Raw genomic sequence first — 118,115 nt, forward strand, 5'->3', positions numbered from 1 at the left:
CATTATATGTGTTGCCATTAGGTGATATTATCCGCAGGCATGGAGTGAATTTCCATTGTTACGCAGATGATACTCAGCTATACTTGACTTTCAATCCAGACAATCCCTCTACTGGGGCGCTATTAGCTGCTTGCTTTGTGGACATAAAGTGTTGGATATCTCAGAATTTTCTGATGTTGAATTCTGATAAAATGTCATGCTTGTGGGTTCACAGCACCAATTAAAACATGTTGATTTATATCAAATAGATCTTAGCAGCCTTTCCTCAGAACTAAAACTTGAAGCAAGAAATTTGGGGGTCATTTTTGTTCTTGTTCTATCATTTGAGTCCTATATTAGGCAAATTACTAAAGCATCTTTTCATCATTTGAGATATATATATTATATAATATATAATTTCTGTATTTCTGAGAGGCTAATGCATGCCTTTGTTTCATCGAGAATCGACTATTGTAATGCACTTTTTTCTGGGATTTCAAATTATTTGGTGTCTCGCTTGCAGCTTATTTAGAATGTTGCTGCAAGAATTCTAACTAAAACCAGAAAAGGTGAAAATATTACTCTTGTCTTGGCCTACTTACACTAGTTTCCTGTGCAGTTTTGCATTGATTTTAAGATTTTATTTTTAATTTATAAAGCTCTTAATGGATTAGCACCCAGTTATTTACAGGAGCTGTTGATCCCACACATTCCTAAGTGGAATCTTAGCTCTCAGGATGCAGGCTCGTGGTTATTCCAAGAGTAGATACTAATAGTATGGGAGGGAAGGCTTTTTCTTATCAGGCTCCTATATGATAGAACGCTCTGCCTTTTGTTTGTCAGAGAAGCTCGGAGTCTTGTGTTTTTAAGTCAAGATTGAAGACCTATTTATATACACATGCCTTTGTATTATTATTATTTTTTTTTTTATAAATATGATTGGAAAATGTATTTACTTTTAATTTAAAATATTCTTTTTGTTATCTTTTTTGATGCTATTTTAATGTTTTATTCTACTGTGTGTATTATGTTCTCAGTAAAGCAGCTTGGTGTCTATGACGTAAGGTGCTATATAAATGAAATAAATAAATAAATAATATATATTTTTTTATTTAGTCTGCCCAATTATTTTACCCCCATTTCTCTCACTAGTCCAATTATATTCCCTCACTGCAGCAAATCCCCCCAACAGTTCAGGAGAACTGAAGGTCAGTGAGCGTCCTCGGATCCCATAACCAAGCCAATATCCTATTTACACCTAGGGGCTTGACAGTGGATGTCAGCAAGCTACCAGCCTCTGAAGGGCAAACGGCAGCCCAGCAGGTGTCGGCTTAGAGTTTACTGGGCACCTGGCCAGTAGGGCCATCTGTAGTGTGAATTTGCCTCCCTCGGGAGCACCTGAACCAACGCAAGGCAGCCTGTGGAATCCCCAATGAAGTTTGATGACTTTGCACAGCCCTGATGTGAACCAGCGCTCCTCTGACTGTATTACTCTCACCACGCGGTCATGCCTATCAGTTGAACCACTCGGGAACCAGAGCTGTGTGTCTTTTTCATTTATATTATACTGACATTGTAATATTATTGCAACATGAACCAAATAAACATATTTCGTAGTGCAGTAATCACCAACTCTGTAATTATTTTTCAGGCTCTGCTTCATGTAATTCTTGGAACAGCAGTTGTTTCACTGTGTATTGACATTTGCAGCTTCCGTAATCGCTAAACACATAGTTCTTTTCTCAGAATTGAGCTGCATTTCAAAAACGTTAGTGTCTCTATTATTGTTGATGCAGTCCACAGCCAACATTGCAGCATCACAAGCAGCTCTTTAGGCCTGTAATTGTTTTACAGTTTATTTAAATGAGGAAATCCAGCCTATCCTGGGGATTTCATTTAATAACAAAAGCAGGTTAGGCCCAGCTACAGATAACCACAGAACAATTACATTTACAGAAACAAGAGCTGTTTATTTGTAGTGTACGTGTTCCATAAATGCCATTGTATTTGTTAAGGGGATCTCTGGAATCACCCTCCAGGGTAATGCACCCCTGATAGAGATGCTGTTAAGTGTCCTATTAATTCTTAATCATAGACACAGTGTAGCTCTAGGTCAAAATTACAATTGGTGTAGGTTAGATAGTTTAATCTGATCCACTGAAGGTTATTATTTTAAAACATTCAAGACATTTCTCTGGAACATTTGTTAGGTTGAAAGTAAATTAAGATGAGATCTACTGTATGCTTTTACTATAAAGGCTTTGATAGACACAGGGTTATCCAAATGCTCTGCAGCATCATAACCATGTTCACATCTTTTATTACGCTAGGTATTTCAGCTACACTTTTTTTTCACTGCTTTTAACAACTTTTTCCAAGGTGACTTACAGGACAGTAAAGGGTTACAACACAAGCTTAATATTTAAATACAGTGTAGTTTACAGTAAGTGCAAATAATACTACTAAAATACAATATGAACTAGGATGCAACAAGTTAGGATTACAACAAGTTATATCAACAATGACCTAGTAGTGTATTTCCTTTACTACTACTCCTACTCTTTCCAAGGCATGTAGGGGTAATCACATTATTCATTTACTTTTAGCTGTTATATTAGACCACACGTCAATGCTTTTATGGGTTACAGTACAGACTTGTTTTTCTAACTGTAGCAAGCAGTCTATTTAAAGGAGTTTGGTTGAAAGGTCATGAAAAACTCTGATCCAGGATGTACAGCTACTGACTACTATGTGGTTGTGGTGCAGGTACCGCCTGGCTATACATTTGTAATACACTGCACAGAAAAACCGCACATTGCATCTTTCTTGGGTGACAGGGATTTAGTAGAGGCTCTCCTCCCTCCTCAGTACATGTAGGCAGTGTTTCACATTATCGTTTTCCATACGCTGCCTGCCTCTTCATTAGGACCTGTAGCTAATATTGGGTTGGCCACTGTTTGCTCTGATCACAGCCTTGGCATGATGTGGCATAGAATCCGTAAGCTGCTGGAAGGTGTCTCGAGGGATGTTAAACTATTCAGTCATTAATACAATTGGTGCAGAGAGGTAAGCAGAATATTGTGATGACGTATGCGTCGCTCCAGTTCATCTCAAACATGCTCAATTGGATTTAGACACAGAGATTGTGGTGTGCATGGAAGATGCTGAGGTCATGCTCCTCAAACCATTTGCACACAATTCTGGCACGCTGTATTGTTGTTTTGAAAGTAGCCAATGCCATCAGGGTACAAGTGCAGCATTGTTGGACGGACATGATTCGCCATTGGGCAAGGCAGTTGGAATAGTGGCTGGAAAGGAGACAGGCCTCCGATTCCTTGCCATTGATACTAATACGTCTTTAGTCTTTATTGGTTCTCATTAGAAAGGAAACTAAACAACTTCTGTGATTAAAGCACTTTTTATTAGGAGGCAGACATCTGTTCTGAACTTTCTCACCACTGCAGTAGTTTTGAATATCGCGTTCCCAATTACAAGTGCTGCCAGTCACTTCCTTTTTGAAGATTGAACAGGGATATAATGAAAATGAGGGATATAATGTCCGAGTTCAAAAGCTGCACAGATTACACCACAAGGGGGAATATTGTTTTGATATTATTAGTTGTCTTCAACCCTTTTCATGAGGGCATGTGGCCACACCACAATGCCACTAACATTGTTTGCAGTATTTGGGCCTTGTTTTTTTGCCATCAGAGTGGATAAAGATTAAAGATTATGGGTACTGGGGTTGTGAGACAGTAGTTTTCTGTGTGTTGTGATTTTAAGTTCGAGGTGACTTTATCAAGCTGTTGCCTCTAATGTACTCAGTTCATAAGTTGCTGTCAGAAGAACTTGCCTGAAAGGTTCTTTGTGTCACCATTGCTCTTACGTGCTGGCTTCACTTCGGAACAAACTTTACGCTGAAACAAAAGCTCAATCAATCTGGCGCTGCGCATAACACGGCTGTTTGAATTCTGCTGGTGAGGTGAGGTAATGAAACATAACTTTTAAACACACTGCTCCAATGGGGAGCTACTTCTTTTGTACAGTGGTTAAGATTTGTGAGGTCACAGGTTTGTGCCTAGCCTCCACCACAGCCTCAAGCCACAAGAATCTATCTTGTGTTACTCTTATTGCATATACTGCAAGGTGTGCATTCATATGATCAATACACTTGCTGGTGTTTCCTTTATAATTCCTATGTAGAGAATATCTCTTTTGGCAGATGTTGCAGACCAGATAAGCAGTCGAACCACCTTCCTGTGCTTTTTAAATGCAAAGTTTATATGTAACTCGTGGCCATACTGTGAATAATATATATAAAAAAATAGATTACGAAAATTGCATCCCTGAGTGGTGCTTATAAAGAATAATGGAAAAGGTGTTTTCTTCTGTGGTATATGCATTATTTGTGTGTCTTTTTAGATTTTATGCTGTAACTGTTGGTCAACAGTTCTCCTCTGTGAAAGAGATTTGGCTTTGCAGTTCGTTTTGTTACAATATCACGGGTAGTGATAAGCTCTGTTATTTGGTTAAAGGTTTTCCGTTGTTGACCCTCTTTATGAAGCTGCTAGGTTTGTAGGATTGGAGCCATGAGACAATGTTCTCTGATGCCAATCTGCAGTGGGGAAAATTAACTGCAGATTGGGGGCAGGTTTGCAGCCTGAGCTATCTGCCGTCTGCAGCCAGCATTAGCCTGAAAGAAGGAGGGGTGGGGAATTGGCTGCTACTCTTACATTTGAAGGGCAGCAGAGGCCACTTCACAGTAACCAATCCCATGCATTATTCATGCAGCCCCTGTCTTGGAAGAAATATGGCTGCTCCATCCACCTTTTTGACACAGACAAGTCATCATTTCAATCCATTAGGGGGTTTCACAAATATGATTTAATAAATCAGTGCGATACGTTTGTGTGCAGGTCAATAATGTAGTTCAGCTTTGACTTTGTTTTACATCTATATACATTTGATAATTGGATTTTCATACTATCTTTGGCTTCACCAATATATGTCATTATTTTGTTACACAGTGTCGGCAGGCTTCCCTTCACAGCCCTGACGTGAACACCTCCTGCCATACAGTCATGGGCCTCTATCAAGTAGGAGCTGATGAATTGTAGGGTTGTTTTGTGAATATCCACTGAAGGCTAACCTGAGACCATCAAATTCATTTAGCTTGTGATCTATGGAAGAAAGAGATGGAAATAGAGAAAAACTAGTTTAGTGTTCTTTCTTTCTACTTTGTTATAGTTCTGATTGAGCGTTTTGAAGTTATGGTTGATAATGAAAGGCTAGCTAGCTGCATCTGCTAGCTCTAATGAAACATCAATCCATGAAAGAAGACCGGGTTACCAACTGACCATGCTTAAGTTTAACCTTTAGTTAAACCTTTTTTTTTTTTTTTTTTACATTATATTCAAAGAACAAAACAAAACCAATAAAAAAACAGCTTATATATATATCACATAATCAATGCTCAGATTTAACTATACTGCTCAGGGATCAGTGCCAGAAACAGGAAATCTTTTTTAAAATATCTCCCCTTCTGCCGATGAATTACATATTTGTGTCAGTGAGATCCAGATATCAAGGAAATGGAATTCTTTTTTTTTAACAAATGATTTGCTTAAAAGTGTACTGGCAAATTAAAACCTATAAATAATGTATTTATACTTATGAGTTCTCTGAAATAATATTGAAAAAAAAACTTTTAAAATCCTGTTATATGTATTCACAGGGATGTAAGGGTTAAATAAATGTCAGTAGCCATCTACAGCGTTCTGTTTATTAATCTGCTAATACATACTAATGGGATGAGCAATTCAAATGGTTAAAGTAATGGGATGATTGTTTAATGATTGCTCATTACATGGCTTACTGTGCAGGCTATATCGACATTGTGTGGCTAGCTAGAGGACTAAATTACAGGTTAGAAAAACAAGTCGTCACAATAAATGACCATCCAGCAGATCAGGCTCCAGTACTTGATCATATTAAGGGTCTTAATAGGGCAGCATTATAGTTAGAGCTATATGGTTAGTGCTAGGACTGGGACATTTCCCATGCTTCCCAAATCTCATTGATGTCCATGTATATGGCAGCTTGCAGCAACATCTGAGGATTGTATTAAAACACATGTTGATGTCTTCTTGTGTGAATGTAACGGGCAGTGCTGTGCGATGTACTGCCGTTATGGATTCTGTCCTCTGTCGGTGAGATGAGACGAGGTTTAAAGCTCTACAACCACACCTGAAGATGAGCCCGGCTCTTTTGCATAGTGGTCAAGACGCTTGCTTATGTGTGCAGGGTCGCTGGTTCACACCCAGTCTCTGTCCTGTCTCAAGCTCAAGGAATCAGCTTCAATAAAAACACACACACACACACACAAAAACATTTATCTTAAGCCTTGCATCAGTTTCTTCATATCAGTACCCGTTATGAGGCATTTATGTTTTTTCCATCTTGCACGGACCCAATTATCTCAGCAGATTGCATCTGGGTCAGCACCCTATTGACTCTGAGCCAGCAGCTATATAATACAAAGTAGCAGAGACTCTGGGGCCGCTAATTACATTCACTGAACAACCATGCTAATAAAGTCTACTGTAGGTACTGTGCAGTTTCGGATCGGCTAAGTGGAGGTAATCCCTGGGAAATATGTTGGCTGTCTGCCACAGAAAATAGGAGACAGATGAAGTCGCCTTTTTCACTCGGGGCAAGGTTATCAGAAGAAAGTGATTGATGGCAAGATGCCTACCTATTTGGCACATATTACTTAGCTGGTAATAGGAAACCCACAGGCGTATTCTTAATGCAGTCTGTGGGAATGATCAGGTGTCGGGCTGCAGTGGTCTACAGGCCCAGGAAGGGGCTTCGTAGGGTTCTTGCTGCTGCTTGCTATTGCTGTTCATTTGTTTGATCTCGGTCTCAGTTTTACAGGTTGCCCCTGAGACAGCAGGTTACTGCTTCCATGTGAAAATAACAAATGCAAACAAGGGACCGGCATGTTGACCTTTTGTAATGTTTCCTAACCTGGAATTAAGGAAATATGCCATGGGAATAGGAAAGACATGGCGGATGTGAGCAAAAGCAGTGTGTGTGTGTGTGTGTGCGTGCGTGTGTGTATGTGCGTGCGTGCGTGTGTGTGTGTGTGTGTTTTATTTTACTGGCATTTGAAGAAGGAAGTAACTATTGACAACATTAACGCTAAAGAGGAACAGAACCCTGCTCTAGTGCAGCGGTGCACAAACTGGGGGGGGCGCGACTATGACTAAAGGGGCAGTTCTGTAAAAAAAAAAAAATTTAAAGGATAGAACATTTTAAATAAATGCAGAAATGACAGCCAATTAGGCCAAGTTCTTACCTCTCAAATAAGCCGTTGATCACTGTAGTACTTGTAGAATCAGAGAAATTATGTTTGAAGTGGCGAGTGTGTCAGTGAACAGTGAACAGTGGTGACAATTGTAAAAAAAAAATATAGCAGTTATTTTACAGTTTGTGCAAGATCTGCTAGAGGCGGGTAAAAACCCCTCTACATTGAAAGTGTACCTAGCAGCCATATTTGCTTGCCATGTTCCCATCGACTCTGTATCGCCGGGTGCTCATATACTGACGACCCGTTTTCTGAAGGGAGCTCGGCGGTTACGTCCTCCTATAAAGGACGTCCTCCCCGAATGGAGTCTAGACGTGGTACTGGAGGCTCTCACTAAGACCCCGTTTGAGCCCATACATTCCATAGAGCTGAAGTATCTCTCTATGAAGACAGTCTTTCTATTAGCTATCACCTCCACTAAGCGGGTCAGTGAGCTACGGGCAGTTACCATGTTCAATTCTGGAAGAGGAGCACAGTTCAGATAATGCAGTAGTGACAATCAATGCCACTTTATTTTCGACGCTTAGAACTCCACTGCCATTAGTGCCAGAAACACGGTTCAGTGCTTTTACTGTTTTTATCCCCGCTGATATTATTTCTGGCTCATCAGAAGAGAGATTTTTCCTTTTTTTCGAGGCTTCAGCCAAACTTCGTTGCTTCTGTTTGCTCCTTACTACCACTAAACAATTCTAGAAACCTAAAATATCTGTTTGTGTCCACCGATTGCATGAGATTACATGCAAGTGCACATTATGAAGCCGAAATTTTGCAAACCAATGTTACGCACAGTGTGTAATGTGCATACATGTGAGTAGTCCAGACTCAATGAGCGTCTACTGTTTCCAGAATTTAATGTTGATGGCGTTATATGAGGTACTCAAATTTGCACCCCTGTTAGGGATACACATTGATTAAGCCTGAAGCAATGTTTGTGAACTGATAGCATTACTATCCTGTGAAAAATAAATAATATGTTAACATGCGCACACAAATATGCCGCTAAGCCTGAGTGGCTGATCTCACCGATTCCATGGAGTACTCACCCTCTGAATTCCTAGACAAGGACATGAATGAGAAGGTAAAGATACTGTAGAATCTGAGGTAAAACTAAAGCCTGTCGTTTTCAACCACTGAAGACAAGGGGTTCTGTTTTAATGGACTATACAGTGGCAGATTGCACTGCCCTATTTCCAAACCTGTTTTTTCGCTAACCTCATTGTGTTTTTATTGTATATGGTCATCTTAATAAGTTACAGGTCAATAAATCAGCCTGGGGGGGGGGGAGCCCAGCTGTATCAAAATGGAGTTATTAAGATCTGCCCCCGGGGCGATAAAAACAATTGATGTTTTGTTGAGACATCAATCAATTCATCGATTTGAATAAATCATTAATTGATTATTGATTTTCATGACTATTTTAGTGAGCCTAATTTAATGCTGCTTCTCTGTTGTTTAGATCATAAAAATAGTCCCCAATGAGAAGGCCGTTGTTGTTGAAACAGCCCACAAGAGGAGTTTCTGAACAGCAAAGGATTTCAAAGCACCCCTCAGAAGGGCTCTAAACCATCTCTTCTCTCTAAGTACAGCTGAGACACCAGAGTGAAACCATTAACTTGTCCCCCTGCAGCAGTCCTAGTGGATTTAAATACGTCACTAAGAAATACCAGCAGGACTTGTTAATCTGGTGTTTCATTAAGCAGTAAACCGACTGTTAATTAACCATGAAGAAGCACTTATTTAGTCAGCGGAAATGTGGAATCAAGTTTCATTAAGTAATGAATAACACTGACTCTACTTACAAAGAGTTTCTGCTCTCTTAATAAGAAAGTCAAGTCAAGGTAGGCCTGTATGTTTCATGGTGGACAAACCACATAAACTGTGACTAATTAACCAAATTACAAGCTAAATGTGTATGATAGCACCGCTATCCTAACAGAAGCTTTAAAAAAAAAGTTACAAACAACTAAAACTGTGATAAAGATAACATTTTAAAAAAGCATTGATGATCTAATCCCGTGCCCCTATCCTTGTAGCAGAAACACTACAAGGATAGGGGCACCATAGAGTAATCAAAGCTTAACCCCCCAGCCTCTTGTCCAAAAGATGTATAGGATTATAGAAATATATACACATGCCCTGAGCTGATTAACATTGCAGTCAGCTCTGTTTAGGAGAAAGGGAAACATGATCCACAGTTGTTTGTAGAACACAGTAAAACATGCCTCTTTCTAACGTATACAAGTCTTTGTTTCCTAAGCTATTCTGTATGACCTGATCCCTAGGCTGGCTCCAGGTGAAACCATGAGAACCTTCAAGATTATGCCTTGAGCGCAGGTACATGAGATTGGAGTTTCCGTTCCGGCCTGGCTTTGGTTTTCATGCTCTGCTTTGTATCAAAGGCACAGCACAAGGCGATTTCATACAAAGAGGAATCTTTTACTTGGGGAAAATGAACCCAGCATAACCGCTCCCAGAAGGCTGTTATAAAATAATGGTATCATTGTTCGGTGTTTTTTTTTTAATTTCTTTGAGGCTATCGGTCAGCTTACACAGGAATGACTTCATTTATTTAACAGAAAACACTATAAAAGTCCTTTGTTGATTTACTGGAACTCGAGTTTTTACCAGACTTTAGAATATAAATCTAGCCAAAAGAGAGAGAAAAAAAAGATGTTCATAGGTCACTGTCATAAATTTCAAATTTGAAGTGGCTCATTATTTGAGGTAGCCAGCAGTATTCGCTATTGGAACCAGTTAATAATATAGGAACAGTCCTGAGATTTTGGAAGCTTTCCAAGCAAAAAACACAGATTCCCTTTCCTTTCTTAAAGTATAAAATCCCTTTAGTACACTTACAAGATTTCCCCATTGAAAATATGTGAAAAGTTTGGATCCAGGAGTGACATTGATGCCAGCTCTTAAATGATACGCTTTCACTAGGGGGCTGTGAATCACAAAACAAGATGTATTGAGCTTGTTTCACAAAGCCTTCACCCTCTTCAGTTTGTCTCATCTCACTGAGGAATTTAGTCTTGTCCAGTACCATCTTCCTTACATCAGATAAGTCATCAATATCAGACCATTGACAAGTCCTGTGTTCTGAGATACACTCTGTAGCGAAGTGTAGCATCCACTAATAGTTTCTAATGAGGACTTAAAATAATAATATAATCTGACAAAAGTCAGCAAGATAGGATTAACTGAATTTCAAATATATTTTTGCTTTAAACTTAAAAACAATGTTGCAAGTTTACTAAGAATCTAAGCATGAGGAAATGTTTTTCAAACATTAGAAATAGTAATTTTTTAAAAAACGTTAGCTTTGTAGTGAAACAGATGTAAATCTGTCTGTACGTGTTTAAGAGAATCACTAGTCCCAATGGCATGTCTATTACCGACATATAATGAATCGGCATTCACAATTATTCCAGATTGTAATGAAAATGTGACTGAGCTATAAACATTATTTCATTTCAAACATGTTACGAGGCAAATCAAAGTGTATTCTTTCCATTTGCAAAAAGCAGTCAAAGAGGCAAGCCTATTACAATACCTGCCAAGGAAGTAAGTCACTATCAGACATTTATAGTGCTTCAAATTCCTCCAGCTGATCAGGTTTGCAAGACGAATCTGCTAGGTAATTATGTAAAGGCTGTATTATTATTTTTCTCGCTTACAAACATACAAAAAAAAAAAAAAGGTCTAAAGAGAGAGGTGCCGTGGTCCCAGCATTTCTGTTGTGCATTACAACTGATTTCCATATGTGAATGGCACTCAGGGGGGAAATTAAACAAATAATGAGTGCTCATTTCCAGCATATGTGCTTTAGCACTTCCCCCTGGGCTTCAAGGGTGACCTGGGGTAAACAAACGCTCTTTCACCCTAGCAGATTTCTTTCTACGAAAACAGTCCTGCTAGCGGGTGATGTGCTGTGTGGGTAATTCCACACAGGTTCTCTATTTTGTGTGGGTAATGTGCTGTGTGGGTAATTCCACACAGGTTCTCTATTTTGTGTGGGTAATGTGCTGTGTGGGTAATTCCACACAGGTTCTCTATTTTGTGTGGGTAATGTGCTGTGTGGGTAATTCCACACAGGTTCTCTATTTTGTGTGGGTAATGTGCTGTGTGGGTAATTCCACACAGGTTCTCTATTTTGTGTGGGTAATGTGCTGTGTGGGTAATTCCACACAGGTTCTCTATTTTGTGTGGGTAATGTGCTGTGTGGGTAATTCCACACAGGTTCTCTATTTTGTGTGGGTAATGTGCTGTGTGGGTAATTCCACACAGGTTCTCTATTTTGTGTGGGTAATGTGCTGTGTGGGTAATTCCACACAGGTTCTCTATTTTGTGTGGGTAATGTGCCCTGTAGGTAATTCCACACAGGTTCTCTATTTTGTACTGCACTGTATAGTCTGTCTCAGTTTGGACTGTTGTACTGGTCATGGGAATTTTTATTGCAGAGTCTGTTAGTTTTAATGAAATTGAGTTGATAACTTTTCTAATTGGTTGCTTAATCACTTAGCTTTCATCTGAATTCTATTTGCAGCCACGCATGTAAACAAGTAGTTCTTTATCAGACAACATGGCTACATGACAAAAATGTTTTAAATGCCTGCATTTTATGTATATTTACAGTAACAATGGCTTGGAAATGCCATTTACATTTAGAATGTACAGTTACATCCTACAACAGCTCAAAATCAATGCTCCACACTAAATAAGCAATAACATACTGGAATATGCTATAATAAGATTTAAAGGCATAATAAATATATTGGATGGTGTCTCTGAGTTTTTGTTTTTCAATTTTAGGGAATAGAGACTAAATTCGGAATAGAAATTCTAAATTCATGCTGTAAGGGGAACATGTCTAAACCTAGAATTGGACCCACACAATAACAGAGAGCGGTGTCAGCTGCATCTTATAGTTACTCGGAGCAGCACTCAACACATAACACATAAGGTTACAGGTATGCAAGACTATTGATTATTTAATGTTTTCCTGTAATGAACCCCACTGACCCACTGTTGTCAATCAAATAACTGTTCATTAGAGAAGTATGGATCAATATTGCGTATATTTTAGATTTATGTTCAAGGCTTAGTATAGCTTTTAATCAAACAGTGGACTTTGAGACAATGAGCGTGTGCTTTGAAGAAAGATACTTGCCTGTTATGAGTCCTTTATATTGGTAGCTGCCAGTGAACTTGGAAATAGCTTGTTAGCTTTTACAGGCTTAATATTAAATGCAGTACAGCTCTTAGAGCATGTGCTGTGTAATATTCAAAAGCTTAATCCATATACTTCAAACAGACAAGAAAATAAAACATAAATTAATAAGTTTAATCATGATGAACCCAGAAATACAATGAACCGATTGATGTGTAAATAAAAATCATAAAAGAAATGGTGTGTGTGTTATTATGTATTTCAAATGTATTATTATTATTATTATTATTATTATTATTATTATTATTATTATGATGTCATGTTCCCATTGGATCCAATTAGCAGCAGCTGTACTTTCGCTGAGTGTACATCTCGTATGCAGAATGTCAATGACAAAGCATTCTAAACATTTAAACCAAAACATGTTCTATATAAACAGATTAAGTACGGTACGCCAACATTAGGTTTTCATGCGTGTTTTTTTTTTTTGTTCTATATCGGATGTACTTTCTTTTTCACTCTTTGTATGACAGACCCAACTCTCTTCACTCGCTGTCCTGAGAAAGCACACAGTATGAGAGAAATACACTCTCAACCTGAGTAGAGGTAGCCACCGAATACTTTAAACATTACATTATTATTATTATTATTATTATTATTATTATTATTATTATTATTATTATTATTATTATTATTATTATTAATAATAATAATAATAATAATAATAATAATAATAATAATAATAATAGTATTGGTAGTCATGGTTAGGTGTTCTGTTACACATTCAGCATTGTATTAAGCATAGTGAATTTGAAGAACGTGATTGTATTTGAATGATTTATAAGAGGTCTGGTTAAAAAAAGAAATAGTATCGTTCAATAAGGAAAAGTTATTCAGCACTAGATCTTTCAACGCTAGATTCCTACAGTAGGTAAAATACAGACTTTTTTCATTCTTACAGACAAGCATAACAAAGTGTTTTCTGGACTTCAACATATGAGCATAGCGTTGGTCCTTTTGATCAAAATGTAATTCTTGGCATATGCGCATGCTTAAATTTCACCTTGTGAAACCATGTTGATCCCTTCCAATTTCTTAGCACATTACTTTCTGGTGCCCGGTGCTATTCATAATGCCAAATGTTACCTGAATAAAACTATTTCACTGTAAAATTTATGGTATCATATAATTGCTGTAATTGTACGTTGAAACCTGGAATCGAAACACCGTGACATAACCTCACCTGTGATGTTTAAATGATAATTCAAGCTTCTCATTATAGTGAAGTGGCGTAAAAAGAATGTATAAAGGACTTTCTTTTTTTTTCTTTATAAAGAAACTCCTGTGAAGAAATTCTCAGGTGTAGGTATGTTCTAGCTCTGCCTAGCATCGTATTAATGCCACCTTTTCTATATAAACAGCTGGGCATCAAAATACTGTCGTCCTTTAACGTTTAATGCGTGCTAGTCAATGGATCTAAACGGAGACAGATCTAAAATCTGCTACAGTTTTAAATAATGAATAAAGGTCCCAAGGTTATAATACTGAAATACTGAACCACTGGGGTCCTTTAAGACCCGACTTGACAATGTTTTGAGATCAACCAGCTACCTGAACTGGACGAGCACTGGTGTTTTTTCTTATGTAACACAAATAAAACAGGCTCTCATTTATTACAGTGTCTCATGGGTCACAAGGCACAGCGCTGAGCGAGGAACAGGAAACCACAGAATAAACATTCAGAGTGCATTTGAAAACTTGGGGACTCATCAGATGTCCCTTCACAATGTATTAAAATAAGAATAATAAGGGGCTCCTGAGTGGCACATCCGGTAAAGGCGCTCCGCGTGGAGTGCAGGATGCGCCCTATAGCCTGGACGTTGCCGGTTCGAGTCCAGGCAGGGGGTGGTGCACAATTGTCCGAGCACCACCCACCAGCACCCCCTGTAGTCTGAACAGGCACTTGCGGGCTTGCCTGTAAGCTGCCCAGAGCTGCGATGTCCTCCGACGCTGTAGCTCTGAGTTGGCTGCATGGTGGGTCTGCAGTGTGAAAAAAAGGGTCGGCTGATGGCACATGCTTCGGAGGACAGCATGTGTTCGTCTTTGCCGCTCCTGAGTCAACGCGGGGGTGGTAGTGGTGAGCTGAGCCTAAAAATAATTGGCTATTCTAAATTGGGAGAAAATGGTAAAAAAAATAATAAAATTGGCGACTCCTAAATTAAAAAAAATAATATCCTAATCTGCGGATAAGCTCACTTTTAGATGTTTTGCACATCGATAATTTGCCAATTCTTCCAGTGCCAAATCAAAATGAGCATTGCAAAACGTTTTTCCAATATTATAACAGCAATAGAACATTCAAGGAGTAGGTAACATGTCTAAGAGATACAAATGGCAACATCATAGATGAAGAGAAAGAAATATATTAAATGATTGCTTGTCACAAGTTTTTACAAAGGAGGATACGTACAACATGCCCCACATGTCGACCTGTTCCTATCCAGTTTTAAATAACATAGCATAACAGAGGCAGAAGTGTTAAAGGGACTAGGAACTCTAAAATAAACAAATCCCCTGCATCAGATGAGATCCTCCCAAAAGAAGTTATTTACAAACCACTAACCAAGATCATGCAACAGTCTCTTGACACGGGTTGTACCGACAGACTGGAGAATTGCAAACATAATACCGATCCACAAAAAGTGAGACAAAACCAAACCAGGTAACTACAGACCAATAAGCCTGACTTCTATTATATGTTGACTTATGGAAACTATAATAAGCTCCAGAATGGAAAATGACCTATATGGTAACAGTATCATGGGAGACAGTCAGCATGGTTTTAGGAAAGGGAGATTGTGTCTAACTAACCTGCTTGATTTGTTTGAAGATGCAACATCGACAATGGATAATTGCAAAGCATACGACATGGTTTATTTAGATTTCCAGAAAGCTTTTGACAAAGTCCCGCATAAAAGATTAATATTGTGTTCAGTTCTGGTCACTTCACTACAAAAAGGATATTGCTGCTCTAGAAAGAGTGCAAAGAAGAGCGACAAGAATTATCCCGGGTTTAAAAGGCATGTCATATGCAGACAGGCTAAAAAAAAAATTATTTATTCAGTCTTGAACAAAGAAGACGATTCAAGCATTCCAAATTCTAAAAGGTATTGACATTGTCGACCCAGGGGACTTTTTCGACCTGAAAAAAGAAACAAGGACCAGGGGTCACAAATGGAGATTAGATAAAGGGGCATTTTGAACAAACAGGCACTTTTTTACACAGAGAATTGCAGGAGTCTGGAACCAACTCCCAAGTAATGTTGTTGAAGCTGACACCCTGGGATCCTTCAAGAAGCTGCTTGATGAGATTCTGGGATCAATAAGCTACTAACAACCAAACAAGCAAGATGGGCCAAATGGCCTCCTCTTGTTTGTAAACTTTCTTATGTTCTTATGTTCTTAAGTGCGCCACGATCATCTACACCAGGTACACATAAACCTGACACTAGCTATACATTTTACCCCATCCCACACTCACATGACGCCCTACACTCCAAGCGGCAGTGCTGTTACTAGCTTCTCTCTTAGACCGCAACTTAATAATGTAATGAGTTTAGAGCCGTGTCATGCATTGGCATCACATAACTCTGCGGGCATCTTCAAGGTTCAGCTGCTTTAGTGATTCCAGAAGACTTTTAGACAAATGGAGCCAGTGATAAGTAACCACAGGCTGATCTCCTCCAGCTTGTCAAAACTGGTTTGGAAGCAGAGCTACTGCCACTTTCTCCCGATTTACCTTTTTATATTGAAACCAACTGTCATCGAACAAGCAGGACGAAACATTGTTTTGACTTCTGCAAAGATGTTTTTTTTATATCTGTACTCGTATTCATCTGTGTTCCATTATGGAGACTCTCATATATCAAGATGTTTTATTTTGTTCTATTCACGGAAGCTTACAAAGATAAATCTTCCTGAAGAAATAAAAATGGAATAAGAAAAAGAAACTCAAATGTGAAGAAGGAACCCTAGGTGCAAGCTAGCCACTGATTCCTAGACTCCATTGTATTGTACAGTATGTAAGAATACTGTAGCTAAAAGATCGAGGTCCGGTACATTTATTATTTGTTTATTTATTATTTGTTTATTTAGCAGACGCCTTTATCCAAGGCGACTTACAGAGATTAGGGTGTGTGAGCTATGCATCAGCTGCAGAGTCACTTACAATTACGTCTCACCCAAAAGACGGAGCACAAGGAGGTTAAGTGACTTGCTCAGGGTCACACAATGAGTCAGTGGCTGAGGTGGGATTTGAACCAGGGACCTCCTTGTTACAAGCCCTTTTCTTTAACCACTGGACCACACAGCCTCCTAAATACACATATGGGGATTTTACTTCACCTCAAGGCTTAGTAATAAAAAACATGCATGCTTCTAATTCACTTTGCTTAATACAATGCTGACAGCAACAGAACACCTTACCACTAATGCAGTAATCCCTAATGCAAAAGGCAGGGATTAATAAACAAGGCAGGCTAGTCTGCCTCTCAGACACAGCAGAGAGCGGTTCCTTCAGGCCTTGAAGAATCATGTTCCCCTTCCTGTGTGGTGCGCCCCACCTGGATTCATTTTTGCCAGGTGTGTCCTTTCTGTGTCAGTAATTCAGAAGCATATGTAAAAAAAAAAAAAAAAGAAATTGAGCAAAAATATTTGGCTGTTTTCAATTACAGTGTGGGTCCCTTGCGCATCCAGACATTTCTAGCTTTTCGTTTCTCATAATAGCCTCTTAACAAGTATTGGTACAGTGCTAAAATACTAGAAACGTGACTAAACCATGACCAGAGGGCACATTGTGTGAAATTGAATGGTCTCCTCTCATTCGTAATATTTCTTGCATTCTTATGACTCATAATTATAGACACCCTTGGTTTCGTTTACTCAATCAATCATTTGGCTTGTCTGAAGTGTTGAAGATTTTCTGCTTAATTGGTGTGTTTGACGCTTCACCAAGCATCCTTCTCAAATCAAGGTGCTATAAAGGTCTTAGTGTAGTGTGTCCCATGCTATTGTCAAGCTGCCATATTCATTCCTGGTCTTAACTGGTTCCTTCCTTCTGTCCTCTAGGATGCCCACACGTATGGATGGGAAACAAAATACTAGAGACCATATCCATAGTGTGCACTGTAACCAGCAAAGACTTTATTCATGCACCTAACGCTGGAAACTACCGCAAAGGGAAAAACCTTACTTCCCCAGTAACACTGCAAGGTATGTATATTTTAACAATAGCATCAATACAATTTGATGTATACATCTTGAGTAAACTGTACCCATTTCAAAAGTGTAACTCTGTTTTGATTTTGTTTATCAACTCAGATTCAATGTTCTGGTGTGTTAATTTTACAGGGCGATTAGAAAGTAAGTTTACCACATCAATGATATGGTGCGTTGATGTGGTGAACTTACTTTCTAATCACCCTGTACATAAATACATGGAAATTGAGTTTGTTTTATTTTAGTTCCAGAGATGTATTATCAGATTTACTAAAAATAAGTTACCAAGCTATGAAAGTCAGGTCCTAAGAGATACATTTTATGTGTTATATATTTCCCTCCTGCTGCTACTTTAAGCTATACCTGTATGCCATAAACCAAATTGTCAGTGTTAAGGAAACTTCTCTGAGAAAATCTGACAGTGCCCTTCACTTTGACATGTGACCTAAGATGGCTGCCATATTGGGGTTGTGTCGCTTTTTGATTTCTGTGTGTTAAAGACCTAACGCTTTGATACTGACTTCCTACTTAGTACACAGTTGTATTCTGTGATTCTCTTCTGGGTCATCATTGGTGTCATGCAGGATACTCTTTTCTGTGTCTAATTTTCACGTCAAAGACTCTCAGACACCATTTACGAAAATTAAAAAAAAGAATAAAAAACATACAAAATCTACCCTCTTTTTATCTTTCCTCATAGGTGCATTTGAGACCCTGACAGAGAGCTGGTTTCTGATGAGCCTCTTCTCGCTAGTGCCGAGTCCATGGCATCTGCTCTCCTTACAAAGCAGGGGGCTCTTAACATGGGAGGCATCTGGTTCCAAGGTACTGCTGAGAACTACAGCTGTTTTCCTGATCCCAGCATCCAGAAGCATAATGAGAGATTTTAATTATAGTGCCACGTCAAGAGTACACTGTTATATTATTTACTGGGCTTGACAAGTTTTAGTTGATCTAAACAGCAACGCATCTGAATACCGCCGTCAACTGAGTCATTCAACAAAGGGACCTTTATGAAAACCAGCATCTTCATGAAGACTTCTCGTCAAAATGTTTGCTGAAGCCTTTAGGCTTCTATATATCTCACGATGAGAGTTTCAGGTTATGGATAAAACTATGTTATGTCCATGTAGGAGCAAGAAGCATTTTACAAGCTTTTTACAATCGCCCCTTTTAACATCTTTGTTAACCAATTTATGTATGTTATTTTGGCTTGCCCTGACTCCTCCCCTCAGAATGATACCAGCACAATGTAAGAGCTGTTCAGGCTGGGCCTCGAGAGAGATTAATCTGAGAACTAAGACAGGGGAAGCAGGGTCCAGGGCAGTGGTTGGCCTTGCTGTTTTCCTGGTCTGGATTCAGTTTACCTTTTCTAATAAATTTCTAGGAAAGGCAGTATAATGGTCCATCTATCTAGGGCTTGTACTGGTTTCCGACTGTCTGAGCGATATGTATTGCCCATAAATAACATCTGGCCTACAGAAGACCTTTGCTGGTTTGTGGTGCTGCGGGATGGGGCCTTCAGTGCCTGTTTTACCCCATTCAGACTGTCTGCTTGCTAAATATCGGGATCCCTGAATAGACAACCATAATATGTTAAAAAATGCATATTTTAGTAATCAAGAAACTTCTATAGAATTAAGAACATAAGAAAGTTTACAAACGAGAGGAAGCCATTCAGCCCATCTTGCTCGTTTGGTTGTTAGTAGCTTATTGATACCAGAATCTCATCAAGCAGCTTCTTGAAGGATCCCAGGGTGTCAGCTTCAACAACATTACTGGGGAGCTGGTTCCAGCCCCTCACAATTCTCTGTGTAAAAAAGTGCCTCCTATTTTCTGTTCTGAATGCCCCTTTATCTAATCCCCATTTGTGACCCCTGGTCCTTGTTTCTTTTTTCAGGTCAAAAAAGTCCCCTGGGTCCACATTGTCTATACCTTTTAGGAATTTGAATGTTTGAATCAGATCGTCGCGTTGTCTTCTTTGTTCAAGACTGAATAGATTCAATTCTTTTAGCCTATCTGCATACAACATGCCTTTTAAACCCGGGATAATTCTGGTTGCTCTTCTTTGCACTCTTTCTAGAACAGCAATATCCTTTTTGTAAAGAGGTGACCAGAACTGAACACATTATTCTAGGTGAGGTCTTACTAATGCATTGTAAAGTTTTAACATTACTTCCCATGATTTAAATTCAACACTTCTCACAATATATCCGAGCATTTTGTTGGTATTTTTTATAGCTTCCGCACATTGTCTAGATGAAGACATTTCTGAGTCAACATAAACTCCTAGGTCTTTTTCATAGTTCCCTTCTTCAATTTCAGTATCTCCCACATGATATTTATAATGCACATTTTTATTGCCTGCATGCAATACTTTACACTTTTCTCTATTAAATGTCATTTGCCATGTGTCTGCCCAGTTCTGAACGCTGTCTAGATCATTTTGAAAGACCTTTGCTGCTGCAACAGTGTTTGCCACTCCTATTTTTGTGTCATCTGCAAATTTAACAAGTTTGTTTACTATACCAGAATCTAAATCATTAATGTAGATTAGGAGTAGCAGAGGATCTAATACTGATCCCTGTGGTACTCCACTGGTTACGTCGCTCCATTTTGAGGTTTCTCCTCTAATCAGTACTTTCTGTTTTCTACATGTTAACCACTCCCTAATCCATGTGCATGCATTTCCTTGAATCCCTACTGCGTTCAGTTTGAGAATGAATCTTTTATGCGGGACTTTGTCAAAATCTTTCTGGAAATCTAAATAAACCATGTCATATGCTTTGCAATTATCCATTGTCAATGTTGCATCCTCAAAAAAGTCAAGCATGTTAGTTAGACCCGATCTCCCTTTCCTAAAACCATGCTGACTGTCTCCCAGGGTATTGTCACCTAGTACCCGAGTATACTGTGAAACTTGTATATGATACATAAACTGCTTAACACATAACATGCTTACATTCTCCCAAAAGGTGTGAAAGAGTGTGTGTTATATTCCTTAATGACGGAATATACAGTAAGCAGGTCCTATATCTGTAACTCTAAGTGGTTGTAAATGCAACCACTAAAGAGCCAGAGTAAAAGGTTGTCAATAGAGAGCTGATCACAATGTTTCAATTGAAAGCGAATGACAAAGAGTGTTCTTTGGGGTGAACTGGTCTGAAGGAGTGAGTTAACTGTATTGTACTCTGCAAAAATTTAAAGTTACTGTATATGTACTGTATATTGGAGAAAGCAAAGAACAGCTGAAAATAAGTATACAGTACACTAGGCACTATGTGGCTGGTTACATTACTTTGCTGTATTCCGCGCTGTCTGTATCGTTGCAATATATCATTTAACATGCTTGCGTAGATCTTGGGTCATAAATCATCACGGGAATACATTTTTCAACTTGCACTTTGGAGCATTCGCTAGCAGAGGGAGGTTCTCTTATGAGCACCGTAGTGTATTGTACTATCTAGATCAGGATCTGCCTGCAACAATGCAGGTGTTCTGATTGAAATGAATAGTGTGTCGTGGGAATAGAAAACCAGTGTTTTGAATAAATAAAATTGAAAAAATATCAACAAGAAGGTTTTGTCCTGTCAAGGACAGGAAATAAACTTGCGCTCCAGCGACCATTGTCATGCAACCAATAAAGAGCTCTGTAAAGGCGGTTCTACACCGGAGGAGAGCAGCTGGAGCGAATTTTGTATCTACATCAAAGGTGAATGTTTTAAGTCCTGAATCTTTCACGTGACCTTATCCGTATATATTTCCCATATTTCTTTATTGACAGCGAGTGCAAACATGGACATTGACAGGCGCAGTGCTGCTGCAATACTTCTGCTTTATTTATCCAGAGTAAAAGCACCCCCCCCTCCCCCAGTATATTCATTACATTCACTCAACATCTGCCAGGCATTGTACTTTTTACTGTTGTCTTTGTATGAATTTAATGAACAATTGTAGAGCACAGAATACCGCTGCACTTCCTTGATCAATTTCTCAACTGCAATGTGTATTTGTTATGATGTGTGGCAAGTTTACTGATATTACTGACATTGCATCCGATTGGTCCATTTCACTTTACACCATTCTGATTGGTCCAATTCATTCTAGCCGCCCGCGATGCGTGGGAGAAATAGAACACAGTTCTATTCCTGTGAAGTTGCTCGCTTCACCCAGACTGGCTGCTCGTGTCGCTCACGGGTGGTGTAGATGCACCCATATATTCCAGTCACTTCTAAATGATTCGCTCGCCTCCAGTGTAGAACCACCATAGGCAGCTTCAAATGAGGCACTCAAACCAAACAAGGATTATAACAGTGCCCAAATCAGCTCCACCTGCTGGCCAGAACCTGAACCACAACAGTGTTTACCCCAAAGGCTTGTGTGCTTAATTGCAATACTTCAGTGGACTCCATAAAAAGGTGTCAAATATAAAACCAGGAAGTACCAGTTAAGCAAAGTGCACTCAACAAACCTCAGATGTCTTGGCACAATGTTAAAGTTTTAGGTGTACAGTAACTGGGGGGAATCGAAAGCTCTGGTAGTATTTACAGCAACCTAACTGCAGGATTTACATTCATACAATGCGCTGCCTGTGTGGGCAGCCAGCACAGAGCCTAGTGGCAGAGATACACATTTCAGCAATTATCTAGAAATATTTCAATCCCCCCCTTTCCATCTTTTTAAGAAGAAAATCTTCGTCTCAGCAGATTAATTGCCATGAAAATAGAAAGAAACAAGACAGCCTCTGGGCAGTTATTTATTCAGAGGAAAAAGGTCAAATATGTTTAACATACAAGATTATTCTCTGAACACTGAATCTTTGAATATCCTGCAACAGAAGAAGAACAAGATGTGTCCCATGTCTAATCAAGAGAATATAAGCTAATTTAGTTTTTATTACACAGATCCAAACCCTAACCCTAACCCTAACCCTCCCCTTATATATAACCCCCCATTTAAATTACTTTTAGTATTCAGTTTGTCTCCCTTCTTAGGTTCCAGTCTAAACAAGGAAAAGTAAGAAACCATAATGCTGGCTTTTAAAAGCCTGTGAGTTAAGCCAGTAAGTATCACTACTTTACAAAGCAGTCATGGAAATACAGATTCTGGTAACTAATGGACTGTACTGTACAACAACTCTGGTGATAAGAAATGTGTTTTTACATTTCAGAGATCATATATTTTACCATGATAATCCTCATTGCATGTCTCATCGCATTTACTGTGCCAGTAATATAGAGTAACTACACTTGTTAACCACTTGGAAATTCAAATCTTCCCCATTCTTCCTGTTTTTCACGACTACCTCATCCACTTCAGCTAGAAATTGATTTCTAAATATAACCTCATCAGTATTTTCTTGATCCACACCATCTGCAAAACTTTGCTCCCTGGGTTTTGCTTCTTTACAGGTCCAGCAGCACTGGATACTGTCAATTGCAAACTGGAATTTATCCAGGATATTTCTTGGAACTATTGTTCATCTGTATCAATGGACACACACTGCAAAATGACAATTGTGTCTCTTTCTATTACACTGACTGTGTGAAATACTAATTCATTGCTTCTGCTTGGGACAAACAAGCCTGATTCCTTGGTCCAGTGGATAGAGTACTGGACCTCAGACTATAAAGACACTAGACTATACGATTTCAATTAATTATCCCCACAAGATTCTTACTACCTGGGTGATAGAGATGGAATAGTGATTGCTATTGATGAAGAACGGACAATACTGTTCTGCCACTCAGCCTATGGAAATTCCAATACTTGCTCCATACTAAGGCTGTGTTGGGATGAATTTAGATGAGCCCACATGTAGCTCGGAAGGATAACCCAGAGAAAGGATCTGACGTTTTTGACATTGGCTAATTTTCATGATAATTGCTGTAATGGCTTTCAGGACCATATAGCTATTCTGATTTAGATTTTTTTTTATTTTGTTTTGACATTTACAATACTGTATTCTGCATCTAGGGAGCACTGTCTTAATCCCAGAACTCCGATGGCTTTTGTCCAGTGATTTTTTCCTGGAAGTTCTACCGAGCTAAAGAAAAACATATTTATACTCCCCATTTCACGACACTGATTGAAAAACAGTTGTATCCAAGCTGGTGCTCGGGTATTTGGCATTTACTCAAGCGACAGCAGAACTGGGTCATGTCTTTGTGTAATAAAGACTAAATGAGCTTTCATCCTCTAGTTAAAACTTGATTTATTCTTTTAGACACGGAACACTTCTGTGTTCCACTACTGTTTGGGAGATTTGTGGATTCAATGTCCGGACTGTGATTCGGTGAATGATATGCATCTTGTATGTTATTCGTATCCACGGAGATGGAAAGTAGCTTTCCGTTTTAAAAAGTATCCATTTAAAATCTTTGCGAGTTTTCCAAACAATGGCGGCTAGACGTTTGCTCATTTAGGAGCTCTGGGACTGAGTTGCAGTGACTGCTGGACGTCTCATTGTCATGTAAATCTAATGCCAGGGATAGCCATTGTAATCTATACAGACAACCCCCGAGGCTGTCCTATGGAGTCCGAGTTCCAGTTTGATTTTAATAGTGCTATTTGCAAAATCTATGGGAAAATCTGATTTGGCAAGGCAACCAAAGTCATGTAAAACAAACCATGACTTTGTAGAGGAAATAAAAAAAAAAGTCCTAGGGGTTAGGGGTGAGTGCGTGAGAATGAGTGAGTGCGTGCGTTCGTAGGGTGAGTGAGTGAGTGAGTGCGTGCGTAACGTGCGTATGTGTGCGCGCCATCCGAGTCAGAAACACATACCTCAAAAACACATATTATTGTTTTGTTTAACCTTTTATTTTGGCCCTTGTGCTTGTTTATTTGTTTTGTTTGTTTTGTTAATAAAAGTGCAAACACGCTTAAACTGCAGCTCCTTGTCTCTGAGTCGCTCATTCCTGGTGCTATCCTGCTACAATAACTTTTTGTAGTTTCCCATATACAGTACTGACAAATTAAAAAATGTGACATTTCAAAATCGAACATAAAATACTGTACTACTATTATGGCTTCGTGTGGACTTTTGCAATATTATTTTACAGTTTCTTTGATTAAATTATGTTAAATAAAAGATCTAAATTTATGTTCATATCTTTTTTTTTAATTATGTTGCAATCTTATAAATATTTCTTCTTCTTCTTCTTCTTCTTCTTCTTCTTCTTCTTCTTCTTCTTCTTAATTATTATTAATTATTTTTTGGGTAGATGCCCTTATCCAGGGCGACTTACAGTCGTAAAGAAAAAATACATTTCAAGATTTAAGATTTATTTAAGGGACAATGCTATGACATACTGTATTGGTGTAACCCAGTAACTCATGAATTTATGAAATATAAGCCACCTTTATCAAAAAAAAGTTGAAGCCAGAACACTAAAGGGGCTATCCAACAATAGCTGTTAGGTCAATCGGTCAAAAGGTCATCCTGTTTCATCTGGAGTTCATGTTAACAGTGACGCTTTAGCCAGGCTTCACAGTTCTGTGCTAAATCCTTAAATACAGCATGAAATGACAGCTCAGGTCTTAGAGACAACGTGACTACTACTGTCTTCCTCTTTGGTTTATGTGATGAGCCACCACTGGGTTTTCTAACATCATTGCACCAAAATGGGGTATCCCCCAGGATTTTATCAATCACCGATTTTTAGGGATGATTTTGGAGGCTGTGTGGTCCAGTGGTTAAAGAAAAGGGCTTGTAACCAGAAGGTCTCCGGTTCAAATCCCACCTCAGCCACTGACTCATTGTGTGACCCTGAGCAAGTCACTTAACCTCCTTGTGCTCCGTCTTTCGGGTGAGACGTAATTGTAAGTGACTCTGCAGCTGATGCATAGTTTACACACCTTAGTCTCTGTAAGTCGCCTTGGATAAAGGCGTCTGCTAAATAAACAAATAATAATAATATCCCCCTGTGCTTTGACCTAAATTAGCTTGAAATGCATTTAAAATATTCTAGCTTCTTTTGGGATTAAGCTGTCTTTTTTATCAGATATGTATTCTGACTATTTCCATGTGTCTGCAGATGCAAACATGAGAAAGTGACACTTGCAATAGAGTTCAATCAAGCCAGACAATCAGTTTAATGTAAGCAGCATGTGTCAGAAGGGCATATCCTACAGAGCTTTTTGAGTTTTTTAATGTAACTCTAAAATGTAACCACTGTAATTTAATATAGTTAACCACTGTGTACCATACTTGACTGTGATTTCCCATGCTGATCTGTGCTTTACCAAGTTTTCACTATAGATGCTTTTGTAAGGGAAGGCCACGCTCAAATGAACCCTATTGAGCCTATTTCCCTCCACAACACAGGGTTAGAAAGAGTGAATTCCATGAGCCTGCATTGCAATACTCAAGACAGCAGACCTGCTTGTCAAGCTTTGGGAGGCCAGTCTGATCCTGCACGATAAGCCAGAAAGTGAATTTCAGACCACGATCTCAGATAATAAACACAGGCTCTGCAGAGTTGGCACCATGTGCTGTTCATTTCACAGAGCCTTTGTGGGATAGGACCACCTAGCTCCTACGAACTGAATAAGGCATGTTCCATTGAGAAGACCATAAGGCAAAATATATTGAAGATAACAGTTTTTAATATAAAAATATAACTATTCAACATTCTATTAGACCCCCAAAGTCATAAGGCAAGGTATCTAGGTCATTACTAATGAAAAAAAAACAAACTGCAATTTTGAAAGATCCTACTGTAGCTCTGAAAGATCATATTTGATGGACAAACTCTAGAGTTAAGCATGCTGATAGATTTCATAGCATTCAAGGTTTTGAAGATTGAAAATGAGACAATGCAGTACCCACAGTGACCCCTGGTGGCTTGGTATCTAAGGAGTGCAGGAGGAGCCCAGCCATGCTAGACAGTGTCTGCAAGGTTCCGATGATTGAGTGTTGTTATGTGTTTTAATAACCTGCTGTCTGCTTCTTCATCCCTCTGCAGTTCTATTTATCCATTGCTGAGTGACAGCCCGGTATTGCCGCTCAACAGAAGTACCTGTCTGGTCCTGGAACGCCCTGTGTCCGGCGGTGAACGAGAATTCAGCAGCAGGTCTGAGGAGTACCCCCTGACTGACCAGCCCCTCCTCAAACTCAGCGCTCAGCTGTAGGTCAGTCACTGCAGGATTCCAATCGCAGCATTTGTCATTTTGTTCCCCTTCAGTTTGTGCAATTTCGGTTATTTTCAAAGATTGAACTCCAGTCTGTATTGTACGTCGATTTAAGTTATCGCATGTACAGTAATTTGGCAAAACTAGCACCAGACAAAATAAGTATTAGAACTGAAGATCTGTAAAAAGCTTTCACAGTGTCTTCAATTGAAGTCACCAAGAAAGACTGCTAGTCAAAATGTTTGTAGATGAATTGTATACATTTCTTTTAGCATGACTATATGCTACCATACTGTCTACAGCACTGGAAACGTTATTACCTATGTCAGTGCCTGGGTGATCAGTGCATGGAGCCGTTCAAACTCCTCTTACTGAATCCAAGTGTATTGCTTTGTACAGTGTATGGTATAATGTATGATTTACTGCTGCCTTTAATGTGTTAACATATGTAAGGGTAATAAAAGGTATTGGCTCATGTAGTTACACTTTAATGTTGCCAGGCGTTAGATCAGTGTTGCCACAGCATACTGTAGATACTGTATAAACAGTCATTGATATGGGGTGTCGTTTTTCTAGGTCCGGGAAGGGGAGGAATAAGTAATAGAATTGCAAAGAGTTGACAGGTTTCTGAAATCAAATCCCCACTGAAAAAATAAAGAACCTTATTAAATCGGTTGCAAGGGTGTGTTTGCTGTAAGATACAATGCTCAGGTATCAAATGATTCTTAAGCGATTCCTATTTGCCTAAGCTCTTAAACGTGCCAGCGGACAGATGAATTTCAGTGGATAAGTTTACTAGACTTTTAGATGTGTGGAGTAGTGGTTAGGGCTCTGGACTCTTGACCGGAGGGTCGTGGGTTCAATCCCCAGTGGGGGACACTGCTGTTGTACCCTTGAGCAAGGTACTTTACCTAGATTGCTCCAGTAAAAACCCAACTGTATAAATGGATAATTGTATGTAAAAATAATGTGATATCTGTATAATGTGAAATAACGTATAATGTGATATGTTGTAACAATTGTAAGTCACCCTGGATAAGGGTGTCTGCTAAGAAATAAATAATAATAATAAATAATACTGTAGGCCGCCAACTGAAAAAATAAAACTGAGAGACTATAAAGTTGTAGGTTTTGATAATATCCTGGGCATGTACTGACTGTGCACCGTTAATCTAAAGCACTGTACAGTGAAACCTCACTTAACAGCTCCTGGGTATGTATTGATTGTGAATCTAAAGTACTGTGCAGTGAAACCTCACTTAACAGCTAATATCCTGGGTATGTACTGATTGTGAATCTAAAGTACTGTGCAGTGAAACCTCACTTAACAGCTAATATCCTGGGTATGTACTGATTGTGAATCTAAAGTACTGTACAGTGAAACCTCACTTAACAGCCACCTCCATACCAAGGCCACCCTGCAATTAGGAATTATTTTTACAGTCCTAATTTGCTTTCATTGACTTCAATGTAAATACACCTTCAATATAAAGGCCACCCTGCTATTACAAATGATGGCCTCTGTTTTCAGTCCCAGACTAATGAAACAGGTGTTCAATTCTTTATTTTTTTGATGAAACTGTAACATGAACATGTTCTTGAAAAACGGACGCATTCCTGATGTAGTGCAGTAGCAGTATTTATTGAGTATTGATTTCAATGATACCTAATCGTACTTGGGTAATTACTCTCTGAGACTACACATTGCTGCTTTGGGTCATTACAGTAAAATAGGATCGATCACAATAAAGACTCAACCCTTAAAGGCCAATGTCTACTCTGTTCAATTGTTATTTTGTAGTTCTATAACGTTTTTGTAATATTAGAAAACAATACTAGACATGTTTCTAATTCAATTCATTGCACCCATAGTAGTAAGAGTGCACTTCTGCTAAGGCTGTGTTTTGGTGGTCGCGTGACTTGTTTAATAGTGAAGATGGATGCACTGTAAAGAGACAAATCAAGTACATTGTGATGTAAAGACACAGGTACGTGAATAAACTGTTTCTATACTTTAAAGTGTTTTAATCTCCCCTTAGTTGTGAGACATGTTGTTCATGGATATAGTAAATGCTATATATACTGGAATATGAATAATGAAATGTAATGGATCCTGTTCACAAAACCTCAAGGACTGTTTGAAGAAATGTTTAGTTTTTCAAAGCCAGTTGGGATGAATTAAATCAGGTTTGCAGTTCATGAAACCCCCTTCTTTCAGTTGTTTTAAGGAGGGTATATTAGTGTATTCTAATTCATTTTTCAAAGTGAATGTTTATAAAGACTTTTACAAACTGTTAAAATAACATAGGTCTAAGTATATATTGCATAGGTTGTGTAACATAACATTCTTCAGTTTTATCTATAAGGTTTTATTAATAGTATATAATACGTGAACCACTTATATAATATATACACGAATATATGAAAATAATGATATGAAAATATAATAATGATAGGAAATAACTGCATAAATCAATGTAATGTATAGGGGTATTTGGGGTATACAGCCAACTGGCACGGAGCATTGTTGCTCTAGCTCTATTATTCTATTTGAGACTTCACAGCGCAAGCCCATGCTAATTTAGAGTTCTGATATTCTATTTCAGAATGCACAGTGCTTAACCCATGCTAGTCTAGAGTTCTACGATTCCATTTCAGAGAGCGCAGTGTTATTCCATGCTAATTTTCTCTGTGGTGCAGATGAAGCAGGATGTGTTGACAGGTTCTTCTTCTCTGAGAGAGATAGGGTATCTCCACCACAGGCAGTGACACACAGCACTCCTCTCATGGTCTCCATACTCCAGAGCTAATAACTGCAGCGAGGAACTTATTTTGGGTCCCACACAACAAACTCGGAAATCACACTTCCAAGCACAGCACTCCTTTTGTTCTCCAAAGAGACTTATTTGTGTTTCATTTAGCGGATTTATGTATGTATGTATGTATTTATTTATTTATTTCCATAGTATTTTTCACCAATGGTGTCCTGGAACTATTCACCAACTTCTAGTTGTGCTAGGAATTCTGTTTTAGTCTGCAGCTTGCTAAATTGCCCTACCTTACCTTGCACCAACAATGGGAACTAAAGGCATCCTTGCTAACCTTATGAAAAGATCACCCCCCCTTACCCAATCATTATGTAGTTATCTTATGTAGTTATCTTGTGTGCACAGTCGAACCTGTCCTATCCGATCCTCTGGCATGCTGCTAACGGTACTGATGGAAAACGATCAATGCTCATTTTATTATGGGTCTAAAACAATAAATTCAGCTCTAAGCAGGACAGAATGGATTCAGCTGCAGATAAAAAACAGATGCCAGTTTCACTTTTTACATGCTGTCCCTTCACAAACTGCCCAGTTTTAATTAAACATGTTAAAAAGATTATTTTGCTGACCTCTAAAGCCAGTTTGTGCTTGCATGCACGCTTTGGCATAGAAAGCACCCTGAGAACTGTTTTTGGAATGCTGTTTTGTAAATTGACATACTGTATTACAGTGCTATTTGTAGATATCCGATGGACCCCTGGAACCAATTCATTCGGATATGACAGGTTATTCTACTGTAGTTTAAGCTATAAATGGTCTGATTCAATGATGAGGAGCAGAGGGAGGATATTAAATGGGGATTGAACACTGTATAACGCTTACAAGAAACGTGTTGCTTTACCTTTCTTGTAACCAGCATTCATCTGATGATCATCAATTACGCAATTACGCAGATATCCAGATTGATATGTATGGCAAAAAACAGCAACTAAGTTGCAGGAGGACCACAGTCTAGATACACTATGACGTGAATAAATAAAATGATCACAGGGATTATGTTTAAACATATACCACCACTATACTTACAACAGGATACAGCAAAGGAAAGATACACGTTTCCAACGAACACCAGAGTGTTTTCTGTAAGCACTTAATCCAAGGTAAATGCATTGTTCTAGCAGCACAGAACAGAGGGAGGTGTTCTGCTCTTACACAGTGTGTGCATGCTTTAGGCTGCACGGTTCTTCGAGCCATGGCAGTATTCTGGATAGCATGTGATACTCTAATGCTACTGGCATGTCAGCATAGTTAACGATGGAGCTAACTTTTAGTAACTTCAATTCGGATTGATGTCGAGATGAATAGTTTATTTTAACAAGAACACCAAGATAAATAATGAAAGTCATATTTTTCTTTCTTAAGGCACAAAGGGATAGATTGATGCTCCTGATTAGAGTAAAGAACCCTGCTGTTCTTCATAATAAGCCTGACTGGTTACAGAAGAAACGTGAGCTATTGTATCCCTCTGTGTAAAGAGTATGTCATGACTGCTTCATATGAACCCTTTCAGAAACTGCAAACAGTTCAATGTGTAGAATATGAAAACAGTGAAATAACGTAAAAAAAGGCACATGCACATTTATTTACTGAAAAAAAAAATCATACATATATTTCATAACAAATTATTTATATAAACGTTTATTATTTATTTATTTTGTAGTTAGTTTCAAAGACTGATATTTAGGACTATCTAATGTTACTACAGAAGCGGTACAAAAAATCTTAACAGTTGATTTAATTAAAATACGTCCAGTATATTATACCAGTGTTTAAATTAAATCGGAACTGAGAGTCTGTTTCAACAGTTTAAAGAGAGAAGGGTAAATTACATTGTGTCTGATTTGTAATAGATAGTACGGAAGCCTCCATGACAAAGCCACTACTGCCACCACCTCAGACTGGTGTCTTTTTGGTAGCATCAGCATTTTCTGAACCTTTATAGTCCTTTGTATTCCACAGAGCCAGGAAGGGGAAGTGTTTGTTTTGTGCCTGTGACAGGAGAAGATGCAGTTAGAGTTCAGATTGGCAGCAATGAGTTCCCCTCTGACCTGGAACAAATAGGGGACTGGCTTCTAAGTGAGGATTGTTTGTCTTGTGTTTTTCTTAAAGCTAACACCCCCTGCCACCAGGATGTGAAGAACTCTCTCAACTTGATGGGTTCCCCCTGGGAATGTTCAGTCTCTGAGACAGAAAGGGAAGAGGGCAATCTTGTTTTTATTCTTACACTGCTTACCAATGTATTTGGGAAATTCTGCTAGTTTGTATTTAAGTTTACAATGTTTATACATTTGTGGACATTTCATTGTGCAGCGCCTTTGTACACTTTGGTGTGAAAGGCTCTATATTTAAAGTCAAGTATTATTATTATTATTATTATTATTATTATTATTATTATTATTATTATTATTATTATTATTATTATTAATGCTTAGAGTTATAGGACTTGATTTTTTGTGTGCTTTTGCCCGAGCTTTTGCTACTACTGCATGTTTGATCTCTGAAACTAGCAGAAGAAAGGGCAAAGAGCTGATACTAGTGGTGCTGCCATTCATGCTCTATTTCAGGCAGACTTTGACTTGCCTGTTCTTGATGTCTGTTTACTTCTGCCAAGTCTATACAATGAGACGCCTTCCTAAACACTTGTATTTAACAGATTCAAACCTACACACAAAAACACACAACCGCAGTGTTTCAGCTATGGATTTGATGGAGAAAGAGACTAAACGGACACAATGGAAGAGAGTACGAGTGAATGCGTTCTGGGTGGGTGCCTATGTTATGCCTGACAGTGCTGGCCTGTGATCTTGTGATAATAAACCTGGACCTTTCTCACAATGTAAAAGGCTGGAGGGTAAGAAGTCTGACAAAAATATACAGCGAAATGAAAAAAATGTGTGAAAGTTGGTTTTATATAATAGTGGCTTTATGGGTTGAACAAGTTTAACCACTGACCATTAGCTGAAAGAAATTAAATGTTGAAACCATGAGATAAATGAGAATGGATGGCAAATGAAAGAGGGTGCATTAACTATTATTTGTTTGGAACAAACAAAAAAGGGAAAAAAGAAAAAGCTCTTACTGTTAATGATATGATTCACTGTAGCTGTTGGACTTCTCCCAAAACATCTGCAATGTAGGACACACAGGGCTGGTTTTGTCGTGTCTGCCAGTTTTCTTGGTGAGTCAGTTTATGGCTCCTCGGTTCTTCTGTTAGTGATGGCTGGACTGACTGTAATCCAGCAGACCAAGGGAAAATATGTGAGATTAGCTACTGGAATATGCCCAGGAGCTCTGGTCTTGCTTTCCTCCCAGTGGACTTTCTGTCTTTTCTTTTTCTTTTTTGTAAAAGATTCGTAAACTGTGAATTAAAAATTACGTGCATTAACACTGTGAATGTGCGATATGAAAATCTGAGCATTCATCCAAACTGTGCAGGTTCCCAAAAGTGAGGCAACACTTTCTTTGTGTGTGTGTCTTTGTGTTTGCTCTTGGAAGTTTTAACAGTTCTTAGTAAATAGGGCCATGAAATGTTATAAGCTTTTACTGTTATATTATTTTTTTAAGAACTTTGAGCCAGACTGTAAGTGATATTCAAGCAGTATTTCAAAATAATGGCAAGTGCCACTAATGAAAGTAATAATACATTGCCAGATGACTAAATGTTATTGACCAAATAATTCCAGATGTGAAGGGCATTATTGCAATTATATGTCAATGAAGATATGGAATGCATATTTAATTCTGTTTTATTTATTTTTTTGATCAATTGAAGTTATGTATTCTTCTGCTGGGTGAAGATTTCGGACCAGTTTCAGCCAATCAAAATTTTCTAACAATTGACATGTTTTTTTTTTATTTATTCCTTACGGTGTGGGGTTTGTGGCAGTACCTATTTATACACCAACAAAAATACCATAAGCTGTGGCAATGCTTCCTCATAGTGTTGAGTGTGAATGCAGGGAGGAAGAAGTTCAGTCTCATCTGTGAATGAATGCACTCTGCTAGGTTAGTGCTCCATATGGCCTCAGTTTTGTATAGCGCCTTTCACAGTCTACTTTCATTGCTTCCCAACAGCCACTCTTTAAAAAATATCACTCCAAGCCAAAAGTGGTACAACTGTGCCACGTTCCTGCTGAACAGTATTCTTTTTGGAGAAAAAAAACTAAAACAATAAAACTTGGTGTGCTCTGTGACTGACAGGTAGTTTACAAGCATGTGATCCATCATAGTTCCTTTTGTGCATCCTGTAGAAGCTTCCAAAACTGCTCCACCCTGTCAGGAAGTCTGGTTTACATTCCTGTCCATAACCGTCTATAAGAGTTAGTCCAGAGGCTTGAGAGGATTATTAATATAACATTCTCCCATCTGGAGGAGCTGTCATTTGAAAAATGATTTTTCCTCTAGCATCTCTGATATCCTAAACATGACTCCTAACACAACAGGATTGTATGTGACTAATATTTGAAAAGAATAGGAGTGGTGGCCTGCACAATCTGGCCCCAAAAATCGCCAGACAGGAATGTAGAAATCAAGGCATCCAAATTCCTTTTGCATGCATGCCAGTTATTCTTGGACTAACAACCGTGCAGGGTACCAGGGTGTTTCAAATGAAAAAGGGGCTGCAACAGGAGAGTCCTATAATGATGGCGTGGATGCTTCTCAGCTGCTTGATTGACAGGAGACCGAGACTGAAAGGTTGGGATTGACAAGTCCTGCACATACGCATGTGCGGGACTTGTCAATCACCCCCTCTGAGAGAGCTGGGACAAACCTTGGGATAGGACATCAACAACAAAAAAGATCAGATTTGCCCCTGTTTTTAACCCAATTTGAAATACCCAATTCGAATGTCCACTTGCCAAACTGGTGAACTGAAGATCAACCTCTTTTCACCCGCTGTACCCAAGCAGTGGATGTTACTGTGTTACTGAACCATGAAGACCAGGGCCCGGCCTGGGAAGCCTCCCGATGAGTCAGTGATCAGATACAGAATGTGCGGATAGCAGTAACCCATTGATGCAACTACAAGTCCTCGAGTTGTCTTTTAACATTCAGTGCTCATACACACTATTAGAATAAAGACTTCTAGTGATTAGTATTGAACCGTCCCCAGGTTCTTCTCATGATCTCATACACAAGTCAAAGTAGAAAAACAATAGCACATCTATATAAGGTCATTGTGAAGCCCAGAATGGATCACACTGCTTGTTTTTAGACACAGGTAATATTGTTCATTTTCATGAGAAACTGGCTTGTGCGGTTCAGACATAGCCAACCCGGTTTAATTAACAGCACTGATTGGAGACTAATCACCAGCAACCCTTGCGTTCCAGAGCAAACGTTGACTGATTTCTGGGCTGCGTTTAAGCTGAGCAAAGACAGTGAGCCCCAGTGCAGTGGAGTGAAGCCGTCTAAAAGGGATGTGGTCAGCTAGTCTCTGAAGTGCCCAGTATAATTGAATAAAATGAACTGGTTGGTTGTGGGTTTGAAAAGGCAGCATGCTATATTAGTCCAGACCTTGACTACAAATCTTTGACTAGTTCCAGGTTTTTAATAATGGTTTGGCAGCCTTTCCCTTTAAAAATAAAGAATGGTTTCCTTGCTGCTGTGCTGTCATGCAGTGTTTTTTGGAGAATCTGATTCGTGGGAATCTTTTGCTGCTCTTATACCTTTAATTTTAATAAATAGCAGTGTGCAGATTCAAGGGCCCTGGTGTACATCTTTGTTACCCTTGTTATATTTATTACCAGATTTTATTACCAGAGAAAATATCAGTTTGTTTATTGGCTCACTTAAGAAAAAAATAAAAAATACAGTGTAGGCAGACTTTTTATTAGTTTATCTGGGTAATCTGCTGTAAAAATACAAAACAATTGTGCAGTATGCAAAGCAAAATAAAAAAAGAATTGAGGGAAACAAAAAAGGCTGCCAAGCTACTTTTCAGTAGACCCCAGCATTGTAGACTTGATTTTCTCATTAATCCATACGTCTTTAATCCAACAGGCATATGAAAACGAGATGACTTGCTTCCAATTGCACACCATTAGGCATTGTCAATGGAAAGATGGATGAGGGTTATATTGGAATAAGGGAGGCTAGTTTAGTTTGGCTTAGGTACAGTAAGTATTTTTTTAAATAGTACAGTTTTAATCCATGCCTAGCGCAAATTGACAAAGAGTCCCTCGCTTCTATGCCATGTGTTTGTATCAGTAGAGGTGAATGGAAATGCATGTTGCCATGTTAGAGCTATTACAGTATGGGTAAGGAACTTACTGTATCTATTTATTTAACAATGCTGGTATACTATATGGAACAATGGATGCCCAAGGTACAGAGTGACTGCCCCCATCACTTAGAGGTCTATTCAGACTCTCCTGGCCCAACCTTGCTAATCTTCTGAATGATGGTGAAGAGGAAGTTTGGGGGGTGCCACAGATAACACAGGGCTGTGACTGGCTTACCAGCTACCAGTTGAACCCAAGTGCTTTTCATGTTTCTGCTGTATTTTGACTAGATGCTTTAAGGAAACGTCATCTACAGATAACATGGCTGCATCGTCATGCAGTATTACTGTATTGTATTGTGTGGTGTTTGATGTTGCAGGCAGAGCAGGAGCAGGAGGGCGCATTGCAGTGGTCAGGTTAAGAAGGCTCGGCCTCTTCTGTGTAGAGGACATGCAGACCCTTAGGCCAGGTACAGGAAGAGAGACAGACCGTTATTCAGAAAGAGGTATGTTTCACAGCCTCTGTAGGAGGATGTGACCAGCTGCTGTTTGTTAAATATAAGGCCTCCCTACCTTCCACCCTCCTGACCTCTTGCAATATAAAAACAAGCTTAATCACAGGTCATGGTAGCCCTGCTACTTCCTCTGTAAGCGTCTCAATGAAACCATATATTGCCACTGAGTGCCTGCCGTCTTTTTTGGTCTTTCAGGAAAACAGAGTTGATGTCAGATCTGCTCTTTGAGTCAGCCTTCTGTTGTGGTTATTGTGTTTTTTTTTTACACCATGTGGTGGTACAGACTGAGCCATCATCAGTAAACTCCAGCAACGTGTAACTGAAACTGTACAAGCTGCCAGCAAGTAGATGCGTTGTTTTCTGCATGTCAAGCACTTTGGGGTGAGACTTGTAATTTCTATCAAGCGTGTCTTCACAAACAACCTGCGCTACCATCAAGTTGTTAGGAGTGACAACCAATATTTTAATATATCCAATACTTTATTTGCACTTTCAACCTTATCAGTGTTACACTTTTTATTGCATTCAATCTTGCTAGTGCAAGTGTAATAAAACAGGTTTTAGTCAAATAAGATATACAACCTGCTTTGCCTTTATATTGATCTTTAAAATACAATTATTTAAAACAAAATTACAAATACTGTAAATAATAATAATAATAATAATAATAATAATAATAATAATAATAATAATAATATTTAAAACATCTACACAATCGCAGGTTTTGGAAACAAATGTTTTAGAAAAAAAAGTATTGTTTTTGTGTTAGTTTTGCAAAAAATTCTGAATCTGACAGGTAAAAAAGCACCCAAATACTGTAGGTGAATGTAAACCTCTGCATGACCTCTTGTTTTACATGCCGGCATAATTCGGGAATAGATTAATTAATGTAAGGACTGATGAGAAGTGTGCACCTTGGCTCCAAAGTATGTTTAAATTAGTTTTCCACAATACTGGACAATAGGGACACAAATGAAGAGCGCTATGCACTGGTAATGTTTTTAGTGCTCACAGATGCTTAAGTTTTGATTGATTTCATGTTTCCAGTGTAGGTTGTACATACCGAGTAGTAGATGTTATCATACCTACATTGACTCAGATCTGACGTTGCCGTCTTCAACTGTGACGGCGATGAAGATGATCACAATCGAATGTACTGTCGGTCTGATGGTGTTGTTTTAAAATTAGATTGGTTGTATATCCTGAGTACTGGTACTTGATTCGTGCCTCGTAAATTAGACTCTAAATAACGTGGCTCTTAGCAAGAACTCAGGGCAAGTCCTTGATTAAAAAAAAATAAATGCTTTCCATCATTAAATGAACTGTGATGATCAACAATAACCTGCCCCAGCTTAGCTCTCCGGTTCACTTCCGGCAGGCTTGACACAAACATCCTTTTGTGGGGCGAGGCTGCTACAGTACTTACTAATGCATTTTATTCTCAGATGTTCTATGTGTGAACACACTGTTTACAGATCACAGTGTACCGATACAGGTGTCACTGTATCAATAATCATATAATCAAGAAAGATATCATGGGTCACTACGCGTATTGATGAATCGGCACACCCCTAGTGCAGAGGTTGGTGAATGTCAGAGGATAGTTCATCTTGCGTTTTCTAGAATTATCCTTTTTTTTTCTTAGTGTTAGTTTGTGTCAGAGGATGGAATCAGAATTCTGGGAGAAACAAAAGAAGTTGGGATTGATCCTAGAATATAAATTACTCTGATGTGGCTCTTGATAAATCCCTTCCACCCCTAAAAAAAGAAATAAAAAAGAGGCCCCTTGGCAAGTGGCATTAGCAATTCTGATGACCAGTAATCTAAGCATCAAAAAGTGCTTTCGATGGTTACTTATTAGATCCGTATTCCAAAAAAAAATTCAGATTTTTCAATATGGATCTAAGAACTGGCAAACGAAAACACATGACGGTTACTGGAGCATTTGGTTGACCAAGCTTTTACAATATAATAAGCAAGAGGTAAGCTATTGAGGGAGCTGTATGAGGCCAACTCTGTAAGAATGAAATAGCAGTACTGTGAGTCGGGAATGCTGTGAGCTGCCTGTTCATAAAATAATCAATTAGCCGATCCCTGGAGCCTTTCTTCATGTTTGAGTGAACGCTGGCTGGGATGACCTCTTCAAACCTGATCGAAAGATGCTGTTGGAGAGCTCCAGGCTGCGGAGAGCTTTGTCACTTTTGCACCTGGCTTCTCAGACTTCTGAAAATGAATTCCTCAACTCCCTCTTAGCCAGTAATGCCATTCTATATGCTCCATAGTGCCATTCCACTAGCACGCACACATACGCGTTAGAAAGCGGAACAAACAGCATGGTAACTGTGACTTCGGATTGTAGTGTTGCAAAGGGGAGCACTGTACATTGAGAGATGGGGCTGTGGATAAAATACAAGTGCAATGACTTTTTATAGAGGGGCTAACATTTTTATTTAAATTTCTGATCCAGCGCAAATGAGTTCTCTGAAAGTTTCCTAATAGCTTATTGTAAAATACTATGGTGTATGTCACATATAGGCATTTTTACTGAATTTTACAGAACCCTAAACCTACTGTTCTGCTACAGGAACTGTGTACATATTCAAGGCTTGCCTTTGTTTATAAAGGCCAGTGTGGCAGTGACTTTTCTGTGCTTTGTTGATATAGTCTTTGTTGGTCAACAATAAACATGTGCTTAAGTGTTAAACTGCACCTCCGTGTATTGTGTTATTCCTGCCTTGCCAGGAAGTCAGCTGCTGGAGTTGTGCTAGGGTTCGTTTTGGAAAATGGGGGATTACCTTGGTTTTCCAACAGTTTACTTGGTTGTTCAATGCATTCCTTTAATCAAACAGATCCTAAGCAGCATTCTGGTAAATCTGGGACGTTTTATGGCGAGTCCTCCAGTGTCTGCAATATGGATTGGTTGTGCTGACTGATCAGGGAAATAACTTGTGGTAAATGACAGCAGCTGTGGCATAACAGAAATACAGAGATAAATAGTTGACCAAAAGATCAATAAAGGACACTGTCACATTTTGGTTTAAGCGGTGACTGGTTCGAACCTTACTTCCTGTCTGTTGCACATTACAAACTGTTCCGCCAGTCCACAAGTCTGGACCCACACTGTAAAATTATTTTTTTTCCATTTCTCTTTACGGTGTTTGCTATCATTCTGAGTGGTTCTGGGTACTGTTGCTTCAATATTGAGTTATTCTAATGTTTCTCTAAACCTGCCTTCCTCTGGCATTGAGCTGCTTTGAGCTTGTCTGGAGAAACGTGGTGGGGTTGGACGAGTTGAAAGGTCACATTGCCACATGATTTGAATGGCATGAGAAAGACAGTTCAGCCCAATGCAAATTTAGAGAAAAATGACGATTCCGTTTTGGGGAAATAGAAACCATAACCACTGATAATGGTTGCAAACACCCTAAATGAGTTTAGGACATTTTAAAAACAGATGACTTTTGAAGCTGATTCCTATATACTTGGGGTTTTACTGAAAAAGAGGATTGCTGATTATTCAGGGTTCGGGGGATTAGTATTACTCAGTACTGGACATCTGCTTTTATTTGCAGAAATAGAAATGTTATGACACCATAAATAAAGTAGCCAAGGCAATTCAAAAGTGTTTATGAACAAACTAATGATGTTTCGCAATACACGTGGTTACTGTCTATTATTTCTCACGGGTTGGAAGCCAAAACATTGTAGAATTACTGAATACTGGAACATTTTTTTATTTTCAGCCTGTTCCACTTTGTATTATGTAGTACTTTTTGGGACCTATTTTTCTAATTCAAATCTTTTGAATGTATTTGAAGATAGGACGGTTTATCTGTCAGGGGTCCCAAGATATTTAGTGAGAAAGGGGTCTGAGTGCGGTAAAATGGACAACAAATGCTCACCCCCTGTCATTCTTCATTCATCTGTCCAATACAGTACAGCACTGCATGTGTGTGTGTATTCCTCTGGGTATATGTAACGTGACAGAATTGAATTCACATGGATGAGAATCAAGATGTTGCTGCTCACCATGATCTGTTATGTATGCCCCTTGTGCTAGTGTGTCAACATGGGTAGAAGTCTTGACCTCATTAAAACAGTAATTGGTGGAGAGCAATATAGACAGCTCTCTGCTTTATTGACATAAACTGAAAATATTAACTACGATTTTAGAGTTTTTTTTTTTGTTTTTTTTTATAGCACTAGGGGCCCCAAGCAGCTCAGTCAATACACAGGGGTTTTCTTATTGTAAAATAAATCCAGATGTATTTACTGGTATATGTATTAACAGCTAGGGGCATTTTCCAGCTTGCTGTGCATTACACCATAAACAAGGTCTATTTTTTGGTTTATTTTTTTTTTAATTATTATTATTACAATTTGCTTTTTATTTGCAGCGCTCAGTTAGCATTTATCAGGCAATATGAGACCCACTAGGAGATATAATGTTGCAGCTGTAATAGAGTTCTGTGGTACAGTTGTTTGTTTGCACCCCAAGCTTGCTACTGTGATGAAGTTAGGTTCAATCAGCTACCGTTTTCATAATGGAATGTCAGACAGGTAATCAACAACACTCCATGCATTGGGAACACTTTAGTATTCAAAAGCAAGAACGCATGCAATTTGTTTTATTCATTTGATTTTACCGTTTCTCATCACAAAACAAATAGAAACGGAAGAGCTTTATGACTGGCAAACAGATCCCGACACACACATGGCAGGCTGGTGTTGTATTCTCTTTTTCAGTCAGACCAGTACATGGGGAAAGACAACTGTGACCTTTGAATTGTGGCATCTAGCACCTTCACAGCAGAGCAACTGATACAGTGTGTCAGTGGAGTGGAGCAAGACCATGTGACGGGAGGTGCCATTATCCCAGTCCAGTCTGAGTCCATGGCAGTGTTTGCTGGAGGTGCCATTATCCCAGTCCAGTCTGAGTCTATGGTAGTGTTTGCTGGAGGTGCCATTATCCCAGTCCAGTCTGAGTCTATGGTAGTGTTTGCTGGAGGTGCCATTATCCCAGTCCAGTCTGAGTCTATGGTAGTGTTTGCTGGAGGTGCCATTATCCCAGTCCAGTCTGAGTCTATGGTAGTGTTTGCTGGAGGTGCCATTATCCCAGTCCAGTCTGAGTCTATGGTAGTGTTTGCTGGAGGTGCCATTATCCCAGTCCAGTCTGAGTCCATGGCAGTGTTTGCTGGAGGTGCCATTATCCCAGTCCAGTCTGAGTCTATGGTAGTGTTTGCTGGAGGTGCCATTATCCCAGTCCAGTCTGAGTCTATGGTAGTGTTTGCTGGAGGTGCCATTATCCCAGTCCAGTCTGAGCCTGTGGCAGTGTTTTCTCAAACTGAATGCTAATTCACAAACTGAACGCAGTAGAGATTCAAGGAAATGCATGCACATGGATTAGGGAGTGGTTAACATGTAGAAAACAGAAAGTACTGATTAGAGGGGAAACCTCAAAATGGAGCGAGGTAACCAGTGGAGTACCACAGGGATCAGTATTAGGTCCTCTGCTATTCCTAATCTACATTAATGATTTAGACTCTGATATAGTAAGCAAACTCGTTAAATTTGCAGACGACACAAAAAGAGGAGGAGTGGCAAACACTGTTGCAGCAGCAAAGGTCATTCAAAATGATCTAGACAGCATTCAGAACTGGGCAGACACATGGCAAATGAAATTTAATAGAGAAAAGTGTAAAGTATTGCATGCAGGAAATAAAAATGTGCATTATAAATATCATATGGGAGATAATGAAATTGAAGAAGGGAACTATGAAAAAGACCTAGGAGTTTATGTTGACTCAGAAATGTCTTCATCTAGACAATGTGGGGAAGCTATAAAAAAGGCCAACAAGATGCTCGGATATATTGTGAGAAGTGTTGAATTTAAATCAAGGGAAGTAATGTTAAAACTTTATAATGCATTAGTAAGACCTCACCTAGAATATTGTGTTCAGTTCTGGTCACCTAGTTACAAAAAGGATATTGTTGCTCTAGAAAGAGTGCAAAGAAGAGCAACCAGAATTATCCCGGGTTTAAAAGGCATGTCGTATGCAGACAGGCTAAAAGAATTTAATCTATTCAGTCTTGAACAAAGAAGACTATGCGGCGATCTGATTCAAACATTCAAAATCCTAAAAGGTATAGACAATGTCAACCCGGGGGACTTATTTGACTTGAAAAAAGAAAAAAGGACCAGGGGTCATAAATGGAGATTAGATAAAGGGGCATTCAGAACAGAAAATAGGAGGCACTTTTTTACACAGAGAATTGTGAGGGTCTGGAACCAACTCCCCAGTAATGTTGTTGAAGCTGACACCCTGGGATCCTTCAAGAAGCTGCTTGATGAGATTCTGGTATCAATAAGCTACTAACAACCAAACGAGCAAGATGGGCTGAATGGCCTCCTCTCGTTTGTAAACTTTCTTATGTTCTTATGAGTCCATGGCAGTGTTTGCTGGAGGTGCCGTTATCCCAGTCCAGTCTGAGTCTATGGCAGTGTTTGCTGGAGGTGCCATTATCCCAGTCCAGTCTGAGTCTATGGCAGTGTTTGCTGGAGGTGCCATTATCCCAGTCCAGTCCGAGTCTATGGCAGTGTTTGCTGGGGCTCCCCTCTGCTCTTAGCTGTTACTGTCTTGCTCCTCTTTGCTAGCTCACGTTGCCATGGCTGTTTATTTCTGGTGGAGGACTGTCCAGTTGATTATCACTACATGCAGCTGTACCTACAAGTGCATTATGGACAGCATACTGTATATCATATGGTGGGTGCTGTATCGAGTTTGTTTGAAGCATTGCTGGTATTCTCTGTGGAAACAAAAGGCTAAACATCAAATTCAATTTGAATGCCATCGTTAACACATTGTGAGTAATATAGAAAACTTTACTCATCCTTGAAGAAGCCATTTTTGCTGGAATAGTAATCATTGTAATCATGGCAAATGATGATCAAAGCTGAAATGGCAACAGGGAATATGTCATAGGAAATTCTGGTATATATATATATATATATATATATATATATATATATATATATATATATATATATATATATATATAGACATGCTCAAATTTGTTGGTACCCCTCCACAAAAAATGAAGAATGCACAATTTTTTCTGAAATAACTTGAAACTGACTAAAGTAATTGGCATCCACCATTGTTTATTCCATATTTAATAGAAATCAGACTTTGCTTTTGATTTTTTATTCAACATAATATTGTAAATAAGAAAACAAATGAAAATGGCATGGACAAAAATGATGGGACCGCTAACCTAATTTGTTGCACAACCTTTAGAGGCAATCATTGCAATCGAACGTTTTCTGTAGCTCTCAATGAGACTTCTGCACCTGTTAACAGGTAGTTTGGCCCACTCTTCCTGAGCAAACTGCTCCAGCTGTCTCAGGTTTGATGGGTGCCTTCTCCAGACTGCAAGTTTCAGCTCTTTCCATAGGTGTTCGATAGGAGTCAGATCAGGACTCATAGAAGGCCACTTCAGAATAGTCCAATGTTTTGTTCTTATCCATTCTTGGGTGCTTTTAGCTGTGTGTTTTGGGTCATTATCCTGTTGGAGGACCCATGACCTGCGACTGAGACAGAGCTTTCTGACACTGGGCAGTACGTTTCGCTCCAGAATGCCTTGATAGTCTTGAGATTTCATTGTGCCCTGCACAGATTCAAGGCACCCTGTGCCAGGCGCAGCATAGCAGCCCCAAAACATAACCGAGCCTCCTCCATGTTTCACTGTAGGTATGGTGTTCTTTTCTTTGAAAGCTTCATTTTTTCATCTGTGAACATAGAGCTGATGTGACTTGCCAAAAAGCTCCAGTTTTGACTCATCTGTCCAAAGGACATTCTCCCAGAAGGATTGTGGCTTGTCAATATGCATTTTAGCAAATTCCAGTCTGGCTTTTTTATGTTTTTCTTTCAAAAGTGGAGTCCTCCTGGGTCTTCTTCCATGGAGCCCACTTTCGCTCAAAAAGCGACGGATGGTGCGATCAGAAACTGACGTACCTTCACCTTGGAGTTCAGCTTGTATCTCTTTGGCAGTTATCCTTGGTTCTTTTTCTACCATTCGCACTATCCTTCTGTTCACTCTGGGGTCGATTTTCCTCTTGTGGCCGCACCCAGGGAGGTTGGCTACAGTTCCATGGACCATAAACTTCTTAATAATATTTGCAACTGTTGTCACAGGAACATCAAGCTGCTTGGAGATGGTCTTGTAGCCTTTACCTTTACCATGCTTGTCTATTACTTTCTTTCTGATCTCCTCAGTCAACTCTTTCCTTTGCTTTCTGTGGTCCATGTTCAGTGTGGTGTACACAATGATACCAAACAGCACAGTGACTACTTTTTTCCATTTAAATGGGCTGAATGACTGATTACAAAATTGGAGACATGTGTGATACTAATTAAAGAAACTAATTAGTTTGAAATATCACTATAATCCAATTATTTATTATCTTTTCTAAGGGGTACCAACAAATGTGTCCAGGCCATTTTAGAATATCTTTGTAGAATAAGCAATAATTAATCTCTTTTCACAGCTTCTTTGCTTTATTCTATGACATACCAAAGGCATGCAAGTATACATGATAAAATAGCTTTTAATTTCATCACTTTTCAGGAGGAATGAAGCATTATTTCAATGAGCTGTAAAGGTACCAACAAATTTGAGCACGTCTGTATATATATATATATATAGTAGAGTCGACCTGTGCACTCGCTGCAGCGTTGTAGGACCGCCGTGACCTTTACCCCAGTTGACATTGTGCCAGCAAACCTTAAACCAGGTCCACTTATATTGTATAAGCAGAGCAGAGCCGGAGAGCGTTTTGTGCGAGAGTTGCTGTAGCTGCTGTTTCAGTTGCTGTTGTGGTTCTTGCTGTGCTCCTGTCGATGCTGCAGAATGTGGTTTCTACCTCCCCGTTCCTGTTAATAAAGAGCGTGCTTTTCCTGAATACTGACGTCTTCTTTTGGGTTCGCACATAGCTCACTACAACATTACATTTGAAAAAGGAAAACTGCTGTTCACCAAAAGGAGCAAAATCAAGCATTTGTGTGGGTCGGGGGTAGTGGGAGCTGTCTTAGGAGACCCCTTGGACATGATAGCAAAATGGGGTAAAAGTGCTGCAGTTTGTGCCATATGGGCAACAAACATTGCAGCTTTGAAATGTTAATGCCTTTCCTTTGTGTTCCCTAGATCACCTCACTTAAATATATTAGCTGCAATGTGTTACCCTTTGACTCTCAACAGTTTTTTTTTTTTTTAAATAGATGGTGTCTTGGAAACTGAAGACAGTGTTAAGAAAAGTAAAAACCTTTTGGGAATTTTACTATTAAGACTTCCATGTGACTTTAAGACTTAAGACTTCTTGTGCCGTTTATTAGCCTGTTTCAGATCCCATAGAAATGTAGCATTCTTTGTGTTTGTTAAAATGCACAATTTATAGGTTGAGGAATAAACTGCTGGACGTGTAAAAGATATAAAGCCCACAAGCTGTTTGTGAATAGGATCCATATGCATTGACATCCTCCCCTGTGCCAGTAACATTTACACGAGGGAGGGAGGGGGGTTAAAGTGAAGACAGATCTCCTCCATCTAGTTCTGAATTAGGAAGTTTAAGAGTTTCAGAAGGGGATGGATTGGAGTCTAAAAGGGGGCACAAAAGGTCATGAAAATAATTTACAAAACAAACGTTATAACACTGCAGTTTTATTCATCAGTGTTTGTTTCAAAGTTATTTTCTTATCTAAAGCTAAAGTAGTCTATTTTTATCATTATGTCCATATTGCCTTTTTGTATTTTTATTGTACAAAGATCTGTTCTTTCCTTTACAAGTAATATGTGGAATATTTAACAGTCCTCTATATATAAACCCATCTTTCTCTGACTAGGAATAATAAATGTGTGTATCATCTGACCAGTATTGAGAGAGATGAATGGATTCAGATTGGCTGGGGGTGGGGGGTTTGTTTGCCAGTAATAGATCATTGTTGTGTCTTCCAAATGCTAGAAAAAAAATGCAAACTGGCTGGTATATTTTTTCTTCATTTTTTAGAAATACTAAAAGAAACTAAAATTCAGTGATAAACCTTTTGACTACAAAGTCTTTTTCAATGGCTTCCCCTCAAAAATGTGTTTGTGCAGTGTTGATTGCAATGACTTGATGTTGTGAAGTGAAGCTGACTGCCCATTACCTGTTGCATTACAGTTCATGTAATTCAGTAACTCAGTGGAAAGCTTATAGCAGCCTGTGGGGTTGATTTAACAAACCTGTCATTTTTTAGTGCGTTTACAACACTGGGGAATCACTCTGGATTGCCCTGTCTCCAGTTATCCTTGAAAGAGATGCAATTTACAGAGATTCCCTGGTGCTGTACAATGCTGTATATTCCTAATGGGGTATATATCAACTCAACATATCAGTACAACATTTCAGCTAGTGACAATCAGTCATTGTAACCTCCCCTATTAGCCACTGATCACCTAGAATACAGTTTTCTGGATGTCTGTAGGCAGTCATTTTCCCTTCTGGAGTATGTACTACTGGAGGCCACTCAGCTAGTCTCAGCTATTTGCTATAAGATCACTTTCCTGGGAAACACACTCTCGGCGAGGGTGATCACTGTCTCTGGCATGTCTTTCTGTCTCTGACGTATCTTTCTGTCTCTGACGTGTCTGTCTCTGACATGTCTTTCTGTCTCTGACATGTCTTTCTGTCTGACTTGTCTGTCTCTGACATGTCTTTCTGTCTCTGACATGTCTTTCTGTCTCTGACGTGTCTTTCTGTCTCTGACGTGTCTTTCTGTCTCTGACGTGTCTTTCTATCTCTGACGTGTCTGTCTCTGAGATGTCTTTCTGTCTCTGACCTGTCTGTCTCTGACATGTCTTTCTGTCTCTGACATGTCTTTCTTTTGCCTCAGGTTCTTACAGCTTAAGGACATCCCTGAATCGAACACCTTCATGCCCCCTCTGAATGAGGTGAAAGAAATCTTAAGCAGCGGCTGTATTTTATGCTGGCCAGCCCGTCTCCCTGTGTGTTGCAGGTACAGTGAATACCCTTTCCCAGTTCCGAGGGAGTTTTACATGCTGTTTACTAGGGTTGGATGTCAATCATGGGGTTTCCATGTGGGTCAGTTTACACGTGAAATGGCGATGCGCATGCACGTTTGGGAGAATTACTCGGGTAAATCAGGTTTGTGGCCAAAAATAACGGCCAAAGAGAGGGATAGGGTAAATATCATTTACTCGTGTAAATGACGAAACACACAGGAAAACCACACCCAGTTTTGTATGGAAACCCGCATTTCACGTGTAAATGTTAATGAGCGTGTTTATCCTTAACTATAAATATTGCAAGGGAGCAGGTCAGTTGTTACTGTGGATTCCAAGACAGCAGAAAGTAGTGGCTGATGGGCGATTTTATGGTTAGCAGTGGAGTAGTTCACCTTAATGCTAATGCGGGCGGCATTTTTTTTTATTGTTTTTTGTTGTGTCTGGTCTGTCATGTTGTATATATCTTGTGGGTTTACAGTTCTATATCAAACCACTTACCACAAACTGCGTTATGCATTTGTTATAGTATTAAAGCAGCTGTTTGAGAATACCCTTGCTGTAAAAACTACGCTAAAGTTAAACACGGAGAGCATGTGAGCTGCTTGACTTAATTAATTCCTGTCCTTTTTTTGATCCCAGCTATGTCCAAAGACAACGCGCGTCTGCCCTCCACGTTAATAAATATAGTTTGTGAACTGGATGTCATGAGCCAGCTCGATCGCCCAAAACAGTGCAACAACATCCAAGCTGTTGATGCCCTCTCAGAACTCACCAAATAAAATTGCAAATGAACGTATTGATTGTGTTTTATTTGTTTGCATCATTAATATTTAACACAGCAGTAAATCCAACACAGCTTAAAAGAAAGGAGAGCATCTCTGACAACATGAGCCTCCTCAAATCGCTGAAACTGGCGGCTGAGGTAACCTTCACAGTTGCCAAGTCCACTTAAAATAAATTTTTAGAGTCGCGGGTTGTAATTTGCATAAACACCCATACTCTAACAAGCGCTTGTTTTAGGCTTGTTGTGAAAGGCAGCTCCGCTTTTCTTTTCTTGTGAGACTGTAATCTTCCCCGTCTCTCTCACAGGTAGCCACTGATTCCAGAACACCTAATTTTGTTGTTGACAAGAGTTTGTGCAGGCAGCAGGCAGTGGCAATTTTGGGAACGAATTAATGCACTTCAGTCTGTTTCATCAGTATCTGCCACCTCCCTTTCAAGTGCTCACTGCCCGTATTTGCCCAAGCGTGATGTTGAATGCTTCCTCAGCAGCTGTCAGCCGTCCGGACAGGTAGGGTTTCTAAACCAGGGTAGTATACGTAGCATCACCTGATCCCCTATATGCTGTATTGTCTGAATGAAAGGGATATATATGTAGGCCTATATATATATATATATATATATATATATATAACAGCTCTGCCGGTTTTCAGCCATGGTATCTGCAATACCTGTGTTGGTCAGATTCATTTTATACCTCAGAGTTAATTTTTAATTAATGAGTCGTCAGATAGATTAGTTGAAACCGGATTCAATACTAACGACATGCCAACCCACCTGACATTTAAAAAACAATTTGATCAAGAGCAGTAAAACACATTATTAACCAAGCAGGCACAGGGTATTTTGCTTTATTACAGCAGCTTAGATTCACTCGTGTACCAGTTATCTGCGCATGGAAACCACATGTAGCGGGTGCTGCTGATTCTATTATATTCAGTGAACATCAGGTCTTGATTTGCTAAAATACCCTGATTTAGATGCTTAATTTGCATATCTGATCAACACCATCAACAGGTGCTGTGGATTGGGAGATTACGAAATGATTAGCTTACCTTTAAAAGTGCCATAGCGTTTGTTATTTCAGAGTAGCACACATTTTCCATGGAGCTGTTTTCCCGGGTGTCTGGCTGATGTTTGTTTGACGTCTTTAATTTTAGTTCCGGTATTTGTAGGGCGGGCCATGATAAAGATGTTTGAATCCAGACTCGCCTGAGGTAATGTGATTGATTGTTTAAAGGTATGTGTAGGGTGGGTTTATGTACCGTGTAGGTTACAGCCCGCCTGAGGTATTGTGATTCTATAAATATTTCTATTGTACAATGGTAGTAGCGTGCCTTTGGGGAGATGTTAACTTTTTTGTTCTTTTTTTCATAGGATAAAGAACGCTCCCCATTGTTTTTCTTAGTGTCAATACAGGTTATTTTTTTTTATAGAATTTTAGCAACGCTTGCAAATCAATTGATAGTTATCTGAGATAATATTGCACACAGCTGATTCACCATTTGCATATACTAGCATACTTTATATCCAAACTAAGTCTTTTGTGGATTTTTGTGGAGGCGGTGCACTTCCTGTTGCTGGGATAGCGATAGAGTCACTGCAGGGTGTTTTATTTTGATTTTTTTGGTATTTGGTTGAGCACTGTGTGTTATTCTTGATTTAATTACGCACTTTTGATGATTTTGTAGTTTTCAGTTTATTTTTTGTTTTTCATTTGCGTTGGTTATTTTGTTTCACTGATTTGTTTTTATCTGTTGTGATTGTTCACTTGGTGGCTCTATCGCCCTCCTGTCTTTTGGTGGTGGGCTGCCTTCACCGATCTCCACAATTATATACTATCTGCTGGAACCTTTACAATTGCATATTATTTGTTTGTACTTTTATGACTAAGTATCATTGATTTGTTGATTTATTACCTATTATAACAGATTTTTCTTTTTTTTTTTTTTATCTGTGCTCTATGAAATTTGGGGCTTTTCCCATTTTATAAAAAATCTTGATTTTAAACTGTACCGACCTCTGTACTTTCATTTATTTGAAGGGTTCTTGTGTGTGGGGATTATTCATGTTAAACTGTACTTTTGGGAGTCCCCCTCTCCTATATATTAAAAGGGGGTGGCGTGGTCGGGTATATCCATAAGGTGGCGCTACACACATTTTCACAAAATATCACTCGTAATCTTCAAAAAGTACTTTGTGCATAACTAATTTACATATCAACCCCCACCTTTCCCTTCATTTGCATGATGTCGGGTGAAAAGCCCGGTTTACTCGAGTAAAATAAACTGAGCAAATGGAAACCCAGAAATGCATTTTACACGAGACATTTTTCTCATGTAAATGTCTTGCATGGAAACCCCATGAATGACATTTTCAATGATCGATTACCACGTAAAGTTATCATGATAATCACAGATTGTATCACGTTTTAACTCTCATTAATTCTCCCACCCCCAGAATCTCTTTATTGGATGTCTACAGAAACACAGAGATACAAATCATGCCGGTAGTAGTTGCGGTCATCTTATTTAGCATTAGATGACTGTCAGAAACACTATTATTGACCATAAATACAATTATAATAATACTTCAGTACAATAAATAATCAAGACTAACCAAATTATCCTGATAATCAGTTATTGTTCAAACCCTAGTGCTTCCGGGTGGCCAGTCGGAGACCCCCTGCTAAGCCCGCAGACCTCCTCACACCTCACCCTGTCATATCCCACAAAGAGAGTATTGGGAATGGAATTACTCCAGGCCATTCATGTGGTGCAGGCTTCTTGTGAGCACTCCCTTTGGCTTTCAGTCATCCTGCTCAGTTTCATAGGAGCAAACCTATTTCTGATATGGTTTCAATTTAAATATATGGGTTTTATACAGCGGTTTATACCAGTGCAATGCAGATTTAGTGGAGCATGGAGCTTTTAGCATTTTCCATTAAACACAGCTATTTAGACAAATGGTGGCAAGTGTTTTTTTTTTTATTTTTATACGACTCCTGTTCCTTCTTGTTATCCATTGGTAAACGTATCAAGGAATATCAGAGGATGCTGGAACATTTAGTAATACAAAAATAAACATTTTTAAGGTTTATTGTATGGATTTTACTGAATATAATCAATTTTATTAACTACTTTGTAAAAACAAAAATGTTAGTGCTTGGGAGCCTGGGCTGCACTCCTGATAAAGGCACGAGGTAAAACCGATAAAGACTTCTCGTCACCGAGCTATAGCCAGCAAATGCAAAGCAAGACCTGTTAATGTATAGCCGGGCACTGCAGTGTCTACTTGCACTGGCATACATGTTTGTTTGTATGCATGTCTTACATTTTTCACATTATAAGAACAATATTTCACAAGACTGATCAATGTGTGTTTGCAACGTCATTGCCTGCTGCTGTAATCAAAATGAACTAATATTGCAGATTATTAACCATTTGTTTGGCTATTTGTCAGCAGGGTACTTTCTAATGATTGATCTTTGGCAGTTTTATAAAAAAATAATAAATAAGTAAAATAACAATAATCTAATTTTCCAAATATGTGTCAAGCTTCAGAAAGTAAAGCAGAATGTTTAAAGCATACGGCAGCTTCACCTACTTCTCGGTTGTGCCAAATTTTTAAAATAAAATATTAAGACATTTAAATTGGGTTTTTTTGAACTTTTCTTCAGTGTACTGGTAGTTTGTCTAATAAGACTCAGATCTGTCTAAAACAGGCTCACAGTAAAGCCTGCAATGATCCAAACTGCTATGCAGTGGGAGGTTTGTTCACTTCTATCACTGCAGTCTTGTTTGAAGGGTTTAAAGCTCAGCAGGGGCTTTGTTTTGTTCCACTGTTGTTATGATTAAATAAAGACCCATAGGAATGACTTGTGGTGCCTTTTGTATGCAGATTCCCCAAATATATATACACACACACAATGTTTCTCATTAGTAATTGCTGCATGTCTTTTAATTTCAGCTTCAGGTCATTCTGGTGAGTGGTGGAATAAGACACTTACAGTAGCGGGCGGTCATCTTTAAAAGTACTGATGTAGCTCAGGAAGCAAAACAGAAATATCATAAGGGGATTGTCTTTTTTCTAAAGTGCTTTTTTATATACAGATGACATTAATAGGAAACTCCAATAGAGATGATATTTTCCACATGGGCAGAGGAAGTCAGTGGCACAGTAGCTATTTAAAACCAAAGCCCACGACCACCTGTCCTGAGGCACTCTCAAAATACCATTGTGAGACTCCTATGAAGTCTGTCACTTCCTGCATCCCTTTGTTCTACAAGCCAACCAGAGCAAGTCATGCTTTTTTAAGGGGGGGGGGGGGGGGGGGCGTTCTGCACATCTGGAACAAACAAAAAAAAATGCAAGAATGGGGGCCATCCCTTTTCTTAAACTTCCTATCTGTTTTAAAATCTGCTTGAGACTGTTTGAAACCATTGTATTCTACAACAGAATACCCACCCCCTCACATTGTGATGAAACCAGTTCTGCCCCTTAACTTTATATAAAATATTACTTCCCTTGAATTGACTGGTCACCCAAGGTGTTAAACACTTGTATATACATATTCAATTGCCTGAAACTTTCATATACAATCTGTAAGGTGACTGATCTGTTAATGCCAGTTTTGCTGTGCTTAAAAAAGTAAAGATGTATATAATAGCAGGAGTTTGTTGTAAAAACACATTTTCCTTATGCAGTACAGTATTATTAAATATTTGTTCAGTTAAACCAAAAAAAAAGCACCATGATTTTTTTTCATTTCAGACAGTATAAAAAGTAGCACAACTTATTTTAAAATATAGCAAAAACACATGTTAAAAACACTTTAAAAGATAGCGTATACTACTGGGTTGGCATTCAACTGATTCACATTAAAAAATAAACAGAACAGAACATAAAACAAAACAGTACCTGCAAGAAGCAGCTTTGGGTCCAATCACTGTGGGCTTTTTTTTTTTTTTAAGTATTAAATATTTCCATGTCTTTTTTTCCCTTTCTTTCAAAAAATTAAATTGCAGAAATAGTTCAGCTGTTCATTTATGAAACTCTGCAAAGCAGCCTCCTCTGCAGAGATGGACATTGCAAATCTTGCACCCAAAAACGCTTTCGTGGCGGAGCCCTCTGTTGGTGCAGTTCCGGCACCTCCTAGATCGCTCTGACATGCGCTCCAGACGGTGCCCGTACTCCACGGGCGAATCAGAGTGCCTCTTCCGGGATGCCCGCTCCACGCCCCTGGTGCCCTGGTAGTCTCCGATGAGCAGCTGCGCCAGCCGGATCCGGAAGTGCCGCTGAGTGAACTGTTTCCCGCTGAAGCCGGGTGGCGGGTTGCCCTTACGGCTCTCCCTCAGGATGATGAAGGCGTTCACAATGCAGATGTTAAGGTAGAACCACAGAAAGTAGCGCCACCACTTCTTGCAGGGGCGGCCCACCAGGTAGCACTCCCGCAGCTGGTCGCAGAGGTCCACGCCCCGCATGTTCTCCTGGTACAGAAGCAGAGGGAGGGGCCGTGGGACCCCGTAGATGGTGCCGTCCTTCTGCTTCCCCTGGCTGATGCCCACAATCCCGGGCGCCGCGTTGGATGACAGGCAGCTGATCACTTTGGTGTCCCTCATGGATGTTGCCGTGCTGGCACTGGAAGAACTCGCCCTGCGCCAGCTTGCCCACGTTCTTCAGCTTGAGGGCATCCGGGAAACCCTTGCGGTTCTGCTGGGTGGTGCCGCACATGTACAGCCCCAGCTCGAGCAGCTTATGGACCAGGGGCACCGAGGTGAAGAAGCTGTCGAGGAAGACGTGGTGGTGCTTGCCCTCCAGGCCCCTGACGAGTGATGTGACCACCCTGTAGCCGACTATGCCCGAGTCCTCGTTGGACTTGCCAACGTAGATGTTGGCGCGGTGGCAGTAGCCTGATTTGGAGTCGCACAGCATCCACACCTTCAGACCCTTCTTGATTGGCTTGGAGGGCATGTACTGCGTGGCTGAGAACCGCCCCTTGACAGCAATGGCCCCCTCATCCACAGTGAGGCACCTGTTTGCCCCGTAGGCTTCCCACATGGTCTTCTGCACCACGTCCAGCAGGGGCCTGATCTTGTACAGCCCGTCATAGTCCGGCTGCCCGCGGGCTGGCTCCTGGTCCCGGTCACACAGGTGAATGTTTTGGTTCAGCTTCTCGAACCTACGGGCAGTCATGGTCTTTTTGAAGCCGGCATTGCCAATGAAAATATCAGTGGCCCAGTACATTCCATAATCTGGAAGCTGGTTTATGCCCATTAAAATATTGAGTCCAATGTAAGCTTGCATTTCCCTAAGATCTGTGGGCCGCCAGTGTGGGTCCAGTTTCCCGCTTTTCCTCTGCCTGTAGAGGGCATAATTGTTGGTCTGCTCCACAATGTGCTCCAACAGCGTGTCTGGGAAGAGCAGCCGGAAATAGTCGCGGCTGTCCGCCTTGTCCCCGAGCGCGTGCCGGGGGCCAGTGCTGGCAGTGAACTCCTCTATAGAAATGGGCTGGTCGGGCTCTCCCCAGAAGCTTTTGGAGGTACAGTCCTCGTCGCATTCACCTATTGGACCGCGCAGGTCGCTCAGCTCTTCCTCCAGATCAGAGAAATCAATGTCAGAGTCATTTGCAGTGGTTTCTGTGCAGCCACTCCCTGAATAGGAATCATCCAAGTCCTCATACTTGAAATCACTGTCGGCCCCTAAAAGGATACTGCAGCCACCGTCTCTGTTACCAGAGGCTGCTGCAGCTGCTGCTTGTTCTCCTCTTAGCTCGTTTTCGTATTCGTCTTCTTCCTCCACTCTCTTTCTAAAAGGGATTTCTAACCACTTGACATCAGCAGACAGATTCAAAGGAAACGATTCTGTATTGGATGCAGTGTCTTTATCTGTCTCAGCGTTCGTCTCTAAAATAGTAAAGAGCTCTCCCTTCTCACTTGCCGCCATGTCACGTTTTAAACTCTCCATTCATGCGTATTTTTTTTCCCTAAGCTATTCAGCTATAGCCTTAAATAATAAAAAGAAGAAACACTGATTTCGGCTTCAGCTATTTGCAATAGATGGACTGTGAGTTCTAACCTCTTTGTTTCGTTTTTGGTTAAACCCCCTTTAAAATGCCGTCTGGTCTGAGACGTCAGAAGCTGCTTGTATGTTGTGCTTTGTAAGGGCGTCTGCGACTGGTGGTTTGCTTCCTACAGTAAAGCTGCCAAATGTCTGCTATGCAATCATGGGGCTGCCACCTGGCGCCGTCAATAGACGTCGGCAGGGGAGGAGGGAAAGGGGAAGAGAGAGAGAAAAAAAGAAACGTATTTTGTTAAGGCACAACTTGTCCAAACTATAGAAAAATTACACCAGCCATGCTTTCATTTTCTGACCAGTGAAGTTATTAACTGAATACGTTTTCTGTCGCTTTTTGATCAAGATATTACAGATAGGAGAATAAAATGTTTCTAAATGGATTTAGAAACAAGGTGAAGCAACTTCCAGTACTGCAGTACCATGTTGATAATACCCCTGACCGTGGCAGGAGTCTAATGCAACTTTTGAGTTCAATGCATTTTTGTCATCTGTGTGTGTGTGTGCGCGCGCCCCGCCCCCTCCTAAATGTATGCACACTGGAGATATAAGAACATAAGAAAGTTTACAAACGAGAGGAGGCCATTCAGCCCATCTTGCTCGTTTGGTTGTTAGTAACTTATTGATCTCAGAATCTCATCAAGCAACTTCTTGAAGGATCCCAGGGTGTCAGCTTCAACAACATTACTGGGGAGACGGGTCTGCCCTGAAGGGTACACGTTTGTGAATGGAAGTTCATTATAGGTAATTTCAGCGCTGGGAGTCTGACAATGTATTATTTTTACACAATCTAACATTTTCGCATCAAGCAAATTCATTTTTCAGTCCACAGCTTCAACAACCGCAATACATTAAAATGAAACAGAAGGACGTTATTTATTTATGTAATGTACATTGTATTAAACCGTCACATGGAGTCATGCAGTGCAAACTTTATTTTGAGTTGTAATATGGAGTCTATTGCTTTTCTCTTTTAGATTTCAATAATAGAAATTTGTTTGGCTAGCCATTCAAGTTATTACACGGTCAGATGCATTAAAAAAAGGACATCCTCAGTAGGCCTACCTCACTGTGTGAAGGGGCTACACACTCACGTGGTGAACAATGTTGATCAATATAAGAACCGATATAGTTGTATCGATGGACAAAATAATATTTATTTATAAATGCGATAGGATCGTTCCGGTGTCTCTGCAATACTGTTTAAGTGAAAACCGCCGCTTTTCTTGCTGGTGTTAAAATGATCTACAACCGCTCTACCACAGACCTCGTATTAAAAAAAAAAACCGTGAGCAAATCGCTGATTTACTAAATCGAGGGCTGAGATTTGCGTACTGACTGTACACTGCACCAGCGCATACTGTGTGTGGGCTAAGATGTTCCCCAGCTAGACTCGGTACATAGACAGCTGTACCGTGAATTATACAAACAGTACTTTCTTTTGCATTCATAGATTTAAACAACAATCTAATTAAACTAATACTGTGATAACGAATACAGATTAAGTACATTTCGACAGCCGTGATTTCAGACATGGTATTGCAGAGAAATTGTGCTTTTTTGTTTTTGTAAATTTGAATGTCCCGTTAAATCCGTTAAAACGCGTGTCTATTTATATACTACTGTAAAATGTGGACCTTTATCAGTGGCACGGTTTATTGTAAGAAGTTACAATGTCGCACTAATAATAAAGTACATTGCTTAGAGTACACACTGTTATTCAGAATTAAATAATAATAATAAACCATTATCCTCATTAGTAATAAATAGATCTGCTATGTGGAAAGAACGTGCAGAAAGGTGGTATTCTACACGTTGGTTCACGTATTGTCTTCATATTCAGTACATAACGCGTTCTACAATTCTCTAGGTGAAGTTCGATCTTGGATATTCTTTGTGGCTGTCATTTTAGAAAGTCTCTGCACTGCTTCAGCCTAATAACGCACTTTGAGGTATTGGCTACATTTCTGTAGAGTCATATTAACACTTCATGGTAAATGTGTTGGTTCCTATGACTGACCTCAGACTGGCTAAGATATTGAGGTCATGTGACTTTTTAGAAGTCTCTTTGTATAACAAAAAATACCAAAGTATGATATTCATGTGTCTGTTTTGGTCTACTGTCAGGTACACTAAATAGGTACAGTTTTCTTAATATCTGCTATACAGCAATTGTTCTCTCTGGTGAGTTCCATTAGAGGTTTTGTCCAGTACATAACAGCCATGTTGTTTTAACCTCTGGCCACAGTGATACAGACCACACACTTTGAGGTAGTGTCTTATACAACTACCTGGGGCACCTTGATCATTCAATAGCGGTTTAAAGTAAAGAGAATTGCCACAATACAATCATTTTTTTTGGTTAAATGGGATTTTGGTTTCTTATGGGGAGCCAAACCCCCAGTACTGGATTGAAGTAATCATTATTTTTTTTATTGTACGTCAAGCTATTTCCTTGACGTTAATAAAATGTTGTTAAAGTTTAATACAAATATAAAGTGTACAAAAGTTGTCTAGTTCTGCTTAGAAGTCTTAGATCTGAGAGTTTTTACTATTTCTTCATTCCAGAATCTCAGCACAGTGCTCTGCACATGAACAGTGGAGTCAAAGTGACCTACACTGATGTCAAGTCCTCGATGGTGTCCATTGAGGATCCCGTCGCTCCGCACAAGGGGCGCCATCGCATCACCAAATCTCTGTTTCAAGCTGAGGGGGAATCAAGGCTGGGAATCAGTAGTGCTTTTACAAGGAGACTCGGGTAACAGCTTTGCGGGCACATGCAGTCTGGTTACACAGTGAAAGCACATAGGCACATACATTATAGCTACATGTTGTTAACAGGAGTTTATGTTCGTAAAAGAAAGGATCAAAGGCCATGCCCTGTTTACTTAGCTGCCAATATTTAAAGCAGTGCTCCTCAAAGAAAGGGGTGTTATATATTTATATAGCTAATATTTAGCTAATATGTATATATCTAATACAACGTAAACCTCACTGTTTAATTTCAAAAGGTATTTCTCATTGTGTCACTAGCATCTGAGGTTGGAGAATGAGATTTTCATACAGTCTTAGTTTTTGGCATGTAATGTGAAGGATATTGTTCTAAGCGGTCTACAGTATGTAATACTTCATTAATCAGGGTGTCTGAGAGAGAGAGAGAGAGAGTGAGAACAAGAGTGGCCTGTTATATACGCAGCATTAAACAATAATTGTGGGTGTTAAATATTAGTGACAGGCTTTTGGACCGGCCTGACAGGTTGTTCTCCTTTGAGACGGTGGTGGTTTGTGGGGTGGATGGTGCCTGGCCAATGAGAACTTGAGAACTGTGTGTGTTTGGAACAGACCCTGGTTCTATGCTGGTTGATTCTCTTTGTTACTAACAACAGTTACAACACAATGATTTCCAGATCTGCATGTTCTTTTTATTAGGGTTTGGACTGAAAAAATATATATTGTGAATTTTTTGATTTTGTTGTGTTTTATAGATGTGCTGAACAACATAATCAGCAAATTTATGGATGAACAAATTATTACATAAAGTGATACTTGTACTGCTCCAATACTGTACCAGTAAAAAAGATTTGTAAAATGAGACAGGGGCACCAACATTTTCTTTCTTGTAAGTTCTTATTCTTCTGTAGATTGTTGGGCTTTCCACTTGGACTCGGGTGATGTGCATTTGTAGATTCACTCCCTGTGCTTCAGGTATTAGGTCCCCACCTGAAACATGAAACTTTATTTGCTGCACATAGGACTTTGAGTTGTATCAAGTGAGATCCTAATACATGCTGCACAGGGAGTGAATCTATAGTGTGGTGGCAAGATATATTTCAGCTTCACCCGATTTCAAAGTGACGCATCATTATGTTTAAAACATACTGCTGCGAAATGGACAACACGGGAGACAGCAGAGATAAAGTGCTCTGAGTTAAAAACTGCAGGATGTTCTGTAACACTTCAAGTTAGTACGGTCTTCAGAAAAAAATAATACAAGTGAAAATAACTTTTCCCACTGGCAATATAAGGCATTAGTTTGAAAAAAAAAAAAGTGTCTACAAAAATGATACATCTGTTTAACAGAAATCATAAATCCTTCAAATTAAATGACTTGGTAGGGCAACACATTTTTAAATGTTGAGCTTTAGTTGGCTTGTCATTTAGTGCAGGTAAATTAACTTTTGAAAAATGACCACAAGGATTGTTATTGGCTGCAGTTTCTGTTGGCTGCTTGGTGTGTAGGTGCTCTGAGGCTCAGTTTTTCACAGAATGTCTGTGGTGCCTGTCAGTACAGGAACAGAGACAGACAGACAGACTGCAAGGCATACAACCATAGAGACAGACCCTGGGGAGAGTTTCTGTTCAGGTCTAAAGGATCCCTTTAGTGATGTAATTTGTTTGTCGATTTGTCACTATGGGCTGCCTTTTGGGGGCGAGCTGTTCTGTCTTCTAAAACTATTGAGTGGGCGGCTGTACGTGGAAGCGACCAACAGAGTGAAATAAATCACTCTGAGGATTAATGAAAACAGTTTAGCATTATTCTCTCATGTTTAGCTCTTTATTAGAATGTTTCCAGAAAACAAGCAGCTTTTGAAGCCGAGCTGAGGCATAGCATGGAAACAAATGCCACCTGGCGTAGCCCCCAACCACCCCGCCCTTCTTACCAAAAACCTACAGGGTGTATTCAGAGAGACGAGGAATAAAAGGCAACAAACCAGAGCAAAGGCTTAACTCTGATCATATTAATAGTGCATCTTTGGTGGTGTTAATGCAACCTTTTCCTCAAATATCAGTGTGCCTGGTAGCAACACAGAAAAACTGTTTTCTCCAGACGAACCAACCCAGACCTGCATCACTCCCCAGAGAAGATTCAGTTAGGGTGGAAACCAAGCTGGTCAGAATCAAAACAAGACCTCTATATGAAAGCAGTCAATTGGTCAGATATGTTTCAATTCAAAGGTCCAGTACATTTCTACGTGAGCCTTAATACGTTACTGTATTGACACTCTGAAGGAAGGACCCTTGTTGTACTCATGATGGCTGGAACGTTACTGTATTGTCATTTGCTGACTTTTTGTAAAATTAGTGAATTAAATAGGGAGTTCTGCACATTTACCTTGTTTGTAGCTTAAGGCTCTAACCTAGGATAGCTGACAGAACATCGGCAAGGTTTCAATATCAAAGGAAATAACAAAAAAACTTTTGATTTAATGTAAGTGTTTTCACATTAGCAGTTAAAAAGGGGTTCATTTCATAATTTGTTTTCATTGTTTAACAAACTAAGAACATACTTGTTAAGAATTACTGTAAATAGAAACTTCAGGAAAAATGAAAACAAATTGTGGTGTATGAAAAAAACACTTTGACCAGGATTGAACTCGACTTATTCTCTTAAGGCTGTCCAAAGAAAAGAAATGTAAGTTATTTGCTTCTTATCAGTAAGTGGATGCAGTCAAAACTTTATAACCCTTGATATGTCCCTGTTCTATGATGCTATTCATTGAAACTTAGAATGCATAGAAGGCCACTGCGTAAACATACATGCTATAAAGTTAGTTCCCATTATTAAGCTTTTGTTTTATAGCACATATCTACAGACAGCGCCTATGGAAAAAATGTTTCAGATCTCTGTTTTGGCCACAGGGCTTCTTTAAACTTCTGAGCTTAAGAGAAAGTCACCAGGAGCTGAAGACTGAAACAGAAAATTATATGTACAATAAGGATGGAAATAAGACTTCCATTGCATAGCAGTTACATCCATTACTGGTTTTACTTTGAGTTTAAAGAGACACACCTGAGCTTGTTACCCATACACGCTCATAGTAAAACCTGGAATGGGTGAAACTGCTATGCAGTAGGAATCATATTTCCATCCCTGTACAACTGTACAAGGTAACTATACCCATAGCCAAGCCACTCTTTTACAGACTGCTTTTGAAGTTAGTTACACTTGACTTAATGCCACTTACTGTACTGTAAAGCGTTATCAAACGATTAATACAACAAAGGAATGCATGCCATCAGTCCTCAGATCCTGGAGGAAAAGAAAGACACAGCAGAAAAAGCGTTAGATCACTCTTTCATAATAAGCCTTTTATGTGGAACAGTAAAATGTTTCTGTGTTCTGTCCAGATTAGGCCTCCAGTGTGTTATTATTTTATTCTGCTCGGAGGGTCTGTTTACAGTAACCCCCGACCCCTTAGTCAGCTTGTTCTCGCTGGCTCCCGTCCAGGACGCTGTCCCAGGGTGACCAGGTGAGCGAGTGGTTTTCTAGGTGATTCAATGAGAGGGGGACCTGCTCGGCGAGACAGATAGACACCGGGCCTTTTAGGCAAGGCTGGAGAAGCTTTAGTGCAGCAGCATTTCATCCCGTTCCAACCTGGAACTGAAGCCAATGTATAAATTTTAACGCAAGCCAGCAGCAGCATCATTTACACCAGGGTATTCAGGAGTCTTGTTTGTTGTGTAAAGGGCTGTGCTGTTTATCTTAATTTCATTGCAGAGGCAGTTCATACTGAGTCCTGCATTGGGTAGTTAAAGGACCTCAGGTTGACAGATGCTGTTTTGATTTATACAGTATACAATCATTCATGAAACATACAACATAGAAAATTATACTATGCTTGGGGGGGAAAATGAAGATCATCTTAAAATATTCATAAATACTGGAGTTATTTCAAAATCCATGACAAATGATGTTGTTATTACATGTGAAGTAGTATGTATTTAACTAACTGTGAATTTAAAAACACTTTCGTGTTAATAATTCTTATGTAAATGATTAATAGTAAAATAATAATCACATGTTTAATAGTGAAATAAGCCAACTCTGAATGGGAATTAATATACCGTGGCTCACCTGTTCACCTTAGGAAAAGCTCTAATTCTCAGTAGCTTTTAACATGTAAATTAAATTATCAGTAATTCTCAGTGTAGTAGATTATGGTGACACTGTTTACAGGCTTGGTAATACACTGTTGTCGAAACTTGATATACTGTACAATCGGATGGCTACAGGTATACTTTCCAGTGACATTGCTGGTTTCCAGCTCTTCAAAATGTTGGCTAGCTTTCCCTTTAGCTTTAGACCTTTAGAGTTAAATTGGTTCGAGATGGTCTTAATTAAAGGTCAGTGTGACCAAATAATCTCTCTGAACACCAGGTACTGTCTTAAACGTGTCAAGCACAGACAGTAAGATTATTCTCCAATCTTGCTTTTCTAACTCATCTGAGAATAACTTGTCACCAGAACTGAGAAATTAACAATGACAGTAATGTTTCAGGCAAGCTGTCACTCACATTGAGGACATTGTATGTGTGTGCCTAACAATGCACCGGAGCATTAGCTGAGCTCTTTTTCCAAGTTCTCATAATTCAATGCATTTTGCCATTTTGTATCTTATTTTATTTTGCTGGCCATCTAAAGCAATTTGTTTGAGCCCTGAGCTTCCTTTGTGTATCAGAAGAGTAAAGCCATGCATAATAAATGGTAAACCACAGTCTCTGATCTTGCTGCGTTAGCAGTGGCGGTCAGCACTGAGAGAAGATGGACGATGCCAGGCCTGCTCAAAGTAACCCTATAGCCGTTTTGCAGTTAACCACTGGCCGTTGGGTTCTCACTGTCAGTGGATGGGGATGGAAATGTTACAACTTGTCGGTGCTGAATCTGTCCAAAGGAGACCTGATAGGCATGCTGTAGTTTCTTCCTCTATCCCTGGCTTCATTTACTGCCCATGTGTTTCTTGTTAGGTTTCCCGCTGTGTGCCCACAGAGGAAGGACTGGATCTCCAGGCTGCTGGCCAGTGGTTGGACCTTACCCAGCAAGCCGTTGCTGGCGCTGTTGGATTGCAAGCCAAGGAATGAGTACCTTCAAACTACATGAGACTAATCACTCTCCAACCAGTTTAATTGGAGCCTTAATTTTCCAAATTGGAGTTTTATTTCCAATTTTCATCTAATGTCTTACCTTGCCAATGTGTATAATTGTATCTCTTAGCAATATAGGAGTTACATTTAACAAACATGGTCCCACCTACATTTTCTCACCTTCAAACAGCAGAGGGGTGAAGGAACTGCAGTAGAGTAATTGATTCTAGTTTAGTGCATTTAATATACTATAGTATAAGCGGTCCTACTATTATACTCTTACAAAGTGATGATCTTGACGTTGGATCTATAGTGCCCCCCCCCCCCCCCATGTTTTATCTTCCAGTGTGAACGTCAACGCAAAGCGCCTGGGAGGAGCCTGTGGAAGAAAGACACCAACCTGCAAGCCTGCGCAGCTGCAGCCACAGTCGCTGCTCTTAAAAAGCAGGTCCTAATGCAACTGGTGTGTGGATTGATAAATGGTAAATAACAAGGGCATTTGCAGTGCCTTAATCATCACTAGCAAAACAGCTTTTGCCTAGGGTGTGGGTTCGGGGTTACTGGTGCCATTTTATGACACATTCTTATCAGGGCCAGCATATGTTTATATTAAATAGGTAATGCAACAGTTGATCCTAACAAACACATAAGTGATCCTAGCGGAGAGTCTAGTATGGCTGGACTTTCACTGGTCAGGCTGTTGGGATCTTCCCTGGTATCTTATTTACATTGTGAGCAGAGGAGTTCACATGGGATTTACTCCCTCCTGTGGAATAGAAGATTTTTCTTGCTGATTAAATCCTTTGATTCCCAAGGTTCCATTGAATTGGTGCTGTTTAAGAACGATGCTGAGAATCTGTGCAAATTAGATGGGGGAGGTGACTAAATATTAGTATCCTATTGCAATTCTGTTTATCTTAGCTGTTTTATGGCCCTTAAAACATACCTAATGGGCAGTAGGGACTTGACACTACAAATTGACCATCAAATTACAGGGAGGATATAAAGTAAGAATGCAATTTTTGGCACAAAACGTTTGGATTACAGTATGTTAAGCTCCATAGATTTTAATAATGCCCATTTATTTATTCTATACGGACATGCAGGCTCATCATTTGGAGCTGATTTACCCAGGATAGCCCGACAAGGTGGTGGCCCCTCGTTACTGGTGTGCTGCTGTAGTAGCACAGCCGGGGGAGCTGAAACACTCAGGGTTACACAACCTGCACAGGTCTGTACAGTGAGCCATTCAGCAGCAGAGCTGGGATTTGGATACCCAGCAACTCCTGCTCTTTTCCCTGTAACCACCAGACCACACTAAAGCCTTTTGGAGCTCAGCACTTCTGTGCTGCAATCCAAAACATTGGCTCTACAGCAGAAACCAATTTAAAAGCTGTGTTTCCATAGCCCTCTCTCAAGACCTAAGCAGTTATTAGTCATTAGTTTGTTTCTGACCTTAAACTGATCACACAATGCCTGTTTTGTATCACTTTTCTCAATGTGACAAAAAGTTATTCGACTACAGCTTTTCAAAATCCCACCACACAGATGTACTGCCTGGCCTACCCTCTTATGTCTAATGAAGGAAAATAGATCTTGTCAAAAAGTGATGTCATTCCATTCCATTGGTTAACCCAAGTCATCCTGTAGCCCAGGTCTGGGGTTCTCTGCTGAGACAGAGGCTTTATTGAAAATACTTTATGCCAAAACCTTTGGTGATTGTTTTTCCTTTTTCCCCAATGTATCTTTAAAGTTTGGATTAGATTAATCATAATAATGCCACTCAAAAAGAAACAAAAGCCTTATTAAAAGGGGTAATAATTAACCAAGACTTCAAGACTAACAACTTAATTTCAAATACCCTTACATTTTTCTAGCCTTCAACCACACTATAGATTCACTCCGTCTGCAGCATGTATTAAGACCCCTTCTGAAATATGAGACTTCCCTTTTCTAGATTTACTGTAGGACTTTAAGTGGTGTCAGGTCATGGGTCCTAATACCTGCTGCACAGGGAGTGAAACCAAATGTGTTGTTGGGATAAATGGACTTCTAACTAAACTTCTAACTAAACAGTCTGCTGCAAAAACAACAAGAGACGTTGCTTTTTTTTTAAAGGCTTGGTTAGTTCAGTAGTAATGCAGGAAAAATGACTGTGGTATGCCATGGTAAAAGCATAGCAAAGTGTAGTAAAGCATAGCTAAAGATTGGTAAAGCACAGGTAAATCACATATAAGTAAGTAAAAGTAAACTTTTCTAGCGGTAAATATGGTAATATATATTTCACTCCTTCATCTCTTAGAATACATTAGATCAGAGTATTAGATTAGGTTTTCCTGTTTCTACATTGATTTAGTTTAGTGAACCTCACATCACATCAACACAAACCATAAGAATTCTAACTGTTGAACATTCTTTTCTGCTTATCTTGGTAAGTTTAAAATGTAACTACAGTACTATTTTTAGTTCCCTTTCAAATCGAAGACGACCACCAACGGACATTATGTATGAGATATGCCTGCCTATTGGGTAGGTATCGCTCAGCTGCCTATACCAGAGCTGCCGATAGGCGCCTTCTGGGATGATGCACTTGGTCCCGCCCACTGAGGGAAAACTGTCATCCTGAGGAAGTAATTTCGGTGCTTGGTGCCCACTGCTACACGCTAGTGCACGAACGCGCGGTGCTGCACGGTACACGGTGCACACAGTGCACAGTACTCAGTGCGCATGGTGCTCGGTATGCACAGTGCACGTGGTGCGCAGGGTGCATGTGGTGCGCAGGGTGCACGTGGTGCACATGGTGCTTGGTCACTGCTACGGAGCTAGTGCATGGTGCTGCATGGTACTTGGTGCGCACGGTGCTCAGTACGCACAGTGCACGCGGTGCATGGTGCACACGGTGTTTGGTGCCACTGCTACACTAGTGCATGGGCATACGGTGCTGCATGGTACGAGGTGCGCACGGTGCACGTGGCGTTCGGTACCCTGCGCTACAGCGCTAGTGGGTGAGCGCATGGCGTCGCACTATTAATCAGTGCTGAGCGCAGTGCAAGCGCTGTTTGGTGCACAGCCAATGCAGAACACCAGACCCATGTCAGGCAAGTCAGGATTCCACCCCTGCACGGCCTGCAATGCAAATATCCCGCAGGAGGATAAACATACCCTCTGTGCGCGGTGCTTGGGTGTCCAACATGCCACCTTGGCCCTCAAGAGGGAGGTGGCCTGCAGCATCTGTGCGGCTTTTCAGCCCCGGGTGAAGGAAAATAGGTTGGAGAGGGCCACGAAGGCGAGTTCCGCGTCCTCGGTGGCCAGACCATCGGCTGCTTTTGGAGCCCCAGAGCCCCTCCTCCATGACCTGTCCCATGACTCCCTGCTGGACATCCCCGATGCACAGGCCTCCCGTAGTCACTCCCCATCTCCGCAGGCGAGAAGGGTGAAGTGTTCCAGGCAGGCGAGAGACATTATGGACCTCAAAGCCCAGATGGCCCAGGTTCTGGAGCTCTTGGCCAAACAGCCGCGTCCCTGGCTGCAGTCCCACCTCCATTGCAGCCCCCAATTGCCATACACCCCCTCCCCCAGGGGAGATCAGAGTGGATGGGATGAGACCTCCCAGCTGGTGCAAGAGGACACACTTTCTGTAGTGGCCTCTGGGTAGGGGGCCTCCTTCGCCTCTGACATGCAGGTAGGAGGGGAGCTTGAACCTCCTGCTGAGGAAGAACCTGGCTTCGAGGTAGCCTCGGATGCCAGTGCTCCTCCCTTGTCTAGCTCAGTTTAGGCACTTATGGGACGCGCTGCAGCCTTCCTGCAGGTCTCCTGGACACCAGCGGCAGAACCACGCCAGTCCGTTTTCCGTTTTCCCTCAATGCAAGGTGTCGGAAACGCATCTCAAGCAGGCGTATGTAGCAGAGGCTCAGGCAACTCGCCTGTCAAACATGGCGAGTGTGCTCACGGCCTATATGGACGGTGTACTGCGTGAGGCCCCGCTTCCTGAGCTGGTGGCCACGGAGCTACGTCTTCTGTCCAGCACGCTGCTGCAGATCTCTGGTCTCCAAGGGCAAGCTCTTGGCTGGAGCCTGGCTAGCTTGATTGTGGCTTGTAGACAGCTGTGGCTGTCACAAGCCAGAGTTCCTGATGCGGATAAGGCCGTGCTGCTAGACGCGCCTATATCCCCAGTACATACCTTTGGGCAAGCCGTGGAGGAGATCTTACAGAGATCCCACCGGGAACATGAGGGGTCCTGGCAGGTGGCCACATTGCTCCCTCCCGGAGCTTCTGCGTGGGGCAGGTTGAACCGCTGGCGAGCTCCTCAGATGCGGACTGTCACCAGGACAGTTCCAGTCCCCACGGCTCTGGTGGGTGACCTAAGGCATCGCCTACAGGGCACACCAGCAGCAAACAACCGAGCCCACCCAGCAGGCAGAGGGAATGCAGGACATGGCCAGCCCACACACCAGCGTCCCAGGAGGCGTTTCCAGGGCCAGCGCCCTAGACAGCCACCTCAAACTGCCCCACCGCAGCCTCAGCAGCCCGAGCAGGGCCGCTGAAGGCTGGCGGGTTCAGACCCCCTTTTCGGCACAACAGCTGCAGTACTGGCACTCTTGCACCTCAGACACCGTGCAAAACGGTTATGTGGTTCAGTTCTGCTTGGGATCTCCTCCCTTTTGAGGCATCAGGAATACTTTCTTGACAGACCCTCTCCAGGCCTCGGTACTTCAGAAGGAAGTGGCTGCCTTGCTGTGCAAGCAAGCCATTCGTCTCGGAGACCCCACCTCCCACAGAGCGGGGTACTATTCGAGGTACTTTTTGGTACCCAAAAAAGATGGAGGCTTTTGCCCCATTCTAGACCTGAGGCTCCTCAACAGGTTCTTAAAAGAAAGGAGGTTCCAGATGCTGACTCACCGTCACATTCTCCAGTCCGTCCGGCCGGGTGACTGGTTCACCACGGTGGACTTACGGGACGCGTACTTTCACATTCCCATTTTTCCAGAGCACAGGAAGTATCTCCGCTTCTCTTTTCAGGGAAGCATTTACGAGTTTGCTATGCTGCCATTCGGCCTCTCCCTAGCACCTTGTACGTTTCAAAGTGTGTGGACGCTATCCTGGCCCCCTTGCGGCTGCAGGGGATCAGAGTAATAAACTGTCTCGATGAGTGGTTGATCTGTTCCCAGTCACGAGAGGGAGCAGTGGCCCACACGGCGGTCGTGACAGGGCATCTGGCGAGGCTGGGCCTCACCATCAACGATGCAAAGAGTCGGCTGGACTCCGGTACGATGCGCGCATACCTGTCAGACGACAGAGTTGCAGCTATCCAGGGTTGCCTCTCCCTGTTCCAACAGGGATCGCAGCTCACCCTCCTATTGTGTCAGAAACTATTGGGTCTGATAGCCGCAGCCATATCGGCCATTCAGCTGGGTTTGCTTCACATGCGCCCATTACAAGTGTGGCTCAATGCGTTCCACACCAACACCAAACGCGACAGACACCATCGGCTGACTGTCTCACGTGTGCTCGGCAGCCCTACACTGGTGGAGGACAACCTCTCACCAGCGTGAGGGTGTGCGAATGGGAGTAGTGTTAAACCGCCAAGTGGTGACGAGAGATGCCTCCAACTTGGGTTGGGGGGCAGCCTGGGAAGGCAGAGGAGTGTACGGATCCTGGCCGGACCACTGGACATCCCTGCACATAAACATGCTGGAGTTGCAAGCGGTCTCCCTTGTTCTCCACCACTTCCTCCCAGCGCTGAGGGGTACACATGTGTTGATCCGGATGGACAACACGACAGTGGTGGCGTATGTCAACCACAAAGGTGGCCTACGGTCCCCGGGGTTGCATCGCATGGCCTTCAGGCTATTAACATGGGCTCAGAGGAACTTGCTGTCCCTACAGGCGATGCACATTCCCAGAGTGGTGAACTGGGCAGCAGACCTCCTCTCCAGGAAGGGTCTGCATCCGTCAGAGTGGCGACTCCACCCTCAGATAGTGGAGCGCAATTGGGAATGGTTTGGTAAGGCAGAGGTTGATCTCTTTGCCTCGGCAGAGATGACGCATTTCCCTCTGTGGTACTCCCTCCACCGCTTAGGCGGTCCACTCAGTATAGACGCCCTAGTACACGAATGGCCCACGCTTTCCCGCGTATACCTCTGCTCCCGGCCTTTCTTGAAAAGGTCTGGTTAGAGGAAGCGTCAGTTCTCCTAGTGGCCCAGGAGAATATGGTTTTCGACCCTGTGCCAGCTGTTACACGACCAGCCCTGGGAGATCCCACTGCGCATGGATCTCCTCAGTCAGGTGAGAGGCACTCTTTGGCACCCGGAACCCGGGCAGGTTCTGGCTATGGGTCTGGCCTCTGAAAGGGACCACTGGTTAGCCCTAGGGCTATCAGATGCGGTTGTGGGTACATTGCAGAGTGCTAGGGCAGACTCCACTAGGTCTTTGTACACGTATAAGTGGAGGTATTTCCAAGCTTGGTGTCTGGCTGGAAGCCATGACCCAATATCTTGCCCTATGCCAGTCATCTTACAGTTTCTGCAAGAACTGATTGATGCTGGTAGGTCACCTTCCACTTTGAAGGTGTATTTAGTGTCTATTTCTGCATGCCATGCCCCCGTAGATTCTGTGTCTTCGGGTGCGCATTTCTTGGCTACCCGATTTCTTAAAGGCGCTCGGCGATTACACCCTCCCAGGAGGACTGTTCTCCCTGAATGGAGCCTTGATATTGTACTGGAGGCTCTCGCGAAAGCCCAGTTTGAGCCCATACACTCCATAGAGTTGAAGTGCCTGTCAAAGAAGACAGCCTTCCTCGTGGCTATGACCTCCGCTAAGCGTGTCTGTGCACAGCTCCTGTATGCGTATCTGGGAGGATGGCAGCAGGGTGTCACCAACCCTGCTTTCCTCCCCAAGGTGATGACAGCCTTCCACATTAATCAGTCTGTGGAACTGGAGTCCTTCCATCCACCATCGTTTGCATCAATTGAGGACTGAGAGATTGAATTTCCTCTGCCCAGTGTGGGCATTGAGATGCTACGTGGATAGGACAAGAGCTCTTTGTCTGTCACGGGACACGGACCCTAGGACAGCCAATCTCAAAGTAGTGTCTGTCACATTGAATTGTGGACACAGTCTCGACTGCATATGATGGTGCTGGCTTGCCCCCACCTGGAGGGTAGCCACACACTCCACTAGAGAGTTGGCTACATCTTGGGCCCTCTTCAGAGGGGCCTCAATGTCTGTTATTGGTATTGCAGCTAGCTGGGCTACGCCACATACTTTCTCCAGGTTCTACCGCCTTAATGTGGTAGATCCTGCTCTGCTTTCATTAGGCACAAGGGTCCTTGATGGTGTAAGCTCACTCCGCTAACCATTGGGTTATGCGGTTCTGATGCATCCCTCATATGCTGCCGTTCCTTCTCCCTCGCGGCGGCTCTGGTATACATTATCCCATACATAATGTCTTTGGTGGTCGTCTTCTCTTTCAGGGAACCAGGGTTACGGTAAGTAACGTTCTAAGCCCTAGCTTACTGTGGAAGAGCCAACATTAATAAAATAGGATAATATTTCAAGAGACAGTGCTTCCAGACAGCAATGCTCTCTTTTCCAGAGAGGCAGCCCAGAAACCTAATACAGCTAACCAAGTGCTAAGCATTTTAATATCTCTTTTAAACCTGCTTGATAGTTTTGTATGCCACGTCCCAGAAACTTTTTTTTACTTTGAAATAATTCTCCCACTAGTTTGTGTTTCTCTCTTTAAAACCCTTTCCAATGTCTTACTTTATAGACCAGCACTGTGCATGATGAATCTGAGCACGAGCATGAAGCATGACTATTTGACCAAATACAAGGTAAACAATAATCCAGCGCCAAACGTACTCCATTTCCACTGACTTGGAGTATAATCTTAATTGTGTAGCTGCAAGTCTAGCTCACAGTGCATTGTTCAAATAGGTCATGACTTGCTTGTGACCAGAGTTGTGCTCTGTGGTGGGGGTTTTCTATAAACGTTGCCATTCCAGAAACGCCCAAGAAACCGTCTTGATAACCAAATTGATTAATCGAGCTGCTGCACTGAGTCAGGTTTACTGTACCCCTTGCCTCTTGTGAACTCACTGAGATCCTTCTGCTTTGCCATGTTTGTTTCTGAATAGTCGCACACAACACTCACACATTATTTAGCAGACTCCTTTATCCAAGGCGACTTACAGAGACTAGGGTGTGTGAACTATGCATCAGCTGCAGAGTCACTTACAATTGCATCTCACCTGAAAGACTGAGCACAAGGAGGTTAAGTGACTTGCTAAGGGTCACACAATGAGTCAGTGGCTGAGGAGGGATTTGAACCAGGGACCTCCTGGTTACAAGCCCTTTTCTTTAACCACTGGACCACACAGCCTCCACACATCTTATATAGATCTAATTGATCACATGGCTTGTAATGTTACCACATACATTTGCATATAATATATATATATATGTATTGCAGAGTAGTATTTTCTGTTTTGCTTACATTCTACAATTATTTGGCCAGTCAGCGTATTTTAATATTATTCATACATGGTAAAGCAGCAAGAAAGTTACATAAAATAGTATAGATTAGGATACATGCTTTGAAAATATTACTAACAAGGATGGATATATAGCAGGTTCACCCATCACAGGTTTTAATACATTGTTTATCAGCCCCAGTGTAAAGGTAACAAGCTCAGGTGTGGTTTATAAAACTCACAGTAAAACCAGGAGTGGATCAAACTGCTATGCAGTGGGAGTCTTATTTCCACCCATGTTCACTAATCTGAACATGGTCCGGTTACTACTGGTTTCGATTAGCAGGAGTCTATTGTACTACTATACTACTACTACTACTACTAATGCTATTAATAATATAAAATTGGTCTTTGAAATGCGTGAACATCATATTTTTTCTGCAGGTTAATGAATCCAAACATATGGTGTTGCATATGGATAAGATGCACTCCTGTAGCGTGTTTTAACCGTGGGGTGTTGCTGGTGTTAAAGCACCAGCTGATCTCTCATTGTTGTGAACAGTGACATGCAATGGGTTACAGTAAGATCAAAACACTTCAACCTGTGCCAAATTTGACAGAATTTTGAGGTGTGTACTTATTAACAAATATTTTGTTTATATTTAGACATTATGGAATGGGGTTGTTTACACAGAGATCTGACCTTCTGGAAGGGGCCTTTGATACAACATAACGTATCTAACTATTTTTAGCATCCTCATTCAAAAAATGGGCACTCTTATGACCTGATTGTGTCCGCCTGTTATTAAGCAATTTTGAGGAGCCACTGTACAGTATGTGTGTGCACTGGTTACTTTTCATGCATTGCAGTCCAGGAACAAATCAAAATCTACTTTTTTCAAGCACTAAAGCTCTGTGAATGCCGAGTTTGACAAAGCACTAGGGGGCACACTAACCTAGGTGAGACAGTGATGTCAGACCACTGGGCTGTCTCTTTGATTTTTGCCTGCTTATAAAGATAAAAAAAAAACAGCAGTTAATAAAGCTAAATCGATACGAAGATTAAAACCACATTGAAACAGCTGGTTGAGTTGTCCTGTGTGGTCTGCTGAAGAAACACTTCAATACCAAAGATGATTCAGCTTTTTTGGAGTATTACTGGAAACTGAAGGATAAAAAGAACCAGCCAAAGAGGGTTCAGAAAGTAACTCGATGGGTGAGGGCGAAGACTTTGCTGAAGGTTTTTTTTTTTTTGAATACCCTGTGGTGTATCAGAAATGGAGCAACACATATTATTTTCAAATAGGTGATGTGGCTTTATCACTTGCGCAGCATAGCGTTTAATAAAAGAATGTTCACGGTTTCTAATCCACCACCCACCAGATAAACTATTATATATGCTCTGCATACTCATATAGATTGTATCTTCTGCATTTTGGATACCAGACTCTGCTGATCTCATAAGTACCCACATATGTTTGATTTGATTTGTGAGTGATACCATTTTACCATCTTGGCTGAATTACAGTGGATATCAATACACTCCCATAATCTCTGTATGCTCCTCATACCGTAAATGGCTATTTCTTTATCAAATGTGTAATGGTCAGTTCAGCAGTTGCAACAATCCTACATTTAATTAACCGTCCATAACTATTCAAAAGTAAATAGCGCTACTTTTAGAAATACTAAAGGAAACCAAATAAATGTCTTCTTTTTATTTTTGTCACAGAGGTTTCTTTTAGTATTTCTCATCTGGAGTAGGCTGCACACACTGGTTGTTTAACATACTGCTCACTTCTTTCTGGGATTACAGTGTCAGCCTAACATCGTTAAACCTGACCTGCATAATGATTGTCAAAGATGGGACTCTGAGTGAGGTTGTCATGACATGCTACTGTGACAACGGCTGCAACCCAAATGATAACGAAGTAGGAACCAGCTTTGCGTTTTCTGATAGTGGTAAGTCCAATTTACTGGCATGTTGACCCTCTCATTGACATCACAATACAAACAGGTTTATTGAGGTCATCTGTTATAAAATAAAGGGTTCCAAAATGGTTGCAAATGCCACATTATTGCAACATTATGAAGTATCTAGCGCAGTGGCTCCCAACTCTGGTCCTTGAAGTCTGTTCCAGTCCCGGACTGTGTTCCAATCAAGTTCTATATTACTTAACTGACCCTTAGTCAGTTCAATTTACTGATTTAAGACCTGGTTAGAAAAATATCTGTTTCAGATACTGTACATTAAAAGATAAATCAACTGAATAATCATGGGGGTGTGGCATGTTTAACCAGACTATTACTGTAAATGAAAAGGTTCCTCTTGCATTTTATTGTTTTCCCCCTATTCCCTAATCATTCTGTTAGTCTCGTGTCTTCGAAACTTTAGTACTCCAAATAGTACAAAGTATTTTAAAAAAAAGCACATAGGAGTTGTTTAATTGGCCACAAACTATAGTAACCCACACTATGCTTTATTAACTGAGTAGACCCCCCCCCCCTTTTTTATAAAGAGAGAACAAATAAATAATGTGTTTAAAAACCGAACACCTTATTTTCTAACAACTGGCATCTGATTCGTGTCGCAGTGAAAACCAATATTCAGAGCAACACCTGGTGCAGAGCTGCCCCCAGAGCCCATATGAAAATGAGGAACAGCATCTCATTGAGGCTTTCCAGAATTCTACTTTTTGTCGGACATCATCTTATGTGATTTTTCCTCATGTCAGCCTGTATGATAGCGCAGGCTAGGATAGCCGTTTTTGCTCACTTTGCACGCTTCAGACACATTCTCACCATGCGCTGCCACACGAGATACATCTCTTGTATGCACACAACACCAGCCCTGAAACATGTTTCTCCATTGCATGTGGTTCATGTATCATCATCAACCAAAAATGGAGGATATGCCTTCCCAGAATTTGGTCCACTTGAGCTAGAATTGGATGACCCTATTTGATAAATACAGACTTTCTACATATATGGATAGAAATCAGCTAGTTTAACGTGTCACTGGAATGTGCCATCCTTATTAGCAGTGTATCAGAGCAAGTAATACATCACAAGGAACACACATTCTTCAGCTGAATCACAAACTACTGTAGCTTCCCATACAAATACCTTCCCTTTTTATTTCCTTCAATGGGGGCCAGCATCCCTGAACACGCTTCACAGCCATCTGCTGAATTTGTAGAGAGACCGCAGAGCCATGTTTCAGACTGATTCACAAACAGAGAGGCAACTCATGCAGCACAAACATGGTTATGAACAACATCATGCAGTGTGCTTAAGACTTGAAAACATGATAACTGCTGGCATACAGTAATAATTGAAAATAATTCAATTAGATTTTTCAAATAGGGTGTTTTTGTAACTTCATTTCCTTCATTATCAGGCTCAAAGAGTTTTAAAATGTTGTTTTCATCTTGTGCGTTTGCTTTGTCTTGAATATATGTGATTTAGGATTGCAATACAGTTCTGGAATTGTCAGAATATACATCCTCTTTACATGCATAAAGGGGTGGCTAAGATCTTAGGAGGAGATTTTGAACAAATCCTGTTCCCAGCATTGATTGGAGTACAGTGATGTGATACGCGTCATGTCAGACAGAAAAAAATGCTAATCTGCTTCTCTTTAATAGGATGTGTAGGGTTATTTCAACTTGTCTACTGAGTAAAGTATTTATTATCCATTTAACATGTCTTAAAGAACTTGGTACAGGTCTGAAATATCACACTTATCTTAACTAATGTATTATTATCCAACATACATTATAGCGATTGTATCTGAATTGTTTTAGTCTGAAAAGAAAGCGAAATTACAGGTCTGGCTTTATTTAATTAATTAAGTGGTAGCAGGTTTTTTAATTTTTTTTTTTTTTTTTTTTTAAATAGGTCCCTTTGCCTTCAAGAATTTGCCCTGAGATCTCAATGCATCACCCTGTAATGAAATGTGAATACATTGTGTGATTGCTTGTTTTTCCCTGTAGAAAGGCTCTGTAAATTAACATTTTTAACATGTATATTCAGTACAGTAACAGCTTAATTAAATGCATCTAGTTAGTTGTATTGCTGTTGCATTATTCTCTCATGATTGAATATCTTGTCATTTATAACACGCTTTGGGCCTGTTTGCAGACGTGCAATATTTTTCTGCATATTGTACTGTACATTGCCACCCTAAGCATAAAATATGTATTTTTCTCTGCTGTGGTAAAAGAAATGTGCAATCCTTGAAAAAAATATTTAATTGCAGTTTAATTGTAAGATTACTGCAGAAATAAAAACTACTACCAGTTTAAGTAAACATTCTAACCAATATTTTAAAGATCATTTTGTTAGCACTCAACATTTTCGCCTTCACTTGTTCTGAAGATATTTTAGTTCTTTGCTTTGATTTTGCTGCTGCTTCGTGTAACTATAATCACTTCATGTGTTATAGCTCAAACTCAAATGAGACCATGTGACCTCCAGCAAAGATACCAGCATGCAGAGTACCTTTAGATTTGTATGTGCATATCTGCATATGTAAGCAACAGCACATGACAAGGCATGTGGTGAGACTTATCTTCCCCACGCCTGGGTGCGTTGAAAAAAATTATAAGCCTCTCGGGTGGAATCAATCAACAAATACAGCTCTGCTTTCTGACCCACAATACAGCCCTGTTATACGCCACAGTTCATTAAAAAAACTAAACTAAAAAAGTTCGATACATTTTTAAGTGAAAAATAACCATGAGACTGGTTTACTGTGGCGAGTAGTGGAGTGGTATTTTAAGACTGGTTTACCAATCCTCCGTGCCGAGTAGTGGAGTGGTATTTTGAGACTGATTTACCAGTATTCTTTGCCGAGTAGTGGAGTGGTATTTTGTTCTGCTGTGTTGGTTAGGTAAGGATTGGCAAGATAGTTCATTTTGAAGCTTAATAAAAATATGAATCTGTGTGGTCTTTATAAATTTTGATTACTTCAGACAGTATACATTTCTCAATTGTTTGAGGTTAATCCACACCCTGAATGGTTTGTGGAAACTTTTCTTTAAGTCACTTACTGGCAGCATTCTTGGTCAGCACAGTCACAGCATACTTGTCTGGGTTACTTGGTTAAACAGTGCTGTTGGCCAGTTTCTATCCATACTAGGTTCTTAACAGTTGGAGAACATTACTGTTATCAATTTAAAAAAATGTGCTTGTTTTTAAATGCTGTTTGTTTGAATTTCTATTACAGGATATTACTCATCGAGAGAGCACACATGCCTCTCTTATGAGCATCTGCAATACCAGACTGGTCAGCTGGATTATCTTGAGTTTATCAGCAGATTTATATCTTCGACTGTACATTTTCCAAATAATGTTATGTTCTAACCTGTTTAATATCATATTAGGTGTGTTCTGTATGATTCTCATTATTTGCTATGCTTGCTACAATTGCAGCAAAATGTTTCTGAAAAGACTCCTTAAGGCTTGTTGTGGGGAGGCATTGTGCAACATTAATGTGCTTCCCCACCTCCCCAGAACCAGGAGTCTTTACAGAAGCAATTTGTAGATCATATAAAGCATATGTCTCCATATATATAAAATCTTAATATGTAACTAAATATATACAATTATTTTAAAATGTGATTGTGCCAGGCATTCTACAAAATCTGTTACTGTACCTTTGCATGAACATTGCACAGAGGATTACTGAAACTTTTTGTCTTTAAATTTTTCAATATGTGATCTAGTTGATTCCAGCTGCCTGCCCCATGAAAGAGAATACAAAAATCTTGGCATCAGTTTTTCTTAAAATAGGCTGAAGTGTGGCAGTGTTCTTCAGATGATAATTGGAGCAATTTGAAGTAGAAAAGACAAGGGAATTAAAAGACAATTTGGGAGTGTTGTCCGGGTTCACCGGAAAGCCTTGATCACAGTTGGCAAGGCTTGTTTGTAGTCAGAGAGGTTGATTTGTTAATACATGGGCATTGAGCCTAATTCCTATTGCTGCCTGTGCCATAACTTGCCTGTAGGTAGCCCTCACTTCTGCCTTATCACACCAAAAAAGGTTGGACAAACAAATTGAAAATGCTGATGATATACACTATAGCACACAAGCATTAATCTAACATGGGCTGTCCTGTACACACCTTATTAATGTATTAGTCCTTTAAACTGAATTTATTCTGTAATATATAAAAGCTGCATCTCCCTGTTAGTTGCTAGTCAGTTCCAGTCACAATGGTAAAGGAAGCAGGTCAGGTAGAAGGCCCATTGTTTAAAGGTGCTTCTGTATCTGTGCCACAAGGAGCAATATTGGCCATTCTGGAGAACGTACATCTTCTCAGATTTATCCTCAACGCCCTAGGCGAAATTAAAAGCTGTTGTCAATGAGGAATGGTCACATATTAGTCCAGAATTGTTCAGATACTTTGCAGACTTGTCATGTTGTATCAGTGTCACTCTGGCTGCACATGGTGGTCCTGCACCCCTATAGACCAATTTAGGTCTGCTGACTGGCCTTCCCCTCCCTGTTACAGCACTTGAAGGTTGATCTCCTGCAACCTTCACAGCAGTGGCTCACATCCACAGTAACAATAGCTTTGTTTTTTTTTCTAATTTCCCCAGAGGAGGTCTACATGAGACGGTGGTGGGAAGGCCAAGCAAGCAAGATGTAGCATCCGGTGCAGGGAAGCCTTTACTATGGGTCGTCTATCCTGCTCTCCTGCTCCTAGGTCATATGTCTTGTCCTGGCTATTTTCTTTTCTTACTATGGGTCGTCTATCCTGCTCTCCTGCTCCTAGGTCATATGTCGTGTCCTGGCTATTTTCTTTTCTTACTATGGGTTGTCTTCCCTGCTCTCCTGCTCTTAGGTCATATGTCGTGTCCTGGTTATTTTCCTTTCGAAGCATAACTCGGTGTCTTGCTGAGTATTCTGCTTTCAAAATTTAAAACAAGCCTGGGGATAATCCAAAGAAAGTAGAAGAGAGCACAGATCTCCTAGTTCTTTCTTGGGAGACTGGAAATGAAATTGCAGTGCAGGGGATTTAAACTCACAGCTGCAGGACCAATAACGGAGATGTCAAATTGAGTCCATTAATTAGAGACGAGTTTTACAAACTACTGATTGCCTTATCAGTGAAGAGAAGCTTGTTTTAATGAGTATATACAGCCGTAGTGCCTATACGAAGGAAAAGTGGGGAATGTTAATGAAAAAGCAAGACAAGATTTTGCTTGTGAAATTTTAAGTTATGTAAACCTTGTTAGTTTTTGTGCTTGTCCTGCAGGCAGCACATTGCCGATTGAATTCTGCCTAAGGGATGACCTGTGTGCACACTGTGTGACTTTGTGGTGGAGTGTCCCGCCCCTATGTATTATTATTTGTATTTTTGTTTGCGGCGCGGGTAAAAGCGCCACGTCTTTTATTATATATTTAAAAACCCCGTGAGGATGCATGGCTGATCAGCTACTGATTATTTAACTAGCTGACAGTCATGCATCCTTACCAAATGTGTGCAGACTCTGGCCGAGGGATAATAAGATAATTAACAACTAGTTAATCCCTCGGCCAGAATATATAAACCTGCAGCTCTCTGCACTCTGGGTGGAGTGTACAGAGGAGAGCAGCTGGTGCACAATTATAAAACAAATATCTTGGACATGAACATGTAAACTCAATTGATGGATGTTACAGTGCCAACCAAATAATATTGTTTTTTCTAATTTCGAATCAATTTAACTGCTTCCGCAATATCAATTATAGCTTATAATACTATAGCTTTTATCACATGGTTACCAGCTGAAGTCCTTTTGGGACCCCTGTAGGCTTTGTTTCAACCAGGACCTAAATGTTAGTTGCTTTCCCCTGTACATTAAACAGATCTTGCTGTCTCTCCGGGACACTGATCATGTTAGTGTGTCCTGTACATCATTGTTTTAAGTTTGTTAAATCTCTAGTTTGTTTCTGCTGTTGTAAGGCTCTATGCAATATTTATGATCATTTTCAGGTTTAGGACTCAAATTGAAGTTGCAGTGCCCTTTCCTGGATCCTGAAGTAAGATATTATTAGATATTGCTGTTTGGTGTATACAATGTTTAACTATTTTCTGTAAGAGATCTCATTGGCTTCCCAGTGGGAATAATAGTGAGTGTCTGTGACAGGATGATGTGACAACCCAGGCTGGTGAATATCAGGAAGAGACTCAGAGGCAGAGACACCTGTGGCTGGAGCCTTAATTGTTTAATCATTTATTCAGTTCACGGCTCCAGCCATTCCCACGTGTTTTTACAGGGAGGACTAACTGCGCACACACACACACACACACACATCTCTGTGCTTGTATACAAATACACACTTTAATCTGCACGTGAAGTGATTGTGCAATCCCTGTGCCTAAATACAAATATACATTTTACATCACTGTACTACATAACCCACACTCCGTGCACCAATACATACACCCCACATAAAACATAAAACACAAACTACACACGGGCAGGGCAGCCCGCTACAGTGCCATTCTTCCAATTCTTTGGACAGTCACAGTAATTCTTATGATGATAACACGTCAAGGTCTGTACCTCAAATCAAAGGCAAAATAATTGTTTTTCTACTCTAAATAAGTAGAATAACAAATCCCCAGTACCTTGGTTGCATAATCTGTTATGTAGCAGAGAGCATAGTGTCCGGACCTTCAGTACTGTATGTATGTGCTAGCAAGTGCTTCAAAAGCACAGTGACAGTAAGTGCTGACATGTGGTTTAATACATGCAGCTCACCGCTGCCCTGGGGTTTCTCTGGAAATGTTATTTGTGCAGCCAGTTTTAATCAGGTGGTGAAATGATGGTGCCAGGTAGCGTTGTGGGTGATTTAGTGACAGGCTCCAGCGAGTACATGTGCACATTTGAAATCACTGCCAGCTCTCAGGATTACTATAATAGCCATGTCCACTTCCACAGGAGGAAGCAGGGCGTCACTCAGAATTTGTCCAAATCTGTAGTGTTTAGGATGAGTTTTGTGCCCTGGAAACATTTCTTTACCACTGGACTGGGATTTGGGATTTCTTTACAAATTAATTCTGACTGCTTTATATGGGTACCAGGGTTAAAGTGATGGGCGATGAGAGTAGTAATTTTTCAGGCAGTTTTTTTTCTCAGTGCCTGAATGCTGGAGGCAGACTGGAGTTAGCGTTTTTGAAAATCTCCCATCGTATAGTTGGGTCTGTCCTGCAGTGGATATGAAGACCAGTGTCATACTGTATACAAATCAATAAAACGTGAACCTTGCTGAATTAACTAAAGAGACTTAACATGTACCATTGGATATTTGATTTCCATAACCATTATTTATTTAATTATGAATTGTTACTTTATTAATTATTTGGTGGCAATTTAAATCTTTTAATTGCACCCCAGTACGTTCGTTAGCAGGTGGTAAACAACATTGGCTACAGCATGCAATGACTACTATTCCAAATAAACCCACAAAGGTGATTTCTGACTTTTTATTTTCGTGCACTGGTGTAAGCTATTGTGCGAAATGAACACGTCCTATCAACTTATTATAAATCACAGGAGCAAAGATCGTAGTCTGGAACTGCTAAACACAAAAAAAGTGTTGTTCTTTAACTTCAGAACTAGGCCACAAGTTCTGTGCTTGGGCTGCCATTGATTCACAAGCAGTAGCTAAGATGTACTGGAATTTTGAAAATTCCTTTACAGTGATTGATTTCCCGTACCTGATTTTCTATTCACTCTCTATACAGCATCTGTATTTGAATAGACCCCTCTACTGTACGTACACATTGCATAGCTCAGGGTTCACTATGCACCACGGAGGTGCACAGGTTTCTGCTTGCACTGACACATTACTTAAGCACTTTACTTTCCATCAAGAAGGTGCTGAGTTAAAATTTCAGTAAGGCGATTATCCCCAGAAGTGTGTTGGCGGGGGCTCCTGAGTGGCGCATCCAGTAAAGGCTCTCCACGCGGAGTGCAGGATGTGCCCTATAGCCTGGAGATCGCAGGTTCGAATCCAGGCTATGTCATAGCCGACCGTGACCGGGAGTTCCTAGGGGGCGGCGCACAATTGGCTGAGCGCTGCCCGGGTAGGAAGGGCTTAGGTCAGCAGGGGAATCCACGGTTTACCGCGCATCAGCGACCCCTGTGGCCGATAGGGCGCCTGTGGCTCTGCAGTGGAGCCGCCAGATATGTGTTGTCCTCCGGCACTATAGGTCTGGTGGCATTGCTGTGGATCTGCAGTGCGAAAAATGACAGCTTGGCAGGAACACGTTTCGGAGGACGCGTGTTCCAGCCGCCGTTTCCCGAGTCGGCGGGGGGGTTGCGAGCGGTGAGCCGAGGATACAGATAATAATTGGGCATGCTAAATTGGGGAGAAAACCGGGGTAAAAAATTGGCGACGACTAAATTAAAAAAAAAAAAAACAGAAGTGTGTTGGCTTTGGTCTGCTGTATTTGCTCAGTGCCAGACAGTTTTGCTAGTGCGGAGTTAAAGGGATGCATTATATCATTAAAGTGTTAATAATATTTAATTTCTTACCTGTCTAATGCCCTATGTAATGTGCGGTCTCAAACATTCTCTGTTGTCGTTTCAGCTGAGGTCATTATTTACAGGCTTTTTACATGTTCTTGCAAATATGTCCTTTCTCAACCATATCTAAAAAAACAGAGTTTCTGAAATGAGGTAGTTTGAAAAATCGATTGGATGTGCAGCTATAATTTCTGATGCATAGTTCATACACCCTAGTCTCTTTAAGTCGTCCTTGGATAACGGTGTCTGCTAAATAAACAAATAATAATAATAATAATAATAATAATAATATGTTGTGAATGGGATGGCTTGAGCGGTGACGTTAGACCCGGAACAGAAGCACACAACAGGCAGTACTGGGATTGAAACTGAGACACTACAGCGCTCAGCTTTTAATAAATCAAAATAAAAGGTTTGAACAAAACACAGAACACTGAACAAACAAAACAGTGCAGTGGCCAAAACAAACAGACAAACACACAGGACGAACAAACAAGTACTGTGCGGCTCTCCAGCACGTTAGCAAGTGTTATTTTCTTATTTTAGTTCATTCTCCTCTCCCTACCCGTTCTCCACTCACCGAACACACAACCCCAAGTGAGTGAAACACTGCAAATTTTATGCAGCTGTACTGAGACTCGATTGCTAATCAATCATTCAATCGGAATCTCGGTACATCTGCACGTGAACTAATCTGTGCACTCCCCACATATTAATACACATTTTATCTGCACTTGAAGTGATTGTGCAATCCCTGTGCCTAAATACAACTATATATTTTAAATCACTCGTGCACCACAGCCCCATTATATCCTGTGCACCAATATACACCAATATTAACACCACACGCAACATATAACACAACATACGCACAGGGGCAGGGCACGCTGCCGCACATGTACACTGTAGATGGTACCTCTATGTCACAGCAACTGGATGAGTATCCCATGTAGAACTGACAGGCGTGGGCACATTGGTTTCCAAGCCGATTTTCTAAATACTCGCTTCGCTCACAGCTCTGAATTCTCAAAGGTTGTTAATTAGTCATCTGTGAATGGCCTCTGAATGGGCAAGATAGAATCCCGTCATTCTGTCTCATTTTGGAACAGCGGTTCTCAGGAGTCCACTCAAGGGGCCCTTAAGTGTATTCTCTTAGGTTAAAAAGTGCTTTGAAAAATGAGAATAAAACCTAACCATCTGTAAAACAGTTGAACAAGGTTTCTGATAAGCAAAAGAGAGGTTATGACCTGAACCCTGCCACACAGTTAATAGGATTTGAGTAAGATAAACTCAAGAGACCTCTTAGTTCAGTCTACTTTACTTCACTGTATTCTATCTTAATAAGCGAGACGTTTAGTTATGTATAAGAGATAAAATTTAAGTAAAAACACCTAGAAAACTGGAGAATATCTGCAGCTTTCTAGCTAAAAGTGTCAGTGATAAGACAATAGCTTAATGTTAAATTCTCTGAAATATTATAGACTGATAAACCGGCTCAAGTTAACTGGCCTGTGGGAAGAAAGGTAGGGAGCAGTGATTAAAAGTTTACTTGTGTATCTGAATCAGTGAGTTCATTAACATACTTCAGGTTTCTTTAAGTAAAAACATTTACACTGAAAAAAAAAAATATATATATATATATATATATATATATATATATATATATATATATATAATCAGTGACATGCAGTGGGTTTTCAAGTAGGGCATGCAGTAATATATGAATGTAACATGTAACTCAAGAAATTAATATATATATATATATATATATATATATATATATATATATATATATATATATATATATATATAGGTTTACTCACCCTATTTATAGATGAAATGCAGCCGACGTTCTTTCTTTACAAATTCTTCTACAGCAGCGTCATAAAAGCTCTCCCGACTTCTTAGCTTGCTGTAAGTTGTTGAAGCTAACACCCTGGGATCCTTCAAGAAGCTGCTTGATGAGATTCTGGGATCAATAAGCTACTAACAACCAAACAAGCAAGGTGGGCTGAATGGCCTCCTCTCGTTTGTAAACTTTCTTATATTCTTAAGTAAGTTTTTTCAATTGACATAGTGGCCAGTCCTGACAGACGTGATTGATATATATATATATATAAAAAAAAGTGCAACGTCAAGGTTGTTAATGTCGAATTAGTACGCTACTCTCACGCAGCAAGACTTGGGCTGTATTATCTACGTGTTGCTGTGACGTCACTCCAGTGAGCAGTTCCTATTCAAACTGATAGTCAAGTCGTGCAGAGCGAAAGCCACTACAGAGAGCAGGATACTGGGACCCAGACACCCAACCCGATGCAGAACTAACGCAACATGACATGAGAAAAATAGCACAAAGAAAGTCCACACAATTAATATACGTTAAATATATATATAATGTAGGAACTAGGAAGACGCCTTTTGATTATATTTTCTAGTATTATCGCACCCTTTTTTATTTTTCCGACAGTACATGCAGTGCATGCCTTGCTTGCCCTGACCGCACACCGCTGATATATATATATATATATATATATATATATATATATATATATATATATATATATATATATATATATATATATATATATATAATAGCAAAATAGGTCAACATAGGCAGGCGCATCACACAGAGCGAGGCAATCCACACACGGGGAGGGCGGGCGTGAACCGGAGATTTTTCGCACTAAAGCATAGCGCCGATACCGCTGTACAAAACAGCCGTGTCCTTTACAAAGTGCGTAAATCTGGCTTATGTCTTCGTGGGTGATTACGTCACCTACCAGCCCTGCTGCTGCCTTCCCCCGCATGTCTAATTTCAATATTCAAGGGGATCTGATTTAGATGGATAATATTGTTTTTTAATGTTCCTAGTGTTTAAGATCCTACTACTTTGCCTGGTGGATATTCTAAACATTTATAACTCTTTCTTTTTTACTCATTTTCCATGTGTACCTTCTCATTCTACTCGCTGTGCTAAATTTGAAGCAGTGACTTGATTTAACTTAATCTGTACAATTTAGGATTTCATACACTTCAGCTAAGTCCCCTCTTTCCCTTAATTGCAGGTAATAGATGTTAATTTATAAGAAGTTTCAGCACTGGGGTGGAAACATCTCCAGTTCAGAATCTCATCAAGCTTTCTTATGAAGATAGCAGACAGCATTAACTTTTTACAGTGGTCTTTATTTTTCTCTCTTGAAATGATTTAAACACTGGGAACACTATATATTGTGATACACTAAATACAGAATGCAAAGGTGTTCATGCATATGCCTCAGTAGTACTGTAACTGATCTCATCTTTATAGTATTTGTGGGCAAAACACCACCTGTTTTAAACATTAGTTCAAGGCAATTTAATTTTGTGTTTAATAGCCTTCATCTGAATAAAATGTAAATAGTTTGTTCATGAAAATATTGTTTTACAGTGTTCAAAGTTTAGTGATGCATCTGATCTAACAGTGTTGTAATCTCCAGTGCTGTGTTGCACTAAGCGTTTGTGGACCTGTGTTTCAGAGTTCATGTGCATTTGTGTTTTCATGGCAAAACTATATTAGGAACCATGAAATAATATTTGTCTCTCAGGTTTTTCATAATTTGTGAATCAAAGGATAAAAAAGCAAGACATGTATAGAAACACCCCATAAACATACACCCCTCTATACAACAAGTGCTGGGAGTTCAAGCATTGATGAACTTTTCTGTAGTCAGCGCTACAGAGTGAATCATTTTTACTGGATCCCATTTTGGAATCTACCTTGCGTTCATTCAAACCCAACGACAGAATGACCGGGCGAATCACACTGTTCCAAATCACTTTGAGTGGCTGAGCTTGAGCTGAGGAAAGTAACTCTCTGAATTCAGCTGTTTAATTTAGGTTTATTCTCCATACATTGTTATATAACCACAGCAAAAAGAGAAGGTCACCAGAAACATTTACAATAATGCCAATCACACCGTATAGTTGTTTAGACAGGAATCCCATTTAAAAAGAGTTCTGTTATGGTAGGCGGAAAAGATACATCAGGTAGGTGTCTGTTTGTAAACAAGTTGCACAGAGAGCATTAGAATGATCAGCATCCTGCTGGTAAGAAGAAACAGGCCCCAGGTTGAACATCAAAGCTCACGTTCAAGCTCGGGAGAGGCAGATGGAAGTAACTTTGCCTCAAGGTAACTCGCAAGCTGTTTCTATTTACCATACATAAGTGCTGAAGGTAATCAGTAAACATCTTTTAAGCAGGAGTTTTAACTGCAGGTCATGCCAACAGATGACTCCAGAACAAAAAAACTAAAATGCTGTTTGGAATAACTTACTCATCTGCGTTAGTAATTTAAGACATAATCATAATGTATAGTATCATAATGTATAGATCTAACTGGCAGATGTTCAAAAGTCGTGGAGCCACGAGTAATGTTCTGGCCTAACGAATAATGAAATACAGTGTTTTCAGTTGGGCCCTGTCATGTTAGATTTATACAATGCCTCAATTAATTAAGAGGAAGGGAGAGAGATAAGCGAAAATGTGGTTCAAAAGGTCAGTTCACTATATCCACAGAGGACCTTGCCAGCCTGTCTGTGTGTGTGTGTGTGTGTTTGTTTACAGGGTGAGAGAGGCAGAAAGGCTGCTTTGTCTTTAATTAAACTGCACTGCCTGCTGTAATTCGGCATTTCGGCAAGATTTTGGAAGATTCTTTTGTTTTATAACATAAAACATGAGTGCCACTCTTTAAGGCTTGGCCTGCACTTTTACAAAGTAAAAGTTGAGTTTGTGTTCAGAAAAACTGCTTGCATTTTTTGCGGTCCATCCTTTTCAATGACAACGTCAGAAATAATCTCTCTGTAGTTGTCTCTGTATACTGTATACACCGGTATATGTATAAAACTGTCAAAGCACAAGTACTGTAAAAAAATGCTTCAGATTCAAGATTTAGCTTTAAGGTGTGACCGGTGATGATTTCACATTGAGCTAAAGCTTGGCTCTAAGGGTTACCTCTACCTGCCAACTTTAAAAACTGGCAGAAGTTGAACCTGATGCAATTTCAAGCACTTATGTGAGTCTAGGAAAAGGGATACATGTGTTTTTTTTTTCTTACACCTTTTGTAGATATGTCTTTTGATGTGGAATTCAGCTGAACACGAGCAATGACAAAATTGTACATTGAAGATCATGTACTGTATGCTTTTTAGTTGTTCTCCATGGAACTTCAATCCTGATCGTGTTCTACAGGGCTTGTATAAAATAGCAGTTGCAAATCTGAACCAATACTTTTTGGGGATCAGCCTCTATAGGTTTGTTGTTTTCAGATTCATTTAAGATTGGGGATGTACATGCTTGAAGCTGCTGCCTCTGGTTGTGTGCTGTGTACCCAGTCTCACGCACGACTCCAGATCTTCCTGAACAGTTCTATCTGCCCACAGGGAAACTACAGCCTGCACTTCCTCAGTGTCCCAAGGCTGTACTTTTCTCTCTTCAGACTTGCTGCCCACCATATTGCTTGTTGTTTGTCTTTCTGGAGTGTACTGACTGATGCAACATAATGACAAAACTCATTAACCCCGCCCGTGGCCCGGCTTGGCTCAGAGCCAGATTCAGATGTCTTGTGAAGCTGGAGTTTCACGGTTTGGTTCTTGCTCAGCTAGACAGATAGCCAGGGGAGAACCACCCGTATCGTACTGAGCCCTCACGGGTCGGATGTGCCAGTGGAGAACCACCCGTACCCGTACCGTACCGTACCGAGCCCTCACGGGTCGGATGTGCCAGTGGAGAAAGGGTATCAGTTACCCAACACTCCTTATTTTAGTTTTGCCAGTTGCCATTACAAAGCCTGTTTTATAAGGAAAAAAAAACTGGTTTATAGAAATGTTTCATGAATTTATTACAAAAATACCACCTGAGACGTGATATTCCTGAGCATGAAACTCGATGAAACAAATCTTAGCGTTCTTGACAGTGAAAATATAAAATCACTTGCCAGACCCGAGGCAGAAAATGAATGGAAATAAAAGTTTTAAAGAAATATTGACTGTGCTCTCGGACTCTGTTCTACACATTTGAAAATGATATCTTAAGTAAATATTACAGCAAGATGTGGAAACTACAGTATTTTAGAAAACAAAAATGTGGATGGTGGTCTGGTTTGACTCATGCGGAAGAGGACTTACTTGCCCAATAAGCTGTATAAGTCCCAAACAGTTTTAAAAGTATACTAAATTGGGCTACCATGAACAAGAAGTAGTTCAAAGCAAAGTTATTAAGTAGGAAATGGATAACGTTTTTAAAGTAAATAAGAGTTGTGCAGAAAAGAAAACTTATTAGCCCATCGTGGGTTAACCTGGATTGGTTCCACTATTTGCAATGCCATACGTCATTGTGCATTTCATTAGGTTCATCAGCCAGCCTTATTGAAAACCCCCTACATCTGGCTTCACCTCCGAGTGAAAGGGCCCACTTTCACTGGTGTGATACCTGGATCTCCAGCACTAATTACACATACTGAAAGCAGGAGTTATGGGATCGGGGGACCTGCACGCTGCTTTCACACGGCCCTCCTAGACAAAGGAAGCCCTATTCTGCATTAAGCTTCTGGCCTTAATTAGGAAAGGATCGATGACCAGCTACATTTAAAAAATACGCAATTACAGCAACAGCGCTTTTTTCTTTTCTTTTTTTTATACCCTCCCCAAAGAAGTTTATTTGAACAATGTCTGGTTTTAAACAAAGACCTTGGTAGTCTTTTTGTGTGGCATGGCTATGGCATACAGACCTTTTTTTATAACAAGGCACAGAGGGAAGACCTCGGCTGTGTTATGAGAAGGACGAGCACCTTAAAGTTCAGTGAGTTTCCCCCTCCTTGTTCGGTGTGTAATAACACTTCCAACAATTATATTCTCTGTGTCCTAATCAGCGTTGTCTCATTTGCACATTTTTATTCGCTCCGCTCCTTCTGTTTCACTGACGTCCAGCTCCAAAACGAACCAAGCTGCCTGACACTGTTCATGCTTGTGTGTTTCCAAAACACAAAACAAGAAAACAACAGTGTTGAATGGTTCACATGACCCCCAACCCCCAACAATCAATGACCTGAAAACAGTGTGCAGAATACTTACTTTGTTTTTGTTTTCTGAGAAAATAAATAAATAAATAAAGGTCCGTCTGGTGGAACAACGAAATTATAGTGATTCCACATATGATACAGCCTGTAAATAAGGCCTTTTTTGTGTAAATAAAGGCTTGCAGAGAATACCCACCCGATCCTGTTAAAATGCCCCTGCAGGTTGTGATCGCGGCATTCGGAAGTAGCAACATAAGGATCCTGTTATTACCCTGCGGAGCTGGTGTAGGCATTAATTTTGGGTAAAGCTGATTTAAGAGACCTGAGGCAGTTCGAGCACAGTCCAGCAGTGCATTCATTTCAGGTAAAGCTGATTAAGAGACCTGAGGCAGTTCGAGCACAGTCCAGCAGTGCATTCATTTCGGGTAAAGCTGATTTAAGAGACCTGAGGCAGTTCGAGCACAGTCCAGCAGTGATGGAGAAGACAGTGCATCCCTGCTGACGCTACTCTGGGCCTCACTTCATATTCTGTGCTAGCTTCCTCCTAAACCTGAAGAGCCTGAAGGGAGGTTTTTTTTAACAGATCAAGTGGTCACTCACATAGTCTCATTGAGCATATTCCATGAACATGGGTAGGTTTGTACAAGAAGACAAGTAAGTAAGAACACCACTGTTGATCGAATAGCATCTACGGTGACTATAACAGGATGTCTGATTCATCTTTCAATGGACATGTGGTTACTCAACTGGTTTCACTGAAAGTCAGTGGGTGGCATTACATTAAGGGCTAGCTTCTCAAAGCTCTACTCCAAATCACCAGTAACCATATTTTTTTTCAGGATCAAAGGATGCACCCCAATAAAGTTACTAATCCGAGAAATAAGCAACTCAGACATTTCATTTTGGTGCTTGTAAGTAGTCTTTGGCTTATTTTTTATGTTTAATTGTTTGCCTCAGAGTCCTTATTAATCGCAAAGCTATTATATGTGAAATATTTCATTTAACAAGCTGTCTCACCAGTGCATTGGCGCCGCAAATACAGAATGACTAAGAGAGGGACACAGTGTTTTTGCCCATTTTATGCCTCTCAGGTCTTTTGTTCACTAAATGTCTTGTTCCCCATGAATAGATAATTGAGTATGTAATCTTCAATTACATGCAACATATTTGTTGTTAAAATGGGCAGTCTTTCTGGAGGCCTGTGGCAAAGTGGTTAACAGTGTGCGGGTGAGGTGATCAATAATCAGACAAACAACGATAATCCAGGTGTGTCACAAAGACGGCCGGAGTGGGTGGCGTCAGACTAGAAGCAGGAAATAAATAAACAAAGACTTGGAGTTTTGGTGAAGCTGAGCGCGTGATCGCTCTCAGCATTTAATAATTAACACAGAACAGAAAATAAAAGGGTTGAACAAACAGAAAACACAGGGCACGGCACTATACGCCAAAATAAAACAGATAAACAAAACGGACTAGACAGACAAACAAACACGGTGAGCAGATACTTATTATTTACTTTACTTGGTTTTACTTTCTCCTTCTCTCTCTCCCGTTCTCCACTCACCAAACACCCAACCCCGACTGAATGAAATGTGCATCTATATATGCAGTTGTACCGAGACTCGACTGCTAATCAATCATTCAATTGGAGTCGCGGTACAACTGCAAGTGAATCAATAAAGTGCAATTCCCCATGCTCACATTTTACTTGCACGTGAAGTGCTGTGCCATCCTCGTGCCTAAATACAAATATACATTTTAAACACTCGTGTTACACAGACCCGTTTATATCCCGTGTACCAAGGACTATACACCAACATTTACACACAACACGTAACATATAACATACACAGGGGGGCACTTTGCCACAAGGTGCAATGATGGTTTATTTTTAAATCCAATGGTCTGTGGCAGTAAACAATGCAGTAAACAATGATAAGCAATACAGCGGCGTGTATTGCTTTATTTATAATCTGCGGGTTGGCCCCAATATAACAACAGTCCCATTTTAATTCACCCACACGTAACACAAACACAAAAACCAGTCCACAGCGCGGGCTCTAGTGCATGTAGTGAATACAGTTCTTTGTGAAACAAAGTGCAGTGATATTGATCCGGGTTTAGTGCTGGCCTTTGGCGAAAGCTCCGGATTGTGTTAGCCGTCTAAATAACAATACAACAGTATTTTAAATAACGACAAACAAAACACTCACAGTTCACAATACAGGTTCTGCTTTTGGTCATGCAATTTAACCATTCACAAAGGAACACATCACATCACTACTTCCCCTTAAATAACGTCAACCATGACCCCTTGGTCAACGAGTGCAGCCGCTCCTCCGATCCGCAGGTGCCACATCGTTTCCCTTACGGGTGGATGATTTAGTGTACCGTAGTTCTGCCCTCTTTCTAGATGGCCGACTTCCGCCTAACCCTGGGAATGAACTGTCGGGCCATGCAGTCCAGAGTACTCTGTTCCCTTGAAACAGCGCCCTCGCAGGTCGGGAGGGAGATCTAACACCAAGAATCATTTGATCTCTATCACAAGGCTGCACCACCATCCTGGAACCAAGTTGCACCATGGAGGTCTCCCCTGATAATCCCATGGAGCAATATTGTTCATGGCAGTTGAGTAATATAGTTTAGGGGGTGTACGCGATTATGTTTTTGCTAGAAGATCATGCTGAGCACACCGCACAGAGTGTTACTATTTTTTTAATATGTATAAAGTGAATAGCATCTTCTCCCCATGCAAACTTTCTGGACGGGCTCTGTGTGAGAGGCATGAGTCAATCCCTGCAGTGTTGATGGAGAGCTGTGCTGGTACATTACATAGAAAATACACATGATGCATAGAAATACAAAGAAGATGATGCATGCAGCACTGGGATATGATTGCATAGCTGTCACATCTTGTTTACAAAGTCTTCCCGGATGTACGCTCGCTTGCATACTTTTTGATTTTACTGTGTTTTCTTTGTCCTTTGTGGTTTGTGATAAGATTGTTATTTCACTGTGTTTATTGTTATCATGAGGATATGCAGGGTAGCACTAGTCAGCTTGCATGCTTACTGTATTTCCAAATAGGCCATTTCTCTCTTTTGGATAAGGAACGTATTCATATTCTGGTCATCACATTGTTTATATTTACCACAAATATTGAGAAAGACTGTACTATACAAGATGCTAACTGCATGGCACATATCATACTCTTTAGGGACTGATGTTTGGAATTTAGCCTAGTTCAGATACAAATAAGTTATGCAAACAAGAAGTCACAGGGATTTACATGGTTTTGAGGAAAGTTTCCAGATGGCCACACCATCACACACTAGTCACATATATACAGCACTGAACCTTGTCAATGACTTGTCGCTATCAACTACAATATAAAGAAAAAAGCTACCTGTTATTACGACACACAATATCTATTAAAAAGGGAAATTAAAACATTCAGGTTCTTAGCGTCTGCTAAGAAATAAAAAATAAAATGTGTGTAATTATTGATGGCAAAATGTGTATTGTGTGTGGGTGTTCAAATTTAATGTTCAAGTTAAGTGCTTTGTGGGTAACTGGCTTTGTTGAAGTCAACAGATCGTGACAGAACATGAGTTTAAAAAAACAAACACACAAACAAAAAATGGTGGCCCTTTATTCAGTGCATGTAGAATACGTAATTGGTTCTTCTAGGGTAATATCCCATCAGCAAATTCACAGAAATGGAGAAACAATCCTTTGCACTCCAGGCTACTTCTGTTGAAAAAAACAGCTGGCTGCAGTCCCTGCTAAGTGTGTTTCCCTCAGATTGCTTTTCCTATTTGCTTTACAGTTTGTGTTGTTTAATTTGTTTTCCAAGTCAGGGAGGCCGGTGAGTCACTGGCATTAAGTAGTGTGAATATAAACAGGAATTCAGAATATACACCCAGTGACAGCTGATTGATGACAGCGAAAACATGAATATTACCAACAGTTGTTAAAATGAATTGTACATGTAGCATCTGTTACATGGATTAGGTCAATCATATAATTTTTAATTAATATATATATATATATATATATATATATATATATATATATATATATATATATATATATATATATATATATATCATTTTGTATTTATTTATTGCATTTCATTACCAGTTTAGATTCTATTTGCACCCAATTGTGGAGCAATGTGAGCACATGGGGGGGCACACGGTGAGTCTGTGTCTTTCGTTAATACATCATAAACCATTAAACCACAATACCACCTAGATTTTTTAAGGAGTGCCCAAAATACTATAATAAATCACTTACCAGGTATTTGTTTAGAAACGACTTTATAAAAAACATCATGAAATCTGTAAATTGTGCATCACTCATAGTATAACCAGGAATCAATCACACTTTTATGCAATGGGAGTCTTATTTCCATCTCTGCTTCACTGTCGGTCTTATGCTTGAGTGTCATGAACAGCCTGGACATCCCTGTAGTAAGTGTGTTGCTGAATACCAGAGGACAAGTCATGCATAGCAACCTTCATGCAAATAATAGGTTACGCCCATGAGCACCATTAACCTGGTGCTAAGAGTAGTCCAGAGTCTGATTGTGAGCACAATAGAAACTCAGTTGTGGAGGGTGGATGGTGGGTGTGTTGGGGGCAGTGGCATTTTAGTTAGTTGGCACTAATTAATGAAGAAGAACCTATTTAACAAAAGATTGATTACAGACGTGGACTTTTTTTAAACAGAATGTTCACTTTAGAAGGAACGGTTTCATCTGTTTTGGCAGGTCTCCCCTGTCAGGTTATCTGGAGGGAAGAGAGATTTGGGTGCCCGCACTGCATGCACAATTATTGCACATGGGCTTTGATCTGAACAAATTGGGGTAATTAGCAATTTCCGATTTCCTCCTTTCCAGACCTACACCAGTGCAATGGCTGCTTATTCGTCGAGCGTGTGGGTGTGATAGATTCTCTGACACTGTTACAGGTTTAATTTCTTCACCCTTTCTCCTCCTTCGGCTACTTGTCATTTACCAGACATATATCATCACGTTTTGACATTGGGGATAAAGCTGTGGTTGAACTGGAGAAGGGTGTTTAGTCTAAACAAATGTATTTTACGGACAGTAATAACATTTTGGAAGTGACAGTCCAACTATTTTATGAACACAGGCTGGGTATGTGATATGTTGCAGCAAACCCCTATAGTAGGTGCTCTTAAAATCCATACAAAAAAACACACAAAACCCAACAATATGTATTTGGGCCATTTGTTGACTGTTTGGGCACATTGCTCACAAAGGGTTTGATTTGAAAAAAAACATAGACCCCATCAGGATGTGATTTTGTTTTTATAGAACAGGAGAATTGAATCCCCCACCTATCCATGGTCATACCGGGATTAACCCTAAAATGTATTTGGTTAGTGCAATCCAGAAGGAATCCCTGGTACTGTTACAAGTTCTAACAAAATCAACCCCCAAACATCTCTGAACAGAGGATGCTCTCATCTTTTTAATACATGTAAAAGATTTCAATGAGCAAACACATGTTACATAATTAATTAACCACTGCTTAAAAACAATGGCAGTGTAATTGTGCCTTATTTCACCCCTCGGTTTCATGCAATGAGACCTACCAAGGATGGGACCACATTAGTACCATTTATTTTTCTACCCATAATAGAATCTAACTACCCAGACCTTTTTCTCAGGTAAGAAAGTTACCCTAGAAAGAGTTGCTGCACATGCTAGGGTGGGTGGTTCTGTGTTTTTAAAAAGCAAACAAGAAAAAATAAATTCAGAAGCTTTATTTTCTGCCTTTCTATGGTTTCAAGACGGGTAGCTCAGCCTGCAAAGTAAACTTGCATTCATGTTTGTTTGTTTTTAGCTTTTGATTGAAACTGAGCTCTAGATGGCAAAGAGGTCGAAAAGTCAGCCATTATCCATGAAGGGCCAGCCCGAGAAGGAATATTTCAGTCCTGTTGCTATCGTATATGCTTGGCAGCTGAAACAGCTTTTGTAAACTTTTTATGGGAGGGCTTAAAAAGGCCAAGAATAAGTCTTTCTGCTGCCATTACTAACTGAACTTTATTGCAGTGTGAAAGGTAATCTCTCTCCACATGCCTAATAAAACCAGATGGAAGGTTTGGCTGGCCCTATAGAATTGCATTTCTACTCCAATGTATAAAGGTTTTCACCTCCAGGCTCTGGGTTCGAGCAGCCCTGGGTGGTGTGGGTCAAAACCCCCAGCTGCTGGTTGACTGTATGTGAAAGAAGTTCTGATGCTTCCAGGCACTCTTCCAAGTGGATTAGTGTCCATGTCATTAAACATGGAATCAGAGCACAGAATGAGATGGGTCTTTCTGAGTCACCAAGGATTTAACAGTCAGAGGGACCCTCATGCATTGTCCATGGAGGGCAGTGTTGAGGCACATGTTGCTGTGTGGCGTCTTGCTTTTTAGCTGCCTATGTCTAGTCCTACACTGCTGATTGAGCACATCAGTGCTGTTAGGGCATGTGGTGCTTATATACAAAATATACATTGTTTTACTGCAATCTTGTATACTGGTATCTGCAGCCATTACATTGTAGACTCTTCACTGTGCTTTGTGAAAGATAGCTGCCATTTTCTTAAGAAAAAGCAAAAGTAGATGATTGACCTCGTATCCTGTGACTAACGTCAAAGGTTTCCCTCAGTCATTATGTGCAACACTGCGCAGAATACATTGTCTAATTTTATTGCTAACTATCAAGGATCTAAATAAAGCCACCATGCTCAATCGCAGCCCTCTTTTCAGTGATTTTAATGGTATTCAATATTCTTATTTAGGTGGTTTAATGTCACGGTTGCTGGTCGTGTTTTTTGTGGGGTGGATAGGGTTAGTTAGAATGGCTGAATATATCACATCCCCCTCGTAAATTGGGGCTGCATTTAACGTGTATGTGATTCTGAGAAAAGCATCTGTCGCCTGCACTGCTTTACTGATGAACCCTTAAACACAAAATGGGTGACTCGGTTTGCAGCTCAATTTGAACTCCTGTGTGTGAATTTGCATCACCCTGGTTAAAATGGCATTTTGCACAGGTTGTACATAACACTTGATTTTGATTTTTTAAACATACCTTTATTCCCGATTTGTGTAGATTTTTTTTAAGGTAAATAAACTTGGGAATTACTTTTTTTAAAATGTTATTTTTTACTTTTACCAGTTCGTGCTTCCTTCTGCAGCAATGCTGATGCTCTGATTGAAATGAGTGACATGTTGTGGGAACAGAAAACCAGCATTGTTGCAGGGGGGAGTATAATCTGGATACACTGCTGTCCTTAGACATTTGTTTTTCTTGCTGGCAAAGTAAATGTTGAGGAATGTATTGTCCAGTTGATTTATGATCCATGATGTGTGATTTAAAAATGTTAAACAAAGTCGGAAATATATTTAAAGATATAAAGATGTGATACAGACTACACAGGACATTGCAAAGGTAACATAATGCGTTTCTAACAGTCTTTGCAGGGTGTTCACTAACACCTTAATGATTTGAATGATATTAAGAACATAAGAAAGTTTACAAATGACAGGAGGCCATTCGGCCATCTTGCTCGTTTGGTTGTTAGTAGCTTATTGATCCCAGAATCTCATCAAGCAGCTTCTTGAAGGATCCCAGGGTGTCAGCTTCAACAACATTACTGGGGAGTTGGTTCCAGACCCTCACAATTCTCTGTAAAAAAAGTGCCTCCTATTTTCTGTTCTGAATGCCCCTTTATCTAATCTCCATTTGTGACCCCTGGTCCTTGTTTCTTTTTTCAGGTCGAAAAAGTCCCCTGGGTCAACACTGTCGATACCTTTTAGAATTTTGAATGCTTGAATCAGATTGCCTCATAGTCTTCTTTGTTCAAGACTGAATAGATTCAATTCTTTTAGCCTGTCTGCATACGACATGCCTTTTAAACCTGGAATAATTCTGGTCGCTCTTCTTTGCACTCTTTCTAGAGCAGCAATATCCTTTTTGTAATGAGGTGACCAGATCTGAACACAATATTCTAGAAGAGGTCTTACTAATGCATTGTAAAGTTTTAACATTACTTCCCTTGATTTAAATTCAACAGTTTTCACAATATATCCGAGCAGCTTGTTGGCCTTTTTTATAGCTTCCCCACATTGTCTAGATGAAGACATTTCTGAGTCAACATAAACTCCTAGGTCTTTTTCACAGATTCCTTCTTCAATTTCAGTATCTGCCATATGATATTTATAATGCATATTTTTATTACCTGCATGCAGTACCTTACACTTTTTTGAATGGTAGGATGGTGAATCCTGTTCAAAGTGAATAGCAGAGAGATGTAACTTTCATAGAGTGATTGAGGCAGGTTTTACACCCTGTTTGTAGAACTGTAAACCCCCTATGATGCTATGAGAAACTTAAGTCGATATTCTAAATTTCTTCAAGAAACACAAAACCTTTGCAATTAAACTTTTACAATGTTTGTTTAGTATTTCTACATTTACCACCAGTCAGTGCGTTATAGACTCTTAGGGTGGCAGGGATGTGTTCTTTGGTTGGAAACCCAGTGTCTTCTTTATCTACAGTCTCCTCTCAGGTATAAGAACATAAGAACATAAGAACGTTTACTAACGAGAGGAGGCCATTCGGCCTGTCTTGAATGATTATAGCTGAAAACAATGGGTGCTTTGTCAGCATGTGGTAAAAAAAAAAAAAAGTAGAAAATAATAATAAAAAAAAAAATCCAGAAAAAATGCCGACAGACCACTCTGAGGACAGTATTTGTATTACTTTGAGAGACGATTTCTGTTTTCTATAAAAGGAGAGCTGGCATCCAATCTGTCCTGGAAAGAAGAGGAGAGCTACGGCTGTGGAATGCTGTTGGCAGGCAGCAGAAACAGAAGCAGTGAGGAAAGGTACGTACAGTAAGAACATAAGAAATCTTGAGACGAGAAAAAAGGACATTCAGCCCACCAAGGCTCGTCCCTTGTTAGCACACCATTCTCCCCTATGGGGGGGACTGATTTAAAAGCACAGAATGTAGTCTTTTTTAAAATGTTCCCAGTGTTATAGATCCTGTAGATAATGTTCCAGACTGTGGTTCATTACAGGGGCCTCCTGATACTTGCAGTTTGTTTACACAGGAAGAGAAGTTGCAGTGAGGGCAGGCAGCAGGTCCCAGAGACCTGCAGAGCTTCTGGGATCTGGGTAGGATTTATGAAGCAGGGACCATTTCTGTTCATGATTTGTGGCTTCTGGCAAAAAAAAAGCAAGTGGTCCCAAAGCTCCAAGGTCTTTAGCGCTTTTACTGTAATCAGTATATCACATCATGCAGTTTGTAATAGGACATAAAGCCATTGGGTATAGTTGGGGTTGGTTTTATGTAATGCTTTTCTCTTAAACTCTATCTATCTATCTATCTATCTATCTATATCTATCTATCTGTTCATCTATGTATCGATCTATCTAGATACACACACAATATATATTTATAGCAATATATGTCATCACACCATTATAACCTAAAGAAATTTAGGCTAATTGAAATCATGCCTTCAGTTAAATTGCTAATTGTTAAGCCGCTGTCAAATGTGTAAAAACATGTTGTTACATGTTGTGCTTACTTTAACATTAATTTAACCATAAGTCCTTTCCTCTCAGTCATGCACTTTATTTCGTTTTGTGAAGTTGAGAGAGCGATCACCCTGCTAATTCGTGGTCAGTTTATTGACAGAGGCTAAGATGGGTTCAGATCTGTTTGGTAGTTTCAGCCAAGCCCTATGTTGACCACCCCACATTTGTGTTGAGTTCAGCTCAGGAGAGGCCCAGGGCTGAATAGAGGGGGAGCGGTGTTCGTTCAGCACCTAGAACAACACCTGCCCCAAATCAAATGAACAAATCTGTTGAATTAACTTACAACTACGTCTCACCCGAAAGACTAGTTTTCAGGCCAGAAAAATAGCGCGCCTATCAGTGGTTAAAGCCTGGTTCCCATTCGCACCAATAAATGATAACTTTAATGCATCATCTAATATGAAATTGTATCTTTAACAATCTTCTTCTTCTTCTTCTTCTTCTTCTTCTTCTTCTTCTTCTTCTTCTTCTTCTTCATTTATTTATTTATTTATTTAGAAATGTTCTCCTTTTCCGAATAGCTTCCAAAAAAGAAATAACACTTAGAAGGCATTATTCAGGATTGTGGAACAGAGGTGAGAACAAACATCGGAGGTTAGCTATTGTGGTTACAAGTGAATAAATAAACACTTCAGACGTCTCATTTTCCCCAGATTAAAACACTGAGATGTGTCCGATCCAAACAACTGTCTGGACTCATAGAACTAACACTAGTGAAGTGGTGCAGAGAGATCTTACTGCACTGTGGAGTTTGCTTTTCCCCTAAAGTATACGTAAACTGCTTTCACTCATGCCCACGGGTCCTTCTACTGTATGTATGATTAAATAAGGCAATTGAAGGAGAAGTAAAAACGTTCCCTAACTTGCAAGAAAGACGTTAACACATCTAACTCTTTAAAGCATTAAGTCATGTCTGTGAAACTGGAGATGTGAACAGTGGTCCGTTTGTCAAATACATGTTAACAAAGATTATGTATGTTTTCAATTATTTCATTTTTTTCATGCCAAAGCTTAAGGCAATAAAGTGACAGACAGGTTGTACAGTTTTGCCATAAGCAGTACAACGTTTAATACATAGAAACCTGTTCTCTGAGACTTATTGGGGTTTGTGCAATTGAGCTAAACCAGGGCGGATCTTCACAGTGTAGTTATTTAAATCAGCATTTCTAAAAGTGGGTATTTGTGTCTTTAAAAGTTGTCATATCCTATGGTGCCTGGTACAGTATTTAGATCTGTTGAATATAGAGCATTATATTTTAATATATAGTACCTTGTCAGATTTTAATCGGCATCCTTTACGTGCACAATGGAGAGCACCACAGCTATGTCATTCACACCTGTATACTACAACTTTTTAAAGTATGTTTTTTTATTAACCTTTGTCTGAAATAATCGTTCTATTCCATTGAAAGAAGTGTTTCATCAGTAACCCCTGGCATTAGAGCAACTGTCATTCATTGGAGTCATCTTCTCAGTTCTGTTACTGATGAATAACAGAAGGGCTGACCTTCATAGAAAACAATGGGAGAGAAGCATCCAGTTGTTGTATAATGAGAGATAAGTACGGATAAACAACGGTAAGTGTTGAATTCACTGTTTAGCGTGCTGTTAGGCACGAGAAACTGGATTATTTTCTTAACGATTCAACACTTTCAGTTGTTTATGCCGCTTAAAGCATTTCTTCCTAATTGATACTTCCATAACGAGATTCAGTTGATTGGTAATTGAATTTGGTTTTTGCTCTTTTGTTACACTTGGTTCAAACAGTTAAAATATTTGCCTCTCATATTGCGGGAATGTTGTCATGAGATCCTCGGAGTTTGAGTTTGAAATTTCACTTACACAGACGAAAGTGTCTGTTGTAAGTGAAGATAGCAGCAAGGTCTATGTTTTAAATGTAGAACATGAAAGTGGCATTAGAAAAATAAAAATGCAAAAAAACAAATGTGAACCAGGAACGGAGACGGATTAAGACCTGAATATAATTGCGAGTGATCAGTTTTCACTTGTTTGAATAATGGTTAAAGGAAAGAAATGCAAAAGTTTAAATCTAACGCCTGTGTAATTGATGAAGATTTACTAAGTGATGATTCAATTCCTGTTGTTCCTGAACGTGTCCAGAAGATATGTGAAATAAAAATTAGAGGGGGGTGTTTATGTGGATATTATTTTTTTACATTTTGTTAATGTATAATTGTATTACTTTTAGCAAACAATTTGAAATGCTAAACTGAAGTTGTAAGCCCTTTTCTAAGTGTTACGTTTGAAATGTGTATTACTATAATTAACTCATTGTTGAAATGATTGCTGTGTTATAAAATGGTATTCGCTTTTCTGTTGAATTGTTCTGACTGTGGTTTCGTTGACGAATCAACAGTTTTTGTTGGATTTACAGCACAAACTGTAGATTTGTTAATCAACAATAAATCTGCCCCGCACTCTCCTCCTCTTCGAAGCCACACAGGCATTTTCTTAGAAGAGTATTAGAATTAATCAATCAAAAGATCAAAGTGCAACATCACAGAAATGTTTGAAAGATTCTGCAAAACTGAATAGATGACATCCCAGGTCTCTCCTGCGAGGATGATTAAGCTCCCTTCTGTAGTCGAGAGGAGAAGGGCTACTTCTGTGTTACAGTGCCTTATACTGTATCACTATTGAACGCAATACAAAGTATTGTTTTTTCTTTTAAGACAGGCGAAGTCATCAAAACTTTTTCCCAGATGGAATATTTTTTACTGAAAGAACAAAGAGACCAATTACAACTCTTTAACAACGTAGGACTGTGTACAAGCACCTACATGAAGCATGTCTGATTTTGTTTAGTTTGGGTTTGGTAACTTTATTGGCTGTGTTTTTACTTTGAGAAAAAAAAAAGCTTTGTAATAAAAAGCATTGAGAAATCAGCCCAAAGTGTGTAAAAGGTCACAATGTACTGTATCATTTAAAAGCAATAAGAAAAGGCTGTTCTTAATCCTTGCTGATGTAATAAATGAAGTGAGGTCATGTTCTGAGACAAAGGATTCCAAGAGCATTTATATTAAATGCCAATTGACTCTCAATATTGTACTTTTTACTTGTAATCTTAAAATTAGCTGTGACTGCACCTCCTCCATAAACCCAGGGTTAACATTCAGGTTGCAGTTATGTTGTAAGACGCATACAATACCCCTTGTTATAAGTTTCCTAATGTCTCAACCTCCTTGTTATTGGAATCTATGAGAGCATTGCATTTAAAGAACACATTGTATTTAAAAGTGCTTGGACTGTGAGCTCAGGAGCTGCTCTTCAGCTCTACAGCAGTTGCCTGTCATTGACATATGTAATATAGGCTGGATCAGATTAGTAAGCGCCAGTACCACTGAGTGCACTGCAGTGTGCTACCAGCAAAACTGTGGGAACCCTGATCCAAAGGGGCACTAGCTGTTACTTCTATAAAGACACTTTGGCACATCTAGCCTATGCTACACACACACACACACACACACACATATATATAGTGCTCCCTCGCTATAAGGCTCTCGGTTATAACGCTCCTCGGATACAGCGCTCCTACAGCATGTCCCCCAATTCCCTATACTAGTGATTCATGCAGTATTTCTACATTAAATACAGTACTGGTGTTCTTCAAAATGTAAACAACTTCTCAGTATAACGTTAGGTTACTTACTGTAACCCTGGTTCCCTGAAAGAGAAGACCACCAAAACATTATGTATGGGATATGCCTTCTTATTGGTAGGTATTCACTGAGCTCTCTATACCTGAACTGCCAATAGGCCCCTTCCTGGATGACAAACACTGTGGCAAACACTGTTGAAGCAGCAAAGGTCATTCAAAATGATCTAGACAGCATTCAGAATTGGGCGGACACATGGCAAATGAAATTTAATAGAGAAAAGTGTAAAGTATTGCATGCAGGCAATAAAAATGTGCATTATAAATATCATATGGGAGATAGTAAAATTGAAGAAGGGAACTATGAAAAAGACCTAGGAGTTTATGTTGACTCAGAAATGTCTTCATCTAGACAATGTGGGGAAGCTATAAAAAAGGCTAACAAGATGCTCGGATATATTGTGAGAAGTGTTGAATTTAAATCAAGGGAAGTAATGTTAAAACTCTACAATGCATTAGTATGACCTCACCTAGAATATTGTGTTCAGTTCTGGTCACCCCGTTAAAAGGCATGTCGTATGCAGACAGGCTAAAAGAATTGAATCTATTCAGTCTTGAACAAAGAAGACTATGCGGCGATCTGATTCAAACATTCAAAATCCTAAAAGGTATAGACAATGTCAATCCAGGGGACTTTTTTGACCTGAAAAAAGAAACAAGGACCAGGGGTCACAAATGGAGATTAGATAAAGGGGCATTCAGAACAGAAAACAGGAGGCACTTTTTTACACAGAGAATTGTGAGGGTCTGGAACCAGCTCCCCAGTAATGTTGTTGAAGCTGACACCCTGGGATCCTTCAAGAAGCTGCTTGATGAGATTCTGGGATCAATAAGCTACTAACAACCAAACGAGCAAGATGGGCTGAATGGCCTCCTCTCGTTTGTAAACTTTCTTATGTTCTTATGTTCTTACATCCTCAGTCCCGCCTACCGAGGGGTTAAAACTGTCATTCCACGGAAGCCATGTGTCTTTTTGCGTCGAAGCTGTGACGGCTACTGATGCGACCTCGCTGGTTGGTGATCATCTTCTCTTTCAGGGAACCAGGGTTATGGTAAGTAACCTAATGTTCCCTTTTAATTCAAAGAAAACCACCAAAACATTATGTATGGGAAATGTACAGCGGCTCTCAAAAGTATTCACCCCCCCTTGGACTTTTCCACATTTTATTGTGTTACAACATGGAATCAAAATTGATTTAATTTTGAGTTTTTTGCCACTGATCAACACAGAAAAAGTCCATAATGTCAAAGTGAAAAATAAAATCTACAAATTGTTCTAAATTAATAACAAATACAAAACAGAAAATAATTGATTGCATAAGTATTCACCCCCTTATTTGGTAGAAGCACCTTTGGCAGCAATTACAGCCATGAGTCTATTTGGATAAGTCTCTACCAGCTTTGCACATCTGGACACTGCAATTTTTGCCCATTCTTCTTTGCAAAATTGCTCAAGCCCTGTCACGTTGGATGGGGACCTTTGGTGAACAGCAATTTTCAACTCTTTCCACATATTGTCAATTAGATTGAGGTCCGGGCTTTGACTGGGCCACTCCAGGACATTGACCTTTTTGTTTTTAAGCCACTCCAGTGTGGCTTTGGCTGTATGCTTGGGGTCATTGTCCTGCTGGAAGATGAATCTTCTCCCAAGTCCCAGGTCTCTTGTAGACTTCAGCAGGTTTTCCTCCAGGATTTCTCTTTACTTTGCTGCATCCATTTTGCCCTCTATCTTCACAAGCTTTCCAGGCCCTGACGCAGAGAAGCATCCCCATAGCATGATGCTGCCACCACCACGCTTCACGGTAGGGATGGTGTTCTCAGGATGATGTGCGGTGTTAGGCTTGCGCCAAACAAAGCGCTTAGCCCAATGCCAGTTTCGATGGCTGATACGGCTGCGGCCATCGGACCCAACAGTTTTTGGAACCGCACCAAGAGGAGCTTTGATCCCTGTTGTAATAGGGAGAGGCAACCCTAAATAGCTGCTACTCTGTCTTTCAACAGGTATGCACGCATCGTACCGGAGTCCAGCCGGAACCCCAAGTACGTCGTTGTGACAGAAAAATCAACGATTCTTGGTGGTAAATCTCCCTCCCGCTAAGTAACGGGAACAGAGTACCCTGGACTGCTTGGCCTAACACTTCGTTCCTAGGGTTAAAAGGAAGTTGGTCATTTAGAAAAGGGGCGTCGTTTTGGTACATTACCTCATCAACCCGGAAGGGAAGTGATGTGGCAGCCGCGGATTGGAGGAGCGGCTGCAATTATTTGCCAAGGGGTCATGAGTGACGGTATAAGTAGGGGACAAAGCGATGTAATCTGTTCCTTTGTTTTGGTTATAGAGAAAGATCCCGGAAGGACCTGAGGATTTGTGTACATGTATCACGAGTGTTTTGTTTGTCTAATTGTGTCTTGTTATTATTAGACGGCTAACACGTTCCGGAGCTGTCACCAAGGACCAGCACAAACCCGGAACAGCACTTCACTTGTATCATGAAGAAACTGTATTTGCACCACGAGCACTAATTCAGGCACTAAACTGACTTGTGTATGTGTTTTGTGTTTTGTGTGGGTGTATAATAAATGGTATTGACTATTATTTCTGGACAAACCCGGGGATTACAAATTACTTAACATCATTTATTGTTTACTGTTTGTTTTGCCGTCAGGCACTGGACATACAAATCATTAAACAGCTTTGCACCTGGATTATAATTGTCTGTTCATTGATCACTGCTCCCTCTCGCGACTGAGCACATATCTGCCAGTCGTCGAGATAGTTTAGTACTCTGATCCGTTGCAACTGCAAGGGGGCCATGATAGCATCCACGCACTTTGAAAACGTATGAGGAGCTAGGGAGAGGCCGAACGGCAACATGGAGAACTCATAAACGCTTCCCTGAAAGACGAAGCGGAGGTACTTCCTGTGCTCAGGACGAATGGGTACGTGAAAATACGTTCCACGGTGGTAAACCAGTCGCCCAGCCGGACTGACTGGAGAATGTATGACTGTGAGTCAGCATTTGGAACCTCCTCTCCTTCAAGAACTCGTTGAGGAATCTCAGGTCTAGGATGGGGTGAAAGCTGCTGTCCCTCTCAAGTACCAGAAAGTATCTCGAGTAGCACCCCTCTCTGCAGGAGGTGGGGTCTATGAGACAAATGTGTCTCTTGCACAGCAAGGCGGCCACATCCTTCTGGAGTACCAAGACCTGAAGAGGGTCCAACACGGATGTCCCAAAATGAACTGCAGCACGTAAACGTTATGCACGGTTTCACCCAGGTGTCCGAGGTGCAAGCGCACCAGAATTGCAGCTGTTGTGCAGTGAAAGGATGGGTCTGAGGCCGCAAGCCTTCATGGTACCTTCTGGGGCTGCTCAGGTCGGGGCGGAGCACTCAGGTCACCCAGCAGGGCCGTGGGCACCGGGACCGCCCTTGTGACGGTGCGTGCCTGGGGGGCCTGCCAATGGCTCGTCCTCCCCTGCACCAGAGCACGGGGAGGGAGCAGCATGGCCAGCTGCTGAGATGCTTCGCACTCTCGGAGGGAACGCTGTAAGATATCCTCCACAGCCAGCCCGAGGATATCAGCACGTCCAGCAACGCCACCTTATCTGCGTCGGGCACCCTTGCCTGCGACAGCCACAGCTATCTGCGAGCCACCACCAGGCTTGCCAGGCTCCGGCCCAGGGATTGCCTTTGAAGACCAGAGATCTGGGGCAGCATACTTGAGAGGAGGCGAAGCTCAGAGGCCATTGGCTCTGGGAGCGGGGTCCCTATAAGCACGCCATCCAAATATGCGGTCAGGATGCCTGCCATGTTAGCTGCGGTCCCATGGGAGACCCAGGGACCGGAGCTGTTGCGGATGGTAAAGTGGCCGGGACCTCTGCCGGCGCCGCAGGAGCTTGCTACCTCGAGAGAAGCTCGAGGACCTGGGCCATCTGCACCTTAAGGTCCATAATGTCCCTAGCCTGCCTTGAGCGCTTCACCTTTCTCGCCTGTGGAGAGGGGGAGCAACTACGAGGTGTTGGCGCAGGAGCCTGAGCGCAGGGGATCTCCTGCGAGGGGCTCTGTGATAACTGGAGGAGTGGGGGTTGGGGTCCTGAGGGCTGCTGACGGCTCCACCATGGGGGACGGAGTGTCTATTCCCTTTTGAGTCTACTGCGACGTACTCTGGGCTGAAAGGCCGTACACATGTCGCAGAAGCCCTCTCTGCTGATTGCTTCAGTGGCATGCTGGACCCCTAGGCACTGCACGCATAGTGAGCGCTTATCGCTAAGTGGCATGTTCGCCTTGCAGGATGTGCAGGCGTGGAACCACGGGATGCTTGACATGGCTGGCTTGCACCGAGTAGCACTTTTTTGCTGCAAGAGGAGCTGCGGCTTTCTCCTGGAGACGAGACGCTTCAGCCCCGCTCCGGCAGCCGAACCTGGGGCGACCAGCTCTCCTTCTCGCATTTCGTTTGCTTGTCTTTCACATCTAACTGAACTCCTGACTGCCGTTTAGCCAGGCTATTTATAGTTTAAAAACTGCTAATTAAAATGATCTATGAGTGGGAATGTTACCTTTTTTTATGAGAGAGATATTTTATTTTGTATTTTAGTCAAACGTGTTTTGTTATGTGTCCTGCGGCGCCCCCAACCCCTCCCCTGTTTATAACGCTCTTCAGTTATAACATTCATATTGTGTGTCCCCCGAGACCCGCGTTATAGCGAGGGAGCACTGTGTGTGTATATATATATATTGTAAGATAGCAGGGATAGGGTCAGATTCTTCCCTGCTAAAACATGTGTGTATGCACATTCTGGCTGATTGTTTAATTTCTTTTATTGTTTATTATCCCCTGCACCTGGTAGTAATTGGAAATTAGAAACAGGTGCAGTGTATTTAAGTGGTGCAGTCAGTCTGCACAGGACTGCTGAATAGAAGGAGACAGGAGGTGCTGTTTCCGAGCAGTCAAGAGAAAAGTAAGTGTCGTGATAAAGTGTTTTGTTTTGGTGTTATATGTCAGGTAAACAGCTTAGCTGTCCTGCACGATAGACAGGGACCTGCATAAATGTATAGTGAGTGCTCAATGAGAGCTAGTTTTTTTTTGTTTATTTTGTTTTTGTGAAATTAAAGTGTGCAGTAGCGCTTAAAATCAAAGTTTCTGTCTATGGGATTTGTTACTATATACAGACGTGCTCAAATTTGTTGGTACCCTTACAGCTCATTGAAATAATGCTTCATTCCTCCTGAAAAGTGATGAAATGAAAAGCTATTTTATCATGTATACTTGCATGCCTTTGGTATGTCATAGAATAAAGCAAAGAAGCTGTGAAAAGAGATGAATTATTGCTCATTCTACAAAGATATTCTAAAATGGCCTGGACACATTTGTTGGTACCCCTTAGAAAAGATAATAAATAATTGGATTATAGTGATATTTCAAACTAATTAGTTTCTTTAATTAGTATCACACATGTCTCCAATCTTGTAATCAGTCATTCAGCCTATTTAAATGGAGAAAAGTAGTCACTGTGCTGTTTGGTATCATTGTGTGCACCACACTGAACATGGACCAGAGAAAGCAAAGGAGAGAGTTGTCTGAGGAGATCAGAAAGAAAATAATAGACAAGCATGGTAAAGGTAAAGGCTACAAGACCACCTCCAAGCAGCTTGATGTTCCTGTGACAACAGTTGCAAATATTATTAAGAAGTTTAAGGTCCATGGAACTGTAGCCAGCCTCCCTGGGCGCGGCCGCAAGAGGAAAATCGACCCCAGAGTGAACAGAAGGATAGTGCGAATGGTAGAAAAAGAACCAAGGATAACTGCCAAAGAGATACAAGCTGAACTCCAAGGTGAAGGTACGTCAGTTTCTGATCGCACCATCCGTCGCTTTTTGAGCGAAAGTGGGCTCCATGGAAGAAGACCCAGGAGGACTCCACTTTTGAAAGAAAAACATAAAAAAGCCAGACTGGAATTTGCTAAAATGCATATTGACAAGCCACAATCCTTCTGGGAGAATGTCCTTTGGACAGATGAGTCAAAACTGAAGCTTTTTGGCAAGTCACATCAGCTTTATGTTCACAGATGAATTCAAAGAAAAGAACACCATACCTACAGTGAAACATGGAGGAGGCTCGGTTATGTTTTGGGGCTGCTTTGCTGCACCTGGCACAGGGTGCCTTGAATCTGTGCAGGGCACAATGAAATCCCAAGACTATCAAGGCATTCTGGAGCGAAACGTACTGCCCAGTGTCAGAAAGCTCTGTCTCAGTCGCAGGTCATGGGTCCTCCAACAGGATAATTACCCAAAACACACAGCTAAAAGCACCCAAGAATGGATAAGAACAAAACATTGGACTATTCTGAAGTGGCCTTCTATGAGTCCTGATCTGAATCCTATCGAACATCTATGGAAAGAGCTGAAACTTGCAGTCTGGAGAAGGCACCCATCAAACCTGAGACAGCTGGAGCAGTTTGCTCAGGAAGAGTGGGCCAAACTACCTGTTAACAGGTGCAGAAGTCTCATTGAGGGCTACAGAAAACGTTTGATTGCAGTGATTGCCTCTAAAGGTTGTGCAACAAAATATTAGGTTAGCGGTCCCATCATTTTTGTCCATGCCATTTTCATTTGTTTTCTTATTTACAATATTATGTTGAATAAAAAATCAAAAGCAAAGTCTGGATTTCTATTAAATATGGAATAAACAATGGTGGATGCCAATTACTTTTGTCAGTTTCAAGAAAATTGTGCATTCTTCGTTTTTTGTGGAGGGGTACCAACAAATTTGAGCAGGTCTGTGTATATATGTATATATATATATATATATATATATACAGTGCCTTGCGAAAGTATTCGGCCCCCTTGAACTTTGCGACCTTTTGCCACATTTCAGGCTTCAAACATAAAGATATGAAACTGTAATTTTTTTGTGAAGAATCAACAACAAGTGGGACACAATCATGAAGTGGAACGAAATTTATTGGATATTTCAAACTTTTTTAACAAATAAAAAACTGAAAAATTGGGCGTGCAAAATTATTCAGCCCCTTTACTTTCAGTGCAGCAAACTCTCTCCAGAAGTTCAGTGAGGATCTCTGAATGATCCAATGTTGACCTAAATGACTAATGATGATAAATAGAATCCACCTGTGTGTAATCAAGTCTCCGTATAAATGCACCTGCACTGTGATAGTCTCAGAGGTCCGTTTAAAGCGCAGAGAGCATCATGAAGAACAAGGAACACACCAGGCAGGTCCGAGATACTGTTGTGGAGAAGTTTAAAGCCGGATTTGGATACAAAAAGATTTCCCAAGCTTTAAACATCCCAAGGAGCACTGTGCAAGCGATAATATTGAAATGGAAGGAGTATCAGACCACTGCAAATCTACCAAGACCTGGCCGTCCCTCTAAACTTTCAGCTCATACAAGGAGAAGACTGATCAGAGATGCAGCCAAGAGGCCCATGATCACTCTGGATGAACTGCAGAGATCTACAGCTGAGGTGGGAGACTCTGTCCATAGGACAACAATCAGTCGTATACTGCACAAATCTGGCCTTTATGGAAGAGTGGCAAGAAGAAAGCCATTTCTTAAAGATATCCATAAAAAGTGTCGTTTACAGTTTGCCACAAGCCACCTGGGAGACACACCAAACATGTGGAAGAAGGTGCTCTGGTCAGATGAAACCAAAATCGAACTTTTTGGCAACAATGCAAAACGTTATGTTTGGCGTAAAAGCAACACAGCTCATCACCCTGAACACACCATCCCCACTGTCAAACATGGTGGTGGCAGCATCATGGTTTGGGCCTGCTTTTCTTCAGCAGGGACAGGGAAGATGGTTAAAGTTGATGGGAAGATGGATGGAGCCAAATACAGGACCATTCTGGAAGAAAACCTGATGGAGTCTGCAAAAGACCTGAGACTGGGACGGAGATTTGTCTTCCAACAAGACAATGATCCAAAACATAAAGCAAAATCTACAATGGAATGGTTCACAAATAAACATATCCAGGTGTTAGAATGGCCAAGTCAAAGTCCAGACCTGAATCCAATCGAGAATCTGTGGAAAGAACTGAAAACTGCTGTTCACAAATGCTCTCCATCCAACCTCACTGAGCTCGAGCTGTTTTGCAAGGAGGAATGGGCAAAAATGTCAGTCTCTCGATGTGCAAAACTGATAGAGACATACCCCAAGCGACTTACAGCTGTAATCGCAGCAAAAGGTGGCGCTACAAAGTATTAACTTAAGGGGGCTGAATAATTTTGCACGCCCAATTTTTCAGTTTTTTATTTGTTAAAAAAGTTTGAAATATCCAATAAATTTCGTTCCACTTCATGATTGTGTCCCACTTTTTGTTGATTCTTCACAAAAAATTACAGTTTCATATCTTTATGTTTGAAGCCTGAAATGTGGCAAAAGGTCGCAAAGTTCAAGGGGGCCGAATACTTTCGCAAGGCACTGTATATGTATATATATATATATATATATATATATATATATATATATATATATATATATATATATATATAATATGACAGGCAACTACAACTGAAAAGCAGACCCCAAACCATTTTATAACTTATACTTGGTTTTTTTGGGGTTTTTTTTTTCCAGGTTCAATGTCAAATATTTTCTTTGCCAAGACCACTCTGGAACATGTGGCCACGGTTCATTCCCTGGACCCTTTTGCTATCAAATCAGTACACAAAGGGGGACGTAACACACATGGGCTGGCCTCTCCCATGCTGCAGCATTCAGGATCTCTGCACGGGTAATTATCAGCAAGGGGTAAGTCTAAAATTATTAGCATGCATTTCTCAGTGCAGTATTTCAACAGCCCATAAACGAAAACAAAAGTGGGAGATTGTAATATGCGGTAGCAGTTAGAACAGAGGTTGTATTGTTTCCTGCTTATGTCACTAATTTTGAGTAGATTTTATTTGATAAAAACTTTTCCAAGACCCATGGTTATCTACTTGAAGACAAAGTTTGAATCTTAAATTCTGCTGGTTTGTGCTGTGAATTTTGAAGGAACATTGAATGTTGGGGCATCAGCAGTGTGGAAACATGAAGTTCATGTTGTGCCATCACTGAGAAATAAAGAAATAAACTGAGTGGTCAGAAAATGGGGCTGTAACTAAATTAAACCAATTAACACTTACAGTGCTTGCACAAAAAGTTTTGATAGTGTTGTCAGATATATCAACCATGTTAAATACAGAAACAGCCCTCCCATCTTCCCTAAAGGAGGCAAAAAGCCAAGCTAAACACAAAGCTTCTGAATCTAAAAAATCACAATATGAGCTGATTAACAAGTGTAAGTAGCGGGGTTCCGAAAAATATAGCGGTACACGTTCCCGCTGTTTCAATAACGTACCTGTCATTTTTCTTTTCATTGCTAAAATCCTGACAACTTTTTGCACTTATAACTTTAAAGTCTGTTTCAAAGCTCTTTTCAAAATGTCCGCTCCAGTGCACTGATAGTGTGTAAGGATTACTGCCCACATTGTCGAACAGGTAACACAGGACTAACGATCCATGATGTGCTACGGAACAGAAAAGCCAGAGCACTTGTTATGTTTTTTTTTTTTTCTCAAACCCTATGCATAGCACCACAGTGGCCATTTTGAAAAGAGCTTTGAAACAGACTTTAAAATGATAAGTGTAAAAAGTTGTCAGGGTGTTAACAGTGAAAAGAAAAATGACAGGTACATTATTTAAACAGTTGTAGCAACACTATATTTTTCGGAAACCCCACTACTTACTCTTTAGCAGTATACATCAACTGAGCAACACTGAACAGCAATTTGCAACAAAAACAAAGCAGATTTCATACTTACGGAAGTCATAACATTGGGTAACTTTACAACAGATCCAATTCTCAAGTTTGGAGTCATGTGCAGTTTACCTCTGACCTGATGGGTTCCTGTTTTGCACTGTGTGTTTGCCACCCCTGTGCCCGCCTTTGACCTTTCCAGGATGTCGGATAGCAGAGGTGGTTTGGCTCAAGGGTCAAGGTCATAGGTCACATAGGCAGCAAGGACATAGGAAACAACTGTTTTGTTGTGTGTGAGCCAGTCCTATTTCTAAACAAGCGTGACATATACAAAGAGAAGCAGTCATCAAGACATGCACTTTGCTCTCACGTATTTTGGCATGACCTTGGATCATGAGTGAAGCCTAGACTTGTGTAATGCAGTATAAACTGCTGCTGTTGGAAATGCTTTATTTTAGCCTCTGTATCTAACACAGAGTGAAGTCATTTTGGATTGGCTTCATTTCTTAAAAGAAGACCAGCATAGCATACTGTACATACAAACATGGCCATCAGTAATTTTAATGCAGCAGGTTCACACACCTTTGCGGAAATACAGTATCTTGTTCAAGGAAATGGCAAACTAAATGGAATTTAATCAGGATTTAGACAGAAATGTTATTATTAAAATCATTGCAGATACTAACAAATAGAATGGCCACTGCTAGCTGCATCTGTTTGCTGTAAATATATTGTATATACCTGCTGGGTGCCCAGTAAGAGGCCAGTAAATATTTGTTCCAATTCCCAACTCTTAGCTGATCACCAGCACACCAGCAGTTGCTGTAATTAGCAGGGCCAGGTCATAAAAAGCTTGGTCTTTATAGTTAATAGTAATACCCAAATCTATAATCTTTGGAGCCCTCTGTCCTCCTCAGCTGCTGAGCAATTTAGTACACAGATTGACTGGGAAATAAATGAGTCACAGGCTGGCTGGCAAGTTTAGTATCAAGATAATCAGCAGAATCTCTTTTCAGATTGTTCCCATATTTCTCTTTTGTCAGCACCCCAGCTGTGGGCGAAGCTAATTAGAAAATAAAGAACAGATCACATGCCAGTGTGTGTCAGTCGCTTGACGTATGTCTCTGGCCCTGCACTCACAGCTTGCCAATTCACCAGGGCTTGCAAGAGAGAGAGTGCGCATCTGCTCAGGTGAAAGATGACCCGATGATGTACGATGTGTCTAATTAGCCACTTCACATGTTAGCAGACATGCTGACAGTGCAGCACCAGAGGATATGAGATGATATCAAGAAGTAAATTCGGGAACAAGTGCCGGTTTTAAGATTTTAACTGTGTTTAAGGATTCGGAATCCACTAATGCAAGTGCTTTGGCACAGACTGTCCTTCATAGTATTAATGACAAGTAACCTGGACATGTGGACAGGAGATTCAAACCCTTTGCACTGTGGTCTGCCAGATATGCCTAATGAGTGATCTCCCCTGCTGGGAGGGAATTGGTGCGTCGTACTGCAGACCGTTTATCACAGAGTCACTGCACCGCTGAGCATGAGTCGGTTTGTAAAGGCCAGTGTTGGTGCACATCTCAAATCTGAGTTGTAAATAACGAATTGTGTCTTTTAATCCATTCATTATTTCATTGAAGTTGCTGAATTGATAATAAAAACGTGTATAAAAAAAAAAAACATGAAACAAGGTAGTGCATTCACCTCTATACCAGTTGGTCACAGCCAAGGAATTATTTGAGAACCACCTTCATATTCCTATTCTAGTCATGAGGCCTGATACATGGTATGTTCCTCTGAGTAAGGGATAGCAATTTATGATGAAAGAAGTTGAAAGAAGTGTAACGTTTGAGTAAGTGTAACATTTGTCGGTGGCAATTTTGTTTACGTGGACAAAACAGTTTTTATAGGTTATAGTGGATAGAACAGAACTGGGTTTTCTGTGGATCTGCTGCAAAGCCCTGGACTTTTAGATGCTATATAAACGTTTTCTTGGTTGTTATAAAATGATATTCCAACCAATTTATTTTACCAACACGTCAAGAGCTTTTGCATCTTACATAACATTTTTCATGATCCCCTACAATGTTTAAACATACTGCATTCAGTAATTAAAACATGCAATATACTATCTAAGACTAGATTATTTAGATTATTTTTTGTTTGTTTGTTTGGCAATGTTTTTTGATCAAAATGAAGGACTGTTTCAGTGTCTCTCTCTACTGTGCTTCTCTAAACAGTCTCCAGATCTAGGAAGATCCCTGGGCTTGGTCTAGCAATTGTTTATGCTCCAGGATGATCTTTGATTAAAATGCATCTCCTCATAGTCGCTGACGCGTTAATAATTCTGACATCATCATAAGACACTTACTTGCCTCTCGACTAGAGATCTTGCTCTTTAATTGAATAGTAAGACATTCACCTTTGAACCATGAGGTTTCTGGTTTGTGTTCAGTCCTTGTCCCTGTATTCAATTCAGTGGACAGATGCTAAGCCATGACATGCTGGTCTTTATAACTGTGAGATGCTCAACACAGTACCAGAGCTATCAGCTTTCTCAATGGTACAGTAATCATTTGGTGAAGTATCATTACAATGGAAAAAAAAATAGAATGTTGAAAATGAGATTGTTTAGTGAGTGAGCCATATTGCTTGGCTTTTTAAACCTTTTTTGCCCTTCATCTCCCTCGGTTTAAACTCAAGATCCACATTTGGCACCACGAAGAAAAAGTTTTACATAGCTGGGTACATATTTTCATATGACGCTAAAGGTTCTCTGAAGAATAGATTGAGGTTTGTTCTCAGCAACAGTAAACCCTAACCAGAATTTAAAACATTGGCTTTCATCCCAGTAGAAAGTGAGATTTGACTTGGAAGAGTCCCTGCTATAAACTATAGCTGCATGTTAATTTGTTGGCTTGGTTTGAAATCATGATAATGATTGTATTTATTTATTTTATATTGAAATGTTGTTTAACAACTCTTATTAGGATCCTTATCCATGATATAATAACCAGTTTTTAGTTTGATTGGCCAGGAGGTGAATAGAATGACTGATTTTAGAATCTCTCAGGCTCTGAACTGACCCGTTCCAAAATATAAACAAGCAATAGTCTGGTGAAATTGGACAAATCTTAAACTTCTTTTTGTTTTTACATTTTGGGATGAGGTGTATTCTCTTTTCAGTAGGGGCTAGTGCAGTGAGCAAAGTGACTAGCCTTTCTTGGAAATCCATTGTTAACAGCGTCCATCTGTCCAAACTGTTATTGTGCCATTTAGGGGCATTGGAGCTCAATGAGATTGTATTTGCTTTTTAAAAAAAAATACATTTAGAGTGCCCAGTTATGCTCACTCACCACAACAATTCCCCACAAAAGCACAGGAGACCTAAAGGTCAGTGGACGTTTTGCCATCCCACAACCCAATCACCAAGCCAATCACCTCTTTACATCCTGGAACTTGACAGCAGATATCGGTGAGAGTCGCAGAGTGTTCGACAAACCCTTTATGCTTTATATAGAATCATTTTTTTTCTATGATTACATCACTGTTTGTGGTCGTTCCAGTTACCTTGTTAGGTACTTTTAGACACAGGCTTATGCCATATACCACCACGCTTGTGTAAGAAAGTGATACTGTAAGAGACCGTACCTAATTTGACATCTGTTAAAGCTTCAGTTAAAGAATACAGAATATGCGGGACTAATAAGTATTTGAGAAGCTGTCCCCTGTTTTCAATTAAACTGCTAAAACAATGCTCAGCTTTTAAGTTCACTTTGACTGCGTTTTAAAAAGATGTATTAAAAAAGAATTATTGAAAACATATTTTTAATCCACATTAAAAATGATCCTAATGGGGTTTCAATTTACAATGTTTAGCTCATGTAATTCCTTTCTAATTAAACCACATCTAAATAATCTTTTTTTTTAAACGTGTTGCAATTTCTTTTTAATAACAAGCTTCCTTGTTACAATGTGTTCCATGATTTAACGTCCATTGTATTATATATTCAAATGGCTATGTTGAGGGTTTATTGGAAACTAGATTTCAAACATGGTATGGGAACTGGAGTCTTTCCAAACAGACTCGCTGATGATTGTATTACCCATCTCATAACAGGCATGGTGTCTGTTTTTGCCAGTGATGATACTTATGGAGGGATTAAATGTGGACAAGGCATTAACACCAAGGTAAGATTTGATTGAATTAAAGAAATTAACAATCTCCCTGCAAAAACAGGAAACCGGCATCAACCTTAAATAATTTAGGAATTGGCATATTCTGTTTTAAATGTGCAACATGTCATAGTGTAGTAGCTATTACTCAATCAACTCTTTAGTAAACTAAACTTTTGTCTCCCGAGTGGAGCATCCGGTAAAGGCACTCCGCCCGGAGAGCAGGATGAGCCCTATAGCTTGGAGATTGTCGGTTTGAATCCAAGCTATGCCACCGACGACCTTGGACGGGAGTTCCGAGGGGGCGATGCACAATTGACCAAGCGCTGCCCAGGTGGGGTAAGGTTTAGGTCAGCTGGGGTGTCCTTGGCTCACCGCACACCAGTGACCCCTGTGGCTGGCCGGGTGCCTGCAGGTCTGCCTGTATGCAAAACCAGGACTGCGTGGTCCTCCGATGCTGTAAGTTCTGAGATGGCTGCATGGCGGGCTTGCAGAGCGAAAAAAAACGGATGGCTGATGGCACACGTTCCGGATGATGCGTGTGCTCGTCCTTGTCTCTCCCCAGTTAGTCGGGGGGTTGCAGCGGTGAGCCAGGTTGAATAATAATTGGACATTCCAAAAATTGGGAGAAATTGGGGAAAAATGAAAAAAAAAAAAGTAAACCACTTTTTTTTGCATTGGTTTTTATATATATATATATATATATATAAACCAATGCAAAAAAAAGTGGTTTACTGTTTTTTTTATTCATGGCTCTATAAGAAATCCCTGGTAATCTGTATGGCTCTTTTAGGTAGAAATGTTGGACAGGGGCCCTATCACATTCTTGCTCACTGTGATTCAGGGAATGCTCTACCTTCCTTGTGTCCTCTGCTGTGTGTGTGCGACCCCCACTGAGCAAACCCCAAACCACAACATCTGCACCATCTGAAGGGAGATCCTCAATAACCCACATCTGTTACTGTTTCATGCTGTGAAATATTAATCTTGTGGTGCAAAATGGTCTGGATCAGAAACTAGAAGATGCTTGTTATATTCATCCAATCCAGTGCTTGATCATGACAAGGATTTTTTGAAGCCCCTACTGTGCTCTTCCCCTCTGCAGATGGATAGAGGCATTGGGGCATGTTTTGATCATCTAGACAGCTGCAGGTCTTAAAGAGCAACTTGGTAAGTATATAATAATCACTTCCTGGTGACTTTTTAAAATTCAAAAGCATGTCTTACATATGATATAAGTGCTCCAGGTACACCAAAGTGTAACTATAAACCTGTCCCCCTGCATCTCTACAACGGGGATGTAATGAATGCTTCAGTAAGAAGTACCACATAGAGCCAACTGTGATCATTCTTACACCCACTATGGACATCGGGGGGACAGGTTATCGGTTACAGTCAGGTGTACCCGAGTTATCTTAACTAGTGTTAGCGACAATCTGTCATCAAGGCTAATGACTGATTTGGTTGAAGTTGGAGTCAGAGCGGAAGCAACACAGATTTGACTTTTTCCAGGACCTAAAAAAAACAAAGAAATACCAAAACTTTTGTC

At 40.5% G+C, this 118,115-nt stretch overlaps 1 protein-coding gene and 3 long non-coding RNA genes across 5 annotated transcripts; 3 read left to right on the forward strand and 1 right to left on the reverse strand.

Annotated features, from left to right (window-relative positions):
* Positions 1-53,376: 53,376 nt before the first annotated feature.
* Positions 53,377-55,279, reverse strand: LOC131704931 (piggyBac transposable element-derived protein 4-like). Its single transcript, XM_059006520.1, has 2 exons — positions 53,927-55,279; positions 53,377-53,823 (listed from the first exon to the last, which is right to left on the reverse strand). Exons 1-2 carry the CDS (start codon positions 55,277-55,279, stop codon positions 53,377-53,379), a joined length of 1,800 nt encoding a protein of 599 aa, XP_058862503.1.
* A 677-nt stretch (positions 55,280-55,956) lies between these two features.
* Positions 55,957-63,585, forward strand: LOC131697514 (uncharacterized). Its single transcript, XR_009307333.1, has 3 exons — positions 55,957-56,152; positions 57,977-58,166; positions 63,155-63,585. It is a non-coding gene; the product is annotated as an uncharacterized LOC131697514 (long non-coding RNA).
* An 8-nt stretch (positions 63,586-63,593) lies between these two features.
* On the forward strand, positions 63,594-77,374 carry LOC131697512 (uncharacterized). Of its 2 annotated transcripts, none has more exons than XR_009307332.1 (3): positions 63,594-63,753; positions 73,562-73,707; positions 76,976-77,374. It is a non-coding gene; the product is annotated as an uncharacterized LOC131697512 (long non-coding RNA). The 2 variants fall into 2 exon arrangements; XR_009307331.1 differs by lacking the exon at positions 76,976-77,374 and adding an exon at positions 75,646-76,961.
* A 20,714-nt stretch (positions 77,375-98,088) lies between these two features.
* On the forward strand, positions 98,089-105,280 carry LOC131697515 (uncharacterized). The gene is made up of 3 exons (XR_009307335.1): positions 98,089-98,234; positions 103,550-103,680; positions 105,048-105,280. It is a non-coding gene; the product is annotated as an uncharacterized LOC131697515 (long non-coding RNA).
* The last annotated feature ends 12,835 nt before the right edge of the window (positions 105,281-118,115 follow it).

Source organism: Acipenser ruthenus, chromosome 2 (genome assembly GCF_902713425.1).
Source record: "Acipenser ruthenus chromosome 2, fAciRut3.2 maternal haplotype, whole genome shotgun sequence".
NCBI lineage: Eukaryota > Metazoa > Chordata > Actinopteri > Acipenseriformes > Acipenseridae > Acipenser > Acipenser ruthenus.

Bases quoted from the DNA above. Each gene is read 5' to 3' on its own strand.
- LOC131704931 (XM_059006520.1), bottom strand. From the start codon at position 55,279: ATGGCGGCAAGTGAGAAGGGAGAGCTCTTTACTATTTTAGAGACGAAC. The intron at 53,824-53,926 runs GTCATCCAACGC...CTTCTGTACCAG, and splicing joins ACCAAAGTGATCAGCTGCCT to GAGAACATGCGGGGCGTGGA.